Raw genomic sequence first — 144,179 nt, forward strand, 5'->3', positions numbered from 1 at the left:
TGTAAAATGGTGTTAAACCATAAAATGTTTTTTTTTTTTAATGCCTGCTTCTTCAGGTCAGAACATTTGCTGATGGAGAGAAGCTTTTAGCCATATGTTAAATGCACATGCTGTCAGACTCAAATGCAGCTCTGGGATTTAAAAGGAAATTTCCAAGCCCTGTTGTTTCTGCCACTTGCTGTGGTGTCTGTGTGGTTGGGCTCTTCAAAGGGGTTTAGCAGAGCAGAGATGTTGTGAAAGGGCTGTAGACACAGTTCCAAGCAGAAGCATTAAAATATTTGCCTTGGGGAGAAATGAAAACATCTGAATGTTTTCAAAGAGTAAGTAATTCTTCTATGCCCATGCAAATTGTAAATAACAGGTGCTTCAAGCACTATCATTTGAGTTGTGTTTTGTTGTGGGAAGTTCCCACTTTCTATCCTTTACCTCAACAATATTTTAAGAGGTGTGCATATACAAATTATATAATCTTACTTCCCACCTTCAAAAAAGTGAGAAAGCCCTATTTTCCTAATCCCCATTCTTATTTAGATTTGGCAGGAAAGAATACTCAGCTGTCAGCTTGCACAGAGACAGGATCAGCTCAGATCTTGGGCAGTGGTTTCTGAGTTCTGAGGAATAGACTCACATGGTCCTTTGCCTGTGGACCCACCCCAGAAAGTGCAATTTCTGAGTTCTTATCTCAGCCTAGTGAGGGGTTTCACACCTTTCCCCATGGCACAGGAATGTATTTAAAAGCTGTACAGCTTCATAAGTGAAGATCAGATCAAAATGTCATCAATAGGTCTGGCTGCTATCCCCAGGCTGGCCTCTGATTTCATATTCTCTTGGGAAAGCTGTTTAATACATGGTGTTCTCACCCAAAATACTCAAGCCATACATTTTGGGGACAAAAACAAGATCTTTAGGTGACAGGAGACACCAAAGGGCAAAAATCATGCTTTACCATGATGATTATTCTTCTCCTGAGAAAGGTGCACTTTTCAGTTTTAACACTGCTTGGTGATGATTAATCGGGTTGTGCAGATTAAATTTTCAGTGAGAGTTATGAGATACTTTCCTAAAGAATAATGCATTTTAAATGTTATGTGAGATTTAAGAATTAAAATTTTATCTCATATTTCAAGGAATTTTAAATGACCTTCAGACTGAACCAGCCAGTGGTTTGAATATGCTAATGAAATCACTTTGCTGGCAAGATGTTTTGTTTGGAAATGAAACACAAAACTGCTGACCGTGTTGAGCTGCTGCTGTTTGTCTGTCTAAGGCAGTAATATTCATCCATGCAGGGTGTGCAGGCAAAGTTCAGGGATGAATATAGATGACCCGGATTTTCTGGGAGCTCACAGAATGGTGTCCTTTAGGTTTTGATCTTTGTAACCAGCTGATGACCTTTATTTTACACTGATAATGAGAGAAAGCGGTGTTACTCTATCACTCCTCTCCATGAATACAGAAAATAATTGAGTTCTCATCGCTAATCATTTTAGTGAAATCAGAAAGTCCCACTTAGTCCTTATTTTGTACTTTTACGGAGTAATGTTTCTGAAATATTGTGAGAATGTTTACTGCTTAATTCACTGCTCACTGAAGATAGCAAAGTCTGACTCTAATATTTTGAGTGAATTTCAGTTTTTTGGGGGCTGTTTTCTGTTTGGTTTTTTTTTTTTTTCCTACTTGATCATTTTCATTAGACTCACCTAGAGGAATGTAAGTAAATTTCCAGGTTGAAGTATGAACATTAAAATTGTCTTGGTAAAAAAGAGCAAAATGTATCTGTACAGGTAGTGATCTAAAGAATTAAAGTTGTCTAAATAAATTAAAAATCCAGACCTCACAAGATTCAATTGAATTTGAATTCAATGGAATTGATTCAATTGAATTTTAAAAAATCCACAGATTTCCTTTTTATTTTGTGCCTTTACTACTGTAAATCTTATGAAGTAACATTGTATAAATTATCACAAATCTGGATAAATTCCAAATGAGTGGATGTCTGAAGTCGCAGTTTGTCTGGGAACTTTTTCTCCCAGTTTATTCTGTTTGTTCAGTTTACCTTGTACAGTGCTCACAATGTTGCAGATTAAAAAAACTTGGGTATTTTTTCTAAAATAACGTCAGGCAGTAAAAAACCAAAAAACAAAAGCAAAAACAAAACAAACAAACAAAAAAACACCAAAAAAATCCCCCAAAAAACAACAAAAAAAGGACACCCAGAGCATTAGGAGAGAACTTTGATACAGTTTTTGAAATTCTGAATTACTTTTTGTCGAAGCCAAAAGTTTCCATTTAAAATTGTTTATTTGATTTTATGGCAAAACTTGTTGGAACTGAAGATTTTGCCTTTAGTTTTGGAACAATTTTAGAGCTGAAAAGTGTTCATCACTGTTGCTGGTCAGATATCCAAATGTATTTGGGAACATATCATCCAGTTTCTCTTTCGTGTGACACATAACGAGGGAGGAGTGGGGAGTAGGGACAGGAGGCACAGATGAGCACAGCAGAGGCTGATTTTGATTCCAGAGGGAGAAAAAAAGAGCATCCTCATTATTCAGTAAATTCCTTGTGAATTTTACCACATCCTTATCCCAAGCTTCCAATAAAATTGACCAGTGGGCAAATGGATTAATCAGTCTCACAGAACTTTATTTCTGGTGTTGTCTATTGTGTGCTCCTTGCACTTCCCTGGAGAGGCTTGGGCATGTGAGGCACATACTCACCTCTCCCTGTGAATCATGGAAAGGGCCTGGGCTAGGAAATTTTCTTGGTTATTCCTTTTATTTAAGTTAATTTTTGAGAGCTGGACATGGGGCTACATATGTGAGATGCATGGAAATGCTCATGAGGATTGTCTTGCTATAGCAGAAAACTTTCTGTGACCCACCATGGGCTGGAGCAACACTGGGACCATGAAGTTCTTCTCCCCAGGGAAAAGCAGAAGGTGCAAGCTGTCCAAAGGTGGCACAGGCTGTAATGGCAAAGGCATCTTGCTGTGGTAAACAGCCATGGAAGAAGGCTTCGAGCCTTCAAATGTACTCTGAACCTTTCAGGATTTTTGACCTCTACAAGGAAATTTCTGAAACCCTTTCAAAAGATGGTGAGGGTGGTATTCGATGCCCTGTCTGGGAACTAAAAAGAAATTTTGCTTTCAGAGATATGTGAAGTAAAAGATACTTACAAGAAAAGTATCTGGGGGGTTGTTCACTGTCCTTTTTTCCCTTTTTTCCATTCAATTGCTTGGATATGTAAGCCCATTTTCCAAGAAAAATTGTGTTCAGTAGATTTTTGCACTGTGGGCAGGGAACTAGCAGTACTAATTTGTACTGCTGGTTAGATTCTGGTTTTTCTGACAGAAACTTTTCTTGCCAGCTTATCCTTAGTAAAAGGATAAATTCATAGCAAATATACAGCCATAGATGATGGGTTCTTAGGTGATGTGTGATGTTGATGAATTTCAGTATTCATGTGGTAGATATTCAAATGGCTGACCTGGGTGGTTCCAAGGTGTTTTCTAGGGCCAGATTTGTCATCTCGGCAATCTGGCTTAGCAGCTTTACCCTGGCAAGCAATCTCCCTTAAGTTCAATTCATTTTTTGCCCTGCTGTATTTACACTCATTTAATTTTTCTCTTCCTTCCATCTTTATGTTATCTCAGGGTATGTCTAAAGGGGCATTTCTGCAGCATTTCAGATGTGGAAATGGTAAATTTCTCTTGTTTACTTGAACATCTTTCACTTTTTAAATAAACAAGACTTGTTGATTAACAGCACTTAAGGAACAAGTGTTCTGCTAATGAAAGTATAAACTCAGAAGTAGAGGATGCATATTTTGCTCCATTTTATGTTATGTGGAAGGACCTTTAAAGTGCATATGCAAGACTCAAAGTACCACTTGCACTGCATTTGTACAGGATTATTTACAAAAGCTTTGTGAAAACAACGTTTGTCTTGTGCCTTGAAAAGCAAAACTGAGAAAGAATTAATGGTTTGGCTACTGTAGCATGATGAAAACTTCCTGGGGCTACAGATCCCCTCTCTGAAGTGACATGAGAAAAATTGAAGGAAAGGCATTTGGAGAAGAATAAAAGCACTGGAACTCTAGGCCCCTGAAAACTCTAGGTTTCTAGAAATAGCATTATGTGGCTTTAAATTTATGACTGGATATATAAATTTGTTTCTTTCTGTAGAAAAGTTCTGATTTTCCAAAGGAAACCATGGGGAAAAAGACTTTTGCTACTGAAGTTATGTTGTCCTGAAAAAACTGAATATGAGTCAATTGCAGTAGATGTGAGTTTTAAACCTGGCCTTTAACAAATGTGAAATCATGGTCAGTAGCAATATTTTGTAAATGCTTTAAAGCTGTTGAGTGCAAGTTGATTTTTTCCCCACATACTTAACTCATTCCTGGTATAGGTCTCCTGTCTGATCATAATTGTTTGCAGTTATGATCCTACCGTGTTTTTCACTGGAATAAAACTGGAATGAGCTTGGATCACTTCCATTAGGTGTCAGAGTCTCCACCAGTATATTTGCAATGTGAATCATTTTGAGGACCATCAGTCTGACAGGGAGCATGAAGAAAAGCAGTGGAATTTGTGTCTGTTATTTCAGATTGTGGCTTTCATAGATAAATTTAACCATATTTCCTGCTGGGAGCTGCTGCCCTGGCTCAGGTTGTTGTTTGAGAGCCGTGGGAACAGCACCTTTCCCTGCAGATAACAGATCATGTCTGTGCTGCACGTTCAGGGGGCTCTTTTCTGCAGAGGTGATCTAAAGTTAAGGACAGGTGGCTCAGAGAAACAACTAATCTTGCATTCTTTCTGGTCTTTATCAAGTAGTCCCACTCGGCCTAAATCAGGCTTTAAGGCTTTTGTTTGCTCTAATGCAATTGCACATGTGTTTTACTCAGACTCCAGTGAGCCAGACTTTGGCAGCAAGACTGGATAAGCTTTCTATGGGTTTTTAAAAAGCAAATTGCATTGTGCTGCTCCCTGGGAAAGTGTCTTCCTTGAACATGTTTAATCCACTCCCCCTCCTGCATGAAACTATCCCTGGCATACACTGAGAGTTTGTGACTCACAGTTTGTGTCTTACCTAAGAAAAAATAGGTTTTTTTTTCCTGTGCACAGTGTTATGCACTTAGAGATGTCTTTTTCATTTTCAGTGTGGGAAGTAAACCCCCTTTCCCTTGTGGGCATTTCAATGACATGAGCATAGTTATTGCGCCTCAAGGACTTTCTGCACAGGAAAAACAAGGGGAAGAACTGGGTAAAAGTGCAGAAATATGCAGATCTCTAGACCAGTTTTATAGTTTTTACCCAACCCAGTGAAAAATAGCCATGAAATTATAGAGTTAAAACCTGGGAATTTCAGTGTTCTGAATGAAATGAAATGTGACACAAATATTTACACATGAGTAAATTGTACAAAAGTGTATGGGGTGGCAGGATGCAAATTGCAGTGTTATAGAGTTGAAGATCACCCTCTCCATGTGCAGTGAAGGCAAAAATGAAGCACACTTCCCAAAGAGCCATTATTAGGATAGATAGACAGACAGACAGACATCCACACACTCCTCTGCAGAGTGTAAATGTGTGAGTGACTTTTTCTGTGGGATATATTTCAGCTGCAGGACTGTCATAGTGATTAGATTTGTAGAGACTCCAACCTCTGCAAGCTCTTTATTTGTACAAGTATTATAGTTTCCATTTATCTACGAAAGGGCTTGGAGACCTGGGAAAAGGAATAAATGAATCAAAGATGCTGCCGAGACTTGCCTGTGCCAGATTTTCTTTGTAATTTTGTGGTTCTTGGCAAAGGTGAGGCTGGAAATCCATGTTGTTGACCAGCATGGAATGATCTCTTGGGAACAGAAATGCTGTGCTCCTGTGGAGGAAAATGATGGTGTTTCCCTTTCCAGACCTGAGATCTTAAACTGGGATGCTATTTCTGAGCCAAGAAAACCATATGAAGGGATCTTTTTGCCTCTAAAGCAGTTTCATGCTGTCTTAAAAACCCTCAGTGGGTTTTGATGGCTTTCTTCATTATTTTGGGATTCAGTCAGAAGAGATTTATGGGGCAAAGAATCAGTGTACTGCCATGGAATAAGGACTGTAGTTCTACCTAAGGAAAGACATTAAGGTAAGCCCAGAATTATCCAATAAATCTTCATTTCGCCCCATCATCCTTATAGAAGTAATTGCCCCCCAGAAGGCCAGTTTAAGTGAGAATTCAGCAGGAAGCAGATGGGGTTGTGTGACATTTACCAGCATCATGGCACCATCCAAATGGAGAATGGCGTCTGGGTTTTAGGGCAGAAAACTCCCTTTTTGAGCTTTTGAGAGCACTTGTAAGTGCAGAGAAGGAATTGCCTCTTTATTCAGTAGTCTGAAATTCCTGCCAGAAGCCTTCAGCTGAACTGTGTGCTGTGAAGCAGAGATTTAAAACTGACCAAGAAATCAGAATATAGGGTAACTTTGGGTCAGGCAATCTGCAGCCTTAGCACAGTATCTGTGGAGGCTGGTAACAGAGTTTTATGAGAAGTACTACTTGTATTAGAAATGAGCTCTGATGAATGTGAAATTTTTCCAATACCTAGTATTGGTAACAATCCAGCTTTCCAGGATCCTCAAAAATAATGCAAAAAACCCTTCATTTGAAACTGAATGCAACTAAAGAAGCTTGGTCATAATGAAAATGAAAAATGGTGATGTTATTAGCAAGAAGTGGGTGATATAGCACAAACATGCAAAATTAGAATGTTTTTTCATTCAGCACTATAAAACACAATAATGGGCATGAAAAAGCTCATTTGAGGTGGTGTCTGGAATGCTGTCACAGAACACCTTTCTACTGCACTCTGAGGGAAAGCTCAGTGCCTTGTCACTCCTGACTGAATTTATTTTCCCAATCCCAATCAGTTCCAGGTTTTGTGGGTGAGCAGCATCCACGAGCCCACAACCCCCTCTAATGAACTCCATAGCTCTGGAAAGCTTGAGCACCTGGGCAAAGCTGGGTAAGCTTCTCCTGACCTGGGCAAGAAAGGGAAATCTGGAATGAGCTCCATCCTGTACTTGGGGACAGGCTGCATCTTCTTTGCATCTAGACATGAGTTTCCAGTCAAACTGTAAATTTTCTGTTTACTGAATCACTATCTACAGTGACACCTGTTGGGATTTGAGGAAAAAAATTGTCAAAGACAGGGATGTAAAGTTATTCTTGTTCTCCCGTGGCTTCAAAACTCTGGTATGTGGAGGGGACCCCCTGTTAGATTTATTGTACCCCTTGCTGAGGGAAAAAAGGAGGTGAAAATAACTAAAATCATTTTTGAATATGAATTCACAGAAATTAGGAGACCTTGAGCAAAGCCCAAAATAATGCAGATGGGGGGTTCATTTGATGACAGTATCTTCCACAATATTGCAATAATTATTTTGATGTTTCTTGTATATTTTGCAATCTGAAAGTGCCTGTATAAGTAGTAGATAACCACCGTTAAAGATATGTGCAGTTTGCAATATGCAGGAATTCTGAAATTTCTTCACAATCTTAGACACAGCCTTTCCCAAAGTACACTTAAAGGATTCTGCAGAATGGCTCAAAGCAATGCCATTTTTCTGCAGTAACACATGAAAAATGGTGCAATTACAAGTATGATTGCTCCTATCACATGCATCTGAAGTTGGTCTTGTCAAAATTCTAGTTCAGACATTTAACCCAGTTTGGAATATGAAACCCTCAAAATATATTGTGATCTTCACATAAAATATGACCAAACATCTTTGGTAACAAAAACCAGACCAAGCCAACCTTTATTGCATCTACATAGAATATGAGACTATGGTGTACTGCAGAACTTTTCGTCATTTTTAGGGTAGCCTGTATGCTCTCTAATGTTCCAAAATTATTCCAGTCTCATGTCAAAAAATCATTTTTCTTCTTTGAGTAAGGATGCTGATTTTCCTTAGGATCTTGAGGAGAAGACTTCAGATGCTGCAGTAGTATAAACAAATAAGAGGAACTGTGAATGAGTTTTAAGGGACACCATGGACTCTGTCAAGAGCTCATCTTAGATAAACATTTAGATCAACATTTAGTACATCATGCTTATGGAAAACTATCTGTTCAAAACTTCCTTCTGGCTACAGCTGTTTCATATTACACATCTCTGATTTATACTGGTATAGGTCAAGACAAATGATCACTGTGCAACTGCTGGAAATTAGGTTAATTCAGATTATTTTGCTATAGGTTCTTGACCATTGCAGACTTCTGTTAGAGCTTTCAGACAGGTTGCCTTGCAGACAATTGCCTGGATGAGATTTTGGAGGCAGGTGTTAACTGTGGAAACCTACTTGGTATTAAACTCACTCGTCTGTTGCCGCCGCCTTTGGAGACGATACTTTAATTTTTTTCCTGGTCATTGTCCTCCTCAAAAGACCTAATTGAAAATATCTGTCAAATCATGTCTCTGGTTTCCCTCTCCTTCCCCCGCCCCTCCATTAATTGGACACGTATTGTGTTTGTGTGGGAAGGAAGGAGGCTCTGTACCAGGCTAGCAATATTGCTGGGAAAAGAACATTAAAATGGATAAAGGGATTTCCTAGTGGTATAAATACCTGCACACGACCTCCCTGTGCTCTGGAGCCCTCCTCTGAGTGTATATCCAGGTGAAATCCTGGAACAGAGCTTGAGGTGCCATCAATCCTGCAGGATCTGCTCTGGTAGAACACGGGACAGGCAGCTCTCTCGCCTCTGGGAGGGTATGAGCTGCCAAGCATTTGCTTCCTCAGACACCTTTGTGCCCTTGAATTCTGACTCTTCTCCCTCCCTGCCTCTGATAATGCACCACAGCGCTGCAGAGTGCCTGCAGGTCTCCAACCACACCACCAATGTTGTGTCTACAGGTACTTTTTGAAAATACTCTTGCTGTCATTTGTAATTTTTGGGTGATAGAGGAGTTCATTGAGTTCTCAGTGTTTAAAGTGTTCAGTGTCAGTGTTATGTATGATTTCGGCTATGCCAAAGTAGAAGCAATTTCACAAAACCCTGCATATGAGTGGATCAGGAAAAGCACAAATGTTTGTGTTTTAGCTAAATACGTAATTTTCTTTAAGTTTGTGACAAAATTAGATTCAAATATGCTGCCGACTTAGAACAGGTTCAAACACTGTTTTTGGTATTACTACAGTCTTCATTGACAACTGTCATGTAAAATAATTAAAAGGTTGTTTATTATGTAACCATAATTTAAAATATTATAAATTGCCTTAAATAGGAAATACATTTAAAAGGCCACAATTGTAAATATAGTTTGGGAGAGTTTTAAACAAGGAAAAATATTGCTTTGCAAGGCATATTGCAAACTGGATCAACACTAAGGTTTAAGTGTGATGTTCAAAATGATTAGTAGAAACCTTGTCATTATTTTTGAATCTTGTATATTCATGTATACAATCCAATTAGATGCATTGAAATATTAGGACTATTTAATCACTAAATATCTGAGCCAAAGAGAGTTTTCTTGCAGTGTTAATACTGCAGAGTTGGAACTGTGGAATACAGGAATTGTTGATAGAAAGCCTTCAGGGAAAGAAAAAGAAAATAGTTGATTTATTTGAAATTGCATTAATATTATAATTTTATTTGGAATCTTAACAAGAAAGTAGATTTTTCCTGAAAAGCATTGGTAATAAAGCATTTTAATGAAAAGAAAAAGCATGTATGTAGTGAAAATTGATTATTGGTAAGAGAAAACAGGATCATCTTATACATTAAGCAAAAGGCTCAAAATATCCTTATACAGCTGTGGGTTAGCAATAGTGGCAGGGAATAGGAGAATTTAAATTTTGTATGAGGTCAAATTTATGTATCTGTATGACAGCAGTATTTTCCAGATTCATCTGACTTGTAATGGAAAGGACACGATGAGGGCTGGCCCTGAGCAGATGCTCACCTGCCACAGGTTCAGGTTTTGGTATTTTGTATCTGCCACCCAAGGACAAATGCCACTGCAGTCAGTGGAAATTTTGATTGTTGAACCACATCCAGAAGATGATCCTGTGAAAAAACCACCCTGGGAAAGCAGAAACAGAGAGTGGTAACTATAATGAGTCAAGATTTATAAATTTCATACATAGGTTAAGGAACCGTCATAAAAAGTGCCACTTTGAGTGCACATGAGGAGAATTTGTGTACAATATAATGGTGAAAGAGTTTTGAATAACAACTTATTTGAAATGTCAAAAGTTTAAAAATGGATGTAACAATTCTTCATCGCAAGAAAGATGAAAATACTTCTGTTCAAATACTATGCTGTGTCATTCAGCTGATATTCTGCAGTATCCTCAACACTGTAACTGCTATTATTTCATTTAAATAGCATCATCCTCACTATTTAATTTTAAATCATGATTAGTAGGTCAAAAATTGTATGTTCATGCATAAAATTTATAATATGTGGATTATGAAATAGTGGAAAATGCAACCAGTAAAAATCAGATCTTAACAGCAAAGTTGAATTGCTCTACATGCATTACAGTTATTAACACAATCTTTATTTTCACTACATCTACATTAGTATAAGCATGTTTGTCTTAGTAGATTTTATATCTGTGCAAGTATAGTTAAACGGGACACTTTACTGTTATGATTACTGTTCTAAAACCCAAATATTCTAATCCCTAATTAAATAAACTGTTTTGAACAACAGGAATGTGTTTTTTTACAATGTGGTCCTATATATCTGAATGTTCATAAACATTAATATTTAATATTCTGTTTTATTGCAGTTGTTAGAGGGGGCAGTACATGCATTTTTATTCCTACTTGTACATGAGAAACAGCCATATCTCTATATTGCATTCAGCAAAAAATGGTCTCATTCTTCAGGCACTGGCTATTACTGGACACAGACCTGAAATACCTCTGTGAAAACACAAGAGATAAACTAACAGTGTGTTTGTTGGTGCTCGTGATGGAAAATGTTTATTTAGGCCTGACCAGAAAAATCCAGAATTTACCGTCTTGTTTCTCTATCTCACCAAAGCACTCTGAAATGCTTTTTGTTGCTTGGCACTCAAGAAATTGTGATTTTTGGACACATCAAAGCAGATGTCCCAAACTGCTGCCTTTGGAAACCCAGGCCTTCGTTTGCTGTGGGGTTTGCTTGAGAGTGAAGGCATTATAGGGTTCCTGGGACCCTAGAATTAGTTTTTGTGTGAGATTGAATGAATCAGTGTGGGGAAGTTGAGTGAGGAGAGGAACTGAGGTTTTCCCTGCTCAGCACTTTGTGCAAACTAGATTATGCCCATAGTTTATACCAAAACCAACTCATCAAGGGACAGCATGACAATTCCTACTCCTGCCTCAGAGGATGTCCCGCTATTTCTAGTGGCAGTTCTCCCTGTTAACCTGATGGCTGTGACCCTGTGTTAAACACTCACAGAAGAAGCTACAACTGCACAGAAGGCACTGCCTGCCTCACACTTCAAGGCTGTGCCTTGAACCTTGAATTCTTACGAGTCCCGTCTGTTTTCTCTTTGCTCCCAACTCGTGCGTGTTCGTGCGTTGGCTTTGCCGCGACGACGCCGGGACACCCTTGGCCAGGCCTGCACTACTCCGTGCCCTCCTGTCACTATGGGAATCAACCTTCCACCTATGGGGTGATGGCAGGTAAGGGGCCAAACCTCAGCTGGGTGAGCTGTCAGAGTGTGGGTCTGTCTGAGTTGTGCTTTAGAGGGATCAATCCAAGACAATCGTTTGAAGAAGATGGGATTTGGATTGAGGCGCTAGGAAAAGGGTTTGGAAATTAGTGCCCAGAGCTTCCCAAACCTCTGCATCTGTTGTGAAATCACTCTGTATCTTATGTCTCCCTACAAAGCTGGGAAAATCCTGCTCATTTTGCTCACCTCTGGCCACTTCTGCTGGTGATTATCACTTTTTGAAGGGCCAGAAGTGACATACCCAGCACACCTGGGTGTGACCAGTACCTGGACTGATACAGCCCTGGCTGAAGCTATAAAATAAAATGATGGCATAATGAAGGGATAGGTGAATGCAGCAGGCAGATTAGCTGTGTGATCATGGATTTTTACACTCATCCTGCTCATTCTTCCCTGTCCCAGGCTCAGTAAGAGTGAGGCACTTTTGTTCTGTGCGAGTTTAAGTAGCAGTCAATGAGATAATGACATGAACCAAATTAATGTAACTCCCAGAAAATAACTGGGACTTGAAAATAATCCAAAATCAAACTCAATTTTATTTTATTTAAGAATTAAGGAAATGCTAGAGTAAATCAGCATGGACTAATGGACAGAGTGTAGGCTTCCTTCATGGTATGCAAATTTCCATATTCTTGTGTTTCATTGTGCATTTCTGTGTCTTTTAAAAAGATTCCTGGCATTGTCCAGGTCTCTGGGGAAAGTTAATAAGTAATAATAAATTATATTGCTCAGAAATGAGTTTTCATTAATTCCAAAAGAAATATATTCTTATTCTTCTCCTTTCTTTTCTTATTTTCATCTTTCCTTACTTTATTTTCTTAGGCATCAAGTCTGCAACTCCAGAGATGCTCTCAGCAAGTCTCTCCCAGACTCGTATCTTGCAGACCTGCAGCATGCCTCACCCCAATGTGGTAAATGGTGTCAGCACCTTGCAAAGCAAGTCCCTCTCTTTTAAAGCATTTTTCATTATTTTTGGGGGTTTTTTTTGTGGTTATCCTTTGTGGAGTGTATTAAATAGCTCAATGGGGTTAGAATCTCCAACGTTGATGGGAGTAATTGGGGCAGTGAAGAAAAACCTAGCTCTAATAAATGGAGGCAGCAGTGGGAGGTTAATGAAGTTCTGAATTCTTCTACACAGTTTTGTGTAGTTTAGAAAATTGGGAAACATGACCTGAGAACCTGGAATTTATTGGCTGCTCCAGATACACTGAGGAGTGTTAATATTTCTCCAGTAATTCCCCCCATGCCTCCCTCAGGTCAGAGAATTTTTATCTTTATGTACAATATCTAGGGAAAAATCAGCCCTCACTCTTAACTGCATCTCCTTGTTAAGTCTGACATTTGGGAACAAAAGGTGGTGAAAAATAGTTCTGTTTTATCCTTGAGCAATTTCTTTTTCAAAGATCATTCTGAATGAGTTCTTGGGTTTTTTTGTTGGTGTTTTTTTTCCTTTTGAGCTCTTACCTATGTACTTTCCTCAAAGAAATTCTCTGCTGCAGCTAAGCCAAGGTAGTATCTTGTCTGAGCATCAAATGGCATCTACATGGAAGTATCCTTTGTGCCAGAAAATAGAGACTGGCAAATTTTAAGTGACTCACAATGACAGATCCATTGCTCTTGCTGTGCCACTTAAGTTCAGCTTAGAGCATGGATTTTTATTTGTGTAAGTTCAGACCATTTGCCTGTTATTTAAGTGCTTCACAGTTTGCTAAGTGGTAGGATGGCTGTGGCTGGTGAAAGGGGCTGTTGACAGACTTCCATGCTAAGTCAAGATGGTATCTTGTCTGAGCATCAAATGGCATCTACATGGAAGTATTCTTATACCAGAAAAGAGAGACTGCAAATTTTAAGCGACTCAAGATGACACAGATCCATCGATCTTGCTCTGCCACTTAAGACTGGCAAATTTTAAGCGACTCGAAATGACACAGATCCATCGATCTTGTTGTGCCACTTAAGTCCAGCTTAAAACATGGATTTTTGTGTAAGTGTAGACCATTTGCCTCTTATTTAAGTGTTTCACAGTTTGCTAAGTGATAGGATGGCTGTGGCTGGTGAAAGGGGCTGTTGTTGGAAGGGGACCCACACTTCCATGTGCTGGGTCAAAAAGGAGAAAACACATCCTAGGAAACTCTAACTCCTGGATTCCATGTGTATTATATAATAAAAATTGCGGGCAGGGATGAGGAGGTGACAAGGGGAGGTTTTTACAGTGCAGCAGCAGAGAGCCAGTGCAATGAGTTTTCTCTTTGGCATTTTGGGACGAAAAAGAGAAAACACATCCTAGGAAACTCTAACTCCTGGATTCTCCAATGTGTATTATAGAGTTAAAATTGCGGGCAGGGATGATGAGGAGGTGAGTGGAGCAGCAGAGAAGCAGTGCCATGAGCTCTCTCTCTGGCGTTCCCAGGTGGCCTGACGCCCTGCCTGTACAAGTTCCCGGAGCACGCGCTGGGTGCCAGCTCCTGTGCCCTGGGCCACGGCTTCGCGGCCCTGCCCCAGCCCCTGCTCACGGAGGAGCCCGCGGAGTTCAAGCAGGAGTTCCGCAGGAAGAGCAAGCCCGCCGAGGAGCCCGTGGACATGGACTCCCCCGAGATCAGGGAGCTGGAGAAATTCGCCAACGAGTTCAAGCTGCGGAGAATCAAGCTGGGTACGTGCTTCATGTCCACGAGCAAAAGGCTGGAAGAGTCCAGTGAAAGCCCAGTTGTTTCTGTTTTATGGTCTGGCCTCTGCTGTTGTCTCATCATAACTCCAATCCTGCCTTGCCCTGCAAAACCTCCTCCATTCCTAGGAGACTTCCATGGAATTAATGAACTTTTATTTTGCAGAAAGGGACTTTAAACTTTCCTGCCCTTAAATTATTTGTGTTAAATGCAGAGAAATTTTTTTATGTTCAATAAATTCTATTCAGTGCCAGGTGCAATATTTTGCAGAGCTCCAAATTATCTGCAACTTAGGGCAGATAGCCCTTGTCAGGGAAGTTAATCCACAAACACCAGAGGTTTATGTCCAAAAAGGAGACAGAGGAGTCCTTTTACTTTATTTGAATAAAGGGAGAGGCCATGGGGCATTCCTGTGGTATCTCTCCAGTTTTTGGAGGACACAGCCTGCTTTTTATCTCAATTTCCCTGCTGCATTTCCTTCCCTCTTTCCCCATTGGCTGAAGTACTTAAGAGGTACATACTTTCCAGAATGCCTGATACCAAAGATTTCCCTCTAGTGTATAACCCTCCCTTTTAATTTTTAATTCTTATGGAATTTAGGGGTTTTTCTTCTCCATTGTTTCGTTCATTTTTCAGTATTTAATTTCATTTATCAGCAAACCTAAAGTTTATTTGTAAAAGCAAATATCTTTTTCCATTTATCAATCAGTGGAATCCTTCCCATTGTTTCTTTTATCTCCCAGTGCTAGCTTTATCTACCAGCAGACCCACAGCTTGTTTGGAAAGACAAATCCACTATTCCTCTCACCCTCATAACCATCTAACCTCCCATTCTTTTCCCCATAGACTGCTTAATCTGATGGTCTGCTGTCATTTCAGTATACACTGAGTGACATCCATGGGAAATCCTTCACACCTGTAGGAAGGTGCTCTTCCTGGTTTATTTTTTTGTGCCAAGACACAGTTGAAAAGCAATTGATATCTTTGTTGCTGTGAGATAACTGCTGAGGACAAAGGTGGGCTTTGCCCTGTTGTTCTTGGCATTATCACTTATAACATTGCATCAGAATTATAGAGAATCCTTTATAAACCTAAAAGATTATAAGGTTATATAAAATAATTATATAAAATTATAAGGTTATATGGGGTATCTGTGCACTATCTCAACAGCTAGAAAGCCAGTATGTTCCATTTGCAGTCTAAACTGAAATAAAAGAAAGTAGAGTTTAAAAAATTATAGCCAACTGGGCAATTTTCCTGTATATCCTTTATTTGATGTCAGCCACAGCAATGGAAAGTGTTTGCCAGGCCACACATAGTCAATCACTGCATCTTCATCTGGAATTTTTGAGGGAACAAAACTTTGTTTGATATAAGCAAATCACATGCAGCCTGTAGAATGTCACAAATGCAATATGCACAGGAAAAATAATCTTTGAGTTTGAGCTTTACAAGGCAAAACAGGTTGTGAGTCTGAGAGGCACAGGGTTAGTGGAGTCAAAAAGGAGGTTAAAATGTGCCTCATGGGACACTGAGTGCCTATAGAGATCCTGCCTTGTCCTGGCACCAGAGCAGAAAAGGAGGATGATGATCCAGTCCCGCAGCCATGGCAGATCCACATTCAGAGAAATGAGCAGGGAGTTATTGGTGCAAAGTCAGAGTCTGCAAGGAAACTTCAGCATTTCTCTGATGACTTCAGCTTGGATGTTTCAACAAATAACAGGAGACCAGCAGTGCCTCTAGGGATTATTGCTCTTGCACCATCTACAGAAAGTCATGGGGTGTTTGTAACCTTCTCAAATCCCTAATCCTGGGGTGTGAAACTCCACTAAATCAGTGTCACACTGCACACAAACCACCAGGACAGCGAGCAGGCTCTGAGTGAGCTCAGCTGGCCACAGGGACCTCTGCAGGATGCTCAGCCTGCAGGCACTGCAGCACACACTGACCACGAGAGCCAGCAGCGAAGGACTGAGCATCTCAAGGAAAGTAAGCCCTCTAGAAAACTTCAAAGCTGCTTTTTCCTCTTTGTTTCTGGCAGGTTATACGCAAACCAACGTTGGAGAAGCCCTGGCTGCTGTGCATGGCTCCGAGTTCAGCCAGACGACGATTTGCCGCTTTGAGAACTTGCAGCTGAGCTTCAAGAACGCCTGCAAACTGAAATCCATCCTGTCCAAGTGGCTGGAGGAAGCAGAACAAGTGGGAGGTAAGGAGCTGAAAACCTCTAAATAATGATTTGCACTTCAAGAAGAACCCCATGTAAATATTTTAGGGCTATTATGTGTATTCTGCGGACTAAAGATTTTGTTTTACCAGCTTTAAATGCTGAGGTGTGCTTGTGTTAAAGTATAGTTATCTTTTTTTTTTGGATGAGCATGGAGGGGAAAACTGAAATGCATGGAAAACTGAAACAGAATAGCAGAAATATCTCTTGGGCTGCTGGAAGAAATTTCTTCCAGTCCCATCCCAGCAAACCAGTTCCAGTCCTGTAGAGAGCCAGAGCAGGATCTGCAGGACAGCCCATTTAGCAGTGCACAGGGATTTTTTATGAACAAAGGCCATTTGCTTCTAATAATTTCTGCCTATAACCAGTTATGATTGGAGGTAAAACAATGACCAGCCATCCGAACAATGGAAGGATCCTGTGTGTGATGCTCCTCTTATTCAGCAGCAGTTTCTCTTGTGCTTTTTTCTTCCTTCAAAGAAAGTGACTATTTTTTGTTTTCCAGTCCTGTGGAATGTAACTGCCAGCTTTTGTTGTTTGGCTGCTTCTTCTTTTTTTAATACAGCCTTGTACAATGAAAAAGTTGGGGTGAATGAACGGAAGAGGAAGCGCAGAACCACTATAAGGTAATAAATATTTAGGTTATTACAGGTTCGAAACAATTTTGGCTAAGATGCTTCTTTTTCTTCTGTCAAAATTGAAGTGCTCTTTTCTATTAATGAATATCTACATCCTGGGCTTCTAAAAGTTCCAATATTTGGAAATATTCTAGTTTAAAAAAAACAAACAGCATAAGCCCCCAGACCCCAATTAATTCCAAAGTAATATATTTCATACTTCACTCAAAACCTAAGTTGTTAGTCAAAAGTAATGATGTTTCTATACTTCTGTATGTACAGAACACCATGCTATTAATTAGCCAGTTTTGTTAAACATTAGTAAATGTTGAAAAACTGACCCATAAACGTAAGACCAAGAGATGAAATAACTAGAACTGGAGCAGATGCTGTATTTCTGCAGCAAACACCTGCACCTCACTTCCAGAATAATGCATGAAGTGCCCTCTCGTGTCCAAAGAAATTACAGCTACTGCTGAAACTTCTGGATGCCTCCCAGTGGCACACAAGCATGCCACATATGTAGTTTTTCAGAGTATTTAACAGAAATTGGAAGCAAATTCTATCTGAAATAAGAAAAAAATAACAGTATTATTCTGTTTAGTGAACCACTCCATTTTGGTCGCTGCTGACTCTGAAGAACAGATGAGGGCAGACATTTGGAGAATGTGACGATGGCTAAAACAGCTGGCCATAATCTCTGTGATTTCTAGGAATACTCTAGTGCTGTCTCTATAATTAGTGAGATGCAAAACACACAGTGTGTCCCAAATCTAAGTGATGAAGCTCTTCCTCTCTGTAAACCCAAATGATTTGATACAACCAGGTAACACCACTGATGTGCATTTGCTGGGGCAGAAGGGTGCTCAGGCTTGTTCTAATTCCTTTGACCCCACTCATAACTAGTTAGTAGCTGTGTCTCCTAGATAATATCAAGAAGCACAAATATTTTATAATTAACACTGAAATTTCAGAGCTTGCTGCCTTTTTTGCCTTTTCATCACCCCTTGCCAAAATTCTGTACAATGTCACGCTGCTTGTGTCAGCAGAGAGCTACAGAGTATTTTTAGTGCTTTGGGTTCCCTTTATGTGAAGAAAGATTAAACAAACCAAGTTACTGCCTTCAGTGTTGTTACTTGATCTTTCTCTTGAACTAATGGTGAAAGCCTGAATGTACAGAGAAGTTTTTTAAAGGTGAAATTTTCCCCCTGTTTCCAGCATCGCTGCCAAGGAAGCCCTGGAGAGGCACTTTGGAGAACAAAGTAAACCATCTTCTCAGGAAATCATGAGGATGGCTGAGGGGCTCAATCTTGAGAAGGAAGTCGTGAGAGTTTGGTTTTGCAATAGAAGACAAAGAGAAAAAAGAGTGAAGACCAGTCTACACCAGAATGCCTTCAGTTCTATTATCAAGGAGCACCACGAATGCCGGTGAAGCTTTTCCACGTACACATGTGGATTTCTCTTTTGCTTTTTGTAAATATTGTAAATACTGTGTTGTTGAAAAAGAGAAAAATCAGTAAACCCCTCCTTCCTCCTCCATGCTACCAGCAGCTGTAGCATGGGAAGGATTTTGCTGTCATTAATTAAGGCACTGTGAGCTCACCAGGACAGAGGTGTCACACTGCTTCTACTGCATGCTGTGTCTCAGCCCAATATTTGTAAAGCAGAAGTGGCTTGGATAATGCTTGTTATCAAAGGTAATTCTTGCTAATTTGTTATGTGCCTCAAAGTTTGTTTTGGGTAGGCTTAGCTATCAAAACAGGAATACAGTTTATCTGACCTCAGGACTTTGTGGCCTGAGGGGAAGAAAAAGGGTTTTATTACATTGGTCTTTCTCTGCATTGTACTTTCTTCTGATTAAAACCATGTGTGGACATACTTACACCAGAGGTGGTGTGTTAAGCTAAAAAAGTACACAAAATAAGAATTTATTGCACTGCACGTTCCCTCTCTATTACACCCCACTAATTGAAAATAATCCCTTATTTGTCATCCTCCTGCCTAGAGATAATTGAGGGGAAAAAAATACCAGTGCCAGAGCTCCACCTATCAGGGAGGCACTGAGAAAACTGAATTAATGACTGTAGTACTCACCAGGGATAGATTATCCAGCCATCTCATCAGCCCTGCTCATTGTTATGGGAATTAGCCCATTACCATATAAGTATTTTGACTGTTTTCCCAGGACTGAAATTAAGTGAGTACACGCAAGTAGTCCTGGCCAGATGCATTTTATTTTTCCATAAAACAAACCTGATGATTTAGAAAATGTCTCTATAATAGGCCCACATAAAGCCAGAGGAGTTTAATGTTCAAGACCACTTACAAGCAGCATGTACAAGTTAAGTGCTCACTCTCCAGTGCACATTAAATTATCTCTGATACTTATTACAGTGACCGTAAGCATACTCACCAATGGAAATCAGGCTCCTGGATTTCTAAAAATCCACATTTTTATGGATGAATGCACCACTCTAAGCCCTTAACTGAGAAGAAAACTTCAATTTAATAACTCAAAGGGGACAAACTGTGGCTGTGTACTCCCTTCAGGCAGCTTTCATCACTAGCATAGCTCATTGCTATAGCAGAGACCAAGGTGCATACTTTTATCCACCACAGGTTACCAGCAGGTCATGAACTTCACAAAAAAAGTTCAGCTGAGAGGATCAGCACTCAGCAAAGGTGGTGGCATGCACTGGTGTGTCTTTCATGTGATGTGGTCAAATTTTATGTGTGTTGGAATCACTATCTGGTATATATAGAACTTTATTTATATTCTAAATTATTTTCTTAATTATAAAAGGTTTCCTAGAAATGCTATCAGCCTGTACTTCCCAACCTCCTCATCCAATAAAGTATTCCTATACTTTTGGCACTCCAGGCAATGGTTTGTATCTCTCTTTTGGTAACACTTCATTCTTTTTTAGCTGTGTGTCATGCTGAAATGTATTTTAGAATGCTCTAACAGATAGTTCCAGAGCAGCCTCACAGTAACATGGTGGTCTCTTGCCACTCAACAAGTCTCACAAGTGAAAGCTAATTGCAGCAACAGGATAAAATAAAATTAAAGGTGGCACATAGCAAAATTGTCTTGCAAAGAAATGACAAAAGGCCAACTGGGGGAAGTAACCACCATTTAAACACACCTACCTGCTGCCACAGAAATACAAACAAATTAGGATTATTTAAAGAAGAAAAGCTAGATGAAATCAATTTCAATGGCTGCAGCTGGTGCTTTACTTACAGAAAGTGGCAATTCATTTTTTTTTTCTCTAGGAACAACTTAATTACCACCAATTACTCTTGATTAGGGTGGGGGGAGGACCCAATCTGCATATAAGGCAGGATTTTCAAGGAGCAGCTCTATGAACTTGCAGTTTAGTTGGCCATTCAGCCAAGCTGGGCTGTTTTTGAGATATTTGTGTTTTTTCCTTGCTTTTCTTTTCCCATGGTAACTTTAGTGTGTTAAAACCACACTAGAGGGCAAAACAAGGTGTTATCACAATGTTTAAATCTTAGGTTTAGCTGTCCCTGAAGAACTGTGATGCCCTCGTGTGAGGGACACAACTGACCAAGCACAGGCCAAGCTGCTGAGCAAAGGTAAGGTGAATAACTTAAGTTACTCTCTTCTAGATTTAATGTGTGAGCATTGAATGCTTCTATTATAGTGCTTAGACAAGTAGTTATCATTTATGATCCAAAATTGTTCTCAAAACTAATATTTAGTTTATCAATGTGATCAGTTGCATCTTAGCAATAGAGCCTGCTCAGTTATGGACTGTACTAAAAAGCTCATGGAGGCAGGCTGTACATAATATAAGAACTAGGGAGTAAATAGAGGAAGATGAAAAGAAGCTTAAAACAAAGTGGTGTCTTTTAACATGCTTGGGAAAAAAATATCAATGGAAAAAAAGTGGGTGCCAGAAGTTCCTTTGTATGTAGGAGTTCTCAGCTGAGAAAGCCACTTAGAGCTGGTGTGTGTAGAACTTGCACAGGGCTCTGGATGTACCTTATTTTTGAAACAGAGATTGGAAGAGTATTAAGGGAGGAAGCATCACTGATGCTCATTGTGTTCTCATTGCTCCCCTGGGAATTGCTTCTGGGCACTTGAGGAATAAGGCTCTGGGTAGAGCCATTTTTACGTGTGGGCACAACTGTGTCATTGCTCCCAGGTGGAGACTCAGATCCAGCTCCTATTTAGGTGTTAGTAAGGATAAGGGAGGGTAAGGATTGAGTGGTTTTTTTAATCACTTTTAATGTGATTTTAAAGGAATTTCTATCTAAGCAGGGCGTGCAATTTTTTTAGCCTGATCCAACATACTGACCATAACTGCAGACACATAACAAGCCTGCAAACCTACAGCACTTCCCACTCCGCTACCCAAAGATTTTTACACAGGTTAGAGCTGCAGGATTGAAAAGGTAACTTGTAACAAACCACAGGATTGATACTGACACCAGCCCTAGTTCAGCAGTTATAATGGCATTAAAAAAGCAATACCTTTCTTCCTGTTCCTCAAAAACCCAGAGGAAAAAACTCATTATGGAATTAAGCCCAATTTTGGCAGTTATTAAAAATCAACTGCACACCTCATTCAGAAAGGACACAAGCCTTGGTGTTCAACCAAACTACAAAAAATCACTAACATTTTAGCCTTGTGTTTGTATTATGATTTCTCTTTCAATACCACAGAGCAGTACTTGGGCACGAGGTTCCAGACAAGGGAATGCCAACTTGAACAAGTCTTTACTGAATATTAAATCAAAGGCCCACGAGCAACTACAATAAATATGATTGTGCTTTACCAAAGCAAGTCAAAGGAGTATTTATCAGAGCTCACAAAGAAAGCCCAGTTAAGAGACAGATGTGTAAGAGTAACCCTACAGAGGACAAAGCCATTGTGGGATAAAAAGCTTTTTATTAGATTTTTACAAAATAACTTGTAAAAAAAAATCACCCCATATTGGATATATGCAATATATTAACGCACACATTCCTACCCACTACCTGACAGATTCAGTTTTGCATTATTTCTTTTAAAGAGAAAGAACACCTGCAATTCTAGGCCTAAAACCTGAGGAAGGCTCTCCTGTGAGTTCTCTTTGCTGACTTCAGTCCTAAGCAGTAGATGGTGCAACAGCAGCAGATTCACTGAGGCTTCCTGCTGCACTTTGCCTGGCAGCAAAGTCTCTTTATGAGGTTTGTTCCCCTCCAGTTTTCCTGTCTTGCTTTTGGGAGGTATTTTGATTTTCTCTTTTAAAGCCAAGATGATTGTTGTTTCTGTTCAATGAGCAGCACCACTAAAACAACACTGAGGGGTAAATATCTCCAGCAGAGTCGGGGCTGAGGAATATCACACCATCCATAAAGTCATAGCTGGGAACTGCATTCTCATTTTGCCTACTTCCAGTATCAACAGTTCTTATTCCTTAGCACAATGCATACTCCACTTAAAGCTAGAATTGTGTTGATGCAGTTCAGAGACCATAGAAAAACCTTCACAGAAACCAGAATGCTTTTATTATAGTGTTTAGACAAGTAGTTATCATTTATGATCCAAAATTGTTCTCAAAACTAATATTTAGTTTATCAATGTGATCAGTTGCATCTTAGCAAACAATACAATTATGCAGTTATCTTCCATTAAGAAGTACTGTAAAATATATACAAATGTTGCTTCAGGCAAATGTCCTTTTTTTCAAGTGCACAAATTGCATTTCTGAATGAGTGCATCTCTCCACTTCAGCACTGAGTCCCATCAGGTGTACAGAGAGGTCTCACCCAAGCATTGTGTAAAACCATCTTAATTATTAAGTTTACTCACCTTTCCAAGACTCCTTCTGAAAGAAAATCACAAAGGTACAAGATTTATATACATAAAGGCACAGCAATTCTGTTGAAACCAGCTATGTTACAGTACAATAGAGTTCAATCAGTTCAATCAGTGCCTTTCATGCAACAAATTTCACTAACACATGTAACTCCTCTTCCAGAAGAAAAATTAACTGCACAAGGAGTGTATCCTTCCCTTCTGGTAAGAAGAATAACAAGCTATTTTTTGATCAGCTTAAAAGGAATTTTGAAGAAATACATAAAATGCTTTTTCTTTCTGCCTAAATTAGCTAGACACTCAAAGCTATTTCTCATGGAAAAAAACTTTCCAACTAAGAGCCAAGGTGAAGTTTCATTTGTGCTAAGAGATGGCAGACTAAATGTTTCTCTAATGATAGTTTTGTAAAAATGATAAATATTACAGAGCTGCTGTCCTAGGAAGTGGCATGACCTGCCACTGAATAGCCAGTTCTAGAGACAGATCAGGAACAGAGATGGAAGAAAACTTGGAATCCAAAGGACAGCTCTGGATTGGGTGTAAGTGAATTTATTGTTAGAACTACACCCCTGAGTCAAAAAGGCTCCATGCGATGGATAAAAAAAGAAGTACTTTTCTCTGCAAATTCATCTTCAAGTCGGCATTTCTGACACTTCAGAGTTCTGCTAGGAATGAGTTGCATTGAAAGAGTATTTGCACTTTGCACACGTGTGTAGGGCTGGCCCCCAGCAGCAGACTCTGAGCTGGCTCGGTTAATCCACGCCCAGGGCTTTGAGCTGGCGCTCGATCTCCTCGTCCGAGATGGTGGCGGCGCTCGAGGCCGACGCCGAGGGCAAACCGCGGGCAGCTGAGGGAGCTTTGGCCATCTGCAAGGACACACAGGTTCAGCCAGAACAGTCAGGTTATGACAGGCTGACTTCTAGAATAAACTGCGTTTCAAAAATGGAATGCAGGGGGAAACAACAACAGCCGTACCTTGCCAGAGATTTCAATCCCGATCTCGTCAAGCACTTGGTTAACAATATCTTGGGTTTCTTCCTCTTCATCAGAAGCATCAAAAATGTCATCCAGAGTATCATTAACTTAGAAGAAAGAAAAAAAATCCAGATTGCATTAAGCAAAAAGGTGACTAACATGACCTAGTATCATTTTTCCCTCCTAGAACACAGCAGTAATACCAGGGTGTGAGATGCCAGCAGAAGGCCCCTGGGTGTGAGAGAGGCTTCCTTAGCTCTGCCTTGCAAAGCCTGTGAGCACAGCCAGGGCAACAACAGGGTGAGGCATGGCTGGATTTTTTTATAAAAATGTTCAGTTCCACCTAAAGAGTTCAGCTGCTTATATCCCCCCTGCATTAGATTTAAACATATCTGCAGAACACTGATAGTTTCATAAAAAATCTCATTCCTCTCCTCTTCCTCCAAGTACATTGCAAAGTTGTTAACTACTCGGATAACTTGTGTGCAGTTGAGGTGTTTCCATCTTGGTTTGAGTCCATGCTACTTAATGTGACCAACAGGGCAGGGATTGGGATGGGGAGAAGACTGAGCAACACCAGGAATTAGCTGACAATGAACACATACATGCAGGAACAAGGAACTTGCTGCCTCCCCAAAAAGTTTTTTGTGGTTTAAATTAAGAAAAAGGAGACAGAACCATATCATACCACCCTGTGCAGAAAGCTGAGATTATCAGTATCTAAATTAAGGCAAAATTTCAAGTCTTTCTACCAGTTATGCCATCAAGGCCTTGAATGGGTCTCAAACTTTCTTTCCCCCCCCCCCCAAGAATGTTCCTTCTAAAAATTTGATGAATCTTTTGCAGAAGATGGGAAAGAATGGATTCTAGATTTAATACCTAGAGCTTCTAAGAAGTCTAAAGCTCAGCTTTCCTATTTAGACAAACATTGTTTTGTTTGCTCTAGGTTTTTGCTGTCAGTCTCATTGCCTATAGAAATAAATTTCAAACTGCCAAGAGCAACCAGCTGTCCCTGCAGTGCAGAACTTACTCATCTCTTCAGTCATGTCCATCTTCATGTTTTCCTTCTGGAAATTCTGCATAGTTTGTAGTGTCTTTTGTGGATCCATTTTCTTATTAACTGCTTGCATTGTCTATTAATATGGAAAAAACTCTTAAATCATACAATGAGACATTAGTAAATATCAGTGCATTCATTAAGAAAAATGCTTTAATCCAAATTTCACTTTCCTTGTCTCTCTACATCCCATGAGAACATTAGGTAAGTGACAGATCAATAGTACAGCCTGCACTTAGTAAGAAATATTGCTATTTAGTGTCCTAATAGACAGACTCTTCAATGTGTGCTTCTTGCACCATGACCTTCCCCTGGCCTTGTATTAGGAAAAATCCAACTGATCTGAAAAGAATGCAGAACATTTCCTAACTTGAAGGCTACACACATTAAAGAAGTAAATGGCTGCAGGTTCTCATTCAGAAAGGACCATTTATTTGAACCACTACTGGAGGACAGGCCTTAAATTGTTTCTTGATGTTACAATTTAATGGAAAAATTACTTTTCTCTGGAAAGAAAATATCCAAGTGTTGAGGAAGAACTTGTTTGGGGTGCACCTGTGTGATGGGTGGAGATCTTGCTGTGACAGTGAAATAAATTTCATTCATTTTACTGCCTTTGTGGGCACTGCTATGGGGTACTTCCCTCTTTCCTAAAAAGCAAGTTACTGTGGGATATCAGATTCTAAATACAGATATAAGCAATTCAAATGTAAAATTTAACGATCTTTGAGAAGATAAAAGACTTGGTTAATTAAAAAAGATGGTATGAAGCCACTCCAGGCTTCACAGAAGGGCTTCTGCCTTCATGTCTGATTTTCTTCAAGGTGATAATGTTCTATGATACTAAAGTTGAATTTCCAAGACAGTGCTCATGGTTGCATTATTTGAATTTAAGAAGTTGTTCTGGACTTGGAAGGTGTTGGTATACATGGATGTCAAAAATATCTGCACTGATAGAGAGTTTACAGATCTTCAGAAAATAAGGGTCAGATGTATGAATAAAATAAAAGGCAACTTAACTGGACATTATTACCAGTTCAAAATTAGCAAAGCACATGCTAAGAAGTATACTGAAAGTATACATACTTGAAAGCTTTGCATTCACATATTTGCCTTCCTTATTAAGGCAACTGGTCCCACACATTCTTCACTGATGGTTTTATGAGATTAACAATAGTTTAAGCTTCCCACATTGATAAAGCAAAATATTTACTTTAAAAGTGATCAAAAGAATTTAAGATCTTTTCTCCAATAATGTTACACAAATAGTACATATAATTACCTGCTGTTTAAAAATATTTTTAGATTTTTTTTTCCTACTGACCTAATCTTCCTAACTACTCCAGTGACTTTAGTTTTGAGAAATGTAATCTAAGATCTATCACAGATAAAAACAACTCACCCATGTAATAATTAAAAAGCAAGACTAACTTGTTCACGAGTGCTGTTGTAAAATACTGAGTAAGGTGCTGAACCTGATCAGTCAGACAAGTCCAATGTGTAAATTTGCTGCAGAGCCACAGCTCTGTGTCCCTGGCTGGCTGGAACCTGCCCTCATGCTGTGTCTGAAAGGCACCTGACCACCAAGCCTTTGTGCTAATTCCTTTCTGCACCGAGTTGCATTGCTGTGTTTAACTGGATTTAACTTGGACTGGGATCAAAGCCCAGCTTGGCCTGCAGTGATGCACAATAATTCTGCTTCCTGCACCTTGAGCTGAACAGCGCTCCTTGTCAAAAGCCAAATCCCTCTTTATTAATTCAGGGAAATAAGGGAAAGTTCACACCTAACTTGGAAAATTGAGATTTTTCACTCTTTCTTGAGATGAGATTTGGGAGGAAACTTAATGCAATACTCTTTCCTGAGACAGCACAGAGAGAATGACAGCAAACTCCAGATTAGACCTTTTTAGGAATTTTAGATCCAAAGCAATAACCTACTTTCTTCAAAAGCCATAAAGCTATTGTGACACAGTGCCTTGATTTCTAGACAAATCATGCCCTACTTTTTCCCAGTAAAAACTGCTTGTGACAATAAATACAGGCAAGGCACTGTAGCAGCAGGGTTTGGGGTTTTTTTATGTACTAAAAGAGTTCATTCACTGGCATTAGTTTATTTTTGTCATGTAAACATTTGACAGATGTCTAGCCCAAGAAAGTATGTATGTGTTATATGGATAGATGGACCAAACAAAAATGTAACAGTATAAACCCAAGTGAGTTTTACTACTGCAATTACCAAAAATTACCCAAAATAACAGAATTTTTGCAACAATATGCTGCATGTGAATGTAGAACAGAATATCTTGTGGTGCCTTACTTTTGCTGTGGCTGACATAGCTCCTGCCATCTTCATCTGGGAGTTCATGACCTTGGTTTGGGTGGACATGGAGGTGACTTTGGAGCTCACAGCATAGGTTCTGTTCTTCTGCTTCCGCAGCTGCACCAGCTGCTTTGCCAGCACTTTGCAGGCCTCTTTGTTGCCAGTCTTAGCCATTTTCTTGATTTCCAGTTCCTGAGAAGAAAGGGGTGAGATTAACTCCACAGAATTTCCATTCGCGCACAGACTATAATTAAGCCTTGCCGCTAATAATTAAATTAAAAATTAACTATCCTCTTGAATCTTTTAAAACATTTAATTTATATAAATAGCTCCTTGCTTTTTCAACAAGGCTGTTTAGCAGAATCAATGTCATGCTGGTATGATTTGACCACAAGGAAAAAACTCAATGAGACTGAGTTATAGTGTGGTAGCACACAGTTCCCCCAAAGACTTCAATTTCTGCATGATGTCACGTTCACTTCCGTGTGCACATTCAATTCCATATCTGGATAATCAGCCACACTTCAAAAAAAGCCCCAAAAAGTGAAGGAATTATAATGTACAGTCACCTACTGGTGCCATGACTCTAATCAAGTTTGATTTCTTGCAATCAAACAACATCACTCATGTAAGAAATTGAGAGTTCTTTTCAAGTCTTTTTCGGCCTCAAGAGAACCTCACAGCCTTTTTGGGGAAGGAGTAGATAAAGTTAGATGATCAATAATGATGTTAATTAGATGACCAATAAAATTAGATGACCAATAATTATAGGCTCTTCACCCTTATAATTTAGCTGGACTTAAATCATAATAAAAATAGCACAATTTAACATGTGTTCATGCTGTAAGAAAGACACTTCTGTCTTAGAAAACCAAACCCCAATCTGTCAATTCAAAGAGAAATAACAATCTGTTTAGCCCAGAGGTAACAGGAAAAAGCCTGGCACCAATAATCTTGTCAGCTGGGACTCTTCAAAGTGTGCCTTCTGATTTGTGACTTGGTAATGTAAAAATTGCAACAACTTTTTCCTTTACAGCCTTTTTTAAGCAGGTCTTGCCACAGTGGCTCAGTTTTCTGTAGATGTCCATTTGTCCATTTTGATTTTTACCATTAAGGAAAAGAAGCTTTTCAAGACCAGCTTTCCCCTGGATTTTTCAGGATAATATGCTTGCTATAGGTATGCAGTTGCTTCACTTTACGTGCACTGGTAATCCAGAAAACTGCACTTAGAAGAAGCTATGAAAAGATAAATTCTAGTCGCCAGGACATGCAGAACAGTCACCTTTAAAGGCAGATGTAAACTGGCCCAGAAAAGTTCACAGTTAAGTTTATTCCAGACATGGCTCTGGCACAAAATCCCCTCTGCAGATTCACAATTTCTTAAGGGTGTGTCACACACACTATTTTTAATCCAGGAAGGTACAGAGTGGCAGTGAACCAGCATGATACTGTTCAAACCTCAGAGGCCTGACACAGAAATAAAGCTGTGCTCTTTGAAAGTAGTTCACAGAAGCCACAAAAATTCCTATAACATCACCAGAACATTATTTCCCTTTTTTTATTGTATCTAAAGTATTGTGAAGGTTGGAGGGATTAGTCTGCACCCCAGATTTTAACAGCAAATGTTTGAAAATAGGGATTTTCTCACTAAGTTGAAAAACCTACATAGCTTTCACAACCTGATTTTTTCAAAGCAAAATACAAACCATTGCTAAATCACTGCAGATAATCCACTTGCAGAAAGCAAACCCTATATACAGTTTATTTTATTCCTAATTAAAAAGAATTTGGGTCAATTTGGTGTACATTATCTGCTTTTGAGAGGTCTGGGGCAAGCTTATTGAAGTCAGTCATGTTCTTCTGGGAAAAAAAAATCAAAATTCGTATAGTTATATCAGGTTACTGAACTGAAACAGAACTGTCTGCATACATTAAGGTATTTTTAGCCATAGAAATAATATAACTGCATAACTTGGTTTTCTCAGAGTAGTACCTTAAAATTAAGGGGGGGAGAAAAAAAGGTCTTTCTAGAGAAAGCACATAATGAAATGTTTTGAGATTGACTGATAAGCCCCTGATCCTTCTTCACCTGATCTGACACTGAAAATTAATATTTATTGTGCACTGCTACTCTCATTCCAGCAGCAAATTTTAACTTTTTCAAAGACATATTTCAGTGCTCCTTTCTTCTCCTCAGAAATCCAACATTTCTGAAACCACTTAGTGTGGTAAGTAATCAACACTTCAGCCTGAATAGTCACTAAAATTAAGCCTATTTTCATATTTGGAATATTTCATACTGGAAAAAATGCCTTATTTATGAGCAACCTACTATATTTTACATGTCCAAGTCTTTCAGAAACAGTTTCTCTGATCTTTTAGTTTATTATTCCCAGCTCTTGGTATTCATGCAACCTGCTGCCACGAACCACCACCTCAATAGCTGCTGGAACGGGCTGGATTTGCACAGCTTTTCCCACAGTGTGAGCATTCTTCAAGCATCAAACCCCACCATCTGGCACATCCATTTCCCCTCTTAGAGTGCCACACAGGTGCAGCATTCAGCCACTGAGTGCTTGAAAGCTCACGCACACAGTGAGTTCTGAATACATCTTAATTTAGGCAAACAGTGGTACTATTATCAGCTAATTTTAGGGAAGTTCTATCTGAATAAAAAGAACAACTCTAGGGGTACTCATGATATCCTGTGGTTTTCCAAGTACTCTCTCCCACTGAACAGTCATGGTAACACATGATAGCACTTCTACTTTTAATTTTTCCACAAGACAAATGATTTACAAACCTTTAAAAAAAAACCTTCTGAAGGACAGAGAATGCTGGGAATTGTAGGGAAAACCCACTGTGGTTATTTTATCTAAACACATTGTTTCAGGATTTTCCTATGTCAAAGGCTGAGAATCACTTTTAGGCAATAAATATTTTCCAACACAATTTTAGCTGAGAAATGAAAAGGGGAAGACAACTGTTTTTAATATTTCCTTATTATACATTGACTGGTATCTTTAAAATCTTGCAAGTTTTTTATTGCATGTGTGTGTTTTATAGAGCAAAATAAAGTTCCCTGTCATACTTACCAGTTGTTTCTCCTGTTTTTCAAGTGCTGCTCTATCTCTGCTTATAGCCCTCTGTGTACCTCTTAACTCTCGATTTTGCTCCTTTATTATATCTGGAAAGAAAACATTGATAGCTGGGCAAAGTTTTTCAATACTCCACAAACATCTGCTAAGCACCCTGCAGAGTGAAGTGTCAACATTTCAGATAGAGAAAATATTAGCAAAACATAATTTGGTGTATACAACATCATTGTGTCAGCAGCGTGGGCTATATCCTGTTGAAAACAAAGCTGTTTTACTTTTACCTAGGATGTTACTTTGCGCCATAACCACAGCCAGAGCCTTAACCCCACAGTAAGACACCTGTACACTCGTTTTCCAGCACTAACTCAGCCATATCTAGGTCAGGGCCATCCCATTGCTTTTCCCCCAGCCAGGCCTGACTGCAACAGGTAGGGCAGCTGAAGGAGCCTTGAGTTAGGAGCTCTCAGATCAGGTGAGGAGCTCCATAAAACAGTGACAATAATCCCAGGTGCAAGTCCTGCATCCTGCTCTTCTCTGTCTTTATTCTGCTCTGGGGGACCTTCTTCTCCTCCACATTTGTGCAGCCCTTATTCAAGTCAGTCTATAAAGCAACTTTTCAATTAGGAGATGCTTAACAATAGTAAGGTAGGAAAGTGGAGGCCTTTACAACAAATTTCAGTTTACTGATAACTGACATAGCGAGCAAAGCTTGAACACTGTCAAGTGAAACTTACAGGAGTTGTGTGCACTGTGCTATTAAAAATTATATACTGATAACATCCTCTTATTAAAGCAAGTATTATTTACAGTCTAGGCATCAATCATGCTAGCTGCAGCTAACTTTTGATAGGATTTACAGCATGTGCTTGGGTGTGATTCACTGGGGCATGTGACTCAGCATCCTCTGGCCCCAGCTGAGGGAAGCAGTTGTTATGGAAGAGAGATTCAGCTACTCCTGTATCTGCACTTTGGGTGGGAGTCTGAAAGGAGCAGACTGTCACATGAACTTTCTTTAGAGCTCATGATGGATAAATTCTGGAATCACAGGCTGCCTTCTCATTTTTTAAGGTTTGAGGCAATTTTTCTACAAACAGCAAGAAGCATTTGCATTCTTCATTCCTAAAACCACACACACTGTAAAACATCTATTGGTGGAATTATGTCAACATTAATAGGTTTTAATCAGAAAAAAATCCCAAACCTTTAGTGGCATTTTAAAGACAGAATATACATTTCCTCTTCCAACCTTGCTGGACATTGCCCAGTTCTTGGGCAAAGAAATATATATTTAAAAAAACAGTGTGGAAATGACACCTGTTTTTACAATGCTACTACTGCTGTGAGTAGTACAGAAAAAGCATCCTTGGGAGATGCAGACTTTTCAGTGGACAGTAACTAAGAACTAAAAGATGACATGGGATATAACTGCATTCTTCACACTGGCAAAACAGCGGAGAAAATCATTCTGCAAATGCTACAGGCAAGTAATTTTGAAGGTAGATAAATGTATATTACTTGCACAGCTGCACTTGGTGAAATTGAAAGAAAAAGCTTAATAGTTACATACAAGACTGGCTTTCCTAAATACGCTAGTTTAAAAAAAATCCTTAGTATAGTGAGCTGGAGAGGTAGGAACTTCAAGGTGACAGCAAACAAGAATAGTACTTAGGAGACAATAAGGGCAACCACAATGCTTATTTCTGTAGTTTCTGATCCCCCACAGTGGCTTCAACTAAGGATGGCAATAAACTGAGAACAACTATCTGCAGTTACAGGCTATTTAATTTGTTTTTAGAAGTGAAGGCCAAGATGAGAACTTGGTTCTTGTTTGTTTCTGATAACCGAGGAAATTCCCAGCTGCTAGAGCAGACAGAACACGACAGGTTATTCAGAGATAAGTCCTATGCCATTAGCCACTCCTGTGTGTCACACTGTTGTCACACACACCAGGGCAAGGAGGAAGCATTCCTTAAAACAGGCTGGACAAGAGACATCCAGCAGGGCTTGACCTGGCTGCTGCAATCCTTCCTTGGTCACGGCAGCTTAATGCCAGCTCCCTTTCTCAGGTGCTGCATCCAAACTGGGAAGAGCCAGGTGGGACCTGCGCGTGTTCCCTGCTGTGACACACAATTGGATGATGTGCAGCGTCATTTTCTGCGAGCCCTTTTCAAAAGCCGACCTACCACCAGCTCTGATCCAACACCAGAGAGCCAAACCTGCGCTCGCCAACCCTGGGCACGACAACGTGGAGAGCCAAGCATCGCCCAGCGGCCTGCTGGCAGCTAAGCCGTCCTTTATTTGAGGGGCTTTATTTGAGGATAGGCGATTTATTTGACTCCTGCTGAAGTTTTAGCGTTTTGGTACCAGCCTGGCCACAAAGAACCAACACCGAGTTGTTCGCAGAGCTGCGCGGAGCCCAGGGCCGGGCGGCGGCGGCTCCCGCAGCCTGGCCGTGGTTCCCGCACACGGCACCGCTCTCGTCCCGGCTCCCCTGGGCCCCGGCAACTCCTGCCGGGCCTGTTCTGCGTCCCTCGCTGTTTTGTGCTCCTCCTCCTGCCTCACCCACGGCCCGGGACGGCCGGGCCCGGCTCCCACCCCTCGCGGAGCGCCAGGAATCCCCCGCCCCGCAGTGCCAGGGCCGGCCCGGCCCGGGGGCTCTCCCCGAGCGCCGCCGGTGAGTCACGGCGGCCGGGCCGGGGCCTCCCGCTCCGCTCCGCTCCCCGGAGCTCCCGCTCCGCTGGGACGCGGGGCCGAGGCCGCGATCTCCGCCCGGCTCCCGCTGCCCCGGAGCCCCGGCCGAGACCAGCCCCGCGCCCGGGGCCGTGCGGGGGCTGGGGGCGGCCGCTGCCGGCGGCGCGGCGGGGCCTCCCCGGGCACCCACTCACCGTCCACGGTCTTCTTCTTGAAGAGCGAGGCCATGGTGCCAGCCGGACCCCCGCAGCCGCCTCGGCGGGCTCCTGTCGCCTCCTGCTCCGGTGACCAGGAAGCGGCCGGGCCGCGATCGCCCGCCCGGCTCCGCCTCCCGGCGCCGAGGGGCGGGCGGGGGCCGGGCCGGGGCTCCGCGCTGCGCCCGCCCATCCTGCGGGCCGGGCCGGGCCGGGCTGGCCCCGGGAGGCGCGGAAGGCGTGGGCTGGGCAGCGGCTGCGGGCGCGGCTTGTCTTCTCTGTGGGGATTTTCTGTCTGTCCGTCCTGGTTAGGCCTCCCCGAGCCGCGGGAGAAGCGCTGAGGGACTGACCCGGCTGTCCTAAAGGCGAGCCAGGAGGGGCGGGGATGTCCCGGATCCCCGCTCTGTGCCTAGGGTTCTCTTCTTGTAATTCTCTCTTTAAAGAGAGCAATTTACTTCTTGCAATCTCTAAAGGTTAAAATGAAAACATATCAGAAGTTAATTCGGCAGCGTGATGTTCTCCGGGCTCGCCGCTTGGTTTTGTGAAAACACCGGTCTCGGTGGAAATTGCAACTTTTCACTGGTTTTCATGTGCCCCTTTAGTTACTTTACACTGGCCGAAATCCAGATCATGTGTGCACAGATACTATGGGAATTCAGCGAGCTTCTAGAAGGAAACCTGGTGCGTGGGCACCTGGAGGGATTTAGGCGCAGTTAAACAATTAAACACACAATTAAACACACAATTAAACACACAATTAAACACACAATTAAACACACAAGCAGTGGGGTCGCTGCCTGTCCGTGACAGATGAACTGTGAGGTTCGGGATTTTCTGTTCAGGAGCATCCCGGCTCTCACCCCAAGCCATTGCTGACTCTGGAGAACTGATTACACATTAGTTTTATTGGATATGCCTTTGTCTGAGGGTCACAAGAGTATGGGAAAAGGAACAATAATTTTCTTGGTTTCAATATGTAATTACAATCCTTAATTTTTAATAAGGTAGTTTATAATGTAGCTGTGGTTTCATCGTTGGCGATTGCCTACATATGCATCATGCCCTTAGAAAATAAGAAGAGGGCCTTTATTAAAAAAGACTGAGCTGTAGGTTTGAATGCCAGCTCGATATAACTTCCCTTACTTTGAAGTGTTGGGGATGATTATGTTAATGTGCAAGGAAAAAAAGAAGAGACTGGAATGTAGTAATGCATTTTGATGGCTAGATATAAATTCAGCCTGAGAAACAATCGTAAGTTTATGGTTGCAGTACCCTAATAAACCACACTTTTATAACCTTGCATGGAGAAACAATCTATTAGAATATTGTAATAGCAGTGTAAGGATGTATGTGGGCATGAAGAGGTACAGACTATGTGCTTGCTGTCAGTATTCCTTGATTTTCTGAAAACATTGATTTTGTTGCAAATAGCAAGTTTTCATTGTTTTGCATGTGTCCCTTTAGTTATTTTTTAGTGATTGTCGCAGGCTGAAATCCAGACCATGTGTGATGACATCGATAAATGACATCAAATTTCTGTGGAAATTTGGTGCTTCTCTACGAGGCAAGTTAAATAAAATACACTTTAGAAGTTTATTCCTGCACGTCTGCACTCTTTGTTAGGTCAGATCAGTCAGACATGGGTTAGTAAGCAGGACTGAAATCCTGGTTTTGAAAATGCACAGATGAGGGGGAGGAGAGCACTTGAATTTAGATTCAGATCCCCACTTTCCTTGAGAGAGAGGCTGGGCAGCTGAACTACAGGGTACTCTTAAATTGTGCTAATTAGCTAGGAGACCAGAAATGCTTTTTTCTGTAATATTTCTTCATGAATGTTTAATTGTGATGAGATAAACAAAGATGTCCATAATAGACTCCATGACTGCAATAAATACAGTATGTCTGAGCAATTGCTTGCTTGTGTTGCAAGCCTGAATGCTGGAATGCTGTTGTATGTATTGATAGTGGAGATAAGAGAAGCCCTCCAATTTATCTTTTAAATTATTAATGCTTAAATATCAGTGTTTCTTTTAGATTGTGGCTTGGTTCAGGATCTAATCACCAATCAAAATGTAAAAAAAACCCCTTAGTTCTTTATGCTACAGATAAATTTTAAAAATCAATCAGATGGAATAAATAACCTTTCCTTAGTGACTATATGTAAATATCTCTAGCAAACCAAAGCAGGGACTCTGTGTTTCCTGTTTGTTGGATTTACAGTGAAACTGGGACACAACAACTGGTTTAGCCGGAGGATACACTATCCCGTATTAATTTAAAAATGAAAACAAGTCAAAATATGCAAAATGAATGGGTAACAAAACCAGATTAAAGCCAGTGTTCAGTGTTCCAGAGTTGTACTTAGAAAAAAAACAGGAGGGAGGGTTTGTTTTTAGAGGTATAGATAAGCTATTCTGGCATTGGGGCACTGGAGTACTTAAGCACATACTTAATTTAAACCAGGTGATGAGGTTCAGTCTGCTTAAATCTAAGCATGTTTGGGTAGTTAGAGGAAATGGCTGCTGTGAAGAGACCCTGGAAAATTGCTGCTTTCAGGTACTACTCTCTAGAATAGTAGATAAAGTGTCTGATTTGAAAAATATTCCTTTCCTGACCATGTTTTTGGGAGAAAAAAAGGAGAGGTGAGCTTTCAGATGTGTGAGCCTTGAAGAAGCTCTTGAGGTCATGCTTTAAATAGTTGTAAGATTTCTGGTCCAGTGAAGGTTGCCAGTCTTCCCTATCTCCTTTTCTAGTGTGAGTAAAGCATTGCAAGTGAACTTTCACTGACAGCTGAGGCAGACTGTCTTGGGATGCTTTGTGGATAATGACCCAAATTCAGCACTGTTTGATCTATTCTGGGCCTGTCTAATTCCTGCTCTGCAGATATAAGGAAATTAAATGAGGCTGTGTGTAGTGAAGGATGAAGTGGTTAACTTGAAAATTACAGAGGCCGGAGAAAGATAAGTGATCAAAGAGTGCATAAATGTATTGCTATGTGAAATGCACAGCATTTTACATGTAAAATAAAGTTATGAGGAGAAGTGTCTTTGGTGCCTCAGCAAGGGGCCACTTTCCAAATTCTGCAATGCTTTACCTTATCCTGGAGGAGCTCCATGGGAATCAAACTGCTTACTTGTGTAAGAGTTTGTGAGATGGTGCTGAGGGCTCCCTGACTTTACACTTGTCATGTGAAGGTGGGCTGAGCTAGGAGGGGGGCAGAAAGGAAAAGGCAGGGAGAAAATTCCAGAGCCTAAGGAAGCTCAGGCTGCAGTTCACCCTGACATCTGGATGTGCAGTGGCACCAGGGGAATGTTGTGGCTGTGTTCAGTGTGGTGGTGTAAACTGTGTCATCCTGCTATCTCTAACTGCACCCATTAGCAATGGAACCTGGTGATGGGAGTTCTCCCATGTGGGGAGGCCATGGAAATGCAGAGGCACAAAATCAGAGAGGATTAGAAAAAGGTGAAGCAGAAAAGAGCAGGTGAGGGGTGGTGGCCAGCACAAAACCAGGGTGTAAATATTTGAAGAGTAAGGTGTAGCAATAAATGAAGACAGCCCTAGGAAAGAGGATAGAGAAGGTGAAGAGGAGCTGTTGGGGAAATGCTGTGGCTGAAGATAGTGGAGATTTCCTCCACTGCTTTAGTGGGTTCAAATAAGTTCAGATTCATTTGCCTGCTTTGTTAAAAAAGAAATCACTTATTTATTTGTGCAAGTGTAAAAACCATGTTTTATACAGCATATCTCACCCTCACCTTGCAGATTAGACACCTTTACAGCAACATTTGTGGAAAGCTCATGAGAACTGGAAAATAGCTCATTTGTAGGAGGAAAATGGGGAGTCACACCTAGCAAATACACAGGTAAGAAATAACCTTTATAAATGCTGAAAGTAAAATTATTGAAATCGATTTCATAAGAGAAAATTAACTGTCTGCAAATAATGCCCATAGTGAATTGCTGTCCAGTAAGAATTATGCCATAATCAATGAGGTGGCAAAGGGAAATGAGTCAGTAAGCTAAAGATCAGTGGATTGCCTATTTGGAAATAGCTTATACTTCTAAACATTTTAATTTTTAAAAAGTGTATTTTTATTGATCTAGAAAAATATTGAGGAATGTGGTGAAGCTGAAATATATGAGAATGTTTTCCTTTCCATCTGTTCACAATTCAACTTGAACTGGGCATGTGTGTGAAGCAGAAAATGTATTGTTGGTCTTATTCATAACTTAATTGTTTATTGCTTTCCCTGCCTAAAAAGAATCAATTGCCAATAGACACCACACAAGGTGCAAGGGGTAGAGGGTAATACACATTTAGGTGTGTAAGCATGGCTTATTTAATTTGTTTTTATGAGTACTTGCTGACATCTATGGAGATGGAGATTGTCTTTTTATGAGAGAGGGTATTTGTGATGTACATGTTTTGCTTGATACTCTGCTGAATTTGCTTGACAGACCTATGAATAAGTAAAACCCAGCAAGAATGAGTTGAAGGAAAACTGTAGTGCCTGAAATGTGAAATGTTACTCTAGTTTGCTGGAACGCTTTTAGTGAACTGAAACCTTGAATGTATAAAGGATGTTGTCTTCATCTCATTTTTTTTTTTTGTCCTGAGTGTATTTATGAACAATTCTGGGGGCAAAAACAAAAAAACCAAACACAACCCAAAATACCTCCCATTCTTAAAAAATCCTCAACAACAAAAAGAAAACTGCCAAATTCCTTCATCCTTAATGTATATGAGGGTAGGCAAATTTTTTCTGTTGCACAGGGTTAGTCTAACAAAAGAAGATACTTATGTATGCAAGAGTACACCTTACTTTTAGTCACTTTCAGCATCTTCTTAATAAAGTAAGAGTATTTTGAACTGCTTATTATGTGCATGAAGTTCAGTACTTTGTGAAGCCCCCTAAAAGCCTACCCCCTCCTTACAGAGATCTGCTCTTAATTATCACCTTGATTGGTGCTAATAGGACACTTCTGACTTGCAGACTGCATCTTTTATAACCTTCATTGCTGATTACAAGGTTTTTCCTTTGTGGAAGAGCAAGTGCTTCACCATAAAATAGTGCCATTACTTTGTACCAGCAGAGTCAGTTTTGCTTCAGTAATCAAATACAGTAGGACATCATATTTCTGTAGGGCATTCATAAAATCAGAGGTTATACTTTTAAGAGCTTTTGCTTGCAAATATCATTTCTTTAAATGACTTTTCCCAGGGAGAAAAGGGAATCCAGGCTAGCAACAAAATAGGTAAATACTGTTAGCATTTTATCACAAGCTTCAAGACTTCCTTAAGGCATAGTGTTCAGAAAAAATGGAGTAAGATATTATGGGGAGGATATTTATTATTACAAACTGCAAAGTCAACAGGGACTGCTAAATGTTCTTGCAGTCATAATAGCCTATCTCATGTTAATTCTAGCCCAAAGCTCTGTGACTCTTTATTTGCAGAGATAATGGGGGGTAAAACTGTATTTTTAGTTTAGCACCAGATTCCTCCCAACCATGGAAAATAAATTAGGGAGCTTCACAAACTAAAAATGATTTGGGCTTTGGAGGAATTCCCAGCAATAATATACAAGACTTATTACCCTGGATAGTTAGAAGGTCCCATATGTTTATGGCTGATAGTAGTAATTTTGATGGAATATTGCCTCAACAACTTGTTTTCTAATAATTTGCCTGCAACCCAGATCTGTTGATCCTAAGAGAAGATCTTGGGTTCCTAAGAGAAGATCTTTTTGGAAATGTTTTTCTTGTTTGTACTCCCTATGTTTCTCTTAGATCAAATGCAGTGTATTTTGCCCAGGAAAAAAGCTGCACTAGTGGTCAAACTTCTACATTTAATTTAGCTGGAGTCCACTATACATCAGAGTTTAACACATCAAGGCTTGGGTTATATAGGTTCAGATTTGAGAACATGTGTGCATTTTTTTTTTTTTTTTTTTTGAGTAAAATACACTACAGGTAGGTGTGCTAAAATAATGCCTTAAAAAATCTAGGAAATTCAGCTTAAGGCTATTGCTGTTCATTATTTGTTTGACATTGTTATCCAGGAAAGTGGCTGCTTTGGGTTTGGAATGCTCTATAATGTTGGGAGGGAAAAACATCAGTCCATCCCCCGGAGAATATGTTGTCCCAAAATAGTAGGGAATAGCATGATAATGTCAACAAACTGAAGTGCAAAGAAAGCAGAAGTTAAATTATGTAGCCTCACATATTTTCTGTGCATAGGTGTCAAGGTAAAAAGAAGTTAAGCTTTAGAAAAAAAAACATCAGTAAGGAGAAGACAAAAGGTACTTGTTAGAAGCAAAATTAATAACAGTGTCCTGAAAGCTTAACAAGAATTGAAGGAATCAGTGTGGTCTGTGAGGGTGTGGAGTTTGGGATAGGCCAGGGAAAGCCTTGAAGACACCTGCACTCTTTGTGGTGAGCAGCCAAAGGAGGCAATGTGGTCAAAGAAATAATCTAAAGAAATGGTCTTTTGTGGTTATGTTTATTGAGTGGTATTGTGATGGTATTCTTCAATCCATGTGAAGATAATTTTAATGTATTTAGGCAAGTTAATATTTCTTTTCAATATTAAGGGAATAGAAAACTGTCTGTTAAAACTGGAAATGTCAGTTCAAGGAACTCTTATCTTGGTCTTGTTGGTAATGATTTATACTTTCCCCAGGGTTCAGAATGCTTGTCATTTACACTGTCCTTTGGGTACTGCTAGAGCTGCCTATGGCTCAATCCAACAAAAAATATGTTCAGTTCCTCTCTGACAAAAGTGTATATAAACCTCAAAGTCACTAGAAGCTGCTCCGAAAGCATACACTACCAGAAAGATATATTTTATATTGCATTGGACCCTAAAGTGTCATAAAAATGGCATATCCTTTTTTCCCCTTTTTTTTTTTTTTTTTTTGGTAGCTTTATGACCAGCAAGACAGCATCAAGCAGTTTATTGCAGACCTGGTTTATGCCTTGCAAGAGAGCAGTGTAGTAGACCCTTGTGCATGCTTTGTTTTCAGCACCAACACTGGAAGCAATTTTGAATCTCATTTGATTTTGGTTGAATCTATGCTCTTTGTTGTCTGTGAGCGAATTTAAAAAAACAAACTTAAACTAATGTTGTTTTTGTTGCTTAAAAAGGCATTTAATTTATTTTTGATTAGCTTAAACTGTATTTGTACATCATGCTTAATAGTTTCTTAACCCTTTAATGCCTTAATCACTTAGGATAATGTCACATATGCCATTTCCAGAGATAGGGAGAGGCACTCAGCCACACGTAAATGAGGATTCAACCCTACAAAGCCAGGCAAGACATTTGAGCACATTAATTTCAGCAAGAATTCGATGCATAATCCCTGTGGAAGTTAATTGGGCTGTTTCATTGGTAAATGAGGGTTACTTGCAGGGTCCATGGAAGTGGCAGTATCCTTGTGGGGGGCTCAGCTGTCTCTGGCAGAGGAGGTGTGAGCAGCCTCTCCTCTGCTGGAACAGCACCAACTCTCCCGAGCTGAGCCTTGGAATCCCATTAGATCCTGACTCAGGGAACCTGTCTGCCTTCACCTTTAAACTGGTGTTGGGAATGCATCTTTCTATGGTGGCTCTCTTCTCCTTTGAAATGAGTAATGTGCAACTGTTTGCTTATAGATTATCAGTGTTAAGCTCACTTGCTCCTTGATTTTAATAGGGCTGTAATTGCCAAAAGAGTTTGTGTGGCAGTTATGCACCTTGCTCCTATTTTAGAGGAACATGGACCACAGAGAGTTCTGATGAGCCAGTCCCTTAAAGCTGTTCTGATCTGCCCTCAAGGAGCGGATCCTTCTTTCAGCAGAAGAGTCCTTTTATTGGGATTGCATTATTTCATTATTTTCTCTGCTGTCCTGGAGATCTGAGCCCGTCCATGTAGGGTCTTGTGGCTGGGGAAATGCAGCTGGCTAGAAAGTCAGGGAAGAGAAATATGTGTGATTTGCCTTTTATTGTTTTTTTGGTTTTTTTTTTTTTTTTAGCAGTGATTTCTGATTGTAGCTGCTCCTGGGAATTATTTTGGTTTAAAGAATAGTCCCTGTATATCAGGGATATTTTGGTTTAAAGAATAGTCCCCGTATACCAGGTATTTTAAAAGACAGTGACAGCCTTCTGGCATGGGCTGTTTTGTTCAAAGTTCTGCTGACTACATCACTTAATTAATGAGGTATTTCATTATTAAGTGCCTGATCAGAACCAAGGAAATTTGTAATGTTGGCCAAATTCACTAACTTAGCAGTTTAGCTGTCACTGCAGTATGAATTACAGATAGTTCTTGTGGTTTTTCTTGCTATTCACATTCATGGACTGCCTTAATAAAGGGAATAAAAAGAGGATTATCATGCACTTTCCCCTTGTAGAGAAATAGATGATACAAGCACATCAATTTTGTCTCACTTATAAATAGCTCCCGGAAACAGTGGTCTGTGAGGGAATAGGGCTGATTGACTCATTGGCTGTGAATAATTTAGCCTCAAAGATTAGCATTTTTGTACATGTATTATCCATGGAGGACTGAATTCATCTATTTGTTATTATAATATTCCATTTAATAGTTTATGAATTGCTGTCTGAATTTTTTGGAGATGTGCTTAATTCACTGCTTTGTTATACGTGATGTGTGCTGGTCCTCTGAGTCATCTTGACAATGTTTGCGGACTGGGACATTCAGCTGGAGAACAATGACAGGGTCCACAGCTCTTGGTGGCCACATGAGGAGATGGGGAGGATTCATATGCCAGCATTTTTTAGGAAATGATTGTCATGATGGGGGGAAACGCTTCAGACTTGCAGTGGTTGTGAGAGCTGCTTTGCAGTGAGTTTTTTTTTTAATTGAATTTGGTGCAAGACCTTGCACAGAGCAAATTCCGCTTTTATTTTTGAGGATGCAGAGTAGCACAGGGTCAGTGTGGGACTGGGAATTTGAAGTCCATGATTACAGCTCCCAAGCAGGAAGCCCTGCATATAGAGATAATTGAGAGCTCCTGAGGAAGGTAGTGCAAGTGCCAGAAACGAGCTGCATATATTAGCATAGTATTCTACCTATTAAAAAATAATAAATCAGAATTCTAGTTCATTAATTTCTTGGATACCTCTATTGATTTGTGGTTTATGTATAATTGTATACATACAATGTCTTTGTGCCTCAGTTTCTCCCTCTTACTCGTTTCTGCTCTGGGTGAGAGTGGCCTTGTTTTTCAGCAGCAAAAAGTGATAGCAATCCTTTCCCACTTGCTCCTCAAGACTGTTGTATTTTAGTCCATGTTTTTGAAGTGCTCTGAGCATGCTGACCATTGGTATGGAAAGCCCAACAGTGCTTTGGATTGCACTAATGAGTAGCAGGAGGAATTAAAGTTATAATCATACTGGCAAATATACAAAGCCACTGAATGTTAGTTTTATGCACGGTTACAATCGGTGTCAAAGCTATAAGATGTTGTATAATCAAATAATTTATTAGCACAGCTGCTTAACTGCTGACAGCAAAACAACCTGTAGCTTAATTGCTCCTTCAATTGCACTGGTTTCCTGCATGGTCCTTCTGGTCCCAATACCCAAAGCAGAAAAACCCTGCCTCAGGCTTCCTGAGAGTTGTGCAAGACCCTGTGGGTCATAACTCATCCATGTCAAATTAATGTTGCTGTCATGGGGCATCAGTGGCATAATGAAGGGAGAATAAGGGCATTAAGGAGAGTTAGTCCTTCAGTAGGACTTCCCTTCTAATTTCATTGATATGCTAAATAGAATGGTATCTTTTTTGGGGGTTTTTCCATTAAGAAATTATGACAATGTTAAATAAATAGTTTGAGGAAGAGATGTGAGCCTTGTTGTTTTAAAGTATTAATAATTTGTTTCCATTCAAAATGGAATTGTTTTATACATTTAGAAATGCAATAAGGAAAGTTGCTGCATGATATCTATTCTAAAATTTCTATTCTAAAATTTCTTTTCCTCTAAGTTAGTTGTTGTTGAGTTCAGTTATTTTATTCCATAAAGTACAAAGATAAATGTCCTGCCTAACCTGTACTCTGCAATGGCTGTTTTTCATTTTGTTTTCAGTATATGCAGCCAGGTAGATGAAGAATACTGATCCTTAGTGACTAGCATGTTGGGGATCACTTTGAATAGAACCCAGGCATGTCCTTGATTGTCAATGACAGAACTTGAGAAATTGTGCTTCATTCAGTCATTGAAAACTTTTACATGTAGTGTTGGATTTTCATAGTAATCACCTAATTAGGTAAAATTGATTCTTACCTGATTACAGGGACAAGGGATGTTCAGTCAAACACAAACTTGTGTCTTCAAGTTGTTAATTTACTGCATCATCACAAACAGCTCTTCAGCCCTGTGGTATAATGGAAAATAGTTGCTTATTCCTCTTTTGAAGATAAAACTTTTTCCTGCTTTAATTATGTCCATGTGTGAAGGTTATGTCAGTTTAACTTTAGCCTTCACCATTAAATATTTCAGATTTTGTGCATAGCTCTGGTGCTAGATACTGTGGAAAATATATTCATAGGTCTTCACACTTTCTGTCTTCATGTTTAGAAGCAGTGATTTCTTAAACTAGGAAATACATAGAGATAGAAAATAAATTTAAGTTGGTGTATCAGGTAAAACTCTCCTTTTCATTGCTGTTTTGCTTTTTATTAATCCAATGGTCAGTCCAATGGATTTGTACTAATTCAGTGAGATTGTGAGTTCCTACTGCTTTGGAAATACACCACTTGGAATGGGAATTTCTTCTGCTACTGAAAACTGGGATTGGGCAAGATCAGTTCCCACATTTCTTGTCTATACTGTAGTTCCTAGCCCTCCCTGTGAGATTTTTGTAGACATTTTAACTGTGTGGAAGCTCACCCTCTGTGCAGACCACCTAGCACCTTATCCTCATGTTTTGTTCAGCTCACATACATGTCATGGCAGGTTCTCCAGTGTCATTTTTAGGTCATATCACTTATCATTCTCTTGTCTCTGTAGAACTAGAAGTGAGAAGCTGTGAATTCCATCTCTGCACTGGTGCAAAAAAGCCCTGAAATTTGATCTTGTTCCTACTGCTCTTACAGATGTGTCTGCATTGAAAGAGCATGGCCATGACCTTGAACATTTGGTGGCTTCCTAGTTTTCAAATATGCATTTAAAGGAAAGGAGAATGAGTTGAAAATTTAGTTTTCTGGGTTCAACTGACTTAAGCAGTTGAATATGACTAATGTACTTTGTCATATATTTGTCTCTGCTAATTTCTTCCAAGATAAGCAGCTAGATTCACTTTTATTTCTGAGAGGTGTAGTTTATTTTAACAAAGGGCAAGGGGAAACTGGAAAAAATTTTCCTGTTCATTTGCATGGTGAGCTGTAAGTGGAGTGATTTTGTCAGGAGAAAAAAAAGTAAATATTCTTATGTAACTCCTTCCAGTTTGTTACCAAGTTGTTTTACAGGTCCCTCAACAAACTTGAGGCCTGTTTTTAGCACATCCATTAAAAGTCAGTCAGAAAGATAAGCTGTGGTGGGCTTAAATTGGCTTTTCAAGTGTTCAGCACTTTTGTGGTAAAATTCTTATGGTGGCTTCTAAACAAGAAATGGTTGTGAGCCAGAGCAGATGAGTTGGTGATGCACACAAAATGCTGTATGTGTGTTATTTATCTGTTTATTCATGCAGCAAACTGAATGGCGATATCAAATGATAATAGTTTTGCTTTAGACTATTGTTCTTTTTCTTTAAACATTTCTCAGTTGGAGGCCCAGTTTGCCGATTTTTCTAAGTACTTCACCACGTGTAAGTGCTTGATTTGCCAAAATTACCAGATTCCAAGGAAATCAAACCATAAATTTCTCACAACTCTTAGCCTTTATTCCCGCCATCAATTTCTAAGCAGGAGGATTGTTCATAGAGTGCTGAACTCGGGGTACCACAAACACAGCTCAACAAAACCGAGTTAAAATCACACAAAAGGGGAGAAAATAGGTTAACGTGCTGTAACTAGTCCTGAACAGCAATCCCTGCGCTTAAAGACCTTTAGAACTGGATTAGAGGAGACACAGGGAAGTAAAGAAGAGCTAAAGGGAACAAGCTGCTTCTGAGGGAGCCGCATGATTCCTCCCCTTGCTGGTGTCACTGGATGTAGGAACAGTGATATATTCAGTGTGCCAGCATTTGCATTACAAATGCTTGTACTGGGTTTAGAAAAGACCTAACAGATTGTCATTGCCCAGAGCACTGGCATTACAGTGATTGCTCCAATACAACACGGGCTGGTAAAGTTTTTCTTAACCCTTGTGCTTCCTCCCTGCAGCTTGAAATTGAGTTGTTTGCCCGGAGTTAGCTTTCCTAGGCGAGTGCGCGTTTCCATGCCCGCGGAGATCTGGATAAAGCAGTTAGCTCTGTTAATCACTGGCATCTGGGATATTGCGTGATTTGAGATGTGATTTGGGTTTTCTCAAGTGCTGCAGTGATAGATGATGCACAGCTCACTCGGAGCGCTGCTGAGATTGCACCCAGGGCTGGCGGGAAGATGAAGTATTATGCGGGGCTTTTCACACATTCTGTGTTTCTTGTATTGTCTCCAGTTTTCTGAAGGCTGTGGCAATAAAATTAACAGCCTTTTTCATTTATGCTTTCGTTGCAATGCTGCCATTTGGTTTAATTTCAGTTGTTCTAATTTAGATTGGTGAAAGCTGGAAGGGAATCTTGTCCCCTAAATGAATACATCTGGAAAACTGTGAGGGTTTGTTTTGTGAATCTTTTATTTTTAAAAAAATATTATGGAAATAAATTTTAAAACTCCTAAATTAAACTTGCCTTGAAGTTCTACACCTAATTTAAAAGCAGTGATTTTTTTAAACTTTTTAACCTAAAGATCATCTCATTCCAACTCCTTTCCATGGGCAGGAGCATCTTCCATTAGACCAGGTTGCTCATAAACCCAGGGATGGTGCATCTTCAGTTTGTCTGAGCAACCGGGGCCAGTGCCTCACCACTCTCATAGTAAAGAATTTCTTCCTAATATCTAATTTAAACCTGCCCTCTTTCAGCTTGGTGCCATTCCCCTTGTCCTGTCCCTGCATGCCCATGGGAAAAGTTCTTTTCCAGCTTTCTTGCAGGCGCCCTTTAGGCTCTGGAATGCTGCCAGTTGGTTTTCCTGGTGCCCTCACATCCTAAGGCTGAACAATCCCAACTCTCTCGTGTTTGCCATCCCACTGAAGCAAAGCAGATCTGTGTAGACATCCATAAGCCCCAAGAGTGGTTATTAAAGTTATTAATCACCTCAGCAAAGCATTGACAATTAAAAAAAACAAACCCAAACCAACAAACCCACCTCAAATCAACCCCTTTTTTTATTAACTCAATGAAAGATTTTATATTTGAAAAAAAAATAGTTTTTAAACTGATAGAGCTCTCAATTTAACCAGTGCTTTGTACTATGATGTTATCTTACATTTAAAACTGATTATATTAACAAAAACCCCCTCTGCATCAACATATAAAATATTCTTAATATTGATATAACTTTTATAAAGGAATTAATATATGATAGTTTGCAACTAAATGTGAGTGTCCTGACAGTTATCTGAAAGAGGAGTATAAACCTTCAGCATTTAGTGGGCAACTAACATGAATTTTGAAGGAAAGGCACAGAAGTAGCTATTATTATCTGGAAACCACTGTCCTTCTATAAAGGATCTGTATGACATATGAAAAATGACAGCTTCAGAAAATTACTATACAAAACTATTTCAATGCATCAGAAACAAAGTTTCTCCTTGTCATAAAGACATGAGGTCCACCTTCATGACTGGGCAATAGCACATGCAAATGAGTTCCTTATTTTATTCAGATGCCCTTCAGGGAGTGTATCATCATGTTAAAGATTCTGAATGTAGAGAGTACCCATAGGTATCTAAGCAATCTCTTTCAGGATAGAAATATCATCTCTGATAGGTTGGTATCTTGTCTAAAGGAGTGTCATTAACTTCTTTGAGAAAGTAGTATTTTATGGGGGCTGGTTTTTGGCTCTTGGTATTACAGTCTATAATTATTAATTAATTTATGACTTGCAGTAAAAATCTTCCATAAATATTCTATGTAGAAGACAAAAGGATCTAACATGACTGTGGTTCAAAACACTGTGTGAAAGAGGATGTAACAGCATGGTAAAAAGAAATAGCATCATAAAGCTGCATTCCAGAATCTGTGCAAATGTCCTAAGCAATAATAAATAGGATTTTGTGGCCAAGGGATGGTCATTGTATCCTTTTTATCATCTCTGAGAGAAATGAGCTGTTTCTGCAATTATCTTGCCTATTTCATCATGCCTGTTAAAACAACCTTTCATTCTGAATTTTAAGAATGGGTTTTGGCTGAAAGAAAAGGGCAGATTTGTGATTATCTAAATCGTGAAAAGAGATAATATTTTATTAGCAGTCTTGGCAGCAGTACTCGTGTATGCAAGCTGTAGCACAATCCATGGTATTTGTTACAGTAAAATCTAATTAAAAATTAAACTAAGCTGGTGGCATTCAGGCTGCCATTGGAGAGGGGGGACTGGATTCTGTGGGTCTCTTTGTGCATATGTGTGCTGCTGCCTTTCTGTGGTGTGGCAGCCAAACAGCTTCTGCCTGAGCTCAGAAATCTCAGCAATGTGTGAGCCTGCAGTTGGCTTGTGAGCTGTTGTCAGACAGCAGGCACACAGCCTGGCATTTGTGTGACCCTGGTACCATCTCTGCCCAGGCATTTCCAGTGCTCAAACACTGGAGCCCTCTTTTGCTCTGCAGTTTTACTCAGCACCGTCTTATTGGAGGTTTAGGCATGCAAAATTGTGGGATCTCAGCACCTCAGGACTGAGGTGCAGAGTGGCCGAGACCACCCTTGGGGGGCTCGGGAGTCCTGGAATGTTGCCAGAAGTGTCTGGTGGCTGGACTTTGATCCTGCACAGGAGACGACACCTGTATGAGGATGGGAGGATTTCACTGGATGAATGGTGAAGGGATAAGTTAATCAGAGTGTAAGACACAGGGTTTAGGATTTCTGTACAGGGGGGTCTAAAGAAGTAAGATGGAGGAATTGGGGCGTGTCCTGTCCTTCTTCTTCTTCTTCTTGGCCTCCATCTTCTGTGGTGATGGTGGCACTTTGGGATTGGTTATTACTAAAAGTGCACCAGTTAATAAGGGTAGAAGGTATTGGGGAAAAATGATAAATATTGTATACGTAACTTCAGGTATAAAGATAGGTGACCGCCCCGGGGGCTTGCAGTGTGCTCATGGCTGACTTGCTGTGCAGACCTCTGTCGGGCCGAGAGAAAATCTTTTAGATAAACAATTAATAAACACAGAGACCGAGACAAGATCTGTAGTCTCTTCTCGTTCTTTGAAGCGTCGGCTCTTCAAGGCCATCCCTGGGCCTCTCCAGGCCACCTAGACAGCCGAGAAACCGACACAAAATGGGGTTTATGGGAGTTTCCTAGATAAGAGCTCGATCAAAACAGCTGAACCACCTGCTCCACTCCAGGTCACTGACGATGGCAGTGGTAAATCTCGTGTTTCATTTTTGCATATGAAGAATGACAGCTCAGTGCAATGTTTTCCTGTGCAACGTGTTGGTCTGGCATATAAATGCACTCCTCTTCTTGAGACAGGATTACAGGAGCTGAATACAGAGCAGGATGTGCCGTGGTTTGCTTGCACTGACAAGTGTGGCTTGTGCTAACTGTCAGCAGGGCTTAGAGAAAGCTACTTTTTAAGTCAGGACTCTCACACATCTATAGTGAGCCACCTGCCCTTTTGAAAATTAACAGTTATTCTATGCAAGTTTCCGTGCTGCCACTTTGCTGGATTCAATTCCTACACTTTGGGCTGGATGTGATCAGGACCTTGTCCATTTCCTTCTCTGTTTTCTATAATATCTCTTTTTGAAAAACATACCAATTAGGGTGGAAGGTCTATTTCTTTGTGATATTTATTCCTTTTTTTTGATATTTAACCAGAGAAGACTAACCCAAATATATGAGATGGTGAATTCCAAATATTAAGTGAAGGTAAACTGTGCAGAAAAATAAGTGAATTGGTAAAAGATAGATTGCTCAATCATTTTATGTAGGTGCTTACCACACTTGTTTTTCTTAATTCAAATACATACTTGAATCAATTAACACTTTTTTTTCTTAATTATTTTTTTTTCTATTTGTAAGTCTTAGAAGGAAAAGAAAAAACTATAAAAATTTCCATGATTCTATTAAATTCAAAACACTGTGGTAGTGTCTGTAACATTGTTTGAATCTCATATCCCTGGTTTCACTATATGTAGAGATGCAAGAAAAATAGTGGTTCTGTAGTTGGTGAAAAGTGTCCTCTAGACAATGAAAAAGTGAAGATTGACCAAAGACTTGGAACAGTTTTATACCAGGGATATAAGTGGAAAATTGTAAAGAAATAGTGAAATGTTACAGGCAATCTCTTTTACCACTTTTTTTTTTTTATTTTTTATTTTTTTGCTGCTGTGATTGTCTCCACATCAGGGAAGTTTTCATGCTACAGAGTTTTTAAAGTGTTTTCATTCAGAGTAGGTTTGTGTTTACATTTTAATGTTTTCCTGTGCTCTAGAATATAATAATGGTTGTAGTAATTAGCAGTATGATTGGGAGCAGACATGGAATCTAATGGAGTTTAGTAAAATTTTGGTGTAGCCTGAAATTTCTTTTCAAAGGAAACAAATAGAGTGAAGTTCTTTCTGGTGTCCCACAGGAGTATCTCCTGTGATTTTTGCATCTATTAAGGTGATTGGCAGCATTTTCAATCCATTTTCCAATTATCTCTCCAAACACTTTGGAAAATTCAATTGCCTAAAGCTCCTTTCCCTCCCTGTCTCTACCCCCCACCCTCTTCAATTTATGCTACTCCTTATATAAATAAATTGAAGAAAGAAAGAAAAAATGCTTGGTAACGTTTGCTATGGAAAATGCAAGAGGTCAGATTCTTATGGTGAATAAACTGAATTTGGTGAAACTATGAAAATACTTTTCCAGTCTTAATATACCTTGATGATTTTACCAAAAACTGTTATGGAGTATAACATACTGCTGTACTCTCTTGCACTTTTTCACAATAGAGTGCACTGACAGTTTCTTGTGCAAGAGACTGTTGTATGTGTTTTGAGTTGAGAATTCACATCCTTGATATTTTAGAATTATTTACTTCATATTACTTCATACAAAGTAGAAGTTATTATTTACTTCATACAAGAGGAAGTTTTGTAGAGAAGTTTCCTCCCCCTCTCCCTGCTAGGACTTAATTTTATATAGACACACATGCTAATAGTCACTGAAAAGTTATTGTACTTAAGGAGAAATAAGGTGGTTGGGGTTTGTTTGTTTGTTTTTTTTTTTGTTTTGTGTGTTTTCCTTTTGTAGATGGAAATGAAATTCATAATTTGTTAATATCTGTTTTATTCCCTCACTAATCACCATTTTCCACCCTCCTGCCTGTCCATACCATGGTTAATGGCTTAGCTGCAAAAATTGGTGGTGGATGGGAAAAGAGAACAGAGACATTAGTAAATTTAAATATGTAAATGCATTTCAAAAATGATCTACATAAATTTGTAGAAGATCCTCACTCAGTCTTCACATCATGCTGCTGCCCAGCATCCTACCTAAGCCTATTACTGCTCATACTTGCTGCCAGAATATTCATTAGCTCTTTAATCTTTTAATTCCTATGTGACAGAGAAATAATGTTTGGCTGTAATTATGTGTGTGCACATGGGTTGTACACCCATGCAACCCAAATTTTATTTCTGTTCTTCCTTTTGTTGCTGTGCTTCCCTTTCTATGTCTTTACAAAGGGCACAATCAACCTTCTGATTCTGAGTCTTGACACTGGGCAAACAGATGTGCTGCCTGGAGAAACACCTCTGAGGCTTTGGCAGGTCATCTGGGAAGGTCCCTCACCTCAGGAGATGTTTCTCTCCATCTTAAATGTCCTGTTGTCTGGTGGACACTGAAAATAAGTCCTTACTGTGTCCTCAGCTGGCAGGACACTGGGCCAGGGTAATGAACTCAGTCCTGGGGATGTGGGGAAAACAGCAGAGTGCAGAACTTCAGGCTAAAGAGCCCAGTCAATGCTGTCTCCTGCGAGCTGGCACCAGAGCTGGGGCATCATAAGATGCAATTCCATTAATCACACATTTTAAACCCAGTCTTCAGGGTTTAAAAGATTGGTCCTACAGAGCACAGGGAACCACCACTCCCAGTGGTCAGTAGCCAATTACTTTGTGATGAGCAGTTGTATCATGGGAGAAGTCTGGCCAGAGTCTCCAGAAGACATCCACAAGTCCACAGTGCTCAGACAGTGTGTGCAAGTGCTGGCTACACCTCTGCTCCTCATGGTTTTCTGAGCTGTGTACTGAAATTGTCCATGTCTGGACCTAGCCATGACTATTTGGCCAACCAAATGGGCTTTTTTTGTATTTAATTCTGAAATGGAATCAGATTGTTGTTGCCTTTCTGTGAGACATGATGTCTGTGACCATGTGCCAGCAGCCTCTATGGATGGCTGGATTTGAATGTTCTTTTACTGACCGAGCTCTTCACACCTTTCTCCCATGCAAAGACTAAAGACATCTATTTGGAAAGTGATTCTGCTGTGGCAGCCTCATGACAGCCCATTCCATTTCCCCAAGTCCTTGTTACTCCATTACACAGAAAACACCTGCTTGCTAAGGAGAAAAGGCCAAAATGTGATTGGGAGAATCTGGTCAGCAAAACTGTTGAAAGGAAAACTTTATTTCCTGCAAGAGCCAGCATGATTCTCAGTATGTGTGGAAATGAGTAGAGACAGGGCACAGGAGGTAATGGGATGTGTGAAGAGGGATACATAAAAATAGTGTGTGAAGCAAACAGCAAAACACAAACATTTCCATGGCTGTAATGACCTGGCTGCCGCTTCACCTTTTCCATTGTGTATAAAATACTTTGGGATGCTGTATGAGGTCAGCTGTGTGTGCTGGAGCAGAGCTGCAATTCCCTGACTGCGCTGGGCTGCTGTGGCTCTGCTGTGCTCTGCCAACTGTTGTCCTGACTGAGAACAGTGAGGGTCACTATTAGGATTGCTCAGGGGTGAGCTTGTGGAGTTACCTGCGGTGTAGGAGACCCCAAAGCTCCATTAACTCCATTAATGTCCATTTTGGACTGACCAACAGATGGCACCATCAGCCCCCTTTTCTCCTGTGGCTCAGAAACAGCTCCTAATGCAAACTCTTGTCCAGACCTCTCTGCTGCTAAATCCAGTAAATGCTTTCTAATTAATATTTCATTTGAATTCCTGGTGTCTTATAATAGCGCTTAGGATCTGTGCATGCCTACATGTGCAGTGAAACAAATTATAAAGATACATATTTATAATTTAACCTGTAATATTCCTGCTAGGGTATTAAATGACTCTTGATTTTCAAGGGGTTTCTAAGTCAATGCTGAATTTGAATAATTTAAGCAGAAAAGGCACAGATGCATACAGTAATGAAGAGGTAAAATGCTCTTTGAAAATTGCTGTAACGAGGTAGATTGCATAAAAAGCATACTGCGCTGGTTTCTGGAAAGTCTATCTTTCTCTGCTCTCAGATTTACAGTAACTTTTTGTTGTCTTCTGCAGCTTTAAGATACATCCTCAGGGTCTGTAGAGCACCCCATCAACTGATAACAATAATGACATAGCAGCTACCTTTTCCTGTATTATCTGAATTGCTAATTAGACTTTCAGAACGAGACACTGCTGAGAATGTGTCAGGAATAAGAGCTGCTTGGAGAGAAAGCAAAAAGTCACAAGGAAACGAAGTTCAACGTAGGATTTAAGGAACCATTATATTTTTTTGAAGGGATAGATGCTAAGCCATGCAGATATCCAGCTTTGATTAGGTAGTGTGGAGGAGAGAGAAAACTCAGCTTATGCTGGGTTTACCATCCTTGCAATGCAAAGGGTTTTTTACTTCTGTTTAAGTGAAATTTCCTGTATTTCAATTTGTGTTACTGAGAGGTGTCTGCCTCCATCACCTCATTTGTACATATTGATAATATCCCCATTGAGCATTCTGCAGCCTGAGCAGTCCCAGCTGTCACAGCCTCTCCTCATAGGAGAGATGCCCCAGTCCTTTAGTCATCTTTGCTGGGCTTGAGCCATGTGTGGGGAGCTTTTATTACCAGCCATGGTATAAAGATGTTTATCAGCCTGAATGCTTTGGAGAGCCCAAGGTTGTCTTCCCTGCATGATCCATGCAAAGAGCCTCTAAAGCACTACTACTGAATTGCTTGGGTTCACCAGTTGTTGGCTGATTATCTACAAAAATATGTGACTAAATAAAATGTCTGTAAAATTTGGACCCAGGATTTTTTCTTCTCATAGGAGAACAGCAGTGTTATTTCAATTTCTTTGTGGTGACTGAGTACAAACACAAGCTTAACTTGCAGAACATTAATGAAAACTCTGCTGTTAGGGTGCAAAAAGCAGAGGGAGGGTCTAGTAGTAAATGTAAAGTGAACTTCCTTTACACTCAATGCTTCTTTTTCCTTTATTTCCTGGAGGTATTTTTATCACCTCAGGTATTTCAGTTATGTTTTAATTAAGCTGTATGATTATAAGTGCTTGTCATTGAGGATATGTAGCTGGGTAATTAGAATAATAGTGTAAGGGAGAATTGGAGAATATGAGAGGTAGCTAAAAATGAGTCTGTTGTGATGCAGCTGAGTTCTGCACAGCTGCTCTGCTTTCCCCACCTCACTGAGTTCTTAAGTCACTGGCTTGCTGTCCATTCACACTACATTACTTTAAACTGGATTAGGGAAGAGTTTGAAGTGAAAACTTAATAAGATGGAAATCCAGCAGGGGTGTGAATGGGGGGACAGCAACCAGAACACCATCCAAAGCCCCATCCAAAGCCTCTTGTGGATCATAATGAACTGTGTTCCACAACAGACAAATCTTTCCTCAGCAGAAGTGAAATAAATATATTGTTCCATAATAAATCCTGTTTAGAGATCCCCAAGGCCTGTGTCAACATGCTGCTTAAGCATATGCTCAAATCCAGTCTGATTTCATCAAGTACTTAAGCTTTAGTCAGGCTGGCTTATGTGCAAGGAAAGGTTGAAAAATCAGAAACTGTTAAAAAATACCCACTTTATCAAGCTAAAATTTGTTAGTCCTTTACCATCAATGCTTTGCTTAGATAGAGTTTGATTAAAAATTATAGATATTTTGTTTGACTTTGTTTCAAGCTGCTGGAGATCATCAGTAGTGCAGGAATAAATTATTCTTCATTTTAGGTCTGATTTCAAAGGATTTTTTCCTCTAAGTACACAGGGAGCAGCATCAGGCCTTTGCATTCTTAAAAGTTTTTCTTGGATTTCATTCAGCACACACATAATTACAATTTGAGTCCCTTAGAACACCATTGAAAAAGTCCAAAAGGAGTGAATGTGAATCCAAATTTTTCTGCAGAGTTTTGAAATCTAGCACTTGTTAATGATGTTGTTCATGGAATAAAAAGCTAAGGGTCAGAGTGAAAGCTTCAGAAAAAGAAACATAATTTCTAAAATCTAGAAGAAAAAAACCAAAACCCAAACTTTGCAACTCTCAGTATATTTTGTAGGTTTGTGAGGTGTCCTTGATCTTTATGCCACAGCTCTTTTCTTTAATGAGACCTTTTGAGAAGGGAAGAAGCCAGCAGTTCTCTTACCTGCACTCCTTTACTATTTGAGAATATTTTGGGAGAAAAAAGGTGCAGCTGTTCTTGTTCCTCTGAATCTAAAGGAAAGTTTCTGAGTTAAGGGCTTGCTTTGTAACCCCAGGAAGGCAGGGGTAATTTTCTGATTAGCTTTGCTGCGTCTTACATGAACTTCATCCTCTATTGATTTATGATGAGCGTAGATAATTCTATGGGATACAAAAGATTGTATCTTAAATTGTGTGCTGGAACCTCTCTATAAATTTGTTGTCCAAGATGTTTCCCTTTCATAATTAAATTGCAGTACCTGGTTTTATTGCTGTTCCCAGGGATAAATCTCTGATCTGAGAGCTTTCACACTCTGTGTCTTTATTGCTCTCATTTTTATTACAGGTAAGGGATTATTTTTTACTATCTTCTTCATGATTTTGACAGAAACTTAACATATATTGGTCTGTTCCTTTTAATTTATTCATTGAGTGGAGAAACCTTGTATTAATAAGGTTTTTACATATTGCCCCATACTCCTATGTTCTCATGTTATGTGCATGTACCATCTGATTTTCTATAAAATTTTTAAGCTTGTAGGTCTCTGTTCTTTAGGACACCCATTTTGATGGGTGTATAACTGCTGTTGCAATTAAAAGAATGTGTGTGACATCATATATAGTAACAAAATCAGAAATTCTGGAAAGCAGAAGATTTTAGTTATAGTAGCAAACCCTGAACCCCCCTTTTGGAATTACTGTCTAGACCATATGGGGTTTTTAGAGCTTTTCCAGAGAAGAACTTGAGTGGCTGAAACATTTGTGAAAATGCCATCATAGCCTTGTCTTTAAAAATAAGATGAAGCTCCAGGTGTGATAATTAGAACAGAAGATGAAAGCAGTGCACAAGAATTAAAAACAGCATAAAATCTAATTGCAGCATTTAACATTTATGCTGTAATGTCATAAATGTCAACCAGTGGTGCCTTCAGCAGAGATTGAATGGCTTCACTTCACCAGTGGGACAGGCATGAGTAGTAAGAATTCCAGTTGTTCCTTGTGCACAGCTGTCCCAAGATCTCTTTTGGCAGAGAGTCCTACCTTTGCTACCTTTGAAATGCTTCTTTTGGGATTTGTCAGAATGTTACCAGTATTTATGTAAATTGGGGAGCCAAGGTGTTGCCATGGCAATCTCATCTGTTTATAGCTTTTTTGATACATGAGCACCATTTGTTGTGGCACAGTTTCTAAAAATTTGTATTAGGAACGGATAAATACGTGATGGAGGGTGCTATCTTTCTGCTTTTGCAGGAAAGGAAAGAATACATGAAATCTCATTTCTCAAACACCTTAGGTTGTATAAACAAAGGTCAGAGTGCACCTTTGTGCATTAAAGTATGGTGATGTTCAAATGCATCGAGCTCCTGGCCAGACTTTGTTGGGTTGGACCACATTTATGGAGCTGGAGACGCTCCCTCTGGTGGCTCTTGTGCCACTTGGCATTTCTACATTTTTAAAAGCTGTTCTTGGTGTATTCTGGTGGGTGAAACTCTGACAAGTGTTGGTTCAAACGATTTTGGAAATGCACAATGTATTTCAATTTACATTCAGCCAACAGTGATTACTGGGCTCTGTTAGAGGTGCTGTGTCAATCGTGCACAAACTTTATTACAAATTTGCCTGCACATCTCAAACATAGGCTTTGACCCCTGAAAATCAAGTTGGCCATTTCTTGACAGGGATTGCTAACATTGCTGAAGTTTAAGAAAAGACTATTTTGCCCATACTAAAGAAGTTATTTTTATTATATATGTTTTTTCATCTTTGAGCAAAAAGTAAGCACTCTGTTTGTTTTATGCTGTGAAGTAAAGGGAGAAGCTGCATATCCTTTTGATTTAGCATATATTTTATCACATTTTGTGATGGGGAAAAAATACTATTTCTAGAAGAAACAAAACAAAACCACATGGATTTCAGCAATAAAGGCTCTTAACATCATCTCTGGTTTAAGACCTTTGGAGCTGAGGGTTTCATTCAGATAAGACATTTTTATGGACTGTCTACAACAGTGACTGGGCATTTAGGAATATATAGGGCTTGCAAGGAGGTTTTCCAGTATTTTGAAGTGGCAGTAGCATTTTCCTTTTCCCATTCCAAACAGTTGAATTCAGCATAATTAAAATATTGTCTCTATGAGGTGTAACTTAAAAAGAAAGTGTAACAGCTTATAGAACTCATAGGAAGGATATTTTCAGGGATATTCAAGTTAGTTGGAAAGAAACCTTAATTTCATATGCAAATGCAGGTGCTCTGGAAGCAGTTTCTCTAATAAGTGATAAGTCTGGGATCAGTTTTCTCTAATAAGTGATAAAAACCACAATATCCACTGATGTCCAGCTTTTGGCAGAGATAGCCTTGTAATCAGTTCAGTCTCCCTCTTGTGATTTGATTGAAATGATGTTAAATCTTTGATGGTGTCAACTTGTACTTTGTGGAAGCCTTTATAAAACCAAGTATTTTAAGTTCCCCCAAATCTGTAAGTGTTCTTTTCAGCTTTGTTCCTAAGTTTTGTGATTTGAATGTTTCCACTAAAGGCTATGGAATCAATAAATTGCACTGAGAACATTGTCTTTGATTAAAGTTAAATACTGTAAGATATAAATACTGTCTGCAGTCTGCCTTTGCAGAGGAGCTCTTTAAATATTGAATAGATTGTATTGTGTTGATTCAAAAGTCAGAAGTGAAAACTCAAAGCTAAAGAATCACAAAATTCATGACATTGAAACTTGTCTAAGAGCTTTGGAAGCTAGGTTGCTGTTTTTCCTTGAATTTCAAAGTAGTGAGATTCTGAACAACCAAACATCTGCTGAAAATAAAAACATGTTATGTTTTCAGTAACCAAGAAATTAACTGCTCCAGAAAGTGCTCCAGTTAGTTTAGAAATGCTTATTGACCAAAAATTAATTTCTTTCCTGTTTTTGATGAAATTCCATGCCTCTACTTTCAGTCTTAATGAATGTGTGTTTTCTTGTTATCTGTCAAGCGAGTGACAGCATTCCAAATTTAATCTTTTCATGTGCTTGGTACTTCTAACTATGGCCATTCAGAAATTAGGTCTTGTTTCTACTCCCTTTCCTGAGGGAAATTGGTCACTTGGCTGTACTATTATGATTTGAGAAACCAAAATCTATTAATCTTCAAAAGTCAGTTTGTTTTTTAAGGGCGTTTTTGCATTTCTTAGTGATAGAAACTTCCTTTTCATGCGGCAAGAAATACACATAGTTCTTAATGTTCTGATTCAAACAGTTAAGTATCTTGTTAGATTTATTTAAAAAGCCATGCCAGCTAGGAGTGATGTGCAGTTTCAGTCTGTAGTCTGGCTTTCTTATTGTCCTGGGACAGCAGAATAATCGTTCACATTTTTTTTTTTTTGCACAAAACACTGTTAGCCCGATGCAACCTCTGCATTCCTGATGGTGAAAGGCCTTGAGGGGAAGCTGTTTCAGGAGCAGCTGAGGGCACTTGGTCTGTTCTGCCTGGGGAAGAGGAGGCTGAGGGGAGGCCTCATTGTGGTCTCCAACACCCTCATGAGGGGAAGCGGAGGGGCAGGAACTGCTCTCTGCCCTGTGGTGACAGTGACAGGACCCAAGGGAATGGCCTGAAGGTGTCAGGGGAGGTTTAGGTTGGACATTGGGAAAATATACCAATATCACCCAGAGGGTGCTTGGGCACTGAACAGGGTCTCCAGGGCAGTGGTCACAGCACCAAGACTCACAGAGCTCAAGAAGTGTTTGGACACTGCTCTGAGGCACGTGGTGTGACCCTTGGGGTGTCCTGTGCAGGGCCAGGAGTTGGACTTGGTGATCCTGATGGGTCTCCTCCAACTCAGCATATTCTGTGATTCTCTGATCATGTCTGAGGCTTCTACCTCATGTTTTCAGTCTATTGTTGACATTAACAAATTTTGACAAAAGGTTAGATGTTTCAGAAACTGCATATTTACAGTTTCCAGCTTAGCTTAACCTGAAGAGAAACCTGAGCTGTTCCTGGAGAGAAGAGGCCATGCATTGCTGCTTCCTCCCTTATGCTGCTCTCACAGTCCTGTGGCTCTGTGGTCACCTGCTAAACTGGGTCAAAATGAATCATTTCTAGGCCAGGCCAACTCAGATGTGGGTAAATGAGAATGAATATGTGGCCCCAAGTTTCTTGTCATGGCCAAAGAGTGTTGGGGACACTGGCAGGGAGGAGGACAGGGAGTTGGGGATTGCCTGGTTCATTATCAGCCAGTTGTTAGATTGAACCACAAATCTTTACAGGGTCAGGCCTCCTTGTTCTGATTTACACACAAATTTACTTGGTTTTCTGAGCTTTGTGCACCATGGTAGGAGCAATGATAAAAAGAGGGCTGGGGAAGCATCTCCAAGTGCAAATTTCCCCCTTGTGGACTATAACTAGGAGATTAATTTTTATTGTTCATTTTTCTATTATCTTTCCATTCTCACGTGGGACCACCTTAGTGGGGTTTGTGTAGCAAAAAGAATAAGTTGCTCTGAACTATGGCCTCTTGTGCTTCAAGAAGGAAGGACAGTGTGGAGGAGGGATGAGGAGGAGAAATCTATAAAACAATCTTGTGCCTCAGTCTTATGTGAATTTTTCTTTAAGTATGCAGTAGGCAGCATAGAAATGTTTCCCTGATGCTCAGTGTATAACTATGCGCATGAAAGCAGCCTGTAATTTAATTAAACAGATTAAAAAATTAATTCAGACTAACATTAGTGGTTTAAGCATTCAACTTGGTTTTCCAGAAGTCTCCTAGAGCACTTTATAGTGCTCTATATAGAACTGTCTCTGTAGTTTCACAGATTGTACAGACACTTCAGGTTCAATTTTGATTTAATAAGTCTTCCAGCAAAGTTATAGCAGTAGAGTAGCAGAAAAATTGCCTTACAAGGTGCCTTTCACTGATAACACAGCATAAGCAGCCCTGACTTGCCTTATATAGGGATGTTAAATTTCCTTGTCCTATAAAGAGCTTCAGCCTCCATAGAAATGAATGTGTACTTCCACTGCCTGACTACTCCTGTGAAAGGAGACCTCAGAGGGTAAAAACAAATATTGTCTATTATACAGGTTTTCCTTTGGTTTAGGCACTCAGAATCTATGTCACAATGAAAACAAGTCTAAATTGTTCCATTGTGAAAACTTCCAGACTGGAAGAACGTGTCTTTAGATGTGCATGTTGCCTTTTTAAAATAATATTTTATATTTCTTCAGAACTTTTTTCTTTTAAATGGAAAAAAGTCCCAATAACTGAAGTGTTATCCTTCATGTAGGTCACTGAAGAAATCCTTCTTGATTGATACCTGTGAAATTTTGAATTTGATAGTTCTCTACCAATTGTGGGAAATTTATAAGATATTTTTGTGAAGGTCCCCAAGCAAACATCTACCAGCCTTGCCCATGATACCTTTGTTTTTTCGCTTTTTCAACTAAATCTGAGCCTACTGAGGGCAGCTGCTAAAGGTACAGGCAAAGGCCAAGATTATTTCTGTTGTATTGGCTTATTGTAATTGAGGATGAGGTTGATAAATTCAGCTTAGCAAGCAGGCTGCTTTGCTGGTGCACTGCTGGGAAGTATCCAACTAAACTGCTCAATTGAAGGCAAATATTTCTATTCATTTGGGCACTGATTGCTGTTAACAAGTGCCACACACAGCTCCTTCTGTTTCTTGTGATCTCAGAATCACCTGTAATCTCTTGTTCCCACAGTGCTCAATGCTGCTTCAGAGCTTTCCTAGGGAATTTATTGTGGTCACAGATATTTGTGCATAACTTTTAAATCTATTTATGGCTATCTGATGATCTTAAAGTATTTGGAATCTGCCATTTGTTAAGCAGTGACTAACTCCAAAAACATTTTTGCTGTTGCATATCTAAGTGTTGCACAGCAAATGAGAAAAAGTTTACATGTGTTGTCTTACAGGCAAATAAAAAGGGAGAATTTCAAATATTCTTTTCTACTACTGCTGATGAGTAACACATGTTCTGTGTTTTCAAACCTCTGCACTTCAGAAAAATAAGAGATCCTTGTCTTCTAAAAGTCACATGCTTTGATTTTGTGAATAAACAGAATGCACAGCACAAATCAGCGAAAATCCAAATGCTGAGAGAACATGCAAGGAGGTGAAATAATCCTTGTTATAAAACTTGAACAATTAGTAGCAATTAGATGCTGCATTGAATAATTTATTATGGTTCTTTCATATCTAATGTCTGAAAACGACAGACTGATCTGGGTCCTTGTGTAAAACATGGACGTGTGCATGTGCAGAATTACAGAGGGACTTTTTACTTGCTCTAGACTTTCTCTTATGAGTTTTACTGGATTTGAATTTTGGTTTTCGAAGGCTCAGCACTCAGTAACTGATTTTGGTGTCTTTAATAAGCTGTATGAGGAGACAGAATGCAGAATTAAAAGAATAAGAACATGACAAATGTATCAAGAAACTAAATATTTATTCTTAATAATCATGAATATATGCCCAAACCACCCTTCCACTGGTTCTAAGGCTTATCCATTATTATTGAAGGGACATTTTTGTACAGCATCTGTTACAGTAAACATTCTTCTCATTTGACTGTAGATAACTTTTTGCCTTGATCTTACCTGTTATTCAGAGGCTGATTTAAAAACCCAATTCTTCTTCTAATGCTGCGAGTCTGAAATTAGCATTGGAAATTGCTTTTTTTTTTTTTTAATTAAAAATTGCTTTTTGCATAATTTTTCTGTACTTTTTCTCAGTACAAAAGAGATGAAGCTATGGGAGAGTATCCAGTAAAAGGCCACTTTGATTAAGGATCACCATTCTGTGATGCTTCTTCTGTACTTGTACTTTTGTGCCTTTGTTATGATTTGGACTAAAAGCAAATCCTGCACAAATTCACATTTAACCAGTGCCACTGCAATTCCCTTGCCATCCTGCATGGTGACAAGCACATTGATAGCAAAACTTCATTTTCTTTGTGGCATCTCTTGGACTTATCTGGCATATCCTTGAAAATACTAATGAGCTGGATAATAGCAGTTTTTGGATCAGATTTCTGAAGTTTGGTCACTTAGCATTAGATACTTTATTGCAAAGACAACAAGTAATAGGTCAACTCATTATTCTGAAATGGGCCTCAAAATGGTTGCTGAATAGAGCAAAACTATGCCTGCAATTACTTGTCTGTGTAAAATTTTGTATCAAAAATTATCCATTATGAAAATCAGACCTTCTAAAAAATACTGTGAATTGGTAGGCTACTGTACTAGGAATGGGAGGTCCTTAATCCAGAGTGTTGTATGGAGAAGAGAAAGTATAACTCACTCTGTCAAGCATTCTAATTTGCAGGTTCCTGTTCTGTTATAATTAAGGGATAGGAGCAATAAATAGAAGGATAGCATTCCATGAAGGAAAGAAGATAGAAGAATGAATATATCACTTTTACTTCTTCTGTAACTTCTCCTCGATTTATTTCTGTAATTTTGTTTTTGAGAGATTGTTAGTGTTGATCACCCTCTAGCTCAGATTTGATAAAATAATAAAGAAAATATTGTTCCCATAGGTGCTATTACTACTTCCATATCACAGACATCACTAAAAAAGTCCACCTTTTTTCCCCCATAAATAACGTTTAATACACAGGGTTCTTGGAGTGGAGAGAGAAAAGAGATAAGGAGGAGGTTGGCCAGTGTCACTTTATTGTTGTTTAAGTGTTTCGCATGCCTCCAGTATGCAAAAGATAATTGAGAGGAAGGTAATGTTAGTAGATGATGATGCTCAAAGATAATTAAGAGGAAGAGATGTCTGGTACTGCCTGAGACTGAGAAAATAAAGGCTGGTAACATTTTCAGATGGACTGTGCATGTTTATAAGTGAGAAGGCAGGGCAGGTATAATCTTAGATTAAGATTTTTGATGTATGAAGATATTTGAGGCATCACTGAGTTATATAAACATGCTGTGCATACAAGGGCTCATTATACAATATGGAAACAATCTCTTGAAAGACATAAATGATGGAAAATTTAGGATCCTATTTTGTATTCAGTATTTTCACTCCAGTGACGTTATTCTCTACCTCCGATCTGCTGATTTTATACCAACAGCTCAGCACCCTGTAAGTCACACCACTATTTCCAATTTCTGGCTATAGGTCTCATTGTGATGACAACTCCCTCAACCTATTCAGGTATTGCACATCCAGAAAACAAAGGGCTTTATTGGTGGTTATTCTCCACCAGATGAGCGCACAGCATGTTGGATAACTACCTACTCCTCCTAAATGAATATGTTGAAAGAGTTATATTCAGAATGTATTTTTTGCCCTCTTCTGCTGACAAATTGTTGAGCTGGCTGCTCGTCACAGCAAGCTGTCAGCCATATGGATGCCATTCAGCCATTTTTGTTCTTCACAATGCTGTTGAGCAGGGCCCACACAGCCAAATGTCCGTGAGTCCTGCGACTCAGAGTGACTCAACAGAGCTGAGAGAAAGGCCACAATTTTCTCAAGTGGCAGCAGGCACCTGTGTCTCTGCTTTACTCATCTTCCTATCATAAAAAAAATAATAAAAAAAAAAATTCCAAAGGGCCCTCATGTACATAAATTTAAGTTCTTTCTGCTGGGCTGCACAGTTGCATAGCTGTCCGCTTTACTGATGTGGCTTTGCAGCTCTAACAGATGAGTAATATTAGATAAGATGGATGTAAAAATAAAATAAGAAGAGAATGGCAGTTTGCAATGACCTTGGTCATGTTGCAACAGAGAGGGGAAAAATAAAACATGCGAAAGTTGTCAGCTGGTGTGGAGACGCTGTTATTAAAATAGAAATGGTATGGAAAAATCATGGCTCAGATGAGGTACTAAGAGGTTTTCAAGAAGCCATAAAAATGTGCAGTTATATTACACTAAATGTTAGTTTACCCTTAGACTTCATAACAATAATAGCTGCTAACCAGCAAAATCTTCCTAAATATGTTGTCATTGACTTAGTTAGGCAGAAATGCCCAGGGAATGAACAGGCTGCTCATGATGGCTTTTTGAAGTTTAAAGAGGGGACAAAGGGACATGCACTGTGTCCCTTTTACTTTGATATCATGGTCCTGAATGCTTAGAGATTTAGATCCTAGGGGATAAAGGGAAATGAGCTATGTAAAAATGAAACACAATTTTGAATTTTCTCATTAGATTGACATTTTCTGACCAGGTCCAATGCAAAGAGAAACACCCGCCCCGGTTTGGTCCCTAATCCTGGATCGCATGGTTGCTCTGAGCCCTCTTTGTGTCTTGGCCATCCATTGGCCTCCCTCATGGCAATAAGAATATTTTAAACCATTCCAAACGATCACGGCTTTGCTTGCTGCCCACACTTTGCCATGGTTACGTGAAGCAGTAACTCCATGACACATGGTTGGCATTTCTGGAGTTTGTTTGTTTGTTCGAGCTCTAGGAAGGTTATCAGTGATCCACATCCGAGAGAGGAGGCTGAGTTTACATCCCTGCAGCCCCCGGGCTGTTAATTTTAACAAAGCTGCCAGAATTTGCACATTGGATGCGTTTAGGGCGTGCCAGGGAGGAGGTGGTGCAAGGGGGATGTGCTACCAAACAGCAGGTGAAGGTGGCCTCACTGCCATGGGAACCAGATCTCCTGAGGGGAAGGGGGCACTGAGAGGTGTTGTGTGGTAGCTGTGTTTATTTTTGAATTGTTTGTGGCATGGAAATGTCTCCAGTGAAGGCTGTGGCTCTCAGAGGCCTGGCAGTGACCTTGGTTTAAAGCATCTCCAGCTCTGCACTGGCCAGGATAACCCTTGCTAAGTTCCTGGCTGAAATGTTTTACGTTAAAATTGGTGACCTTGTAGATATGCATTCTTGACAGCAGCTTCATCCACTGGGCATTTCACTGGTGGATCCTGCCTGAAAAACTAGGCCTCAGGAACGTTAAGATTGGATCAAAGTCTGAGCGTCTTTGGTGTCCCCCAGACCAAGCTTGTGTTGGCCTGTAGCTCCCAAACCAAAATGATCTTCTGATCATCTCTGGTCTGACCCTTTCAGTTTCTTGAGTATTGGGATTTGGCACAGGTGAGTTACAAACATGATGTCTTCAGCTGTGACTCAAGCAACACTGCTTGCACTGCAATAAAACCTGCAAAGGTTCAACTTAACTCATGTTTTTACTGATGATTCTATTCAATCAGAAGACTAAAATCAAATAGTAGTTCTAAACTTGCCTTGATCATTTCTCTAGTAAATCTAGTCAAGTAGGTTTCCTCTCTCTTGCAGTCATTAAAGATTTCAATTGCAAGTGAGTACAAAGCTCACTAAGGGAAATATTCAATGGGAAATATATTAATATTTTAAAAGAAATTATGAAATACAGTAGATGCCTTTTGCCTTTTTTTTTTCATTTAATTTTATTAGACAATTGTGAATGGCCATTGAGAATCACCAATAAGAACATTGACCACTGAAAGGGTACTAGCTTGACTTCATTTCCACCCAATTATACATTCATTCAAAAGTGGATTCCATGAAAATGTAGAGAAAACATTGAAAAATAACATCAAATTTCTAAAACTTTAAAAAGTGCTATTGAATTGCAACTTCTTTGCTCTGCTTCTACCCAGAGGAAACATTATATGTGATTAGTAACCAGACATATTGTGGTTTACTGTATTTGTCCATTTTCTGAATTGACAGAACCTCTTACTACAGTTTTTAGAGTAAAAAAGAAACTAATTTACCAATTAGCTCACAAATTTGTATGAGATGAGTATTGAAATAATTGCATTAGAGGAATGTTCTTTACACCTGCAAGTGAGGCAGCTGCTGCCAAAACCTCAGTAAAGTCTCAGTCTACTTAATGACTTTGCCCATTGATGCTGAGGTTTGGCCTATAACACAAACATGAGCTGCTCAAGATGTTAAATCTCAGTTATGTTTTGAGAATTTGAATAAATTTTGTTAAAGTTAGAGCTTAATGTATGTTGTCCTGCTTTAAATAAAATAAATAGACTTATTCTATAGGAAGTATAAAAGAACACAACATTTTAAAAATTAATTTATACAGCTTTTGGAATTTTGAATTATCTGGTTTTGCATTTCATTGTGTCTGCAGATTTCAAATGGCATTAGACTGGGCTTTGTGTATGCCCTATGCCAGAATTTTCAGTGAATATTTGTATCTATGAAAATACAGATAAAATCCTTGTTAACAGAAGGAAATTATTTTCAGATTTTTAGTAGGACTGATAAGATAACATTATTGCTTTCCAAGTTACATGGAAGAATTTTTCAGCCAAGGACACAACTGAAAGCTAAGGACCTATGGCAGAATTATCTGATTTTACTTGGCATTTGTTTAACTGTTGTGTGTATTGCTGAAGGCCGTTTACTCTGACAAGAAATGTCAAATAAACCAGTAATAAATCAAAACAGGAGATGGAATAGAGTTCTCTTTCCTTTTTTCATTCTTTGGCAAGGTAAGGAAGGGTTTAGAGACTACTGAAATTCAAAGAATTGCTCACATATGGAAAAGTATTTTTTCATTGGGACAATTCTGTAAACTTAAGCCTCTGGAAGTGTTACAGAAGTTGTTCCCAATTACATATTTTAATGGTATCTAACTAGTAGAATGTACAGTCTTTTGTGTATGACCAGCAGTAACTATTTCTTTTAAATAAGCATTTCTCCCCCTTCTCTAGTTTTCTAATACAGTAAAATATGTGGCATGAGAAGATATATACATCTGATGCATGTGCCTTTTAAAATAGGGTACATTTCCCTGCTATAGATTTTAAAATTAAATTCTGGTCAGTAAGTGGACTTATATTTATAAACCCTGAAGCTTATTGGTGCCTGCAGTGGATGATGGCCACTTTACATCAAGGAGAGTTAATTTTTTTGATTACTAAATGTATTTATTTGAAGATTACTTGCTGCCTTTTGTTGCCCTTCTTTCCTTTACCAAAATAAATCTATTCATCTAAGGACTAGAATAACTATTTAGAAATTGACTTTTTTCAAATCCCTCTTTACCAAGGGAGCTGTGGGATTCAGTACAGGATAATTCACAGCTTTCACAATGTCTTATTCCTAAGGAGCAACATCCATATCAAGTTAGAGAAGATGAAGGAAAATGAATCAACTGCTTAAAAATCATCAGCATTTTTGATCTGCTAATAAGATCCTGAATATTTAAAAACCAGAGAGGAAGGATTAATACAGGTGGAACAGTTCAAACAAAGGTAAGAAGTTTTGGAAGTGAAAAGTCATCCCAGCCTCTAAGCAGAAAAAAAATCAACTTTATTTAAAATGCAAAACTAAAGAGAACCCTTTAAAATATATTGATGTAGTAAAACTCTATGGGAGCTTTGACTCATTTGTGTATTTTAATGGTGTTTAGGGTTTTTTGTGCCAAAAAAAGGGAAATGCACAGTAGCTTGAATTTTGGAAGGAATAGAAAATTGAAGTCACATTTAGCTGAATAGAGAATAATAGACTCTACAAATGTCAATTAATAATATCAAGTCAGTTTTTATATTGTGGTTTGTTCTGGTTTTGGGCGTTTACTTTTCATAAGCAATCATTTGTTTTTACCTCAGCTTTGTCATCTATTTCTGTGTTGATTAACTCATGTATCATTTAAATAAATTTTTAATTAAGTAATTTTTGTTTAAAATTGCTGACAAATAGTGGGGGCAAAAAACCCCAAGAAAACATTTCTAAAAAGCCAATTCTGTTAATATATAGTTTTCATCATATATTTCCATTTGGTTTTAATTACTGAGTACATTTTCCTGAAAATTATGAACCCTTATGGGTTAAAGGTTGCTATGCTCCTGCTGCTTATTTCTTTCACACAGACATCCTTCCCTGTTTCTGGCAGCCAGACTATCTTTAAAGCAGCACATGGTAACACTGAAAACTCTGGCTTCACTGAGAAACAAGAAGCTTTTGAACAACAAAAGCCTGGATCAAATCTTAAGGTAACTGATTCAGTTCTGACTTGGGCCAGACACTCAGGTTTCCACTATCTGAGCATCTTATCTGTGCATATCTCCACATAAAGGTCTGCAAAAACCATCAAGAGGTAAAAACTGAAATTACATAATGGCACAATCTCTGTAAATAATAAAATTTCAAGCTTGCCATACAGCATTCCTTTGGCTTTTGTGGTCAGCTTTGTACATATATTATAAATATAATGAGCATACAAGATGGGTTTCAATGGGAGCAGGATCTGTGTTGCATGAATTAACAGTAGTTTTATCAGGGCTGGATGAAATCTTCATCCAAAGAGGAATGCTGTTCAGCTGCATAGTTGTGACCATGTCATCTGTGAGGGAAAAATGTATTTTACTCAACAATGCTAGTAAGTCTGGAAGGGAGAATTAAAGCATCTTCGTTCATCTATAAGATCTATAAATTATATTTTCCACTTAACTTTATTAATGTCTTCCATTTCAGACTTTAAGATAGTGTTATTAGAGAACAAATTTTCTCCCAAAATAAAAAAGAAAAAAAAAAGGCAGTAAAATGATTTTCAGGACAAAATGTTAGGCAATGTTAGGCAGCCAGCTTCCCAACTTGCTCCCACTGCTGTGGCACAGACCTCATCCCCTCCTTAAAGCTGTTTGTGGGACAATCCTGTGACCTGCATTAAAATAAAGCAGAAGAGATTATTTGAAATTGTCACCTCACCAAATACTGCCCTGCCAGAAAGTGACCATGCTTCAGTGGGAGTCTTAGGTACAATTCAGAAGAGGTGAGCCACATGGTGCTGCTTTATTCTTTATCAGCATCCAGTTAATTTGTATCAAAAAGCTGCCTAGATAGCTGGGAGTGTTGGGAAGCCTGTATGCTAATTGCTTTTAAAAATAAATGCATCAGAGCCACTGGGGCATTTCTGTTGTGGTTTTAGATTATTCATTTAAATTATGAGGTTATCAAATGCGAATGTGAAATTGTCAGGCATATGCTCAAATATCATCTTCCTAAGCTGTGCAATTACTCAGGGTGTCATCTCAGTCTTCAAGCAACCAGAAACTTCTGCTTCCACATAAAACATCATCAAGGTATTACAAAGCCTTTGGCAATGGAACACAATTAAAACTCCTCAAGCAGTGAAAGCCATTAATATAAAGCAGGCGAAGTTCAAGAGGAGCGGTTCGGGCGTGCCTCCTTGGCAGTGACAGGAGCACAGAGCCCTTGCAGATTAAATCTCCCTGCTGAGGAGCCAGGGCTCTGCATTGTAATGTCTCTGCTGCAGTGCCAGAGCTGCGACACTGAAAGATAATTTGGGCACCTCTGTGCCATGCCTTGGTGCCTACAGGCAGCGGTGGTTCTCCTTTTGTGAGTTCCAATCATAGCAAGGCAGGAATAGTCCAGCATAAGACAGATGTTTGTGTTACTAGCTTCATCTGCAGCTGGCTTAGACTGTCCTATTCTCCTCCTGAAACCCTCTGGTGCTGTGGCCAAGTCCTCACAGCCCATCCATAAGGGCACAACCAGTTTGAGCAGCTTGGATGCAAGCTGCCTCTGCTTGGACGCTCAGTGAAGTTATTATGGGGGCAAACCTGCTCCAATGTGTTCTGCAGGACCAGTGAAACTCAGGAAACATCCCCTCAGCCCACAATTAATCATATCCTTTGAGACCAAGAATGCTCTGTCAACACTGTTTTGTTACAAACACAAATTATACAGGCAGCTTCTTAGCACTTATGCAGTGCTTTTATAGCAAACCTATAATGTTTTCATCTTTTCAGCATTAAAAGAATGAGGTTCACTGCATCATAGTCAATCAGCCTTCCTTGCAGACAGTTTGCTAAGTTATCTTCATAGGTGTTTTTTGAAAATAATAGTTAAAAGAGTTTAGAATAGTCACATAGAAAAATTATGTGCTGGAAACTTTCACTTCACTGTTACTGCATTTACACGATGTAGAGTTTACGTTATGCACATAAAGAAAACATCTGTATTCTCTAATTATAGAAGCTTTAATAAACACCAGCTTTGAACCATGACTTTCTCTCTATCCATACAGTCCCAGTATACACAACTGAGAGACATTTCCCTGTGCTACCTTTCTGATGCCCCCAAGCAAGTACCTCTGTGCAGATAAAGCTGGGCTCTGCATACAGTTACTTTTTAAACTCTACTGAAGTTGCCAGCTGTGAGGATTTCTGTATGGCAACATCCCATCCTTGGAAAGAGAAAAAATTAATTTATGTAAGCATGTAAAGAGCCCTCAGATGAAAATCACTCTCAGTCATTGCTTGTATGGCCTGTCCTTGAAAGGATCATCAATTTTCCCTGCTTTTATACATCATTACTGAGTTACTCATCTCTCAATTGATGTACTGCAACCTTAAAAATATCCTTTATCCCACTGTAATCCCACCTGATGCCACTCTGCTTTTCAAGAGGGCAGCATCTCTTCCCACCACAGCAGTCATGAAAAGGTAGAGCTATCAGTGGTGCTGTCCAGATGTACACCCTACAGGTTTGCCAGGCAAGTAGTGCTATATTTCCTTTTCTACTGAAATTTTGTCTTCTAACTTAGAATTAACTTTTCATTTTTTTCTGCCAGGGGTGTCTCTCTGCTGTGGGCAATCCAGTTATTTTTTAAAATGATCACTCTAGCAATAATAATTATACCCATAAACCTTCCCTCTGCTAGCTTCTGTCATTAAATGAAAAATATGTTTTTACATATAAAGGTGTGATTACCTGTACCAGGTACTTTAATGACATCAACATACAATATGTGCTATGCTTCCATTTCAGAAATTTTTATGATTCGTTCAAGTACTTAATCAGGGTCTCTGGCATGATTTATTAAAACTGCTTAAAATTCCTAAGTGTCATTTCCTTTAAGTGGTTACAAACTTTCTCATTAATACCTGTACAACCACCACCATAGACATTGCACACCAGGTGACACTTGCCAAAACCATCCTGCCCCCTGTACTGTCACCTGGCTCCAGACTTGCACTGCAGTGAATGTTCTGGAAGCTGCCTCTTCCATCCTGATTCCTTGTGCCCTGCCTGAGGGCTCACATCACCAGCCATGCCCTGCAAACTGCTTTGTAGTGGTCACTGTACAGGTTTTGGCTCTTTTAAATTCATCAAGTAATTCCTACCCATCCATTCCTACTAAAAGCATTTCATTTGTAAAGTGTGAAGACTGACATGCTAAATAAGCAGTATAATAAATGAATGCTTGAAATAATATGGTAATGATTTGAATGGCTCAAAACTCCTGTCATGATTTGTATGCAATCTATGTGGGAAATAGCATTTACAGCTTCACTGAGGAAGGTTTCTGTTTGCTTGAAGGCTCTCACTGTTAGTCCCAAAATAAACTCAGGGAAAGAAATTCATCTTCCAGCACGTTTCTAGGAATCTAGAAAACATTTGTTATGCTCCTGTGTCTTCTTTATCTTGTGCCACTCCTTGACAGAGCCCTTGTCTTGCAGGTTTTGCTCTCAAAGCTGGACACCAGGCTGCCTGCAGCAATGGAATTCCCTGCTTCCTAAGCTGAGCAGGGACAGAGGTGAGCAGGAGGGGAAAAATGCTTCTGGCTAATCTCTGTGAATTATAAACTTTTTTTGTAGCATTCTGGGTTTGTATTGACTGAAATCTGTTGCTTTGGTTGGAATTTGTTCTGATTATATAAAAACAACAATTATTATGATGCTTAGATTTGTGAAAGTGAATAGGAAACTGCCACATATCGTTAAAAGTGTATCATTTTAATTTTATGCTTGCATGATCTCAATTTGGTAAAAACACTGATGCTTAGCAAGTACAGCAGAGAGCAGAGGATAAAAGGACAGGGTGTGAATGCTTTGTCATTGTGTCCTGGGTCCTACAGGGAGGATGACCCCGAGCCCTGAACTGCATTTAGCCGGACAGGAGCTGATTGGAAATGTGTGATGGGCAAGCAGATGCCCCTGGCAGGGCAGCATTAAACACACAAGTATTTACAGGACCTGTGCCCTAGGAGGCCTCAGGCTGCAGGAATGCTTGGCCAAAGCAGCCCCTTGCCAGCTTGTTTTCAGGTGCTGCCACACAGGCAGGAGCAAGTGAGCTGAGCACGTGAACCAAATCTGTGCTTTGCTCACAAGCCAGGCACGCTCCATCCCACCCATGGAATCATTCCATGCACTGAGAAAGTCCATGGGAAATCAGGCTCTGCTGTGTGTGCATGGCAGGCATGGACACAGCTCATGAAAGAAGGCACTTGGGGCCCTAAGTGGCCCTGTGTTTGCAAAAGCCAGTCCACAGAGGGCTGCATGTGAGGGGAATTGGTTACTTTATACTCCTCCTTCCCACATAAAAAGGCAGCTGTGTTGTTGTGCTCCCAAAAGGCAGCTGAGTTCTTGTGCATTGGAAAAATCAGCTGTGAAATGACTGGGAAAAATTTAATTGTGTTTCCCAAAGGCAAAAGTAGTGGTGTGTTTATACAGTGTGTTTATAGACTGACTGGATCCAGCACTTTGCAGGGCTTGGAACCAGTTGCATTTTGATGAGGAATTCTGTTGTTGAAGGAAACATTTAATTTCTTTAAAGATATGGTTTTTTATGATTAGGTTATCACTGACTAGGCTATGATGAACTGTATGAAAACACAGCCTGTAATATGTCAGGCAAGGTAGAAAATTGTGCTCTCTTCCCCACAAAGGACAGCTGCTGTCACTGACATCAGGTAAGTAAGGCATACACACCACAGGGAAGCAAAATTCATGAACTAATCTTGAATCTGCTGTTGATGTTCTGCTTGACTTTTTAGAAGACTCCTCACATCTCCTGGGTTCTGTAAAACAGAGTGATAATGTGATAGACTTTGATCTTGTGGATTTAAACACTTTTTGTTCCACCAAATCCTTTAATATTTTGTTTTTATGCAGTAAATATACTACCTAACTTCTTTAAAACCACAGCCAGCTGACTGGTTATATTCCTGCCAGGGTTAGTCACTAGCCTGACTTATGACTTATTACTCTTCTGACTGATCTCCTCTTATGTGCCACTTTACCTGAATTCCTCTTCTGAAATTGCCATTAGTGCTTAGGTAATAAAAGCCCAGCATCCTGTACATACTTCAGTACTTCACATCACTCAGGAATCTACCTGTCAGGATTGCCATTCTTCTCAGTAGCTTTTCTACAGATAAAATTAGCAACATGATAGAGGCTTTTATCAACAATTATCTTATTGTAGAGCATATTTCATAGACCAAGAAATGTGTTGTGTGCCATTTTGGATTGGTGTTGTGGTTTCATAACATCCTGTCAGCATGTAGGCACTGCAGTGAGAAGCACAGGATTCTGACTTTGCTCTGACTCTGTGCTGAAATAGCTCCATTGCTTCAACAGGACAGAAGTGAAATCAGACTCAGGTTCAGTAGAGTTGCAGAGATGAGCTGATGGGCAAAGCAGAAACTCCAAGAGACTGGACAATTAATGGTTAATGACTCAAAATATTCTGCACTTCGTTGGCAGCTATAACAATTCTTAAATCTGCAGGTAAATTTTAATTAATCTTCCTTGCCCGTAAATGTGTTTGTAGACCTAAAGTTTTCTGTGTGGCAGGGTTGTTGGGTTCCAAGCGTCCTCTTCCCCAGTACAGGAAAGTGAGGAGTGGCACAGTCCCAAACAGCACTCTGCTATTTCACGATGTTACTGCTGCTCACATAGCCTCTCCCAAATTAGCTTTTGACTAATTGCTGGGTCCCTCTAAGAAATAGCTGCTGCTGCACAGAGCCCTTGCAGCTGCCAGGGAGGTTTGGTTCCTCTCCAGCTGAGATCCATGCCCCTGCAGCTACACAGCTCTTACACCTGACCTACTTACATCACTTTGGGCTGAGTTACTTAAGCTGCAGTCAGGCCCTTTTGTTTAGGGTAGATGGAGTCTCAGGCCAAGTGCCTATCATTGCTGTGCAAAACACAGTGTTACCCATGTGCTCATAGATTTCTATGCAATTATTTGCATAATGTCCTCTCTGTAGTATGGCTAGTGTTGTCTTAGTTAATGAGATGATTCCACATTGGCAGTTGTTCACAGGTATCAACTTTTTTTTTTTTAGAAATAGAAAATCTTGCTTTCTTAAACATAGTTTTTAATTTTGTAAAGAATAGTGATGTTGTATATACTAAGTTTTTATGTGCTACTCCTCCTTTCTCCTGGCTAATCCATTGTATTATCCACTTTGGGCTCCCACTCTGCACTTCATGGAGTCTTGTAGACCTCATCAGAAGGAACAACTAACACTGCCATGAGGGTTTTGAGCATAAAGTCTGACATAGCTTTTGACATGTCTGCTCACATCCTGAGATTCATTCCCTCCCTGCTGTCCCTGAGCCCAAAATTTTGGGTTTAGGGATATCAAGGGAACATTGCTGCTTGTTCCTCTTATTATCCATTTATGGGCCTGTTGTCCATGATTTATGTGCAGCTGCTTTTTGAACCTATTGATACTCTTTGTTATCACAAACTCTCATGGCAAGGCTGAAATGGAAACAATCAGCTTAAATACCATGGTTACACAGAGAATGTTTTTTGAATGTTTTGTAAAAGGGAATTTCTATCATAAATATATGTCAATAGTTTGACTTTTTAGTGTAGCAGATAGCTGAAAACATGAAACATAGGAAAAGCAGAATGGTACTTCTCTGTCATAAGACACTGACACACAAGAGAGGCGGAAGTGGGCCAGATAAGGGTATGACCAATTGTGGTTTTCATTCAGTCACCTCTTTCCAAGACTTACCTAGCTGCTTAAGGTAGATGATAAGCAGAAGGAACACCTATAATGGTACTACTTTTCCAGCACTTTTCCAAGGGTTTCAGTGATTTGGAATTCAGAGATCCCAAAGTCTTTGGGGTTAATAGAAACTTGTGGTGGTTTTCCTTCACAAAGTTATCTAGCTGCTTTTTGAATCCCTACAGTCTCAGCTCCCAAAGCACTTTGTGACAGCCTGTTTCCTTCACAGGAATTCTGAAGCTCTGATATTTGCATGGGGTTGCTGTGAGCGCCTTGTGTGCATGTGGAGAACTGCACAGACAAATGCACAGCTATTTTGAGCAGCAAATTCAAAGTGTGTTTATGAGCTGTGAACAGAAAAGAGGATTTGATTTGATTTATTCACTTGAATTTTTTAGTAGGGCTATTGGCATGATGGGCATGGACCTGCTGCCTGGTTCCTGACTATAATAATGAAAGACAAAGGAATGAGTGGTGTATGTAACCAGGCAAGTTGTATAAGTTGGGGGCTTACATACTTACACATATATGTGGAATCAAAGATCATTTTTATAGTCAGAGCAGCTTGTTTGCGTGGATCCAAAGCTATAGCAGCGCACTAAACTTCTGAGAAAAACAGTCCTGGTTCTGCTGGGCTCTTCAGAATGTGATGTTTTAAACAAGGCCTGCTGCAGTCCATGGTGTGGCTTATCTCACAAAGCCAGGCCCGAGCCTTCAGTCCCAGCATTGGGCTGGAGCACGCTGGAAAAGATGGGACAGGGGAAGGTTTGTACACAGCTTCTGGGTTTAATGTGTTCCATAACCAGTTCAAACAGGGCAGCAACTGAAAACCCCAGATGTCAGAGTTACACAACAGCTCCTTCAGGAAAGCGGCTTCAAGTTTTCAGTGGGCTTTATAATAAAGAGCATGCATGAGATGTTCACCCACAGAGAGTGAAGTGTTTGCTTTGCTAGCAGTGCACACCCACCATCGACTCTCAGCTCATCCTTTCATAGGGGGAGAGAGGGATCTTCATCCCTAATGCATGTTTTTACATTACCCTTATGTTACTGTGTGTGGGCTGTGTATAGCAGACTTAATGCAGCAATCTGTGGACCTGCATCAGTTTTGTGCCTTTTTTTGTTCTTAAAAAAATGCTGTATTGAATGAAAGTTTGAGGCTTTTTTTTTTTTCGACCTGTGCTAAGGTTGAGTACTTTGAATGAAAGAGGGTTAATTTTGAAACTTAGAGAAGTTTGGCATTTTCTATTCATACCTGTATCTTCATATCCCAGCAATGTTCAATTATATCAAATCTATTTTAGCCACCTACCATAGGATGTGAGTAGCAACATCCTACAAGCAACCATTTCTCCCCTCCTATGAAGGGAGTCAGGACTGCAATCTCTTGTACTGAAGCTGTTTAAAGAACCTCATTTCAGCTGTCCTGGTTTTAAACATTTGATATTTCTAAAATTTTCTTATGGAGCTCTGCAAATTTAGTGTTTCCAATGGTCAGGACTCTTCCACATGGCACTGGTTTTTGGCAGGGTATTTTTTTTAACCATTTTATGGGGGTATAACAGCACTGTTACTCATTATTCTGATTTGCAATGCCTGAATTTAAAACCTTCAGTCTTTTTAAGCAGAAGATTGTTTTCATTGTGAGGAATGACTTAAAAGAGCCAACACTGACCCTCTTCAGGCTGCCTGGAAGGGTTTGGCACAGTCAGGGCTTAGCTGAGCACTGTCTCACCTGCCTTGATTTGTATTTCTCGCTGGATTTTCTTTCCCCCTCTTTGACTCTCTCCGTCATTTACCATCAGCATGCTGATGTGTTCCCACCTGTGCTGAGCACTTTATCCCAGTCTTCTCATGGGATCAGAGTAAAAAAGATGGAAGTTACTCAAGGTGTTCCATCTCTCATTCTCACACCTCAGTGTTTACCTTTACCTGACCTCTGCCTCACTAAGTAAATATTACACCTCCAAACAACTTTTCCACCAGAAAAAATCTTCTGATGAGAACTGTCTGTGATTGCTGACTCATCTCCACTGGAGTGCTGTAAGAGGATTTTAATAGATTTTTTTTTTCCTATCAGTGCTTGGTCAATAAGGCTTGACTCAATATTCTTATTAATGAGGTATCTGACTGTTTCATAGACTTTTTTTTTTCATATTGTACACAGTGTAGTACCCTAAAAAATGAGAAGACACATCAGATGCTGATTTGAACTTATTGTATAATTATTTCTTATACATTTATTATTTATGGCAATTGTCTTATTATCTTACCTTATTTTTCCAGAGAATGAGAAAAATAGAAAGAAATACAAGTTCTGTTTCTTCAAGTTCATTGAATGATGATTTCTTAGGTGACTTTTCACCTTCCATATTTGATCAGTGGCCTGGGTTCAGAGTGGGAAGAGCAGAAGAATCTAACATCTGTTCCTAGCTAGCAACTAACCTTGATGTAACAGCACAGGAGGAAAGCAAGTAGCTGGGACCTGTTCCTGCAGTGCTCAAGCAGGTGAGGAGGGTGCAGTAATTCCTGCAGAGGCTTTCTGAACCCTTTTTTGGTGTGTGCTGGTGTGAGGCCATTCACTGGGGCTCTCCACAGTTTACTGGGTCCTACTGCATGCCCATGCATCAACGGAGGCAACACAGCAGGGTGAAACCTCCTCTGGGGACTTCATGGCACAAAGTCAGAATGAGCCTCTGTAGCCCACTAAAACTTCACATTTTTAGTATAATGAAAGGGCTTCCATGTATTGCAGGGTCAAAATCTTGTACTGTGTCATCAACAAAATCCTACCCATTGACCTGAAAATGTCACTCATTTGGGGACTGAATTTAAATTGAGTCTGTCAGTTATCCAGGGATGATGCAGAGGCTGATGAAGAGTTGCAGAGGGGGTGATGCAGTTCCCTGTGTTTAATGTCTCAATACCTCGTGTGCTGAGAACAAAATCATCACTCTGTACTTGCAGAAATGACAAGTCTCTAGCACAGCCCAAAGTGTGAGCCTGGGTGAGGAGTACCCAAGTTATCCTGGCTGCTACTAGGAAAACCATGAATGCTTTACTTGTTTTCAACGAGTTTTACTTATTCCATCATCTCTGTTTCCTACTTCAAATTGTAGCAAATATAACATAGGTAAGAAAATTTAAAAGCAAGTTCATTTTTCCTCCTAATAAGAGCAATAATTTTTCTGTATAGAGTTGCCTTCAGTGTCCTTGATGCAGGAATGTGAAATGTTTCTTTTGGGTAGCTTGGTTTAGCTCAGCACTGTGGTATCCTGATATGGTGGGTGCTTTTTCCTGGTGGTCAGAACCCCCTTCTCTGGAGGAGACTTGTGACAGCAGATGATGCTGGTGAAAGCTTAAAATTATTGAGAAATGTGATGAGTTGTCCATCCTGTTCCCTCCCCTTGTCCTCTGGGCAAAAGGCTGTGGTGCAGGATGAAGCAGGTCAGTGCACTACATTTTATTCCAGTCCCTGTTGGCAAGGTCCAAATGGTCCCTGCATGAAGGTTATCCAGATATTCTTGCTCTGACTGAACTGGCAGAACTTCTTTGCTGGAATAGAGATAGAAGTAGGCTCGAAGTCACTTTTGGTTTTGGACAGCACCTGCCTCTTCCTGCTGGGGCAGTGTAGATGCTCCAGCATGTTTTGAGTGCACAGTCCTTGTGCTGAGTGTGTCCTCTTCCATCCCCTTTCAGATGGGAGGGGCAGATACACTGAGTTTGTTGCTATTACATATTTTTCTGGTGACTCCATGATTTATCACAGGCTTTCTCTCATGGTTTTTCTCGTATGGAGAGAGCTGTTTAATGTAACTGCAGGAATGACTGGATCGCCGTAAGGAGCACGTAGAGCTTGCACCATAGGGTATTTTGAAAGAGTGGACTTTTCCAAGAACTCCTAAAGGTAGTGAGGACTGACTTGGCTCTGACTTTAAATTTAATGTAAATCTTGTCTTTTGTAATAATTTTCTGATAAGCTACAGCCTCATTCAGTTAGCAGGGTAAGCAGTCCTATTTTGTGAACTCTGTATTATTTGAAGGTTCAACTTTCATGTAATTATGCCAAATACATGAAAATAGCATCCTCTCCTTATCAGCATGTAGGTTTCTTTTTTTTTTTTTTTTTTAATTTGTGTGAAATAGAAATAGAAAGTAAAAGAAGTGACAGAATTAATGTAGTACATAACTCTGGAGGCATCACTATCTGGCAGAACATTTCCTAATGAAATCATCATTCAAAGGAAACCTTGCTCCTAGTTACAGAATGAATATGAAAATGATAGATGAATATGCTTAAAATAAAAGTAGGTAAATAGACAGAAGGCATGATTGAATAAGATGCAGCTAACTTGGGTAGTTTGCATTTCATTTTGTACTTATAAATCTATGTTATTGATGCCTAGCAGAGACTTGGTGTTTTCTCTGGACTTTCCATCACTAATTCATCACTGTGGATTTCTCTGCTGCACCCTGATTGATGTCATATCACTGACTGTCCTGTGGCAACTACTCCCCAGTAATTTGGCATGCCCTTATCACTCACTTTTAATCAGATAAGATATTTTCTTCAGCACCTGCTCTTATCCTCAGTAGGCTTTCTTAATCTTGCATGAATGTTACTGTCAACTGATTAAGGCCCAGTGTGGTTATAGAGGTGTCCCCTTAAAAAAATAAATTATTGCAATGTACAATAAAACTTACTCACAGTTTCAATATTTAAGAGACTTTTTTATGATCATATTTGATGGGATCCATCAGGAATTCAGATCTATTTCAGCTGAAGTGACTTTATCTCCCTATGTCAAAGAAGGCAGAGACTAATTTTTGAATTCTGCTTCCTCCTGCAATTCAGGCTGTCTTATCAAGGCTGAAATCAGACAATTTTCAGGTGTTTCCTGCAGTTTTTCAGAGAGGAATACTTTAGCAGTTCGCCTTTCTGTGTTTCTTGTAGTTTCTGTGCTCGCAGAAAAATGCAGTTTTGCCTTGAGAGGCTGAGGAGTCAGGATCAATTACTCCACAGCTCTGCTGGACTCTGGGGTGTAAGGTCACTATCTGAATTTCTCCTCCCATGATGAGCAACTTCCTCTCACCAAGCATGGAAAGGCATATTCAGTATAACTCTGGACCAGAGTGAGGAGTGCTATTTCTATTTCCCTTGAGGAACAGTGGTCACATAACCCACTTAAAATAGCCCAGGTTTTGGTTTTTCATTATAGAAACAAAATTATGTATAGCTAGCTTGAGTTATGAAAGATTTACTTTGAAGAACAATACAAAGCTGCTGATGGAATTATAATGAAAATATTAAGGTAAGGCTATAGCATGAAAAAGGAAATATAAAAGCAATTTAATTTCATGAGTTTTGGAAGTCTTGCCCTTTATCTATTTAAGATGTAATTTTATTAAAATTTTGCAGCCTGGATGTTAATTCATTTTTTAATGCATGTTTGTTTTTCAGAGTATTAATGATTTAAGCAGCAGGTTGCATGACTGTGGTCTAGAAACAGAAATTGGTGTGCACAGTATTTATATTTCCTCTTCAAGGAACAAAAATAACCTTTTTGTTAAAGCTCCTTGTTTGGTTTTCTTGCAAACCATGCTAAATGCAGGTTGGTTCACTAATGAATTGTCTCATGATCCTCAGGATTATGAAGTTTGTCCCACAAAACCCAGCAAGTGTCCCCACAGGCATTGTGTTCTTTTTCCAGCCTGCTGGCAGAGCCAGAGTTGGGCTGAGCAGCTGCTGAGCATCATGATTAAAAAAAGGACTTCTCCAGTCAGTGCTGCTCTGTGGTGTTCCCTAACAGGGAGCTCAAACCAGAACCTGATCCTGAAGGTGGACGCAGTAGTCATGTAAGAAACTGCTGGTTGATCTCACAAAGTGAATTTATAATCTCTTTTTCATCCTGCAGTTTTCTATGTGCTGCTATGTTAACTCATTCCTACCTCGAGCCTGGCCTGCATTTCCATGCTGCTGTTGCAAAATGCCCCTTTCAGAGGTTCAGTGTATTCCAGGATTTCTTGGAGAAAACCACTGGTGAGTTTGGTTCTGATTTTGAAATCTGGTGGCACTGAGATTCAGACAAAGCTAAGGTTATCTTGCATGTTGTGCAAAAGGGACTTTTGTAGCTCAACCCTGGGTTTAGAAATATATTTATTTAGAAATAATTCTTGCAGGGCTATACATTTCCATATATTTACCAAAGAGCCTGAGTGTTAATGCCAAATATGAACCTCAAACATTAAGAAAATTTGCTTCTAACAGTTTTACAAAAAATTTTTATTCTTGTTTCAAATCACACAACATTTGCTGGGTTTGCACATCTATTCTTTGAGTCACATTATTATTTTTTTTTAATATTACTTACTTTTTATTTAAAATGCAAATGAATTTTTTTTTGGTCACAGTTACTGAGGAAACATCACAGCAGTGTTTTCCAAATGATCCAACCCAAATAAAGCTCAAACCACAATGAACCTAAAGGCTCAGAAGCCCTCAGAATTCTAACAAAAAATTCAGATAGGCTCAATCTTAAAAATAGTTTAAAGCTCTCCATTTGTTTTAGAAGACATCAGACCAGAAAAGATTCCTGAGAGACTGAAATGCATCTTTTTACTCTTTACTCAACTAGATCTTGCTGCCTAGGAGATGGACAACTGGCATATGTAATTGCAGTGTACCTGAGCTGTATTTAAAAATAGGAGCCCTGTGAAACAGAGAGGTGAAAGCTTGAATTAGCATGATTAACAGACAGCTCTATATCAATTTTATTTATGATGAATAATTCAGAGCATCCCAAGTCCCTCATCAGGTTGGCTACCATAATCCATGGAATGAAACAGGGATCACAGAACAAGCAAAAAATTGCAATATCCTCTTGAAAATGTCGCATTGTTTTGAGGCCATCTAATCAAAACCATCCCAAAGTGTAGTGCAGGACCAAACCCAAGTGTTGGACTGCCAGAAATGGGAATCCTGCTGCATTTCACATCCTCCCCTCATGCCAGCATGGAAAGGTCGCACTGTTGATGCCTGTAAGCTGCAGCCGTCTCTTCTCCCCAGAGCCTCTCCTCACTGGTGCTGATTGAACTGATCCATGTTCCTGAATCCCAGCCAGCACAGTGATCACTCTCTTCAGCTGTTTGACACAAGGGCAGGAACCACAGAGTAACTGGAGGGTGAGTCCTGCTTTGATGGCCCCTGAGTCCTGACTGTCCTGCTGTGTGTGTTTTCTCCCTCAAGTACCAACATCAGGCTAATTTCTTACCCAGTGAGCTCTGCTGGCCCTAATGCTCTGCAGAACAAGTAGAGCAGCTTCCCCAGCCATTCACTACTCTTAACAATTGATGGACAAGACATTTTCCTCTTGTGCTGTTTTGTACTCATGCTAGAGCAAGGAGCTTCCTCTGAAATGGGAATCTTTACCCAGAAGCTTCATGGTTTCCAACTTGGCAATTCTCTGTGAGAAATGCTCACTGCTCTCAACAAATTTTAATTCTAACAATGTTTAAAGAGTGCTTTAAACAGAGAAAATAAGTAAAACCCTACTCAAGGTGTCATTTGGACATTTCAAAAGCCAAATAAATAGTGAGACAATTGGTAAGTGATGTGTTGGTGCTTAGCTATATGCAATGGATTAACTTCTTGATTTGACTAATTTAAAATTCATTATGTGCACTCAGCTTTTTTAATTTTTTGAGAGGAAGACAGGAATGAATGCAACAAATTCATTCTCTTCAGCACATTAAAAATATAAATTACTGAAGTTAGTACTAGTATTCATAGAACACCTTTTCTATTCCTTGTATGCAGAAATATAAAAATGACAATAATGTCTGAGCAACTTTCAGCTGTGCATGGTGATGGTTTTATTCCCTTTAAAGAGGTAAAGGTGGGGAGGGAAAGAGTTGGTTGAATTACTAATATAGCTGTACTTGTCTCTGTGAATGTTTTTGAGAAAACGATTTCTCATCTCTGATGGAATCATTATTGACATTTGCAGAGACTCTGGTGCAGCCTTTCACCTTCTTATCTGCAGAAAGTTCTGTCTTCTGGAGAGAATTTATGTCCCCTTCATTCTGGATCTGTGGGAGCTCTCCCCTCACTCTGAGGAGGCAGAAACCTCATGGCACACAGGCTTTGCTTCCAAGCAGTTTTCAGTATGGAGCAGTAGTATTTCCGTTATCCTGGAGTCACCTCCAGGCACTGGCCATGACAACAGGTAGGACATAGAACAAAATGACTCCTGGACCCTAAGAATTATTTTGTTGTATTTTTTAGCTCTATAGATGCTGTTCACAACAAGGGGAGTATCTTTGTCAAGGTTAAATATTCTGAGAACAGAGAAATTACCTTTAGAAATACTGCAATGGGCCTAAGGGACATTTTTTTTCCTTACACAATATTAACTTTAAAAGTAATCAAATCTCCTAGGAGAGCAATGCCACATGAAGTTATTTAAAGTGTGTCAGAAAATGAACAGAAAAGTTAACATTGCCGTTTCATCTCTGCCATTCTTTCTGTTATGCCCAAACTTCACAGCATCCAATAATGCATGCAAGAGATCTGGCTGGCTGACGTCTGTCCGTCCTGAGGCACAATGAAAGGAATCAAGAATAGAGCAGCTGCTTGAGCTCTGAACCATCTTGTTTTTATAGGCTCTTACATAAGCCTTTTTTCCTTCTGACTCTGTATTTACCAAGTCAAGGGTCTCTCTCATTGTTCCATTAGCGCAGTACCTGAACTTACAGCAAAGCAAGGAAATATGGCAATAAATCTTATTAGCTGTTGTTGTAGATGGAACACAGTCCCAATGGCTCTCCTGAGTGAGCTGCATCCCTCTCAAGCAGATATCAAAGAGAATAAGATTATGTTCAACAAAAGAGAGCAACAAACTTATTTTCAAAACGGTGATTTCTAAACTGCATGGCACGAATGCCGTTCTTTGGGAAAGCGAGGTTTTTCAAATGATCTGTGTATAGAACCACTGATAGGATATGTGAGAAGAGGGGACAAAGTGCTCCTGCTCTCATTCCTGTCTCTCTCTCCACGTTCCTGGCAGCAGCCTGAGTGGGCCAAGGCTACAGGGGCTGCCCCATTGTTTTCAGACCCCACAGATGATGAACTTCAAATATTAGACTGACTTCAATGCAACTCATTTAAAGGATCAATGTTCCCACAGTTCAGTCTGAAGAGAGAAGCTGCAGTGTTTTCAAAGCTTGTTTCTTGCCTTGCTGTGGATGAGGTACCTGGCTCATTTGTTCCTCATAAGTTGCAGCTCTGAATATTTCTGAGAATATTGAGATTGCCTCTCTGCTGCTTCGCTTTCCTTTGTGTACCTGCTGGATCTGTGATGTGTCTTTGAGCAGGCCTGTCTGCTGGCCACGTTTTAACTGATAGTTATGTTGAGATTATTTATTCAAGAGACACAGGTAGGCTTTCAGGTGCTTCTGTCCACCAGCTGAATGTTCATTGGGACTGAAACCTCTTGGGCTGCTCCTGGCTCTCAAGAGTTTCAGCACTGGGCCAGCGCGAGCTTCCTCAGCACTGTCAAGAATGAAATGTTTGTTGGCACATGCAGGAGCTGAATGTTGGGCACCTGGAGAGCTCTAAAATTGAAATAGACACCTACTTAGGTTTAAGAGCCTTCTGAGCTGGGCAGCAGCTGAACAGAAGTTTTTAGTGTCACTGTTTGTAATTGCAGCTGACTTCTGCCTGCCTTGGATACCTCAATACCTTTTTGGGATCTGGCCCTAAATGCATTAAATAATAAAGGACAGGCAATTAAGAAGTCTTGCTTAACTGGCTCAGCCTCTTGAAGAAAGCTACAAATCAGCCTTGTTTCCTCCTCCTGAGAATCATTAGATCATTTGTTACAAGGGTACAGGGAGCCTCTGCAGTGTTTCATGGCAGAAAGTGCACAGGGCTGCTCTGTGGAGTGCTCTGTGCTGTTGTTTACAAACCCAGTGTGCCACTGAGCATCCCAGCTGCATGTTTAGTTTGAAAAGCGATATGTCAGTTGCTATTTAATTAGGACCCTGCAGCCCACCTTTCTCAGATGCAGCAGCTTATTAAAGCATTCCCTGATTGGGAATATGCAGATGCCATTGATGGAAGAAATAGCTGCTTTTAGTTAGAGTGAAAGGAGTTTGCCACCTCTAGCCTGGACTTACAGCAGCACACCTGGACCCCAGGGTTTAGGAGTAAGGACGGAGGAGACAAACAGGCTGCTATTCTCCTTCCAAGGAAAATGATGTTGGAAGGGGTGTTGCTGTGCTCCCTGTCCTGGGAGAGGAAATTCTCCTCCCCTGCTGCCTGTGTATCCTTCTCACATGGCTCTTCTCTGCAAGAATTTCAACAACAGGTGAGCAACTTCTCTTTACTGCTCGCTCGTTTGGGCTGGGATGGAGGGCAATAGGACGCAAAAAAAAAAGTTGGTGCTTGGAACCTCTGGGAGAGGCCTGCAAAGAATAAGCTGCTTCCAGAAAAAGAGCATGGCACTGTTCAAGGCCGGGCTGGATGGGGCCTTGAGCAGCCTGGTCCAGAGGGAATGTCCCTCCCATGGCTGAGGGGTGGGAATAGGAGATCTTCAAGGGCCCTTCCAACCCAAGCCAGGCTATAATTCACCAGTGTGCAGCCTTCTCTCATTTGGAAGGCAATTAGTTATTCTTTAAATTAAGGGAATTGAGGCTGCAAAGAGACTCCCCAGTTAGCTCTACCAAAATTGTAAAGATAACTCTAAAATAAACTATAGTGTGCTATTCAAATGCTGGGTTTATTCTTAGTGTTATTAACCACTTCCCATTTCTCTATTGCTGCAAGCTTAAAAAAAAAAAAACCCAAACCCTCAAACTCACCAAAAACTGATGGTATGTATGTGAACTCTGGTACTGATACACTTGGAGAATTACATATTTTATTTATGCTGAGCTACAAGGGTTATTCCAGAGTTCTTAGCCTGTTTGTTTTTTATGTACCTTTCCAGAGGTGATAATTCTCTGTCTCACTTTGAAATAAGAAAGATGAGTTTAGAAGAAAGTGTTTAATATATTTTTTTCTTCTACGAAAGTTTACAGTAACAAAGTATCCATGTCCTCCAGAGAACCTTTGTACTTTTAAGAAGGGCACAGCATTTCCTGCAGATGTTAATGTGTGTGTGTATAGAGGCAAGGGCTGTTTAACTGGTGAGAAAATTCCATTATGGAATAAGAAGATGGAGCTCAATCTTCAGCTCTCTTACCCCTGACTTTGGGATTATTATCTCTATTTGATAGTGTACTCTGGCTTTTGTTCAAGCAAAATTCTCCTGCATTTCCCACCTCCTCTGGCTTTTTGTGAAGTGACAAATCATTGTAAGCAATATCTTCCTTCTAAGTTAATTTTTGCAGTTTCAGGATGCTGGTTTTGCTCACTTAAAGACTTCCTTTTTTTCTTGTTAAGGCAATCACATCCTAAGCACAGAGGTACCCATAGAGTAGGAAATAATCATGACAATGAATCTTGCTCCCTACAAGAAGCTAAACAAGTTGCATGATTGAAGCCCATGCCTGAATGACAAAAAGTTCTGGCCATGATTTGAGCTAATTAAGCCCACAGCTTCTGTATCTCCAGCTCTAGGAGAAAAAGTGGTGATAGCTCACCACGGTAATTGTGAGAATTAGTGCAATTATATCCATATTTTACACATTTTACTATGCCACATGCTATTTCACCTAGGAGTGAATGACTTGCTTTCCCACTGTAATGGGAAAGGAACAATGTCACAGAAAAAAGAGAAGAGCTGGCTAAGTGTTACTGATGGCTGTTTTATTTACCAAGAGATGGGTATTACTCTAGCAATATATTTCTAGCCTTTTCCTTCACCAAACACACAAGTTCTTTTGATGAGCAAAGAAAAGCTAATGAAAAGCCTATGATAACAAACAAAATCACAAGAGCAATATGAAAAGAAACTGGGAAATGCTGATAGTCTCAATTATTATAATTGTGATGGTGTTTACAGGGGTTTTAGGATGAGGGAAGAGATGAGAATGTTGACTTTGTTTTAAAAAGTTTGATTTATTATTTTATGATATATATTATATTAAAACTGTACTAAAAGAATCGAAGAAAGGATTTCATTAGAAGGTTAGCTAAGAATAGAAAAAGAAAGAAAGATAACAAAAGTTTGTGTTTTGGACATAGAGTCTAAGTTAGCTGACTGTGATTGGCCATTAATTAAAACAATTACATGATACCAATCACAGATCTTCTTGTATTTTACAGCAGCAGATAACTTGTTTACGTTTTGGTTTTGAGGCTTTTTAGCTTCTTAGGAGAAAAAATCTTAAGGAAAGGATTTTTCATAAAATGTATCTGTGACATATAATAATCTAGAATAGAAGGAAATTATATTATTACTTTAATACGCACTCTTGGCAAAAGGAGTAAAAAAAAAAAACACACCCCAAAAAAACCACCAAGCAATTGTTAAATTTTTAAAGGCATTTATGAAACTGCAGCAAAACAACTTTTCACTCCCATTTAACACATATTTAGAGTTGGGAAATGGTATGTGGTATTAAAAACATGGCAGTGTTCCTTGTAGTAAATGCTTTCTGTCCTGTAAGCCAAAGAAAGGGTTGACACTGCCCTGTTTCTGCAAACCAGAGTGTTCATCAAACGTTTCTACAGTCACTGCTCACACCCAAAAAACTATAAGGAGTGTTATTAGCTGAAATAGTATTGAAACCACTTATGTCAAGCAAAGGGGGAAGGAGGAGGAAGTGAAGTGAATGCAGCTCCACTGGACACAGCACTGCAATTCCCTTGTTTCGTGAGGAGTTACTTGGGAAGGATGGACATTCAGTGTTTGGTGACAAGCTGTTGGAGTGTGATATTGGTCTGAGGGTGAAAGGGTGAAGCAGGAATGCAAAATCACTCCTGTCCTGAAGATTGCCATGTTGGAATGCAAGACAGGGGTGGGGATGTTAGCTGTGCCAGCAGGGATGGTGTAGGAGGGACATTTAAATACTGTTTGACCATAGGGGAGCAAGACTCTAAGACTGTGAGGTTTTGTTTTTTTTCAAAGTAAGAATTAGTCCAGGATCAAAGGGATCATTATTTCACTGCATTAGTCTTGGTTTGTACTGCTATCTCTGTCCTGCTAACCATTTAGACACTTATGCATAAAACTGGCAGACATTCTGTGTCATATTCTGGCTAATCCATCCAAGAGGTGTCCATAAACATCATTCCCCAGTTACAGGGCTGTGCCAAAGCCTGGAGGGTTTGCAGGGATATTCTGAGTGGCCACACTGACAACAGGACTGATGCCAGGTGTCAGTCAGTGCCCTGACTGATCACCAGAGCAGGAAAACCAGTTCTCCCAGGCTTTTCAGCAGCCAGGAGCTGCTGGGCTGCATCCTCAATCCTCCACATCCACCTTTGCTGCAGCCCGAGAGCTCCATCAGGAAAGCAGGGACGGAGTCTGTGCTCAATCTGTGGCCAGGTAGGGAGCAGAGAAACCCTTGGGGTGACTGTGAGCAGCGCTGAGGCTGCCCTGCACTGGGTCAGATGCTGCTACTGCTCCAGCTAGAGCTTTTGGGATCACCCCAATGTGATTTTCTTTTTCTATGGGGAGAAGGATGGAAGAGAGCAGCATCATCCAGCATATGAGGGTTTCAATCAGTTTTCTGCTTCTCCTTCAGTTACTTTGCAGCTGCTTTGCACTTCCCTCTCAGATGCAACAGGGCCCCAGATTTCAGCTGCTGAGATGGAAATATGCTTAATAATAGATTATGAAAAAGACGTGGTGAAAAAATTCCAGTTTAGATGGAGGATTTTAGTGCCAGATTGTGCCCTGGGATTCCAATGCATATCTTCCATTAAAGCCATTAAAAATGTTTGCATTTTAAGGAAGAATTTGGACTTTTGACACAATTCCCTCCTTCTCTTTGGGAGCCAAACATTTTCTGTGGTAACAGAACATATTATAACAAGAATAAATATAATACATTCAGGCATTAAAATGAATAACAGTCCTTGATCTATTTGCTGAAGATTACAGGCATGAAATGTGAAAGCTGTTAGTGGTTTGAAGAAAGATATTTTGCTGTAATTGGCACTGCAGCTTTGGTTTTATTACAAAATATGAAGGAGATGACCAGAGAGGTGTCCAGATCCTCACATTCTGTGGAGAGATCACAGTGCATTTCAAGTTCATAACTTTGGCCAGCAGTTTGCTGCTTTTTGAATCAAGAAATCCTAAAATCTCAGGGTAATGTGTTTGTCACACACAAGCTGCTGCTTCCTATTCCAGTGGGATCAAAACCTTGGTGGTGAGGGTGTATGGCTACAGGTGTAAGGAAAATGTTTCCTGTATTCATGAGGTGCTGTATGAATTAAAATGGCTTTGCGCGAATGGAACACTTTGCTTTAAACACTAAACCCTTCAGTTTCTGTACAGTTTCAAACTGTACAATATAAGGAGCAATATAAGGATGTGCAGAGAGAAGGTTTGTCCTGCAGCATGGAGGTAACTCTCATCCTTCTCTCCCTCCTCAAGTGTTTGAAACAGGCTGTTTCCATTCCTTTCCTTCAGAAATGAAAGCAAATGCCTACAACTTGTGCTTATTCCTTGGGGAATGAGGAAAGACAGAGCTCAGCCCAGGAGCTTCTGAGCTCTCTGTTGCCTCCTGCTCTTCTGGGAGGCTCTTCTTCTTCCCTGAGTCCTGAGGTCAAGACAGACTTCACAACTGGGCTACCCGGTACAATGCAGTTTGGTGTGAAACCTTTAGAAATTTGTGTGATGGTAGATTTCACCAGAAATTTAACTTGCTTTACAGACTGTTTGTTTTTTCCAAGATTGATTGTTGTCCACAAAAAAATAAGCTGTTTCATCAAAGTTGACCTCTTGAAAAAAGAAAAATCATTGTCCATCCCATCAGAGAATCCCCAGCTAGCTGTGAACAAACATTGTTTTTAACCTTATTCCTTTATACATAAGGCATAAGTAATGCCTAGTGTGAATTTCCTTGGCATGCCATGTGTATCTTCCAATTTGGTCTCCTTGAGGAAAAATTAGCACGTTGTATTTTTGGCTGTTGGGCAGGCCATAACAGCAAAGCCAAGGGGATTTGCCTGCAAACGCCAACCACAGTTGGGGTGTGGTTTCCAATGATTTAAATACTTACAGAATGCCATCAGAGGGTGAAACAAGGAGGAGGGGGATAGGATACAGCCGTGGAGGGGTTGTTTTGGTGCCTGTAACCTCTGGGGGACTGCTCACTGTACAGAGCTGTCTCCTCAAATAAATATTTGGGAATAACTGTATAGTAGTGAGAAGAGAGGGAAAGGCCCTTACTGCTGATATTGTTCAAAAGGTTTGAGATGCTTGCAACTGTTTCCAGAATTGATTTAGACCTCTAGATAACTTTTCTGATCTGTGGAAGGGGCAAGAGCACCTCTAAATGCAACAGTAAGGCTCATCTGGGAGCAGACAAGTAAATGAATGCTTGAAGAGCCTGTGCAGATTGCTTTGCCTCGTTGCTGTGCTACTCCTCTCTCCTTCAGATCTCCAGAGTATCAGACAAGCCATTTTCCCTTGATGCTACAACCCACATAGCTGCTGTACCAAGTCATGTTTGGTGGTGGCATTTGCTGAGTGCTTTCTGAGGCTTTTCTGGTCTTTATTCCTTCCGGTTACTCTTAGCATCACTGAAGTTCAGCTGGTCCAAGAATCAGTTGTTCCCTGACGGATATAAGAAGCCAGAACACACAGCAAACATGAATGAACTTTATTTAAAATAGAAGCAATCAGTCCTTTTCCTCACTAAAGAAATAGACTGAGGCAGAAAGCTGGGATATTTCTGTTCTATAAAGAAGATCTCACACCAGTCATACCTTAGCTGGTTCCCCTTCTCTTCTTTTGTCGGTGTTAGGCATCTGCATTAGCAAGCTGTGCTTTTCATTCCGGAGTGATGAAAGGGAACAACAATAAATTACAATGCCTTTTAAGAAGTCTCCAAATCTTATCAGACCTCACATTTCATCCTGGTTGCTTTTTCATGTCATTCTTTTACTGTTACTCTAATTGCCACTCAAAGTTTATTTTGCTGCTGTTGTGCACCTAGCACTTGCAGCTACTGTGGAGAAATATTATGGAAGCAGAAAGCAGGGATCCTCTCTCCTCCCTTTTTGTAAATTCCTGTTGCTTGTGAAATTCCCAAACGCCAACCTCCCAAGTTTCTGAAAAGAGTGGCCCTCTATGTACTCTGAGGTATTGTTACACTGTTAAAAATGGAAATCTGATGCTGCTTCTTGTGGGGTGGAGGGGAAGGAGCTGAGAAAGGTGGCGCTTTCACCCCAGCTGTCTCATGATGCTTGAATGCTGGGAGTAGAAAACAATATAACAAATACCTGAAAATGCAGCCACCTACCACTTTTTATATAAATTTGTGAGCCGAACTCACTGTTGACATAAGCAGATGCAAATCTAATGAAGTCACTGCACTTCCTTCTGCTTATGCCAGAGGTGAATTTGTCCCTATTTTTGGAACGTGGTGGTTTTGTGCTACAGCACTGGCACACTGTATCATGTCAAAATCCTCTTGAGCAATGGCAGTGTGCCACTGGCTGAGTAACATGATGCATGGAGTCAAACATCTGCCTGATAATGGTCCTGATCTGCTTTTTGACAGGATGCATCATGCCACTGTACCATGCCCGAAGGCATCTGATAGGAATCCTGTCAGGATCTGATAATAAGAAATGTGTGCTAACTGAATATTGGAGCATTTCAGCATTCTGTGGAAACAGTGATCTCTGTGTTAGTGCATTTATAAATCTCTTCCAAATGCCTCATGTACTTGGGTGAAAAATGATCACTAATGTACTCCCACTTCAATGTGTCACATTAACATAATAGACGATAAATCATTTTCTATTTTAGTCCATTCTGCTTTAAGGGCCGATATTGGATTTTCTCCTAAAAATGATCAATTGGTATTGAAAGAATTTGTTTCTATTTGTGATTTTACAGGCTTGTTTTCTCAGTGTTATTAAGCATAAGAGGGTTTTGTTCGGGGTTTTTTGGGTGTCGTTTTTTATAAACTGACAGCAGGCCTTGCTCTCGCTGCATGTGAGAGCGTTTCACCTCAGACAGCACGGTGCTGAGCACGCCCTCCCTAAAGCAGGAAACGTTTTTCACAATCCTCCGTGCTTCCCGGGGAGGATGTGCAGGGTGGACAGCCGGCAGTCCTGCGGAGGCGAGGCGGCCAGAGGAACGCCCGGAGGAGCCTGGCCGTGTGCTTGCGGCGAAGCCCTGCGGGTCAGCAGCGGGAGCAGGCCGGGGGCCGGAGCAGCGAGCGGCGCAGGGCGGTGCTCGGGACTGCCGGCCTGCGGTCCTGCGAGCGGCATGGTGTCCTGCCTTGGGGAAGGAGCGGAAACAGATCTCTCGAATTCGCAGCGATCAAACAGAGATTTGCAGATAGCAATCAGCACCTGGATTTTCTGTTTTGACAAAGAAGCCAGTCAGGAGCCCTTGCATTTTGTATATGCAAGTGCATTTTACCCTTGCAGAAACTTTGCAGTGACTGCAAAGGTGAGAGCTTCAGCTGGAGTCCATTCACATGGATCTACAAAATGCAGCAAGAACAGGCTATCAGAGTGCTGGTTAAAAAGCATCCAGCTACCTTAAAATCTGTATGCACAAAACATGAAAAAAAAAAACAAACAACTAAACATGTATGCAGGAAATTGGATCATTGCTCACAGTATTGCAGTTTGAATGTTTTGAAGATACACTTTCTCCTGGGGTCAGACAGAGCTATTTTAAACTTGTGTATTCATCTAACTGTTCTGGCCAAGGGGATGTATCTGTGTTTGTGTGTATATACATGCAAAGAGAGGGAGAGAGTATAAATGTAGAATTTTTGATCAAAAGCTTCAATTTCTGGCCACTATTAAATATAGGTAAACTTCAAAACAAATTTTGTGAAAAAGAGAAATCAGATAATTCACTTTAGACCTGATGAGAAGAATACAAGAGCAAACAAGTGTAAATCCCTCCCAGGCTCATAAGCAGGGATAATGCTAACAAGGCATACTCTTTTCCATGTGAGGAATGGCATCGAAAGCGTCCAAGCACAGCACTGCAGCAGAGCAGCTCGCTGGCAGAAATGTGCACACAGAGGTAGGCCAGGAAAATATCTGAATACAACTGAAGTCATTACGACCAGATCCGAGTTTTCCATCTATTTTTCAAGCTGAGAAGTACACTTGAAAAAAAAAAAAATTTTTTTTTAAACATACAAATGTGGGGAGGGAAGAGAGACTCCGGGCTAGTTCAGCCTGCATCCAACATGCTCCTGTGGAATACGGAGGTTCCTCCTGTGGAACACGGAGGTTCCTCCTTCCTCCCAGAAGAATTTCCATGATGGATCCTGGGGAGCTGGAGCGCGGCCCATGCAGGTGGCACCTACTCCAGCTGCCCCAGCGGAGCTCACCGGAGCGCCGCCCGCTCGCAGCCGGGAGCGAGGGCACCCCGCGGCTGGGGCCGGCGGCGGGCGGGGCCGGGCAGGTGCTGCGCGCCCGCGGGCCGGGCGGGCGGGGCGCGGAGCCGTCCCCGCCCCGCGGCGCTGCCGCCGCCGCCGCCGCGGCCGCCGTGGCGCCCCGCGCAGCCCCGCCGCGCTATAAGTGCGGGCGCGGGGCGCGGCGGCCGCCGAAGATGCGCTGGCAGCCGGGGCTGCGCGGCGCCCGACCGCGGCCGCCCCGCGCCGGGGAGCGGGAGCAGCGGCAGCAGAAGAAGGAGGAAGAAGAGGAAGGGGGAGACGGCGGTGGCGCGGGGCGGCCGCGGCCATGAGCTGCTCGGACGTGGCCATGCAGCAGCCCGGCGCGGCGGCGTGCGGGGCGCCCCGCTATCTGGCCGCGCCCGCGCAGGTGAGCGGCGGGGAGGGCAGGGCTGGGAGGTGCGGGGTTTTTTGGGGAGGCCCTCCCTCAGCGGGTGCATGGCGCATCGCTGGCTGCCCTGGGCGGAGACCTCCGCTCCGGCCAGCCCGCGATGCGCTCCGCAGCCCCCGGCCTGATTTGGAGATGCGGGGAGCTGCTGAGGGTGCCCCGGAGCAGCGGAGCCTGGTAAGAGCTTTCCTAACCAGAAAAAGGCATTTCCCCGTCCAAATTCTTGCATCTGGCAGATGGATGTTGGCTCGCTCAGCTGGCGTGGGGCAGGAGGGAAAAGTTATTTCCTTACTCCTCTCTACTTCTGTCCGCCTTCCTTGCTGGGTCTCCCTTCTCGCCGCGTTTGCGGGCGCGGAGCGGCGCTTTAGCCCGGCCCGGCCCGGCCCGGCGCGGTCCGCGGGCGCGCACACCGGCGGAACCCGCGCTGCTCCCCGCGGACCGCACCGCACCGCCGCGCATCCCCTGAAGGATCGTCTGCGTTGAGTTTCCACCAGCTGAATTTGGTGATCAGATGTTGTATTTTTTCTTTTTTTTTCTTTTTTTTCTTTTTTTTTTTAAGTGAATCAGGAAATTCTTATCGGGCTGACAGCATTTTTAGACTATGCAGTGCGTGGGTGAAGTGGGACTAATATTGACTTGGCCCTAATGTAGTCATCTGAGAATACATTTTTTGGTTGTTGCTGCATTCCATAAGGTTTTATCATTATTATCCATGAAGATTGTTTTCTCCGTACATGGGAAGTGACCCCTAGTATCAACTTGCCTGGGAGACACGAGTATGGGCTAAAACATTAAAATTCCAATCGTCTGTTGCTGATTTTTTTTCTTTTTTGTTGGGAGACGGAGCCCGTTTGCAAAAATGATACCCCAGTGAACTTGTCCAGGTTGCTCATGTTCACTCTAAGCTCGAGCTCTGGAAAACTTGTGAGTTCTGCTTCTTGAAGAGTGCCTTTGCTATTATTTCTTCTCTAATCTTGGTCAGAGCTTGCAAATCTTCCATCTGTGCAGTGATTTTACTTAGGAAGTTTGTATTTGGGTATCTGGAGGTCCAGTTCACAGCCTGTGTGCTTTGGAAGGAAAATGAATAGATAAAAACGAATAGCCTGATTCTCTGACTGACAGACCTAGCAGTAGAACAAGGCAATTGAAACTCTGCTGAACTTCCTGACATTTAACTCTGAAAGTGGATGTCTGTATTTCTCTTCCAGAACTGTAGAACACTTAGTATGGGGAAATCTCTTAAATGACCGTGTCACGTTCAAGTGCTGTGCTTTTTATTTTTAAGCAGAGGTATGAAATTTCTTCCTCCAAAAGCAGAGCCATGTATGAAATGTTCTAGGGGCACCCTAATGATCACTGAAGTTTCTTGAAATTTTATTTTAAACAGGCTGAGTTCTTGGGGGTTATGCTGTTTAAGAGGAGGTAGATAAGCAAGGCAAGAAACGTAGATAGCTCTGATAAGCCAGTGCAGGTCCTGAGCTGGCCATATATCACATTTCCATCTAAAAGCTTTCTAAACATGGCTATCCTAGATGTTATTGACAATTTAATTTGATGAATCCTGGTTGCACTGCTTTTCTTGACACACTTGGAGCTGAAGGGTCTTCACAAGCTGCTCGGATGCCAGACTGAAAAGCCAAGCTGTTGTTGCTGAAGAAAGTGTTGCACCCTCTGCTTCTAACAGCTGCTAACTTTAGAGTGGTTTGTGTATTTTTTCTGAATCCAAAGTTTTCTAAATTAAAAACAAAAAGAAAACATACCGTGAACTCCTCAAGCATCAAAATTTATTGTTTAGGTAACGAATAATGACATTTTGCAAGTCTCTGTTCCTTCAGAATTGTCCTGTCAGAGATGCTTAATCAACTGGTAGAGAACGTAACAAAAAAAGATGAAGAATCTGTTGCCAGGGTTTTGGTTCTTACACATGTGTTCAACATGTAGAACGCTCTTGCACTCTTTGTGAGGATGATGACCGTTGTAAAGAATGTTCCTCTTTGCTGGAATTAAATCTGTGGTTTAAAAATAACAGTGAGGGAAGATGGATTAGTGGGATACCTTAAAAATAAGTCTCTGCATTGGAGATGATAAAACGGAGCTCACCCTCAAAATATCCGAGGACTCCACCAAGGCATTTCTCAGTGGTATTGTACTACTCTGGTGTCTTTCAGTTTGTTTTCTGAGAGACAAGGCTCTTCCATGCTCTGCTGCTGTTGGCTTTCCTTTTCTTCTCATGGCAAGGAGGTGTATGTGTGTCACTCTGACTAAAGCCTGTGCATCTCCACTGCAGGTATTTGTAGTAAAGCCATCTCAAATGTGTAATTGGTTGTGCTTTGGACATCAGTTTTGTGAGCTTTAAAGAGCAAAGCAGCTCTTCAGCTGTGGAGCTCAAGTGTCTGGGCTCTGGGATCTCTCTGGAGAGCCAAACCCATCGTGTTTCCTTGGGTCAGGGGAAGTGCCTGCAGCAGGACAAAGTGGGTTCTAATGCTTGTCTCCTTTTTTATTTTTAATGGAAAGTCTCAGACTGCTTTTAAATGATGAATTAGCGTGCACCTGGGTTGTGCAGAAGTGTTGTAACTTTAGGGGGTGGTCCATCGTGCCTTTTTAGTTTCCCCACACTAAAGTTATTCCCGTATTTCTGTGTCTGTGTTTTTTCCGCCCTTAAAATCAGCACGGGATTGATTTTTGCCTTGCACAGAAAGGCAGAATTTCTGGAAATGTAGCTTTCACCCATCCTTAGCCAGGAAAGGACTTACTGGCAAATTGATTTAGATGGGGTTTTTTGTTTTTCTTTTTTTAAAGCTCTTAGTGGACTGAAGCCTGAATTCCTCTTGAATGTTAATGGGAGCGGAGGCTTAGCACCTTAGATCTTTGAGATTGCTCAAGTCCAGGGTGCTTGCTGGAGGGAAGTAAGCGAAACACGGATATACACATGCTCATATGGTGCCAGAATGAGCTGATGGAAATGGGGTGTGGCCCTGATTTTACAGATAACTCGGGATTTCCGTGCTCCTTTGCCAAAAGACGGAGCGAGCGTGTGCCGGTGTTAGGACACGAACGTGTTGCTGTGTCTGGTGGGGAGTGTGCAGGCGTCAGGGTGAAACCCTGCCGAGTGGCACCATTAAAATGCTCTTTGCTGTCCACGCTGCTGAGGGGCTGTGCAGCTGGAACAGTGAGCTTTGGCTTTCCTGTTGGGTGAGGGATGGGTGTAACGGGATTCGGAGAGGCTGCGGGAACACGTAATTGGAGCAGAATCCCATCGTGTTCCCGGCGCACAGGGATGGCCTGTCCTGTCCCAACAGGCTGGGCACAGCAGGCTGCAGGGCTGAGGCTCAGGTAGGGCTCAGCCAGGCTCACTAACACACCGCCTTTGGAAGGGGAACTTACAGTAAGTGGTAGTTTTGGAATTTCTCCATGGTATGTAGAGGCAAGCCAGCATCTAAGCCAAAGCTGTCCTTGGTAAATCCAGCCTTGCATAAGGAGTTGTGATATGCTCGAGTCAGACTTTCTGCTGGCAGTGCTGTAGACAGGCTTTGTCCAGATAAGGCCTTGTCTTCATTAGCAATTTGGGTCACTAACTGGGCTCTTCCTTCCAAACTGACAGAGTTGCAGACAAGGACAGGTCACATTTGATGCTGTGTCAGCTGGCTGTGGCTAAACCCCAATTCATATACTGTAACTTGTTTTTTCAGTGAAATTCTTTGCACCATGTGTCCCCAGCTTTTGAGGATGGGCTCGTTATACTGCTTATGCTGCTGCTTATGTCTGCAGTGTCTAATGGCAGGTAACAGCAGAGCATGGCTTCACATCCAAGTTTTGCAGTTCAGATTCTTTCTCAGGGCTGTTCCTTTGCTGTTTGCTCTACTAATTTCTCTGGAAGCTGTGTAACCTATATAACTCATCTCCTCTCACATTCACAGGGTGTCAGACCTGGGTTAGGTCCTGCCCTGTGTATGAGGTTTTGTTGGTTGGTTTTGTTTGGTTCAATCCCACGAGACATCACTGATTTGGCTTGCTTTACTCTATCATTCTGACTGGGACCAAATTCTACTTGATCTTCCTCTAGCTACATAAAATTAGATTTAGGGTACATCTCTGTTTACATGTACAGCAAAAGGTGTATAAATTCATTATTTTTTCATCACCTCCCTCCATCAGCAGAGCACAGCAAGACTTCCAGGCTCTCTGCCTCTACAAATCCAGTGGCTCAGCTGAAAACAAGCTCTCACCTTGCTCATTTATGTGGGTAGAAGTTACTGTTTCATGTTTTTAGGGCAGTGCCACAAACACATCTTTCAGGCCCAGCATTCAGTGCCCTGATTGCTTGGAATTGTCTCCTTCCTTGAATACTTTCTGTGTTATCAGGAGGAGCCTGCTTGGCAGACAGCTCCACAAATGGAGGGCTGTCTGAGGATTTGCCTCGAGTTTGTTGCTGGAATTCCTTCTCAGAAGCTTATGTCAAATGACAGCCTTTTTCTCAGGGTAGGGTCATATAGTGTTTCCTCAGCGTAGTTGTTCTTTATTTTTGGTTCCTGTTCTTTTTCTCATAATGGAAAATCTGTAACAGGTGGCCACAGGCACACCAGACTTCCATGCTTGGGAGCATAAAGGACCATATGCTGTATGGTGGCATGTATGGAGATAATAAATTGTAGGAAAAGGCAACCAGTTTATGTGAAAAGTAAGAGCTGGCCTGAATTTTTGATTCAAACTTGGCTGAAGTAAAAACCTTCTCTGCTCTCAAAGTATGGTTGTTTTTATGTTGTTGCTTTGCTGGCTACTAACTGGTTTGTGCTGGAAGTGAATTTTTTTGGATTTGCAAAGAGGAATGTTCTGACATTTTTACCAGACACTCTGGGTGAGACCCGGGACCCTTGAAGTCACTTGGACTTTTGCCACAGGCTTTAATGTGGCCAACATTTCGCTGCATGAGAACAGTTTTGCTTGGTTCTGGGTAGAGTATGTCAGAAAATAACAGAAATCTTCAAGGCAAGGATTTTGTGTGAGATTTTGGACAAAATGTTTTCTTGTTTTTTCTTTCTAATTTTTTCTTGTTTTCTAGTTCAGAAAGACAGGATTATGATTGTTTAGAATAAACTTCCTTTTTAATATTCCCATATCAACAGTGGTATGGTGTTGGCCTTCAGTTTCCTTTTGTTGTACGATTTGAAGTGAAAGTTTTAAATTTTCTTTGGAATTGCTTGTTTGTGAATATATGAAATAAAAATAATGTAACGTTGGTTGAAGCTGAATTCAGCCTGGGCTGTACAGCTCAATTTATCCAGAGATCGTGCTGTTTCAGCCATGAACTAGGGTCTGTTATCTAAGGGATATAGACACTGGATTTCCCTGTTTTCCACTTAAATTCTGTATTCTGAATTTAAATACTGTATCCCATGTCTTGGGCAAGAGAAGATTTTGGATGTTTGTTTTGTTTTTCAGAGGCTGTTTAATATCAGTCTCTAGTGTAAGGGAGAGGTGTATTTCATGAATATATTAAAGTACTGAACCTTGACCAGAGATAACACTGTGTTTGGTCAGAAACACTTTGTAAACAACTTACATATGGAATTGGCTGCTAAAATATATGCTAGAACTGTTCAAATGAAAAAGGACAAGTTAAACTGGGCTAGCTGAGGTTAGTGACCATAAACCTACCCCGGTGTTTGTGGGTTTTTTTGTTTTTGTTCCCTCACACCCCATGATTGTGGGACAAATTCGTTTCGCAGCTGATGGTCTTGCATAGTTTTCCACTCACAAAACTGCAGTCAAAAATACTGCCAGGCGGTTATTCTTAAGGTCAGAACAAAAATTAGGGAATTTATATGCAAACAGAGTATTTTAGGTGAGTTGGGGGGAAAAAAAAACCCCTCACATTGTCAAACGATGTATACAGTGTAAAGAATGTATTTACATTGCATAGAAGGAAAACTTGTTGAATAACTTGCTCTCACTGTAGTGTCTCACTTAAAGAGTTTTGCAATTACAGGCTGATAATTTCTTCCTGAAATGCAAATTAATTAGATCTGTGTCTGATTACAGGCTTGCTGTTTTGAAAAATCTTTTAATTTAGAACTCTCATCCTTTGCTGCAAACCACAACTTTGCGCTGTACATAATCCTCACATAAGGCCTTGTTCTTCTCCATCAGTCCTATCTTTTTTTTTAGTGCATTAGAATTTTTTTTTTTTACATTAAAAAGGTCAGATTTGGTGGTTTTGAAAGGAGCAAGTGCTCAGAGCATCTTGTAATGACTGTCCGTGGACTGGAGGGGAGGGAAGAGAGTTGAAATGGAAAACGAATTAGATTCTTAAGCTGTGGAAGGGGGAACATTCCTGCGCAGAGAAGCCACTCTGGAGATAAGTTTTAATTTCCTGAGCTCCAGTCCCTGTATAGGAACATTGGAAGACTTCCTTCCTGATCACCAAGTCAAGCCAGGGGCTGTGTTAGCGGTGTGTGTCTGTCTGTAATTGCGTGCTTGTGTCTGCATCTGCATAGCTGCAGCATCAGTGCCAGCACCTGTAGGGATGGGAGTCAGCTCTGAACCTCTGCTGCCTCTGTTCGGGGTCTGGCATGTCGAGATTTCTCTAGAGGATCTCTCTCATACTTTGTCTATACTTAGGAAAAAAAGCCTAAGAGAAACCAAGAATGAGAAAATTACCCTCCCCAGCCACTTGCCCTGCATTTTTAAGAGGATCTGAGTTGTGGTGCAGTTTCAGGAATGGCCAAGTCGCCGAGGTGGATGCGTTGCAGGTTTCCAGTGCACGTGTCTCCTGTATGTGCAGTGTTGCTAGAACTGTTTTTGTCTTACTGAGGTCTCAGGGGTCTATGATTACTCAGGCAATACCATGAAGTTCAATTTGAGTGATGTCCTAGTAAGCATTTGGGTAACAAATATTAGGAGAACTTTCCTGAGATGTTTGTTTTTTTACAGAAGGCACGAAGCACTTCCAGAAAAAGCATAGGTTACCCCAAATTCTGCTTTTTCAAAAATATGTTTACAGCCTCAGACTGTTTCATTTTAGCAGTTCTAGTTTTACTAGAGACTGCTTTATTTTGCCGTTTCTGTATTTTTGTTTATTTTATTTACTTTTATAAGTGAATCCCAACGGTTCTCCCAAAAGTCTAAGTAATATTGTGCTAAACTGAGCCACAGTATAACTTTGCTTTGTGAAGCACAGATTTACTGGAAATCCAGGCTATTGCCTGGGTGTCCCCAGCTGAAATGAAATTTCATGTGTCCCTCACTGCAGTTTGTGCAACAGCATCTGAATTAGTGGTATCACTGAGCTGCTTCACATTTATCAGTTAACCCATTGGAATGTCCGATACGTTGCTTAAGCTGCCTTGAGCTTTAAGTATAGTAGGTTTTAATTCCACTTGTCAATAGCTCTTTCTTACAGTTATTTTTTAAAATAACCATTCATAATTAAGACTTTGCCCCGGAGCATTTATTTTGTACTGCAGTGAGAGAATTTGTGTCAGATTGTATGATTTTAGAAAGTACTGAATTTAAATGTACTGATGGTACACAAAGTCAGAAAATTACTTTCAATTATTTCTAAATTGTACAAGCACATTTATTGTAAAAATGAAACTTTATAGAGTGTGTAGCTGTTCGACTTTTTCTACACAACTATTTCAGAAAAAGGGTAAAAAAGCCATAAACTTAAAGAGATTCTGATGGCGCTAGAGTGTTGCCAAGCAAGCCATTAAAGATAAGTCAAACTGTAATTCTGTAGGAATGCTATGAAATACTTCTGCATATGGACTGTAGTTGTTTTTGGGTTCCTGAAAGTGCTTGTGTGTAAAGTCAGCTGTGGAAATGGCTGGCTAGCTAAAAGCTATGATTCCTGCAGCTTGACTGTTGAGGGGAGAGGTTTTTTCCCTGTGAAAACAGTTGTAAAGTGGAACATCTGAAAAATATGTTCTATGCAAAATGGATCTTCACACACATTTATTTTGACATTTAGGTTTGATTTGAGAGAGAGAGGGAGAATATTCTGAAATAGCCATTCACAGATGGCTTGTGAGGGTTTTAGTTTTTTTATATGCTTCTCTGTGTTTTTGGTTTGGGGTGGATTTTTCTGCATGTGTTTGCGGACTTGTCAATCCCCCTCTTCCCCCAGATCACATGTTGAATTTTTTATGACTTGAATTTTTTTTTCCCTTTTCCCAAAAGTGGGTGTTAAAAAAAAAAAAAAGAATAAAGGAAAGAAACCCTTTCCACCCCAACCTCACAACAACAACAAACCACCCCATACCAACCAAGAAACCAAGTTCTCAAACCCTTGACCAGCCCAGCCCCCAGTCACCACCCCAAGCTATAACTTCCTGTGATAAAAATTCTGTCGTCAGTGAGTGAAAATTTATGCATTTTGTGGATTTTGGTGATACAGTAGAAAATTTCTCAGGCAGCAGGAAACTCTCCCACCTTTACAGCTTCAGCAGTAAGTGTGGGGAACCCAGAGGGCTCAGCTGGAGGAGTGTGCCCAGAGAAACCTGGTGCTTGCCCAGCTGGATGTGTGAAATGCACATGCTGTGTATCTGGCCACTCTTCCGCGGGGCTGGGCTTGACCTCTGCAGCCTTTACTGATGGAATATCCTCCCCAGGTGGGAATCAGGAGGGAATTGTTAGAGCCTGTCTGCTTTCTTTTGAAAGTATTGAGTGAAAGCTGGTGCTGATAAATTGTGGCTGTGAAACGTGCCTGAGAAGCAGGTCCATCTGTGTGAGATGAATAGCGACTCTTAAGTGGGTGCTGGTATTCTCTTCTTTGTGAAATGAGAGTGTGAAGTATCCAGGTAGTCCAAATTTATTTACAAAATGAGTAATCTGTGTATTCAGTTATTTTTTGTTAAGGAAACTATAAGTTGAGCTTCTGCTGAATGCCATCACTGATGCATCTCTTGTTTATCTTGTTTCTAATCCCAGAAGAAGTTAGCTGTGTACAACAAGATGCAGGAGTCTCTGGAAGTGAGCCTTCCCAGCAAGCAAGAGGAGGATGAGAAAGACCAGCCTGCCGAGATGGAGTACCTGAGCTCTCGCTGTGTGCTGTTCACTTACTTCCAGGGGGACATTGGTGCAGTGGTGGATGAACACTTCTCCCGAGCTTTGAGCCAAGCCAGTAGCTTCAATTCAGAGACTGCCCTTTCCAAGAGCAAGGCAGGGCTGAATCCTCTGTGGAGAGGTAAGAGGGGCAGCAACTCGCTCTCTGTGGCGTGGCTTACTCGGGCTGCATTGCAGTAACACACCTTGCATTGCAGCTGAAATTCTACTGCTCTCTGGAAGTGGAAGAGCTTCTTGGGTTGAGTGATCTGAGGTGTTAAAGGGGAGAAAGCAGCCAAAGGCATGAAAGGAGCAGGCATCTCCAGCTCCTGCCATATCCTGTCTTTGCCAGGGGCTGGGAGGGAGAGGGCTTCACAAACGTCTGCTGCAAGGTTGGAGGCTTTATTTTTTTTAGCTCCAAGTGTGAAACTTGGCCTGTGAGGCAAGAGCAAAGCTGTTTGGGGTGCTGGCCTTGGATGTGAAGGAAACCTATGCAGCCTTCTCGAGTGGCTTTGCCAGGTGATCAGGATTTGTCCACGGCTGCTTTCCAGGCGGGGAGGAGGCAGCACGGGATGGAGTGGGCTGGGGGGCAAGCCCTGGCTCCTGTGGCTGCAGCCATGTGGTGTTTTCCTTTGCAGCCTGCTTGTGGGAGAGGTACAGATGATGTTATGGCTTGCTGGGTGTAAAATGGCCATGACATTACTCTGCCTCCACGCAGGGAGCAGAAATGTGGTAGGTTCTGTGAGGCATTTACTCGCTGTCCTAACACAGTGAGTAACCACGCTGTCCTCTTGTTATGCACGTAAATGCTTAAATACTTTATATATATTGGTGTGACAAGAAGCAGAACTTGCCAGAGACAACTAGGTAGCCCTTACAGACAAGACTTCCAAATTGGAAAAAGCGTGGCAATAAGATGCTGTTTCCATTTTGTTGTATGTGCCAGTCTGGGTGTTTTTTAAAATCCTCACAGCTGCATTGTTTCTGATCACATCCTTACGTGGACTGGCAGAGGGGTGCAGCCTAAGCGAATGAGTAATGGTGAGCAATGGCCTTACACTGGGTTGATGAGAGAGGTACTGGTGGGATCTGAGCAGGAGCAGTGGTGTTCCTAATGAGTGATGTGGAGGTGAGACTGCACTGATGATAGCCACAGGTATTTAAGAGAGATGGGATATTTGGAAACAACTGTGAAGAGAAAAATAGCACAGAAGAACTTGCTTTCCAGAAGGATGATGACAAATCCGAGGAAGTTTAAGCAAAGGTCAGCACAAGTGGCTGGGGAGCTGGAGGAATTTATGGCTTGAGCTGGGACCATTAACGTTAATGGGAAATTTTCCGTTGACTCGACTGAGAGCAGGATTGAACCTATACTTACTAAAAAGGAGACTGGAGCGTTTATAAATGGCCCAGACAGGCTATAAATGTTTTAGCAACAGGATCAAGGCAGTCCCCAGAGACCCCATGCCCACAGCAAGCCCTCTTCAGCGAGCCTGGGGATGTTCCGTGGGTGCAGTCGTGTGTTGTCCCTTTGGCCTCAGACGTACCCTGTTGTTTTTCCCTGTCCCCCTCTGTGGCTTCACAGCCATCCCCAGAGGGCTCTGAGTGGCCTGGTGTGAGGATTCTCCAGCCAGGCTGCCCCCTGACCCCGTGTGCCCCATGCCCTCAGTGGGGAATGGAGGTCAGCATGTCCTGAACATCTTCTGGGAATAGAGTAAGGAGATAGCCCTGTGCCATCCCTGCACCTGCTGGAGGGGCATGGAGGTCCCTGGGGAGGCTGCTGGAGCTGACAGCATTTGCTGCTCCAGAGGAGAGAAGCTGACAGGAGCTTTTGTCAGCCCCAAATGGGTTTCTGAAATATTCCTGCTTGAAAGCAAGATGGAAGGAGCAACACTGTCAGCTTGGTCTTCTGGTTTATGCACAATATCAGAGATGCTCAGTTCCAGCACATGAATGTGAGCTTGTGTCCTGTTACCTAAAGAAGTTAAATTGCCATTAGCTTGAGGTTCTTCCATAAATAACCTTCATGGGTAGTCAGAATTGCTGTCAATTTCTTACTCAGAGATAAGCTAGAAAGTATTTCATTTTGCAATAGCTGTTTTGGGAGATGCAGGTTTCAGTGGAAAGTGTGTGAGCTGGCTCCCCAGCTTGCTGCATTTTCTCCTTTATCTATAAGAAAGGAGGGATTAGCAATGTTTTTGACTTTTTTTCATATTTTTTTGTTTTCTTATTTATTTTTAAGGTGTTCTGATAAAAATGCAAACTCTGATTTTATCCTTAAGGTGATATTGCAGGGGGGTTTTTGGTTGTTTTGAGGAGGGATTTTGCTTATATATAAAAACAGAACCTGTTGTTCTGAAAAGAGGAATTTTTTATCATTTGCATGTTGATCAGGTTGGGCTAAAATTATTTTGAAAACTGATTTTTTATAAAATACAATTCTATATGACAGGCTTGAGTAATGTGAATATTGAATTTTAGGTGTAGCTGCCTGAATTCTTGTGCTGGTGCTAATGATACCTTGACACTAATATTACTTTAATGGTATTTTTATCAACATGCTTTTCCTTGCTGAAAGCGTTGGGTTGTTTTTCTATCTTACTTTCTTTCCTCTTGCCTTAAGTGAGAGCTGATGTTGTGCTACAGAAAGCTCCATGTGTTGTCTCCTTTCCAGTGTGTGTACTTCTGCTGTGTTTTCAGTGTGTGCTGTGAACATTTGGGTTGGCCACCGTGAACACCACAAAGCCACAGCTTTGTGGTCCTTGGGATGCTGCCTTGTCCCTGCTTCCCTGTATTTGGGGTAGGAAATAGTGGTGACTGTAGTATCTGTTAAATGCAGTATTTGTTTGCAGTATTTGACTGCAGTAGTTGTTAAATGACTCCTGAAAGGCCATGGAAAGCAGAGAGATTTTTGAATTTTTATTTTTTTCTTTCTCAAGAGCAGTGTGGACATGGCTGTTTCTCCATGTTCCATAGAGGCCAGGTATCCCTGGGCACTCGGGGCGGATGAAATTTTCCTGCATGTCTGTGTGACATGAGCTGAGCCTTTATGTGACATGGGCTGAGGCTTTGTGTCCAGTGGCAGGACTGACCTTTCCCAGTGGGAATGGCCACACTCAGTGGTGCCAGGGGGTGCTGGCCCCTGGCAGTGTCAGGCAGCAGTGATGGCTTTGTGAAACATGCACAGGTTTGAAAAATGGAGGTGACCAAACCTGTTTGCTGTGGCCTGGACCTCCTGCATGACTGGTGAAGCCAAGCTGTTATGCAATCTGGGATGAATTCACGTTGGCAGATTCTGTGGTTTAAAGTGCTCTCTCCTGTTACTAAAGCTGTCCTGCAGATACTTTGTGGTTTTCTGTGCTTTTTTGAAGTGCAGGGCTTTGGATTTAGGGCTTTTCCATGCAGATAACAGCCAGATAGTTTTCAAAAACTCAATTACAGAGGTTAATTTTCCAGAATACTGGCAGAGCATTGTCAGGCTATGCTCTTCTGTTAAGTAGTGTGGAAAACAACAGACTGGACATGAAGTTTGCTTTTTTTTTTGTATCAGCCCTGCTGCCAACAGCACAATCCATACATACTCTCCATCTCAGTGTAATCCCTTTTTACAAGGAATGGTTTACAAACAAGGAACAATACCAATTTTGGAGGAGTGCTGAGGCTTCTGTAATATGCTTGAAGCTCTCTGTAGTCTTCAAGCATGAATTGCAATAAAAATACATTGCTAAAAGCAGCCCAGCCTTTTGAAGAAACCCATGGAGTGCAGCTTGCCAGATAAGTTTGCAGCCTCTGAAGCATTTTGGCACGAAGCATCCACAACGTTTGTCCGTGGTATGTTTGCAAAGTTTGTTTCCAATATCGGAAGTTAATCAGACTCAAAAAACTGCCTAAATCAAAGCCAACTGATGTGTGGAAAAATTTCTATGATTTTAATGGATTTTCAAACAGAGACACGAGTGTCCTAGTGATGCAGTCAGAAAACGCTTTCAAGTTTTTTACTTCCAAAATATTTTTGTATAAGCAAAGTTCAGAGGCAGGAGTGTTTGAAGAATCTGTTCATTCTCAATGGTGTCTTCACCCAAGTCTCATTCCAGCTGCTTATTAAACAAAGCAAAACAAAAGGTGATTTAAAAAAAAAACTCTTACAAAAGTTACGAGGAACAGAGGATTCCTCGCCTCATCAAATGCTAAACTTCCCTGGCTTTATTTCTCCATAGGCTGTTTTTATGACTGTTCTTTCATCAGAGGTGAAGTTCTGTATTTTTATGTTTCCATCTTTCACTAAAAAAAAATCCTATTGGAGTTGAGAAATATTGCATGAAGCAGTACTTTCTAGCATGAGCTGGCAAGAGGATTGTGAGAATGGAGAAGCCAATACTTTGCTACACATCAAAAACACTAACTGCTCCTTCAAAAGAGGAATTTTTAGAATGTGATTTCATAATGTAGAGGTATTGGAATCCATTTAAATATAGTCTGAGCCCTAGCTGTAAGAAGCAGCAAGTCTTTTAGTTCTGACAAAAACCTTTCTGAGCTACATAGATGGTTCTGCTTGTAGGATCCTATTGGGTAGAGGGCATCATGATATATTCTATGAAGGAATAACATAAGCTGTGTTAGATATGACCTTTATCCCATCAAAGCATGCAATTAGTTTGAGAAAATCAGGTATTTTTTAGCCAAATGTTTCCTGTTCTGCAGTGTGAGCTGGTTCTCTTTCCTCTGCAGCATTTGCAGCCACAGCAGCTGCCTTTCCAAATGATGTGCTCTAGTCTGGGCAGGAGTTAGCATCTGCTCACAATTTCTGTACCAAGATCCTCAGAGGTCTCTGACTCTACAGCCTGAAGAAGAAAAATCTTCTTGAGGGGGGAATCTTATGTATGTGAAAACCTGATGGGAGGGAATGAAGATGGGGGGAGCCAGGCTCCCTTCAGCAATGCTTGCTGACAGAACAGGAGGCAACAGGCCGAGATTAGAAAACAGGAAATTCCATCTGAATACAAGAAAACTTTTTGTTTTGTTGGATTTTTTAGGCTGGTTGTTGCTTTTGGGGATTTTTTTTTTTGAAAGGCTGCAAAAAAAAAAATCTGACTCGACATGGTCCTAGACAACTGCTCCACTTGAGCAGGGGAATTGGACTAGACAATCTTTGTCACTATAGGAAATGAAACAACACGAGCATACACACCTCTGCTCTCAAGGTGAAGGAAAAGGGATGTTTGTTTTCTGACTCCAACATTTATAGATCTCCAAAAGTGACAGTGGATTGGAGGGTGACAGTGCCACCTCTCCAATGACACTGGACAAACCAACAGTCCATCGAATTTCTCCTCCTCCATAAAAGAATGCAAAACAACAAGTTATTTCCGTGAAGCATGTGAGAAAGTTCATTACAAGAACGTAAACATCGGAAGGCTTAGAAAATCTTAAAAAAATCAGAGCGACAAACCTTCCTACCTCAAATGTCCAGTGATTCTGTATTTACTTAGAAAACCTTAAAAAAATCAGAGCGACAAACCTTCCTATCTCAAATGTCCAGTGATTCTGTATTTACTTAGAAAACCTTAAAAAAATCAGAGCGACAAACCTTCCTACCTCAAATGTCCAGTGATTCTGTATTTACTTAGAAAACCTTAAAAAATCAGAGCGACAAACCTTCCTATCTCAAATGTCCAGTGATTCTGTATTTACTTAGAAAATCTTAAAAAAATCAGAGCGACGACCCTTCCTAAGTAAATACAGAATCACTGGACATTTGAGATAGGAAGGGTCGTCCTCTGATTTTTTTAAGATTTTCTATCTCAAATGTCCAGTGATTCTGTATTTACTAAGGAAGCTTGAGTTCAGCCAAACTTCAGAGAGCGGCAAATGGTTGTGGGGTTTTGATTTCTGGGATGTGTTGTTCATTGTGGGGTTTTTATTCTGTGGTGTGTCGTTCAGCTTCAGTCACGCTTCCCTTCTTTTCTCCCCACCAGAGAGCTCCACGATTTCAAGCCAAAGGAGCGGATTCCCCACCTCCTTCTGGACCAGCTCTTACCAGCCTCCTCCTCCCCCCTGCTTGAGCGGCGTGCACCCCGATTTCCCCGTGACTGCACCAGGCACCTTCCCAGCAGCAGCAGCAGCAGCAGCAGCAGCAGCAGCAGAGCCCGGCAGCTGGCCGGGACACGGCCTGCACCAGACTGCCCCAGCCCCTGCCCCGGCCGCCGCCGAGGCCTGGCCCTACCCCTTAGCGTCTCAGGTGAGCCCCTCGTACGCACACATGCACGACGTGTACGTGCACCGCCACCACCCTCACCATGCCCACGTGCACCACCACCACCATCACCATCCTCACCACCATCCCCAGCACCGGGAGCCGCGCTACGGCTCGCTGCTGGTGCCCTCGGTGCGCGCCGCCGCCGCCAGGATCCCCGCGGCCCAGCCCGACGGCGCCAAGGCCGAGCCCGCCGCTGCCGCCGCCGGCGCTACCTCAGCCTGGGCCGGAGCCTTCCACGGAACCGTGGACATCGTGCCCAGCTTTGGGTTTGATACAGGTAAGATGGCTTGGGTTCTGTATTTTTTTTTAATTTTTTTGTAATTTTTGTTGTTGTTGTTGTCATGGTCTGTGACTTGTTTGAGCAGACATGAACTCCCTGCAGCTGAAGCAGGGCTGGTTCTCAACAAGGAGACATCTTCATTGATTAAAGAGCCTCTGAACATGTTTTTATAGGCGTGCTCTAGCTGAGGGATATCCCAGTTTTTCCAGTCTGTAGAAACAGGGACAAGTGCATGTGAAATGGAGGAGAAAGCACTAAACAAAAATGTGTCCAAATGATTCCCACACATGTGGGAATCCCTCCTGTAATTGCTGTCAGGGCAGCTCTCCCTGCCTTCTGCTGAGAGACCTTGGTCCCATTCAAGCTAGATGAGTTGTGGAACAATTCACAATTTTTTTTTTTGTTCCTTTCTATTTAAATATTGTTGGAAAATGTTAGTTATGCTTCCATGAGGAAGTTCTCAGTTTGTTCAGCTGGTTCATATGTGCATCTACCAGTATTTAGCTCCAATGAACTAACAACTTGCAGTGCATGAGGACTGCATCTTGAGGTGGAACATCTCGGTGTTTCCTTCCAGTTGTTACATGGAGAACAGAGGTGCTGATTGAGCTGAGCTTTCCATCAATCTAAACATCTTTCTCTAGGGTGTAGGCAGAGGTGTGTGAATTAAATCCTTTTTACTGCAGAATATGTAGTCTGAAGTGCAGAGCATGAACTCCATCTGTGTCTGTGAGCTTTGAGTGGCAGTCTCTCTCCTCAGCATCTGAAGCAGTCTGGCAGCCCTCAGGGTTTGAAGTTTCTGGCCATCAGGTGACTGACAGTTCCCAGTGCATCCATCCTGGAGCTCATGGCCCCCACTGAGGGCTCCTTTTTTCCATTTGATATTTATCTCACCAGCAGCAATCCTTGCAGATCAGTACTTCTTAAAGACAGTATGTTATCTGATTAAAGAAACACTAGGTTTGTATCTTAGTTCCCTTTTCCTTAAAGTATCTGTCTCCATTTTTGATAGCTCTCTCTGACTAGTTCAGTGTGTGAGAAGCACTTCTTTGCCTGACTGATTAGTGGGCAGGAGAGCAAATAATGGATGCAGAAAAAGGGCTGTTTCTTAAAAATTAAATACTATGAACCTAATTCAAATCTCTCTTCCCTTTAAAGCAACTTGTAACCAGTAATCTCATCTAAATACTACAACACTTGCTGTGTTGATGTCAATAAAACTAAGAAAAAGCTTATCAGTATTCTTAACAATTTATATATAAATAACATGTCTAGCTAAACAAGCAAAACAACAACAATTATATTTTATGCTTTTGGGTACAGAATGATAAACTAACCAGGCTGGGATCTTGAGCTTTTCCTTTGTGAGAAACCCCATAAGGGGAGTGAGCCTCTTTCTTTGAAGAATGAGCAGTGTCACTGTCACTGGTGTAAGGGACAAGCCCTCCTGGACCCAGCCCCACCTGCAGGGCCCTGGTGTTTGGCTTCACCTTTTGGGGGTGGAACAGAGAACTGTGTGAGGAATTGTTAGTGAGGAGAAGCCTCTGCCTGGCTTAGGTACAAGTCCAGCCTAGACTGGGAGTTGTTTTTTAAGAGCAAATACCTCAAAAAGGACTGGGTCCTAGCACTGCCTTAGAGAGCAGACACAGCTTTGGCTTGGTGCTGCCTGCTCCTTGTGAGAATCCCTGTGGAGGGGTACAGTTGGGTGCTGATTTTGTCAGGATGCTGATTTGGCAGTGCCTTGCATGTCACTTGGTTCCTCAGTGTGGGAGACAGTGGGAAGGATCTGAGCTGTTCACTTCTGACCTGTGCTTGGTTGTGTGGGTTTTAGTCTGAGTTCCTGTGGGGGAAAAGAAAAAGGGGAGATGTGTGACTGGTTTGAAGAAACAGAGAATCTCAGCAGACCATTGTCTCACTAGTTTGAACTAGTTGTTCAAAAGGGCCACAACACTGAAACACAGCAGCAAAACCCTGTTAGGCAGCCCCAGTTTTGGAAACAAGGGTGCAAGCATTGGTACACAGCAGGTAGTGGAAACCTGTGACATTGCAATTACTTGCTCACTTGCCCTGCACACTCATCTTTCCCATGCTTTTCACCCTTTGCTGGGAAGGGCAGGAAGGCTGAGCTCCCCTTTCAGCCCTGCCTTTAGCTTGTGCAGTTGAGACAAGTGCTTTGGTTACAGGCACTGGAGGCATGGAGAGAAGAGGGAGCTTAATTGCCTCAGGGTTTTGTGTGCACATCCAGCAGAGTCATCCCAGGGAAAGTGTGGGGAGAGGAGGGGTTGCTCGAGTGCCACATGGAGTCACATCCAGCACTTGCTTCATGTGCACTTGAGGGAAAGCGGATTATACTGGATAAATCTCCACATCACACAGCATTTCATTACATTCAACTCCAATGTCAAAGAGCAATCTCAAGCGAGAGGCTACAAACTCAAGAGCCTGGAAGAGTGAATTGGCTTTTAGTGACATAAAGTGCTTTCTCCAGAGGAGGGTAAGGACATAGTGGCAAGAATATGTCAGTTCTGAAAGTGTTTGCTCATATATCCCTGCAGAAAATAACCTGTGGAGCTGTCAATATGTCAGATTCCATGAGCTTCAGGTGATTTATGTCAAAAAAGTTCATTTGGTCTGTACCTGGACATTGCCTTTTGGAGTCCTTCACTCACAGACTGATTCTCCCTCTTCTTACCACGGGCCACATTTCTTGTGCTACTGTCACATGTATTGTAGGAACATCTGCAGAATTCCTCATGCTGAATTATGTGGAATGATGGTGTTGGGATCGGGGCAGGCTGGCTGTAATCTTACCCTCTTCCAGCTACATTGTTGCATCTCTGCCCTGCCAAGCCAAATAATCCATCTCAAGAATGGATGATGCCAAATCACTCCAGAGGTTAGGAGGAGGTTCCCACTGCATGCCCGGTGTAGTTTGGGAATTTATGGCTCAGAACACATTGTGTGGGACATCAGCACAGAGCTGACAAACTATTGATCTGTCTGGCACATCTGTTTGAACTTATATGGTCCCGTTTTAGGGGATGAAGGAGTATTTAGCTACCTGATTGCCGTTAAATGTGGCTTAATCCTCACGTTGTAGGCTGCAAATTAACCCTTTGGGAAGCTTCTGTGTCAGTCCAAGTGCAATTAAAGAAAGTGCTGGTCTGCATCAAGAGCTGTTAAAACCTGCTAGGTCTGTGTCTGCTGGTGTGTAGTGTCTTTCCAAAGTGCACAAGCTACAGTGCTCAATAAAAGAGTACATTTCATGTCAAGCATTGATATAAACATGTTGGAATAAGCAGAGATTGTTTGGATTTATACCTCAGTTCCTTGTCCTGCTGGTGTGAAGCAAAGCAAGGCTGGGCTGTCCCCAGCTCTGCCTGTGGCTCAGGGCTGCAGCTGTAATGCAGTGTCACCACTAAAGCTTCCTGCTTGTGCCAAAGCCACATCCAGCACTTCAGACCAGGGGCTGGGGAGGGAAATTCCTGTCTCTCAGTGCTGCTGGTGGTTGTAGCCATCAGTGCTTCTCTCAGGAGCAGGTGGGAGGTGTCCTGCACCCCAGGTGACCACTGGGGTTTGGCCGTGCTGCAGGCAGTCCGCAGGAGGAGAGCAGAGCATCTTGCCTTGCCAGGGATATCCTGTCCTGCTGTGGGACACATGTGCTGGAGGAGGCTCCCTGCAGCCTCAGCACACTAAAAGCAGAGCAAGACTTTGGCATGAGTGATGGCTGTAAATCTATTAAAATTGAGGTGTGTGTTCTTCATACTAGAAAGTTACGCACACTGCGGTGAATAACTTCAAATTTAGGTGAATTAATCAGCATCCTTTAGTCCTGGTTTACTGTGGAAAATCCCACTTTGGAAATGCCTGTCAGTGGCATATGTTGAATTTGGAGTTTGAGGGGCCTGTCCAATCCCCTCTGCACATTTGTCTGTGTTCACACACATCCCACAAGTTTGTCACAACTCATTAAATTTGCCTAGATGTTCCCACAGAACCTGCATAATGTTTGTGAACAATTAGCTCTAATGTCGGTGGTCCAGGGAAGGGGATTTTGCTGGAGTGGCAGTGCTGGGTCATGCAGTGCAAGTGAGGATTTCCTTGCTGAAGGGAAAGCACTGCAGGTGGGAGCTCTGGGTGAGCAGCCAGCCTTGGATTCTGTGTTAGGACTGCAGATGGCCTTGCCTTGAAGGAGATGGGAATATAGTGAGGAGAAGGCATGGAACGTGTTCCACATTCAGTTCTGTAAATAGGACAACTTTGTTTTTTTGGATTGTTTTCTCTTGCTTTTTAGAGTCTGTAGCTATACCTTAAATCTCCTTGTTACAGCTCTTTGTGCCTTGCAAAGATACCTGCCTGTTCAGCTAGGCATTCCCTTTGTACCACTTGCTGTTGTCAGGTGGAAGATCTCTTAAACACGTGTGTGTGTCATTTTTTTTAAGCTGCTGGGAGCCATATAACCTGTTCCTCTTCTTAGAGGCTTCCATGGCCTCTGGTGTCCTTTAGTGGCCCACTGGTGAACTTAAATGGCTTCTTTATGCTCTGAAAGTTTTCTGCTGTCTAACTTTTTTGTTTGTTTTTCCTTTTTTTTGGTGGGGGCCATCTTTGTTTAAAAAAATTGTAAGTAGCAAGAGAAAAATAGCCCCAAATTGTCATCACTAGCTTTGAGGGAGCTTTGAAGGGAGCAGCAGTTCATTATGGCTGTGTATGATGCTGCCAGGGAAACAAACAGCTCTTAAGCAGCAAGGAGACATCTTCATTGAATAAAGAGCCCCTGAACATGTTTTTATAGGCATGCTCTAGCTGAAGGATATCCAATTTTTCCAATCTGAAGAAACAGGTACAAGTGCACACAAAATGGAGCAGAAAGCACTAAACAAGGTTTGGGCACCACAACTGTGGGCTCTGCTTTCCTTTTTTCTTCTCTGCTGGACACACAAGTGTTTCTACCCTGCTTGGGAATCCTCACAAGGATAGAGCCATATGCTCTCATCTTTTATGTGAGTGCTAATTGCTGTGCAGCTCAGCTCTGAAATGTTGATCATCGTTAAGTATTTAATTGCTTATAATCTTAAAGCAAGGAGGTAGTTGTCAGATCTGAACCCTCCATGCCTGCCTGTAAGTTTTCAGAAAACTTATGGGTCTTCCTTCATATTCAGTGTGTGATTGGATTTTGGAAATGAGATCCATGCCTAGCACGTGGTTAAACATCACATGAACACGGAGCTCTGGTGGTTACAACATCACAGAGCACCTATTTACATTAGTGGTGAAATTAACCCAAAATTCTTAGCAAGTCAGGTGCCTGGGTACATTGCATAGCAAGAATGATGACTTGTAGTGGGAAATGTACCTTCATTTCATGGAATGTGATTTACTCCCCTCAAAACATCAAAGGACCAGTTTTAAATCATTGAGACTTGAGTGCCTTTCTACCTCTGAAAATATGTGCCTGCATCTCTGTCCTTTACTTTCCCTATAAATGAGCAAGAGTGCATCTTCTTTGAGACATTTAATCTGCACCTGCCCTTCTGTTGTCTGCATTTGGGGTTTATGCCCTCTTAGGTGTGAACAGAGAGATTGGATCCCTCTGGAGCAGAGAAATCCCAGATTATAGTGCAGGTTCCAAGTCTATAATGCTAGAGCCACAGCATAGCACCACATTTATTACATAGTCCTCACTTTTTTACAAAGGAAAATGTTAGAGGAACTCATAACAAATGCAAGCTGAAAACCATTAATTTTTCCCATGTGGAAGCACTAGCCATTCTTGGCTGGAAATCTTGCACTCTGTAGGTGAAATTATTTGGGATTTTTTGCCTGCTGCAGGAACATTTTCCCTCTCTCCTCTGCGAGGTGAAATACCACAGAAACTGTGAAATCCTGAAGTGTCCCAGCATTTTCTAGAGGAGATGGTGTCTGTGGCTGGACCCTGCCTGGAAATTCTGCTCTGCTGCCGACTGGATAATTGATGCAGACCTTTAGGGGGGGTTTCTTCACTCCATGCCATGTTCCACATGAGCCCAAGCCAAGGAAGCGCATGCAGGAATTTTATCACCATTTCTGAAATGCTTGAGCCAGAATGAAATTTCAATATGGTTTAATTTTACCCCTCATAAACCAAAAGGCTTGGAGCAGTAACCCTGTTGCTAACAAGTCCTTTAAACTGTTAAATTGTCATTTGGTGGGGTTTGTTTTTTTTTTTTTTTTTTTTTTTTTTTTTTAATTCAAAACTTGTTTTTCTTTAGTTGCTTGGGGAAGAAGAAACCATCTGATTTATTAATCTAATATTTATTGATATTAATTATTTTCTTTTTCTTTTCTGAAATATAGGTCTACAGCATCAGGACAAGAGCAAGGAAACTGCTTGGTTCTGAGGTGCAGAGAAATTCAGACCAGCTAGAGCTGGAGTCAGCAGAGCTGGGTGGGTGATACAGCAGTGGTTGACTCCTTCTGCGTGGAGCAAAGGACACACATGAAGATGAAGAGCCAACTGTTCTGGTTTTGCTATTGAGCCTTTTATTTGTAAGGCTGTTTATGGGTCCCACAGAGTTGGAAAAAAACCAGAAACCTAACTTTTCTTTCTTTCCTCATCTGAGCCTGCTGCAGCTGGGCAACCTAACTCCTTTCTGCTCCTTTAACAGTGTTTCGTTTTGTTCAGCTTGATATTTTTATGAACAGTCTCAATAGTCAGGAAAAAAAGACTCTCCCTTGACTACAGTGCGCCTTCTTTCAGGAATACAGTATTTTGTAGCTCTTTGTGCATCTATTTTTGTAGAAATACAGAAAGTTTGGGTAAGGATCGATGGGCTATTTTAGGATGACATATTTTTTTAAAAAAAATTGTAAAATTGTTAAGTTCTGTTTAAAGAACTTGCTCTCAGAGAAGCACTGGCAAAAATGTATAAAATGCTATTTTTAGATGTCTGTGATGTGTTTGTGCATTTTGGTTTTTTTTTTGTTTGTTACCTCAAATGTCTATCTTTCTTTTCTTTTTAAAGAGCTAAACTCTTTGTTTCCACATTACTAGATTCTGATGCTTTTGTCCTTTTTGTTCTAGCTTAAGCAAGTATAATTCTCACCTGAAGTTTCAGCCAAATATTTTTTCCTGGTGGTAGATTGTAGTAAAAGTGGTTCTGTTTTTCTTGCTTCTGCAGGTGCCTTTGTGCTGTGCTGTCAGAAGCTTGCAAACACCTTTAGCATAGAGCAAAGCTTGAGGTTACAGCAACTGCATTTCCCACCCATCCATTCTTTCAAAATGGACCAAATACTCTTAAATCAGACACGAATATGGGCCTCATCTATGATCCACTGAAGCTGTTCAGCACAGTTCTCTGTGGGTTATGGGGCTCATAAATATCAGTAAAATCTTACAGGCAGGACTTTCAGCTAAGCCATTTCAAGGTGGTCACTTACAACATCAATATTCAGGGAAAATGAACAAAAAAAGAAATCCAGGTTTATAAAAGTGTGTGGCTTGTGGAAACAAAAGGTTGTCACAACAAGGAGAGCACAAGGAGAGCTCCTGTTGCCTTCAGGCTGTGTTTGCCTGGGCTGGGCTGTGCCGTGGGGCTCGCAGGACCCAACTGCAGCCTTGCATTTCATACCCAGCTGAGCCTGCATGCACTGGGGCCACGTGGAGCTTGGGCACCCCCCTGGCCTGGGCCTTGGCTCTGACTGGGTAATAAAGGCTTTGGTGGGAGCCGAGGTGGGTGCCATCGATCCTGAGTGAGGGTGGTGAGGGCGCCGTGCGCCCCAATGGGTTCAGTCTCTGTGCCCAGCCCTTGGGGACTCCAGCTTAGGAGGGACTGAGGGGGGCCCAGGGTCAGCACCTGCCTTGTTGGGTCCTGGCTGTGCCTTGGACATGTTGCCCTTCTGCTCTGTGCACCAGGGTCCCTGTGTAGAGCCTCATTTCCTAAGGCTCTTACAAAGCGTTATGTTTATGTCACTCAGACATCCCTGTTTGAGAGACATGCTGGCCAACAAGATACAAACACATGGCTGAGATAAGAGTTTAATTTTAAGGCACTGAGCATTGTAAATGTAGTTTTGTCAGGTGGAAACCACATGGATCTGTGTGTGAAAGGGGAGGGGGGTGTTGGGAAGTGCCTGCCACTCCGAGGTTCCCTGCACTGCTGCTTCCCTCCAGGCTGTTTGAACTTGATCCTACGAGGTGTTGAGCATTCTCCCTTGTCAAGGGAGAGGGCTTGACATGCTGGCACTGGGGGCATTAGGATTATATCACAGTTTGGCAAGACCCTTTAATCTCTACCTTGCTGATTTGAAGTTTGAGACAATGTATAAATGCTGAATGGACTATGCTTAAATATTGCTTCAAAGTAATAAGGTTGTAGTCTCTGTGTTGGGATGATGAATTAAATGTGGTGGGGTTTTTTTCCTCATCTTTGTAGTCCATCAGTATTTCTTTCTCTCAATAAATTTCACTCTCATGACAGTTCTCTATATTATTGCTGCTCTGGTGGAGCTAGCTCCTCAATTTGCCAATAAATTCATAATGCAGTGGGAAGACTGTATGGGAGGGAATGGAGTACCAGCTGCCACAGTTCACTTTCTTATAAGGACAGTACAGTTCAGGGAATATCTCAAGAAAAAGAGTTCTGACTTAGGAATGTTGATAGTATTAGAAATACTGGGAGGAAAAAAATCTTTAAAAAATCTTAAGCTTTTTTTTCTTCTTTTTTTTTTTTCCTCTTGGACTTGGCAAAAGTGGAAATTAAAGAAGACAGTGTGTCCTCTTTGAACTTCAGGGATGGAGATTCTGGGTGGCAGGGGATGCAAAAGAAAAGACAGCATTTCTTTTTGAGGTGTGTTTGACTTCCTGAAATAGTTTAAAGCCTAACCAGAGCAGTCTGCTCACTGCCTTCCCCTTCACAAGCTCACACAGTGAGGAACCTCCTCTGGTTCCCTATAGATGTCAAAGCAGAACAGGACAGGAGCAAAACAGGCCCACAGTTTGCACTGGAATTTCTTTCTGGATTGTATCTCTGAGTTGTTGGTTAGTGGGGATGAAGAAGTGGGGAAGCTGTTGCCTCTTCCCCTCCAGGACTGCTGTTCTGCGCAGAGTTTCTGCTGCTGAACCTGAGACTGAGCTGGTGGAACTTCTGCAAACTCTGGGTGACAAGTGCCAATAAAAACCTGCTGTTGTCTGTAGCCATCCATGCACCAGTCTGTCAACTCCAAAAAAAAAGTGAAATAAATTCTTCTTTTTCCCCTAAGTCACTGACTGTCCCCTGTGCTAACAAGTGAGAAAGGAAAAACCCAAGTGTGTAGCAGCAGCCCTGCTTCTACAATTCAAGGGATGGAAAAGGAAAGAAAAAGTTCTGCAAACTCTGGGTGACAAGTGCCAATAAAACCCTGCTGTTGTCTGTAGCCATCCATGCACCAGTCTGTCAACTTCAAAAGTGAAAGAATTTTCTTCTTTTCCCCCTCAGTCACTAATTGTCCCCTGTGCTAACAAGTAAGAAAGGAGAAGCCTGAGTGTGTAGCAGTAGCCCTGCTTCTACAATTTGAGGGATGGAAAAGGAAAGAAAAAACCAAACCCACCCTTCCCTGTGACAAAGTTTTGAGCTAAATTCAGCAGATTTCCTTCTCTGCCTCTCTGCCCTACACGCACACTCACACACACGCACAGAGGTGCTTATGAGAAGCAGATGCTGCCATGGTTTTGCTCTTGGAAGAGGAGAGGAGCGCTCGCCTGCGGTGGTGGGGGATCGATGGCAGCCAGAAGGAGCAGAAAGGTTGAGCCTGCTCGTGTTTCTACAGATAGGAAAAAAAAAAGAAAAGGCCCTTGAAATCAGGTCACAGATAAGTTGTGTGTCTTAATGCATTACCAAAGGAGTTGTTTCATTCTTTTTATGTGTGGTGTGTTCTGATGCTGTCCCAAGAAAGTGGATGATTCATTTTGAGAGGGCTTATAAAACATGTTGTACTCTGTCACTGTTTCTGGGAGAACATAGGGAAATGATTGTTTTAAGAAACTCAAAATACTGACCTCCTTATAGTTGTCCAGGATTTTATTTTATTCCTGTTAATGTTGAGAAATCTGACATCAACTTTTATGTCTCCATTTGAAGACTGGAAGGGTTCAAGTTGTCCACCAGTTTGTCAGAGGCAGATGCCAGTTTTTTCCAATGGCCCATTTCCATCCCAACAAGAAGATGGAATAGTGCAGCCCAGGAGATTGGATTTCTGGAATTTCTGGAGAGCTGAATAAGCTGCACTTGGCAATAGTAAAATGGACTCTGTTCTGATTCTTTCCCTCACCAGGCACACAAGTTCAGGTGTCCTCAGTGAATGACAGTTCTCTCTCAATCATCCACACCTGCATCAAAACATTTGGAGATCAGATCTCTCATCCCAGCATGCACAGGGGGAAGGGAATGTCACATTTCCTCCAGCCTGCCCTTAGGATTGCCTTGCCTCACCCAGCCTTTCTGCTTCCAGGCTGTTACATGTCTTGCTGTCCCTCTCCCAAAATTCTTCATGTGTATGGATATATTTCTTTACAAATATATCTATGCACATTCACATGTAGCCATACCTGGTTCCCTTTGTTCCACTCTTGTGCCTCGAATGCATGTCCTTTGGAAATGAAGTGAATGACTTTGTCAAATCTCATCTGAGATGGAAAATGTAGGCATTTTATTGCATCTTATTCTCTGTTAACTCAGGAGTGAATTTTTTCCCTACTTGTTAAAAAACCCGAACACAACAAAACACATTAAAAAAGCCCTTTCAATTCACCTGATTTGTATCTAAAAAGATGATAATGAAATCAGCAGTTATGTGGAGAGGTGCAATATATTGTTTCTGCAGACAAGCCTATGTCTGAATATGATTATTTTAATCAATTTCAGGTACAAGCATTTGCTCCATGTCAATGGAACGGCAACATATATATTTCCTTATAAACAATTTAGAAATACATATATTTTTCAAGTGGAATTCTTGGTTTTAGTATGTCAGCCTCTGAGCTTCTAAAGGGTATTTGGATGATAAATATTGTTTGTGTGTGGGTTTTTAAAAAAAGTTGATGCATGTTGTTTGGAACTAAAATCTCATGTAAAGTGGGAAAGTATTTAAAAATAAATTCTGCTTTTACATATTAGCCCTATGGGCACCATCTGAGAGTTGTGGTGCAGGAAGATTCCCCTTTAAAAATTGAGGTTGTCTTGCTTGAGCAAGTTCAAAATCCAGGAGAGGTGGGAGTGGTCTTGGAAAGGAGCTGGTGGAGCTGAGAAGATCCTCTCCAGAACTGTAGGTACATGGTTGGGCAGTCACTGCTCAGTACACTAAATTTAGGCTGTGATAGCAGGTTTATACTTATGGGGTGAAATGGTTGCCAAGGGGAACTGTAGATGTCCCTGGAAAGCCATGTTTTAGCCCTTTTAGCCATGTTTTAGCTGCCCTTGCTCTGCTCAGTGCCTGTGACCCTCTCCCAGTTCTTGCTCTGCAATCTCTATTCCACCCTGTGAGACCTCTGAAATCTGGACTGGAATTCCCTGGGAAATGCACGTTTTTGTTTGTTTTTTGGGTTTTTTTTCTTTTTTTTTTAACTCCCAATAAAGAAAATTTAGGTATGGGGGTCATTAAAACACTCCAGTTATTTCATGCACCTGCTCAGAGGCTCGGGCCTCCAATATAAATCAGCTGTGCACTGTGGCTGTTTGCCTGCAGAAGCCTGGGTGCTGTTTCCTCCTCTCAGTGAAACCTCCAGTGGCATTGGGATGGTTGGGACCAGCCTTGAATGCCTGAATTTCAGTCCTGTGGTGGCCAGGGCTGGTCCAGCCTCGATTCAGGTGAGCTGGGGCTCAGGAATTTGGTAGTATAGACAAGCAGTGTTTGTAGGAGTTTGAGGTTTACAGTAATGAGTGAAGGATCTGCAGAACTGTGCTGCACTTTCCCTGCTGGCTCTTTGGAGCTGTTGTTTAAAACCATCAGTCAAATCAGGGTTCCTCTTTCCCACCCCCCACCCCCCCCCTGTTTTCCCACCTTGTTTCCCTCAAAAGTCCATTGGAATTTTTTCCCCTCTCATCAAAACTGATGGGGGGTTTGTGGGGAGGCTTTGTATAAAGAAAAGTGTCAGTGTTTATTACTGAATAAATAATTTAATGTGAATTTTATTGTTATATTTGTTGTGTAGCATTTTCAGTTTTATCTGTATTTCTCAACAATTAGCTAATTCTTTCTTTTTATTCTTATGCAACTAAAGAACTCATAAATCTCTTTGTAAAATCCTGCATCCTGAGATTCTATTATTTGCATGAGATTAATTTTTAGAGCCAAGGATTTGTCTTCTGTTGAAAATGTTGTAAAACAAGTGTTCTAAACTGGTTCTGTACTAAAATTAAACAGAGTGCAAGCCTTGCATTGAAGGGATTTCAAGCAGAGATCTCATGAAGGCACAGGTTTGCCTTCTCAGACACTGTCAAGTGCTTATGCAACAATGTCCTATTTAATTCTTAACATCTTTTTTTAAATTACATTAACGCCATTTTACAATCAGACCTAGTGGAATCACAACCTTAGTCTGACCCCTTTTCTTATTTTTATCATTTCCTGGCAGTTTTGACAGTCATCAGATGGAAATTTTCCAAGCAATTTATTTACCTTAAATTGATTTTTTTGGCAAAGTTCAGCAATTCCCACTAAGGAGGTAACTGCCCTTGCTAAAATTATTTTACAGCTGTTTAATTAAGAAATGCTTGCATGTCTGTCTTCTGGCTGGAGGGCTGAAGGTTTGGTGTTTTGGTCACAGATACATCATTTACTGCTCCAGCAGTGGGGGGAAGAAAAACCTCCAAGCTCTGGCCAAGCACTCAGCTTTTGAAAAATTGCCACTTGCACGCAATCAGCAGGGAGCTGTTAAGAATTTAGTTGCAAAACCCTGTGAAGATCCTGACCATATGGGATGTGCTGTGTTTCAGAGCACAGGGGGATGAGCAGGGTTTTTCCCATACGTCCTGCTCCGGAGCAGACAGCGAGCAGGGCTCTGTGCAGAGTCACCGTGTTCCTCTCTCTCAGGCTGTGAGGAAGGGATGGAGGGAGCTGGCAGCCAAAAACTCCAGGAGAAGGAGCCCAGGAAAGGGGGAGAGAGGGTTCAAAAATCTTTGTGTAGGAGAGAATGGGATTGAGAGCTCCTGGGACAGGAGCAATCTCAACAATGGAGATGGAGATGGGATGTGGACTGCTGGAAAATAAGCAAATAATGCCTTGTGATGAATGATCCAGAGTGGGATGTGGCAGCTATCAGAAAATACCGGAATAATGTGGGGACTTAGAAATTTGGAAGGAAAACACAGGATAAACATTGCAGAAAATTTCTTGCTTTGAAGTAAGGTGTGGTTTAGTCAGTGAGAAGAGGCATGGGATCCCTTTGCTTTAAGACAACCACCCAAAGAGAAATGTACTTAAAGAAGCAGGAGGGTGTTGAGCTGGGGAATGAGATACCTGAAATGCTTTCCCTTCTCCCTGTAACTTCTGCTCCAGCTGCACTGCCCCACACCTGGCTTGCCAGGTGTTCACAGGGGTTATTTCTATGCTCTCATTGCATTAAGAAATGAAAGTAGGGGAAGTGATACGTTGTTTTGTGACTGATTTTATTAATGATGATCCACGTCCTCCATTAATGTGAATCACTGGTGCTCCGTTGGTTTTAGTGAATTTAACACCCATCGAGAATCTTATCAGTTACATCTGGATAAATCGTGTTTTGGGTGCTGTCAGCTAGAAAGTGGGTCCCAGATGGGTGCATGGGACTGTCCCTTTTAGCCAGGGTCTAACTGGGCTGCTCAGCCCACCTGGAGCAGGGCAAGGTCACCAGAAGGAGAGGAGCGGGGCTGCGCTCCGTGCTGGAGGAGCAGGGACGCGTGGCCTGGGGCTGGGGCTGTGTCTGGGTGTCCCTGGTGGCACAGGGGTGTCCCCAGCCTGTGCTGGACGCTGCAGGCGTGGTGGGGCTGGCCATCCCAGCAGGGGCTCAGGCTCGGAGGGGTTCTGCTGCCTGCGTGACGTGGGAGGCCGGGTGGGGACCGAGACATCTGGTGAGAATTCCTCACGGCTGAGCTGTGCCTTGGGCTGGGATGCCGAGTAATTTAGCTGAGTTCTTTTTTGGGGTTGCTGGGAGGAGGAGGAGGAGGAGGGGGGGTTTGGATGCCACAGCCTTCCAGTAACTGTCTCTCCTTCAAAATATCACTTTTGCTTTCTTTGAAGACAAGAAAGAAATTATATTTTAAAAAATAGAACAACAAACCGGGAACTGCCCCGATGTGTTTGCCTTGACAATAACTGTACATCTGCAACAGTTTATCACTATGGGAAAATGAGTGGGTAATAAAGTTTTGATGTCGGCTGTTGCATGTACAGAGGTATCACAGGCTTTGAAAATGATTTGTTATGTGAATGCCCATAGTAGCACCGAGGTTCAAAGGGTGGTGGTTTGTTTTTTGTGCCCATTTAGTTATGAATAACACCAGCTCTAATTTCCTCCTCCCACCAGCAAGCAGAGAGTCCTGCATTGGAAGCCAAATATAGCAACAAAGATTTCTATCTCTGGCCAAAACCAAAAAAATCTGTTCCCTTTTAAGAATAGCACTCCATTCTTTTCTGATGGAGATGGATAAAGAGAAAAGTCAACTTTAAGGAAGCCAGTTTCTCAGTGGGAAACTCCCTGGTCTCTCTCAAATGGCCAGTGCAAAAGGTATGCACTTATTTTTTGGCATCAGTGTAGAAGCCAACGAGGAGGCTTCTGTAGAATGCCATCAGTAAAGCCCTTTTGGGGTTGCAGTCTGGGTAAATCTTCCCTACTTGCTGGTGTGTTTTTCCTGCGCTGCCCTGTCTTGTGAGCAGCAGGGCCCATGCTGAATGGGAATGCCATGAATTGCACAACTACCCCTGCTCTCTCTGCACCCTTTTCTTCCTGGTTTGCTCTTGTGGAGAAGTTCATCCCTTGGCTCTGAGGGACAGAGCCCTGCTCCACCTGACAAGGCAGCTTGGGGAGGCAATGTGAGAAGTGGCAGCCAGCCCATGATCCCTCCTGCCCCCTTGGTTTTCTCATTTGGGAGGATGTGGGAAGTCATCCCTGTGCTGTTTCCCGTGACTTCCCAGCTGTGTTGTGCCCTCAGAGAGTGACTGTGGCCTGTGGGGCTGCCCAGAATTGTGGCTGGATGGGCTGGGAGAGAAAGGATGCTGTAAAAACAAAAAGCAGACGTGTTTGTGGTAAAGCTCTTCTTCAGGTGGTGATGTGACCTTTTCTGGATGGGAATTGATATTCCCTGAAGATGAGCGTGCACATGGGTGTCACTGCCTGGTTTTAAGTAGGATATGGTTTTAGGAGGAGGCACACACCTACACCCACACACCCTTTCTGATCTTGAACTTGGATTTTTGTAACATCTCTCCACCATCTGAGGAGGGCTATTCAGCCTTTCCTTCGAAGGACTCATTCCCATTCCAGCCCACCCCCACCACCCACCCATGAGCAGCTGGCATGTGTGACATGTGAGCAGAAAAAGCCCTTTCTCTGGTGGAGCAGCTGTCCTTGTTTCAGAAGTGTTGCTTCATTCATTTGCAGACTGTTTGGCTGAAGGCCTTTGCTGTAAGGTGAATGCTGAAGGATTACAGAGTTAGCTCTTCCTCATTTGGAAAACCGTGACTCCTTTTCTTTTTTTTTTTTTTTGAGCCTTGGACCCCTAATGCATTTTAAGAGCAATGCAGGGAAGTGTCATCCAGTAAATATATTTGCACTGGATCTGTTCTACCAGACATGTTTCTGATGGAGTTTTAAATAAACACAAGGATGTTTGGAAATATCTTGTGTATGTAAATATGTAAAATATGCAAAACAAAGCTGACAGCTGTGGGGTGTACTCATTGCTCACGTGAGGAGGCTTTTTGTAATGTTTTTTTCCATCATCCTGTCTTCTCTTTGAGCATGTGTGTCTGTTCCAAGACAATCTGTGATTCCCCCTGGACAGAGAGGGAGGAGGCTGGATGGGCCGGAGCGATTCCCCTGCAGTCAGCCTGAAGCCCTGTGAAGAACCTCCTGGTGAACAGTGGAACTGCTTTCCATGGAGCAGCACACAGGAATCCCTTCTCCCTGGAGGTGGGACAATGCTGGGTCTGGCTGGGCTTGGCCCTTGAGGGGAGAGCAGAGCTGTGTCAGGAGCGTGACAGCAGCGTTAGTCACTGTGATGGTGTTCACAGGGGTTCTTGGATGAGGGATGAGTCAGACAAGGACCTGACTCCATGTTTCAGAAGGCTTGATTTATTATTTCATCATATATATAACATTAAAACTATACTAAACGAATAGAAGAAAGGATTTCATCAGAAGGCCAGCTAAGAATAGAATAGCAAAGAATGATAACAAAAGTTTGTGGCTCGTCTCTCTGTCCGAGCCAGCTGACTGTGATTGGCCATTAATTACAAACATCCAACGTGGGCCAATCAAAGATCCACCTGTTGCATTCCACAGCAGCAGATAACCGTTGTTTTTATTTTGTTCCTGAGGCTTCTCAGCTTCTCAGGAGGAAAAATCCTAAAAAAAGGATTTTTCATAAAAGTTGTCTGCAGCAAGTCACCAGCGCACCAAGCTCCATTTCCTGAGCTGAGCCTGTTGCTTAGGAAAGGATGACACTTTTGCAACCTCAATTTAGCCTCTGTTTAGCCAGGGAGAGCTGAAGCCTACAACCCCATGTCAGGCATAGGGAGCACTGCAGTGAAAAGGAAAAAAACTCACCAAAAATCTTAAGATATTTTTTTTAATTTTAATTGAGCGTTATGCTGCTTTTTAGACACCCTTCCCGAGGGTAATTCATCCTCTATGCGTAGTAATTGTACCACTTCCAAGTTCTACAGGATATTTGGTGTGACTTAGCCACCTGTTGTTTTTGCTGATTTTTTCTTCCCCCACCTCTTTCCTTGCTCTTGTTTTCCAGTCCCACTGCTTTAAGGGCAGTGTTCCAAACTCCTGGCCGTGTGCCACTGTGGATGTCCAGGCCCGTGGGGCAGCAGCTCTGTGTGCACACTGAGTTTGTCCTGTCCATCAGCCGGGAACTTGGACGTGCAAGTGTCCAAAGGTGTAGAACAAGTGCAAGCTCCTTCTGTTTGCGTGGTGGTGTCACTCCCAGCAAATGGAAGTGCTTGGCAGGACCAGCAGCCTGGGTGAGGGACAAAGTGGAAGTACAGCAGCTCAGGAGACCTTCTGGCTCCCTTGGGACAAGGGAATGCATTGCATTCCCTTGGGAAAAGTCTCATTTATTCTCTCCAGGGAAATAGCTTAAGCGCATCAGGTTTGCGCTGCTTGTTCTCCTTGCTCCCAGGTGGTTTTTGCTTTGCTGTTCCTGACATTTCTCTGTGAGCATCCTTGAGGAGATCTGTATGAGATCTAGCGCTGAACCTCGACATCACCTGACTGGGTTGTGGTTCCCCTTACTTGTGTCCCCATCACCGTGGGGATGGACACTGGAAATCTGTAGCAATTCTTAATTTTTAATGCTACGTTCTCATAGTTTAGAGTTTTCAAGTGAACTCATTTCCTCATCTCTTACCCCAGATAAAATCTCCCAGTGACTGCATATATTCCACCTCCAGTTTTACCTGGAAATGACCAGAAATTGCCACCAGTCTGGATGATGCAGAAGAGTCTTTGAAATCACTGTTAAAACCTGTGGCTCACAAAAATGTTACTGCTTTGTTGCTCGTATGTGGCCAGGTTTTCTATTCTCATCTGTGATAGAAAAGTAGTTGCTTTTGCATGAAGGTAGACACCAAAAGACCAGAATACCCTACTTGTGCCAGATTTGGGTGAGCCAAACAGAGAGGCAGAAACACTCAAGAATGGGACACTGAACTTCTTTCTTTCCCCTTCCACCCAACACCTGGATGTTGTGGTGAGAGCGGCACAACAAGACACGGCATTTCATCCTTCCTCCCCCCTGCCCAGATCCTTGGACAGAAAGGAATTTATTTTATTTGCTTTGTGTCTGTGATAGTTTGCAGTGTGTGCTGGTCCTGTCAAACAGGCACTGGAACCATTTGGACAGTGCCTGACCAGCAAAGCCTTGATGGTCTTCATGGGCAAACTCATCATTCACAGTGGGCACTGGAAAAACAGTGTTTGTGGTGCAGGGAATTGATGACAAACTGGGAATCCTATCAATGTTTTTATTTGGATTTGAAACATGGGGAATTTTAACATTGAAAGTGGATGGGTTCCCCAAGCTTCAGATCTATGCCTTAGAAATTCTCCTCTAATATTTTGGGCTGTATTTCTGTGGTGCCTCACAAAAGTTCTCCCTAGTGAAGGAGAAGATGCAGCTGTCACCCATGACAGACATTGCTGGTTATTTTTCATGTTGCTGTTTGCTAGTTTGCAGAGGTCTGAGAGAAAGTATAGAGAACCCAGATCAACTGATAAAACCTCCAGTTCTCCTGTGCAGAGCTTAATTCACCATTACAAAGACTCTTATGCAAATCTTAGACCCGAATTTTCATGTTTTCTTTATATGAAATCAGTAATCATTATAATTTCACTTCAGCTGGAATATTATTTTTCCTTTTTTTTTTCCTCTTTGCTGTTTGATGGGTCAGATTTAAACCATCTGCAGGCAGATGGAAAGGAAAAGTGGAATTATTGTTTTCACCAAAAAATTTTGCAGCTGTCAGGGTGTGTTTGACACAAGCCTGATGGCTGAAAACAAAGACAGGACACGTTGTCCCTGCTGGATATCAGAGAGCACAAGAACTCTCCATGGCCAGCTCTTACTTGGAGAACTTGGGGCTAAATGAGGTAAACAAGGTCATTATTTAGCCATACTCAAGGGCTTTTCAGAGGGAATTATTCACTGAATTATGTGCTGCTTCTGCTGGGGCTCTGTTGGTTTTGGCATGAGGGGGTGGCTCCCCAGCTGACAGTCACAATTTGTCACCTTGGCAGGGCTCTGTGACTGTCACACCACGTGCCAGGGGCTGCAGTACCTGTCAGGATGCATTGCTTTTATAATCTGGGTTAATTTGTGGCTCCATCATGAAAGAAGGGCTGGAAGCAGAGCTCTTTAGGAGGGACACAGGAGCTGTGACTCAACCCCTCCCAGCTGGGGTGAGATTGTTGCTTCGTGTCCAGCACTAGTGGCTCCTCAGGGATACCAACACTACTACTGCTTTTTAAAGCAGTCCTTCCCACAAGGATGCAGCCTGGGAGAGCTGGATCCACCCCTGCTGCCGGTGCTTTTGTTGTTAGTCTTGGTAAGAGTGGCATTTCTTCTGCTTGCACCAAGCAGGGAATCTTCAGGAACCATAAATGAGTTCCCAAAATGGTCTAAAACTCAAATCTTCTTACACACACGTCAGTGTGTTTGCATGAAGAGTGCAATTCTTTGTTGTCAATGTGAAGTTTATGGCTGCTAGGCCTTCCTGATATCTGTTTTTTTCCCATTTAATGGGCGATTTCTGCTAGGGTGGTGTTTGTTGTTTGGGGGTCTTTAATATCAACATCAGCAACATGGGCTAAGACAGTTAAAAACAAAGCTTTTGTCCTTTTCATCGTGAGTTTTGTGAGTGCTAATATTATGTAGTCATTGGGAGGTGAATTTTTCTGCTCTGAAGAGACAGCCCTGTATCATTTCCATCTCCTGTGCTGACACTGTCATGTTGGTGTTTACCCATGTTGTATTTTTCCCCCCCAAATAATTTGACTGTGTAGACAGAATGTTCTTGAGCAGAGCTAAACCTAAGAGAATCAGACATTTGTGAACTGTGAGCTATTATCCATCATTAAGCCATCTGAACCCTTGCAGTGCACAAGAATTGAGTAGCACTCTTGTTATTCTGTGGTTACTGGACATGTTGTACAACAACACAAATTGGAAACAATTTTAGAAATGGTTCATGGATACTTGTCCTCCAAAATAGCTCAGATATCCACCTTTACATCCATCTCTGGACTGAGGTAAAATGGAGCTGTGCTGCTGCAGTTTTCATAATTTGGCTGCTGTGGGAGAAGGGGAAAGGTCTGGAGATGTTTAAGTTGTTTTGGGTTTTTCCCCCTCACCTATTTTGGGGGCCAAGATCCTAAATTCAACAGGAAACCCAGGAAATCAGAGCTGTATTGGCAATGTTATCACAGGGAGCCTGGAAAGCACAGAACAAAAAGAACAGAGGCCAAATCCAGCTCTTGTCACTCTCATTAATCTGGGACGTACACTCCTGTTGGAAAGAGTGAAAAAGATTTAGGTTTAAATGCATCAGAACTCCCTCTCAGCAAGGGATTGTTCAGCAGGATTGAGTGAGGGGCGTGCTGTGCTCCCTGCTCTGCACTTGGCACGGTTCTGTGCACCTGCCCCAAGTGCGTGTGAGATGTTCCCACTCAGCGCTGGTTATGCTCATTGTCACTCACTTAAATCTGAGGTTAAGGAGCCTGAAAGTGGCCAAAAGGCATAAAATCATCCCCAGCATCCTGCTGGCTCCTGGGGACAGATGTGCCATTGCTGTGGATCACATCCCGGCCACCTCCCACACTGAGCAGTGTGAGTGAGGTGAGGGAGCTGCATCCAGCCAGCCCAGCAGGACACCTGCTTTATGCACTGCTTCTTTCAGGGTCTGAAAAAAGGAAAAAAAGGCCAATATTCAATTTTATTCCTTTGCTGCCCAGCTATCTTTGTAAATTTTAAATTTAAAAAATGTTCTCAGTGAGGTGAGGCTGGCCTGGTCTCTCAGAGCCATAATTTTTGTGTGTTTTTCTGCTGTTTGTAGGTTTAAGGGATTGATTCCCACATGGGAAGCAGCAAGTGCCTTGCTGTGATCTCTGAGCAGGTGCATCTCTAGCATTGCCTGTCCCTCCCTGAAAGGAGCACCACAGGCTCGAGGTAGGAGAGAACTTGAAATAAATCCCAGAAAAAAAAAAAAAAAAAAAAGTGGTTTAAGAGAGAGCAACTTACTGAGCACTGAAATGATATTTTAAGGAGAGAAAAATGTGATACCATCCAAAGGCAAATGGTAGAGGAAGTGTGGTGGGATCCAAATCCAATTTGTGTCTGCTACAAGCAGAGCTCAGCCTCTGGAAAAGACACAGCTTTACACAAGCCCTGCACAGAGCCAGGAGCTGCACAGGAGTGCAGCTCTCTCTGTCAGCGCTGCTCCTCAGCCACATGTGCTTCTCTCCATCTTCCTACCCCAGTCATGGCTCGTAAAACTTCAAATGGGTAGAAAAAAGCAGGTTTTAGATGATGTTTTTTCCCCCTCAGCCTATAAACTGACTCACTAAGGGGAAGCTGTCTATGAAATCTTCCCAGAAATTCAGCAAAACAATTCCTCTACTTTGTTCTTTCTGTCCTATTTTGGAAGTGCTTTAATACCCAAAAGTTATTTAAAAAAAAATATCGGTACCACCCTTGATTTTGGCTGTTTTGTGCACATCAGAGCCCTGAAACAGGTGTTGCCTTTTTCAGTACACAGCTGAAGGTGGAAAGACTCCTTAGCACCCTGATATAATGTCTGCAGGGAGGAAACACAGAGTGAGGGATGTTGCTCTGGTTTTGTAGGTGTTGGCTCACTGAATGAGCATTAGTCAAGGAGAGATCAGTTCCAGGATAGAAATTAACATTGTACTTTGTGGTCAGTGTATTATAATATAAGGAAAAGCTTAATTTTTTAATTGAAGGTCAGGGTAATTACAGAGAAACATACAGATGAGCTGACTGCTGACCAAGTTGAAGAAAGAGACAAGCAATTTAATGGCATTTCACCTGGGTCTTCCTGAAGAGTGCTTACAACTCAGGTAAGTTTTCATCTCTTTTTCACCAGTAAAATTGCCTTTGTTTTCTCTAGGGTCTTGTCAGGAGCACTGAAATCATCTAAAGCTGATAAGTGGATCTTATGTTTTCTGTGGTTCAGTTGCTGAAGTTGATGATGTTGTTTGGCTTTGCAGTAACTTCCCAGCTCATTTAGTGAAACTTTTGAAAGCTGGCTGAAATTGTTAAGTAGGAGGAAGCTTAGAGGCATAGCATGATATGTTTCATGTATTTTGTTTTACTTATGTGTGTAGTTTCTTTACTGAGGGAATTGTGCAATCTTGTGGATTAAAGGTTCTCCCCACCATTTTTGGAATGTTATTTTTTTTCCTCTGGGCAATTTTTAGAGAAGATTGTGTTTGAATTGAACTTTTTAAGGGGTGCAGTCTTTTATTTTGTTGGATGCACAATAATAGGTGTGCTTCTTGGAATTGAGATAGCACAAAATCTGCTGCTGCCAGAGTTCTTGAGTAAAATTATAGCTGAAGGCAAACATCATTTTGATATCAATTTTGATCTGCTTTCTCAAACTACTCCTATCTAATTGTGAGATGCATGCACATTCTGTCCACCTCTTCAGAAAACACTACACAGAACTTAAGGCTTTAACTTTGTTATGGAGATGAGTGTCTATTTTTTTTTTTGTGGACAACATGTATCAGTTACTTGATTATATATTTTATATATATAAAATATATAATAAAGCAATATATATATAATATATATTATATATAATAATATATAACAACTATATATTAGTATTTTATTACATATTACATATTTATATAATATATTATATAACATAATATATAATATATTATTTATATATGAAATCTATATATTATACATTGTATCTATAAATTATATATGCTATTTATAAATTTATAAATATATATAATTTATATATATAATCTTATATTTATATAAAATTATATATAAATATAATATATAAATATATATAAGATCTTATATTTATATAATTATAAATTATATATGTATATATATTCATATATTTATAAAGATATGTTTATTATTTATATATATATATTTATTATATATTTAGGCTATTAATAGTGACTGCACAGGCATAAAGGAAGTTTAAATGCGTCAGTGGATAATATTTTGAATTAGTTCTCAGAGTGTAGTGGTACATTTAGGGCTGCAGTATGACCAGAGTTTCTGTGTTAGCTGCTGCCTGTAAAAGCAGGTTTTTTGTGCTGGGAAAGCTGCCCAGAGAGCGGCTGGGAGAACAGGGACGTCCCCCTGCTGTCAGCACAGGCAGGGATGCTGTGCTGAGCCTGGCAGTGCCCCGTGGATCCAAAGCCTTGCTGGCAGGTGAGGATGGATAATGCTAATTACGAAGGCAGGAGGTGTAAACCAAGTGAGCAGGTTGAAATCCTGAGAAGGGGTTGTTTAGAATTTACCTCTGTCAGTTTTTGTGTGGATGGTTGTGATTGTGACCACCAGGCACAGCCTGTGCAGCAGCTTGGCTGTTACCATTTACAAGCAATTATTAATAACACCGTTAAATTATGAGCTAATTGCCTCTAAGGCAGCTTATGCTTGAAGCTTCTGTGATTTAAATGTGAAACGACCCCATTATTCCTTTACTTGATTGATACTAACTGAGAATAATTAACATACAAAAGTTAACTCTGCTTTAATTAGAAAACCCTTGCTGCCACCTCTCTAATTATTATTGAAGGCATTTTTGCTGAATTTATTATGAAAAGTACCTGCATAACCACCATGAAAGGAAATGGCTTTAGACTGAATAGAAGTTTTGCCTTCGTTTTTTAAGGTATATATTATACCTTAGGTATAATATATAATGTAATATATACCCTAGGTATCATATACACCTTCATTCTTTTAAGGTATAATAAATACCGATAGAGGTTTTGTCTTAATTTTTTTTTTAAGGTTTAGTGATTTTAAACTGTAGATCTACCATTAAAAACGATGTACAGGCTCTCATATTTACCAGCTATTTCATAGACACCTGTATTTGTATTTAGCTTTCATGGTGCGCTATTACAGCAGGCTATTTATCTGTCCTTAGTAGAGGAATTAAGATTGAGCTAATTCTCCTGAATTAGCGTTTGAATTGACACAATTCATAGTTTCCTTCACAGCAGGGTAAATCTCTCCAGCTGTTTATGAACTGGGTATGAGCAGCTGATCTCATCTCAAGGCAGGGGAAAGCTGTAGGGCAGGAGGTGAAAGGGACAGTGATGTACCTTACAATCAAACTGGTCGTTCAGCAGAGCTGTGTGCTTTACCTCTATCTGCTTTTACAGCTCTCTTTGGTTTGCTCTGAGATTTTGTTCTTTTAACACTGCAGAATAAATGTGTGCTATTATAACCAACTTGTTTTGCTGAGAGAGGTGCACAGCGCGGTCTCAGAGGTGCCCTTGAAAATGAAAATTTTTGTGTTGGTCAAAAACTGCATGTGTGTGCAGGAAGGGGAACGCAGCAGGGGAAAGAAGGAAAGTTGTATGGCTTTTGAAGTGAGAGGAAAGCTTCCCTGAGCTAGACCTGCACACCAGGAAAGGCACCTGGGAGCAGCTTGGGCACAGCTCTGCTGCTGCTGGGGAAGGCTCAAGGGGCAGCTCAGCCCCAGCGCCGTCATTGTGGGGTGTGGGTCACCATCACCCCTTGCGGGTGCTCTTTGAAATATCAGCCTTTTCTGGCAAAAGTTTTGCAGAATGTGTTCAAACCCTCCCTACACTGTCATTTCTATCAGTGTTGTTGTTCTGGAAAGATCCTTAGTTGAGCCTCTTGATTGGCTGCAGCGCTATTAGAGGAGGCCAGCAGACCAGATTTCCTCTCTGACGTGTTTTCTGTGTTGTTGTTTTTGGTTTTTAATTTTTTTTTTCTTGCATCTCCATCTGTGTGAAACAAATAGAAACCATGATTTAACTAGTTGCATGGAAATCTCTGATGTATCAGTCCACCTCCAGGAGGTTTAGTGGAAATATCCAGTCCTGCATGTTTGAAAAGAGGAAAAAATACCCTTTGCTTATCTGTCTCTTTTTGAGCCTTGCATTTTGTTCATGTTGGGCAGTAACCTCTTGCACCAGGGCTGGGTTTGGAGCTCAGGAAAGGCTGTGGGCCTTTGGGATGGAGCATTGCTCTGGGTTAATGCTTGTCAGGAGACAGCTAAGCTGATGTGCCTGGCTGAGCACACAGCGCATCCCTGGGGGCAGCCAGGCTGGCACAAGTGGCCACTGGTTAAACTGCAGGGTCTGAGTGGAAATAGGGCTTCCCAAGTGGCTTTTTGCAAGTTTGCTTTGTAGTTGTTAAGAGTTTGTCTTTTTCTGTTTACACTTTAGATTAAAATTATATGTAATGTGAATATCTGCTTCAGAAGCAGCTTCCTTTGCAATCAAGGCCTTAATAAGACCAAGGTATCTTTTGATAAAGGAAAGGGTTTTGTTGCTGTTCCCCACAAATCTTTTTTTGTCAATCACTGTCACAGCTCTGCATGGGAGCAGGAAAGAAGCTGCAGAGTGTGGGAGGATGCAATGTTGGTTTTTGACAGTAATTTCAGTCTGTTCAGTGGAACAGTTAATGGAAAAACTGCATTAACTAATTGACTGCTTTCACAAGCTGGACTTGCAAAAGCACACAGACTTTAACCTCACAACAGAAACTGGAAAGAATGTTGCAGTGTAGGAGCACATCCTGATACGGTTTGAGATTCTTGCAGAGCTTTCTGAGTGCCTGCTGCAATGTTGGAAATAATAGGAAATACACATTAGAGCAGTGTCAAGGAAGCGTTCTCCATATGCCTATTATGTGCAATGGTAAGAAAATAGTGAGTCATTAAAAATTAATGCTCTTTTAAATTTCTGTGGCTTCTCTCAGGAAATGTCTGTAATAATTGCTGATATAAATACAAAAAATGTGGTGACCAAAGGTATGCCATGAAGAGAAATGGAGCAATTGAACATTTGTTCCATGCTAATAACTGGTGAGCCAATGAGACAATCTAGCTGATGGGGCTTTTATAGCATCTTCTAAACTGTGGCAGGTATTCAAGATGACATTCTCATCTCTTTATACCTTCTCTCTTTTAATGCAAATACTGAAAGCACTGAAAACAACCCTGTGCACCTTCAAGAGGCCATTACTTTTGATTTTCATTGCAAGGCATTCAAAGATGTGTTGACTTTATCATATGTAGACAAAATGGAGAAGGAAGTTCAGTGGAAAATGGGAGCCTTAAAGAACTGAAGGAAATGTTAGTAGAAAACTCAATTTGATTATTCCCTATACATTTTTTCACATGTATTTGAGTATAAACTATAAGTGTATTTTTTCTTCTGCAAATTCACAGCTTTTCAGCCCATCATCTAAACTTGGGACAACTTTACAGCTTATATGAGTGCTGGTATTTAAGCATGAGTCCTTGGCTGAATCAGGGTCTTTGCTCTTAAGTAAAGTTGGATTGAGCAACTGAGTAACCAATCAACCCCCAACCAAAAAAGATGCACCTCTCCCATCAAAAGCTGTGTTTCTAAACGCTAAATTAAAAGGAATCTTTTGGGTATGAGGCCAAAACTCCTTGCATGCCATGTGTGTTTACAGATAAGTGGTTCTTGCTAGAACCATCTCCCATGGAAATGGGAGACAATACCAGCAAAACCCTTCCTCCAGCTGAGGCTCTCATTGTGCTGCTGTCATTGAGCAGAGCTCCTGGGTACAAATAACCTCAATGCAGGGGTTTAAAAATACAAAATATGCCTGTTCAATCTTGGCTTTCTTTGAACTTCCTAGGCAAGTCTTGTCTGTGGAAAAACATTCTGTGCAATTTCAAAACAGAAAATTGAATTGCCAAGTATTGTGGAATAGACTCAGACAAGCACCAAAACCAAGATCTGAAAACATTTGAAAAGCTTTATTTGCCTTCACTTAAATGAGTTTTGAATTCACATACTATTATGCTTGTACATTGGTAATGTAATTTTATTTTAAAATGTCAACAGCAGAGTGGTGGAAAAGACAAGATATGGAAGCTACAGAGCAGCAGCAAAAGAAATGCAGCAGAGGCAAAAAGCCCTTTTCATTACAGAGAAAGTACTTTAGGCCAAATCCAGCTGCACTGGAGTGAGGAGAAGGATGCCCATTAACCTCTGTGCAGCTGGATTAAACTCACCCTGGGATAAGTGACTTCCTTAGTGGAGCGTATTCCACATTTCATTCCGTGTGTTAAGCTTTTTCATGCTGCCTTAAGTAACACTGATCAGCATTACTGTGTACGTTATATAGTTTATATGTTTGGGGTTTTTTTCCTGAAGCATGAGAGGTGTCACTGAGCCTGAGAGAAAATAAATTTTCACTGTTGGTTAGAGGTTGGATAAGTGCGTTGTAAACCTGTTCTCTGAATGCTGTGGCACGTGGATCATTCTGTTCAAATTTACACAGAACCACTGACTAAACCCCTTCAGACTGATCATGAACTTCTGGAAATCAGAATGTTCTTCATTCATCATCAGGAACTCACTTTTAGGTTCATGACAGGTTTTGCGTGTTTATAGAAACCAGGGGATATAATTGAAAAAACAGAGGAGAAGTGTTGACTGACAAAAAAATCTTTAATTTTGTTTATATATCATGAACGTGACCTAAATAATGTTGCTGTAGCTGAAGGAGGCTAGATTTATTGTAGGGGGGGAAAAAAGAACTTTTATAACAAAAATAGGCCTATATCCCGTTGCTGAGCAGTCATTAGTTTTTATAAGTTCCTTCCTTTTTCCAGGTTCTAATTGGTGGCCTGTTGGGAGCCCTGAGTGCAGAGCTGTCAAAGCAACCCCCCTTTTTGACTTTTTTTTTGTCACATTCCACTATAATTAGAGAGATGATTACAGTAACAAACACAGTACCAGCTGTTTGAAGCTTAATACTATTTAAGTATTACCATGCCTTTATTTAAAAGGTACCAAAACATATGGAAATCATAAAGCATTTCTCTCTCTTTTCTCTGTTAAACTAAAGTTTTGTATTCAGATGCTAAGCCTGTGTTTGAAGAAAGGGGAGGGGGGAAAGAGAATATTAGAAAGGGGGAAGAAAGAGAGAATATTTCTGAAATACCCTGCAATAACTCCAACTCATCTGTACCATTCATGCAACTCCAATTCCCCTTTCTGTTCCTTCTCTGTTCTGACATTATTTCTCTGGACACAGAAGAGTGACAATAATACAGATTAGTGCAGCTCTGACAGCTTCAGAATAAATTAATGGCAATAAAAATAGCAATAAAATGAAAAAAAATATTTTGAATGCTTCTTTCCTTAAAAAAATCCTTGTTTTTTAGGCAGATATATCCTTTCTAGATGGGGCTGCATGGGCAGCTACTGGAACTAATTTCTCTCCCAGGATTCAAATTTTCTGTAGTAGAAGATGTTTTCAGACAGATAATTTTTTTTTTCTCACTTCTCCTGTATGTTTTAGAAGAAAGCTCATATAGAAAAAAGAAAGGGCCATGCACCAGTAAGTAATTTAAAGATACATAAAAAAAAAATTACAGCCAAACTTGCCCTGTGCAATATTACTCAGAAATCTGCAGAGCTATTCCAGGGATTAAAGTAACCACAGAGCTTGCATTCTTGGTTATTCAGAGCTCGCTTTCTGCCAAAGCACTTTAATACCTTGGCATCTTTTGCTTTCATGTAGTGGGGTATTGGGTCCTGGGGCCTTATCCCCTGCACTCAGAGCCCTGCTCGGAGAAATCCCCGGGCTTTGCTCGTGACGGGAGGGAGGAATGCGTGCAGGGAGGCTCCAGGGATGAGCAAAGCCAGGGCTGAGAGCTTTGGAGTCGGCTTTGGCATCGCTGGGACGCGGAGGTGTCCCTGTGGTGGAGCAGAGGGATGTGCTCGGGGTGATCCCGCTGCTCCCATCTCCCACAGCAATTCATTTTCCGCTGCGTGCGAAGCCCGTGGGTGATTTATTCTCCTTAAACACCATCCGTGCTCACACAGGAGCCAGGAAAATGTCACTGCACTTGGAACTGAGCGCCTGGGCTTGTCAGCAGGGGTTTTGTGGTGCAGGTTTGGCTGCACCTTCAGCAAAGCTGCCTTTCCCCAGGCTTGGGTGACAGCACGGGCTGCCCGGCTGGGAATGCGCAGCAGGAGCAGCCGCTCCTCGTCGTCCCAACGCGGCTCTGGTTTGGCTTGAACTGGAGTCAAATCTCACTGAATGATCTCTGTTTTCATTTCCATCAGAGTATTGGGAGGCTAAGTCCGGTTTCTTTTTAAATATAAACTGAAAATAAGCATAGAAGCTGCTGCTGCTCCAGTCAATGCAGAGCTTAGCTCCTGCTGGCTCTCAGAGGAGCCTGGATGCAGATGGTGTGATGAGCGTTGCTCCTGTAAATTGTAATTAAGCCTGATTGTATCAACAACTGCTTTATAAACATTAGCCAGGAAGATGAAAGAGAAATTCAAGATAGCAAGAAAATATTTTGCTTTATTTTGGAGGTAAAGAAGTTGTCAGTGTTTTCAGCAGAGCATTATAAATGGATATTGGCTGTGAAAAATTAAGTGGTTTTTTCTTTTCTCTCTCCTCACCTCCTTATTACTTTGGGTTTTTGAAATTAATCCTTTCCAAGAAGCTGGTGTTTTTTGGTTTTTTTTGATGTAAAGTCAGTAGACAACTGAGCTATTTCACACTTGGGGAGCCAAATTTTGTCTCCTATTGCACATGTTCCAGCGTAAATTTGGGCCTCAGATGTTTCAACAGGAGTACTGCAGGCACAGGGTGTAGAAAATTACACTGGGGCTTGTGTAGGTGCTCTAGGGAGATAATACTTTCCAGAGTGGGAAATCATTTCACCTTCAGTGACTCAGTGACTTTTTTTTGACAAATAAATCTGTTTAAAACATCCAACAGATTTAGAGCACAGAAGATGTGGTTTAATTGCTTAATGGAAGGCTGAGTGGAACTTTAAAGCCACGCTCTTCAAAGGCAAACCAAGGCTCTGGCATAAATCAGAGCAGCTTAAAAAGTGCTGGAGTTGTTGCTGAGGGTCACCAGTGTCCCAGTGTCACTCCTGTGCTCCGGCCTGGCCCTCCCTTGCCCCCAGGATCCATCATTCCAGAATGAGAAATCCAACTCTTGCTCCACAGAGACAGAAATGAGGGGAGGCAGGGAGCTGAGTGGGGCAGGAAACTTTCAGAGATTATGTATTTATGGATAATAAATTCATGAATATATTTGAATTCATAAATATAGATGAATTCTTGGATTTAATTATGAGCTAAATGCCTTTAAGTTGTAGTTTGGCCCAAAGCAGCCTCTTTCATGGGGGTGGTGCAGAGACACCTTTCAGACAATTCCATCTGTCCCTTGGTGCTGAGCAGGGCTCGTGCACAGCCCAAAGCAAGCAAGGAAATGCTCTGGGGATGCTGGGGAGGACCCTGAGGTTTTCTCTGCATAACCTGGCTCCCACCAGACAGCATCCAGCAATGGATGAATAGATGGACCCCAGTGTAAAACTTTATCTGGGTAACAGTGCCTTTTCCAGCTAGGAGTTGTTCTTTTTTTATTTTTTAAATTATTTTTTGCCTTTTATTTTATTTCCCTTGAAGCTTTTCTGCTAGGAATAAGATGGTCTCCTACTGGGATGATTAAAACCAGTTGGCTGCCTCTGAAGTGGGCACACCATATAGTGCAGCACAAGACATGAGATGCTCTGAGAAAGCTTTTGCTCATCTATCTGCTCTACTCTTGCACCAATTAAAAAACAAAGAAACAAAAAAACCTGCAGCTCCCCCTCCCCAGCCATGTTTACCTGGAGAAAGCCATGCTGAATATTGAAACTCTTGCATTGTTTAGACATCAGTCTTAAAGTTCAGCTGTGGTCATTTTGGTTTGGCTTCTTTCAATTGTGCTAAAATATTTTTTTGTTGTTGTTATTGAGGCTTAAAAATCAAAACACAGATTGCAGAGAGAGGATGGATTTTAGTCCAAGTGGACTAGAATGGTGACTGTACCAGAGAAGTACAAGATTCAATATTTATTTATTTACTTTAGAAAAATTCCTTGTTTTGAGGCTCTGCAAATTATAATTTAATAACAAATAAAATAAAAATAAATATATAAATAATAGAATAAATATGTATATTTATATATAAATATAAAAATAAATATATAAATAAATATATAATTATAAATATATTGTGAATATATATTATAAATATTTACTTATATATAAATATAGATAAATAAACAAAATATAGAAATAAATAAAATATATAAAAATAAATAATATAAAAATTAATATATAAATAAATATATATAAAAATAAATAAAAATAAAACATAATCTGCAAATTATAATTACTACACAAATCCATCAAGGACTGTACTTGGAGTAATATCTGCCTATTAAAAATAAGCATACTGCACATTTTCTCCTTCTGGAGCTGAATTCTGGCACCTTTTACTATGGAATGGAGTGAAAATCACAGCCAGCTATTCAACACTAGGAATGCAGGGAGGTGAGGTGCCAAAACAGAAGCTGACGCCACGTGATTGATGCAAATACTTTTAATCAGTGTTGTCCAATGACTCCTTGTGAGGAACTTTTCAAAATGTGACCTGTCTGTATGAGGGGGATCAGCCAAGTGCCTTGTGGCACCCCTGACTCTCAGGGACAGTGAATTATTTCCAGTTTGGTGCACAAAATACAAAAATCATTGCTGCTTGCTTGAGCACCCAGCTGCAGTTGAGGCTTTAGGTTATCTTATGGAGGATACCTGGAAACTTAAAAGTATCCAGGCCATTTTCATAGCAGAAATTGCTAATACCAGTGTGAATCTCTCAGCTTTCTCTTACTGAAAGATAGAGGCTGGGTGATGAACCAGAGAGACCAAATTTAGGTCTTAAATATGAGCATAAGGGGTTAAAATCCCCTCTCTGGGGGCTGATCACGATGTAGTCAGGGCACTGGAAGCCCCACAGACTGGTTTAGTGGGATCAGGTCCAAGTACCAGTGAGTTTTGGCCAGCATTGAACTCTGTGATATTCAAATATCTGTACCTGAGATAATCTGCTTGTGTTCTGAACCAGCACAGCCTGCAGCTGCACCTGTTTATTGGTTGGTTTGAGAGGAAAACTTGACCTTTTAAATTTGCTTGGAATGGACTCTGGTCAGAACTCAGAGATGTTTTCTCCTCTCCCTGTCCCTGAATGCTGTTAAAATGCATAATGTTGTGCATAATATAATGCTATGAGCATGATGATAGAATTTACTATGAGGCTGTTTGTGAGACATCTGAGGAGAGGCTGCAGTGCAGCTCTGCCATTTCAAAGGTATTTGGAATTTTCTGTGGATTAGCTTTGGTCTCAAAACTCTCTGTTTAAAAGACCAGCATGGTTTCTTCTCTGTGCTTCATAGCATGACAATGGCTCATAACACAATATATTTTAACCACGAGAGGAAAGAAAAAGACCACTTTTGCTAAGCCACAAGCATTTTGTACAGAGATATGTTTTGATTCAGCTTCCTTCATCCAGCCCAGACCATAATTTGCTTTGCTGCAAGCTCTGTAGGGCTATGCACAACATGTGTATATTTTTGGACAGTTATTTCAAAACAATCTTTAAAGCTCATAGGAGGCAACTTTGAATTTTGGTGGGGGAGAGAAAAAGGAGACAGTGATTTGGAAATAATCACAGTACATGCCCAGTTAATGCTTTTGTTCTGAATATTAGAGGTGGCTCCAAAGACCCATATGGACTTGGGCTAAGTCACTTTTGCACAGAATGCTTGGCATTAGAAAGGAGCCCTGAATGTCACCTTGCTCAGCCTTCCTGCTCAAACAGCATCCCCTGGCCTTGACTGCTCAGGACAGCTTCTGAATATCTCCAAGGCAAAAACCTCCACAACCTCTCTGCGTTGCTCAGATCAGAAGGCAACTGGCCAAGGTCTTTTTTATTTTTCCAATGTTTGGGGTTTTTTTTGTTTTTATTGCTTTTAAAATGTGTCCTTCTGTTAGGCACTCAAGCACTTCCTTACTCTCAAGGAATGTGTCGGAGATGGCCATTGTGAGGCACACAGGCCATATCCAGAGTAGCATCAGCAGTTCAAGTCTCTGTGAGATATTTTGGCTGCTTGCCTTTTCTTTTTTTTTCCCCTTCTTTTTTTTTTTTTTCCCCTTTTTTTTTTTTCCCTTTTTTTTTTTTTTCTTTCTTTTTTTTTTTCCCCTTTTTTTTTTCCTTCTCTTTTTCTTTTCCTTCTCTTTTTTTTCCTTCTCTTTTTTTTCCTTCTCTTTTTTTTCCTTCTCTTTTTTTTCCTTCTCTTTTTTTTCCTTCTCTTTTTTTTCCTTCTCTTTTTTTTCCTTCTCTTTTTTTTCCTTCTCTTTTTTTTCCTTCTCTTTTTTTTCCTTCTCTTTTTTTTCCTTCTCTTTTTTTTCCTTCTCTTTTTTTTCCTTCTCTTTTTTTTCCTTCTCTTTTTTTTCCTTCTTTTTTTTTCCTTCTTTTTTTTTTCCTTCTTTTTTTTTCCTTCTTTTTTTTCCTTCTTTTTTTTTCCTTCTTTTTTTTTCCTTTTATTTTTCCTTCTTTTTTTTTTTCCTTCTTTTTTTTTTTCTTCTTTTTTTTTTCCTTCTTTTTTTTCCCCCTTTTTTTTTCCTTCTTTTTTTCTTCCTTTTTTTTATGTCCTGACTTTGTGGATTAGCAGGGAGCCCTCGCCAAGGGGAGCTGGAGGGCTCTGTGTGCATGCTCAGGGGTGATGGGCACAAATTAAGAGGAGTGTGGGAAAGGAGGGCCCCGACCAACAGCTGCTGTGCCATGTGCATGGCTGGGCTGGGAAAGGGGAAGGCAGGTGGTTCTCTGATCAATAAATGCTCTCCTGGCCAGAGCCATCTTGTGGATGCACTTATGGATTATGTCCCTTTCACATAATGTGAATTTATGCCTCTATCCCCATAGGAGGCTGGGGCTGCAGTGAATTATGCTTGCATAGCTACAGTATGGTTCAAATTATCTGAGTAGACAAGACTTATTTCCAGTTTTTAATGAAACAATAGGGACAGGTCCAAACCCTGTCAAAATTAATGACAGGAATCCTGTGGGCTCCTTTCCATTTATTCAAGAGCCACCTAAGAGGGCACTTTACCCTCTAGAAAGAATTTTAAATATAATTTTCTATGACTTGTGGGCTTATTTTCCCTCCCAGGCCAGTGGAGACGACCCCTATTATTACTTCTGGGAGGGGGTTCAGATGCTAGCACTGGATGTGGATTCTTTGAGAATCTAATTAGGAAATACATCACTTCAGCATTCTTTTATTGTAAACATACATCACTGTAATATGGCACTGTTATGAGATAAATACCCCATATTCTGGAAATATGGAACAATCCCATTTGTTTTAAGAACAGAAGGCAGGCAACTTTTCCTCAGGATCACAAAAATATGCTGGAAGCATGCTTTGCATTGAATTCTAGAGCCAATGGGTCTGTGCCCAGGGATGTGGAGCTGCTGGATGTGCAGCCTGTGGAGATGGCAGCAGTTCTGGCAGCCTGATTCATGTTACAGAGAAGCAACACCTTGAGAAGCAAAGCCATCCTTTTCCCTCACAGTCTGGTAGATTCTTTTTTTAAAGACATCTGTACAACTTGCCTGTGGGCAGTGATTTGTCCTACCTGTGTGGGTACTAGAAATACCTTAATAACAAGTGGCCTTTAGCAATACCTGTCCTTGTCGTGTCCCAGAGTAGCTGATAATGTTGCTGGTGCATAATTTGCTCTCCATAATATGGTTTGCTGTTCCAACCCCTTCTAGTGCAAAAGAAATCACTGCCCAGGTCAGAAATCAATGGCTTTTTGCATAAAGGCTTAATTGTCTGACACCCTGAGTCCTTTTGTGAGCTAGAAGTTTAAACTATTATTTGCCTGACCCGAGACTCCTTGAATCTGAGTGTAGCA

At 41.2% G+C, this 144,179-nt stretch overlaps 3 protein-coding genes and 1 long non-coding RNA gene across 5 annotated transcripts; 3 read left to right on the forward strand and 1 right to left on the reverse strand.

The window, feature by feature from the left end:
* The first annotated feature begins 8,763 nt into the window (after positions 1-8,763).
* POU1F1 (POU class 1 homeobox 1) lies at positions 8,764-18,658 on the forward strand. The gene is made up of 6 exons (XM_058800197.1): positions 8,764-8,905; positions 11,523-11,672; positions 14,133-14,372; positions 16,427-16,591; positions 17,175-17,235; positions 18,445-18,658. The coding sequence occupies exons 1-6, from the start codon at positions 8,764-8,766 to the stop codon at positions 18,656-18,658; spliced, it is 972 nt and encodes a 323-aa protein (XP_058656180.1).
* A 3,484-nt stretch (positions 18,659-22,142) lies between these two features.
* On the reverse strand, positions 22,143-33,521 carry CHMP2B (charged multivesicular body protein 2B). The gene is made up of 6 exons (XM_058825159.1): positions 33,393-33,521; positions 30,505-30,596; positions 27,407-27,601; positions 25,063-25,165; positions 24,033-24,139; positions 22,143-23,923 (listed from the first exon to the last, which is right to left on the reverse strand). Exons 1-6 carry the CDS (start codon positions 33,424-33,426, stop codon positions 23,810-23,812), a joined length of 645 nt encoding a protein of 214 aa, XP_058681142.1. The 5' UTR covers positions 33,427-33,521; the 3' UTR covers positions 22,143-23,809.
* A 3,669-nt stretch (positions 33,522-37,190) lies between these two features.
* On the forward strand, positions 37,191-68,258 carry LOC131554866 (uncharacterized). Its single transcript, XR_009274457.1, has 3 exons — positions 37,191-37,252; positions 67,255-67,401; positions 68,020-68,258. It is a non-coding gene; the product is annotated as an uncharacterized LOC131554866 (long non-coding RNA).
* Positions 68,259-93,645: 25,387 nt separating this feature from the next.
* On the forward strand, positions 93,646-116,471 carry VGLL3 (vestigial like family member 3). Of its 2 annotated transcripts, none has more exons than XM_058800110.1 (4): positions 93,646-93,846; positions 102,793-103,048; positions 108,882-109,439; positions 115,776-116,471. In XM_058800110.1, the coding sequence occupies exons 1-4, from the start codon at positions 93,766-93,768 to the stop codon at positions 115,817-115,819; spliced, it is 939 nt and encodes a 312-aa protein (XP_058656093.1). In that variant the 5' UTR covers positions 93,646-93,765; the 3' UTR covers positions 115,820-116,471. The 2 variants fall into 2 exon arrangements, with proteins under 2 accessions (XP_058656093.1, XP_058656094.1); XM_058800111.1 differs by having other exon boundaries at positions 93,725-93,846; positions 102,796-103,048.
* The last annotated feature ends 27,708 nt before the right edge of the window (positions 116,472-144,179 follow it).

Source organism: Ammospiza caudacuta, chromosome 2 (genome assembly GCF_027887145.1).
Source record: "Ammospiza caudacuta isolate bAmmCau1 chromosome 2, bAmmCau1.pri, whole genome shotgun sequence".
Lineage (NCBI taxonomy): Eukaryota > Metazoa > Chordata > Aves > Passeriformes > Passerellidae > Ammospiza > Ammospiza caudacuta.

Coding starts and splice junctions, on each gene's coding strand:
- VGLL3 (XM_058800110.1), top strand. CDS start 93,766: ATGAGCTGCTCGGACGTGGCCATGCAGCAGCCCGGCGCGGCGGCGTGC. Junction 103,049..108,881: donor GCTGAATCCTCTGTGGAGAG/GTAAGAGGGGCA, acceptor TCTCCCCACCAG/AGAGCTCCACGATTTCAAGC. Junction 109,440..115,775: donor CAGCTTTGGGTTTGATACAG/GTAAGATGGCTT, acceptor TCTGAAATATAG/GTCTACAGCATCAGGACAAG.
- POU1F1 (XM_058800197.1), top strand. CDS start 8,764: ATGAGCTGCCAAGCATTTGCTTCCTCAGACACCTTTGTGCCCTTGAAT. Junction 8,906..11,522: donor CACCAATGTTGTGTCTACAG/GTACTTTTTGAA, acceptor AATTCTTACGAG/TCCCGTCTGTTTTCTCTTTG. Junction 11,673..14,132: donor CACCTATGGGGTGATGGCAG/GTAAGGGGCCAA, acceptor TGGCGTTCCCAG/GTGGCCTGACGCCCTGCCTG.
- CHMP2B (XM_058825159.1), bottom strand. CDS start 33,426: ATGGCCTCGCTCTTCAAGAAGAAGACCGTGGACG. Junction 27,602..30,504: donor AAAAACAGGAGAAACAACTG/GTAAGTATGACA, acceptor CTTTCTTCTCAG/GAACTGGAAATCAAGAAAAT. Junction 23,924..24,032: donor GGATTGAAATCTCTGGCAAG/GTACGGCTGTTG, acceptor GTGTCCTTGCAG/ATGGCCAAAGCTCCCTCAGC.